This window comes from Liolophura sinensis, chromosome 13 (genome assembly GCF_032854445.1).
Source record: "Liolophura sinensis isolate JHLJ2023 chromosome 13, CUHK_Ljap_v2, whole genome shotgun sequence".
Taxonomy (NCBI): Eukaryota; Metazoa; Mollusca; class Polyplacophora; order Chitonida; family Chitonidae; genus Liolophura; species Liolophura sinensis.
The window spans coordinates 20129149-20273327 of record NC_088307.1 but is presented as its reverse complement, the minus strand read 5'-3'; the positions used below and the strand labels follow the sequence as shown (position 1 = coordinate 20273327).

General features: G+C 38.2%; 1 protein-coding gene across 1 annotated transcript; it reads right to left on the bottom strand.

Annotated features, from left to right (window-relative positions):
• Nucleotides 1–48120: 48120 nt before the first annotated feature.
• LOC135480963 (uncharacterized) lies at nt 48121–138745 on the bottom strand. The gene is made up of 49 exons (XM_064760894.1): nt 138669–138745; nt 137415–137508; nt 131990–132037; nt 129978–130031; nt 128908–128991; nt 127205–127254; nt 126429–126621; nt 125471–125524; nt 123555–123605; nt 122166–122219; nt 121553–121603; nt 118735–118788; nt 117744–117794; nt 115902–115961; nt 115046–115096; nt 114667–114726; nt 113113–113166; nt 112184–112234; nt 109580–109639; nt 108220–108267; nt 106788–106841; nt 105961–106020; nt 105184–105240; nt 103694–103744; nt 101613–101672; nt 100831–100887; nt 99341–99391; nt 97705–97764; nt 97039–97092; nt 92918–92968; nt 91992–92042; nt 90700–90753; nt 86873–86929; nt 83913–83966; nt 81578–81628; nt 79981–80028; nt 77389–77439; nt 74819–74872; nt 70436–70498; nt 69955–70017; nt 67616–67675; nt 63698–63760; nt 63373–63435; nt 61159–61221; nt 59518–59574; nt 58234–58237; nt 49848–49988; nt 49065–49215; nt 48121–48301 (listed from the first exon to the last, which is right to left on the bottom strand). The coding sequence occupies exons 1-49, from the start codon at nt 138743–138745 to the stop codon at nt 48121–48123; spliced, it is 3183 nt and encodes a 1060-aa protein (XP_064616964.1).
• Between the last annotated feature and the right edge of the window lie 5434 nt (nt 138746–144179).

Here is a 144179-nt window from a genome sequence, read left to right as displayed (position 1 = left end):
CAAAAGCTTAGCTGGAGGGAGTTAACAAAATGATAATGAATTAAAAAAAAATACATTCTCAGCTGGGTGCTGATATCGGATATGATGAAGAACATTGAAGATAAAATAAGTAGTCATGTGACTGTTGTCTTTTGGGGAAAATGATTTATCTTTATGCATTTATAATTTGATGCGTACCTTAAGAAATTAAATTACCTAAACATTTTCACATATTTGTGTATTGTATTTGAGAGAAAATTCAAAATCTTAAGATCATAGAAGCCTTTTATTACGAAGAAAGAGAGCAAGAACGAATGTTCCTTCAGACTGAGTTAACAATAAGATAACGATTTACGAAAAATACCCTCTTAGTTGGGTGTTAATATCCGATATGACTAAGGACATTGAAGGAAATAAAAAAGTGATGTGACTATTGTCTTTTATCCATTATAATTTGTCTTTCAGCATTTATAATTTGCGGTGTGTCTTAATTAAGAAAAAAAATTAACTTCATATTATGGCGTATTTCTAAATTTATTTAAAAGAAAATACAAAAATCGGAAGATGAACCTGTTTTCCTAGGCAATGTTTTCCTAAATATTAGTTCACTTTCTAAAGTTTCCATCCCAGTTAAAGTTGCTTTACAACTTTTTTCATCTGCCGCTATTAAGGATGTTTCGAATTTTTCCAAGGATTTGGCTGAAACGTATTTATTTCAGTTGCTTACACAGAAAGCCATAGGCTTCTATCGTGTGATATTCGTAATAATATATACATTGTAAAACTTTGTAAAAAGTCAAAATTGCATTTTGTTATTTTTATGAAAGTTGACAGGAATTGTTTACAAGATTGTGCACAAACATTGTATTTATGTATACATACAGAAGTATGTATACTGATTTGTGCATACATGCGCACAAATCATGAACTCATACATGAACATTTATAAATAAACCCGTATATACAAACAAGCACATATACATATAAAAGCACGTATGTACACGCGCGCGCAGCCACATGTATGCACGAACCTATATACACAACCTTAACTTGGTGGCTGTCTTGACGTACCACAAGGTCTAATCGAGAGCTTTTACATTGTAACTATATATAACAAACAGGGTTAAAAATTTAAACATTTTTGGTATTGCTAATGTAGAAGCAGACTTCTAAACAAATTATTATATTCAGTTCAGTGGATAGAAGGCTACAGCCGTAAAGGAGAGTGGTAGCAGAAATGTTGTCCAAATAACCAGATTGTCTGATATTTTTAAGCATGTTCTCCCTCTGGACAACATATCTGCTACACTCTAAAAAGAAATGAGCTGCAGTTTCTAGAGGCTTGTCACAGATACATTTGGGAGAGTGAACTTGTTATGCAAATTGGCATTTAGCGAGCTACATCATTTCTTAATCTACACAAGATAATACTTAAACATCGGTTTCCAGCATGATACCATGCTGGTGGAACTGGCGGATATAGCATTTTTTCTAGAGCTATTTTGAATTCTTGAAAATTCTTAATTCTTCCAATCGAATATGGCAAACTGTTCCAGCCACGCACAGTTTGTGGAATAAAAAGATTTACTAAAGGTGGCTGTTCTACATCGAAAACTTGTAAACTGGTCTGTTGATCAAATTTGGTACGGATTACGCTGGTGTGTTGGTAGTGGAAGCTTGTTTTCAAATGCATTGCTAGATGCGTCCTAGAGGTTACGTTTGAAGAATTGCAGGCGATGCATGTAACATCTTCTTTGTAGAGCCGGTTAGAGGCAACACTTTTAGTTAAACCAGTAATGACGCGGAGTGCGTCCTTTTCCATGCTTTCTATGGTACTTATTTGACCTTCACTAATATTGTCCCAAACTACATCTCCATATTCCAGTGATGGTCTCATAAAACTTTTGTACATAATTTCTAGGCACTTTCGATTCAGACGATATTTAAGTGCTCTGAACATGGATAGTTTTTATTGGCATCTTCTATGAGTTTGTCTATCTGATAGGTCCGGTTTCCATTATTACCAAAAACTAGTCCTAAATGTTTATGTGATGTAAAATGGGTTATACTTTCACCTGAAAAACTAAATATTAACTGTGACGGTTGTCTGTGTCTCGAAACGGTAAGCGCTACAGTCTTTTTCGCATTGAGCTCAACAAGTCAAGTTCTGGCTCAAACAACAATTTTTTCTAGGTCATCATTTATACAGCTATTGATGTATTCCGATGTCAGTTCGTCTGATATAACGTAAAGACAGGTGTCGTCAGCCAGTAACTTAATATTATTAATAATTTCATGCGGAAGGTCGTTATTAAAAACAAAAAAAACCAGTAAAGAGCCTAGTACAGAGCCCTGTGGGACTCCAGGTCTCAATGCTCTGAGATCTGACTGGAAACCTTTCAGTACAACTCTTTGTTGTCGATGTTGTAAATAGTCCGCAAACCAGTTGAGCATTCCACATTTTATTCCAGTGACTTTAGCTTAGCTCAGATGCCTTTGTGCCAAACTCGATCAAAAGCCTTGGAAATGTCAAAAAATATGAAAAATACTTCTTCCCCATCGTCCAGGGCTTTAACAATGTCAAAATAAAGGTCAACGTGTTGTGTTTTTTGATGGTAAGAAAGCCATACTGATTTGGAGATATTTCAGGACGAATATGGCTAAAACCTGCTCGAAACACACTGTGTTCAAATATCTTGCTAATGCAGCTAAGCAAAGAAATTGGTCTATAGTTTGCGACTTTCGATTGATCTTCCGTTTTAAATATAGGTGTAACGTTAGCAATTTTCCAAGAGGAAGGATATTTCCCTGTAGTTAATGAAAGGTTAAGAAGGATCGTCAAGATTGGAGAAATTTCAAGTTTGGCATAAAAAGCATTTTGGGGCTGATCCCGTCTGGTCGATTAGCCTTGTTCGCTATCAATACACTCCAGCACCTCAAGTACATCACGGAGTTCAACAGTAATACCTACTAATTCGGTACTGGTCTTAGGCACAATTTCGGGGGGTTCCACTTCTGAGTCGTGCAGAGAGTTTCCATTACAACTTACTCCCAACATTTCCAGATTATATTTTCACAGTTACTTTTTGTTCATGAGTTTTTTTTTTTTGCTTTCTTAATCAGAGAATTTACCTGGTTCCTTTGTGTTTTGAAAGTATTCCGATTTATTTCAAACGGAAATTTACATGATTTTTTGTAGAGTCTGTTTCTGAGTTTTATTTCTGAACAATGGAGGAGTTTCGAGTTAGATGAAGGTACAAAAAGTCCAACTAAATCATGTCACCTGACAAAAATGTTAGACAACTATTTTTGATCATAATCATTATAACATTAGCGTCTGAAAAAAGTGCAAAAAAGCAATTTAGAGTGGAAAAATGATAGAGAAAACTGAGAAGCTGAACGCTTGTGCACTTCAGAAGTTCCTAAAGGAAAGAGATGTCATTTGTGCCTCTGGAAAAGGGTGAGATACCTGACCAGTAAATCATTTTCAACTAAACGTTGCCTAACATTTTTCACCATTCACATAACACAGTAGGACCGTTTTTTATCTTTGCCAACAAAAGAGTTTTGTTGGCAAAACTCAGAACTCCCCTATTGGTTCAGTTCCACCAAATGTAACCCACCACCACAGCAGTTGTTCTAATAGTGTACCGTATATTGTACGACACACATACCACCTAAAGGATGTTCCTTGTTTATAACATTGTGACAATATACATGTACTTTTATATACAGAGTACAGAAAACAATCAATCAAAAAATGTGATATTCATATACATTACTGGTGGGGGGGGGGGGGGGGGCTTCCGTGTCTCAGTTAATTGGCACACCCTCTCGCAGCTTAATGACCCAGGAGCCTCTCACCAATGTGGTCGCTATGAGTTCAAGTCCAGCCCATGCTGGCTTCCTCTCCGGCCATACGTAGGAAGATCTGTCAGCTACCGGCGGATGCTCGCGGGTTTCCCCCAGGCTGTGCCTGGTTTCCTCCTACCATAATGCTGGCCGCCGTCGTATAAGGTAAATATTCTTGACTATGGTGTAAAACACCAATCATACAAATAAATAAATCATCTACATAATTCTTCATTTTGTTTTCTTCCCAGAGATCAATCGTTAAAGAGAGCATTATTTTAAGAGGAAAGAAGCGGATGACTAAGGTAAGACAATTTATAAGAAGTTAAAAAAAACAAGGCTCAGTGAGCCAGACATGCAACAGAAGTGCTAGAGAATTTACGTCCGCAGCGATGCTTCCCTATCCAAACATTTGTGGAAGGGATGTAGAGAACAGAAATCCGCCCCACACTAGTCACAAAGGCTAAAAGGTAACCGGCAACAAAACAACAGGCAACAACATTACGAGTTAGCCAGGCATTGACTGCTTTTCAAGACGCGACCGCGTTTAGTCAGAAACAGACTAGAATTATAACTAAAGCATTTTGATACTGGACGTGCCCACATATGCCAATTTTTCGTGCAATGCCCAAAATACTACAGAAAGTAAAATGGTACAATTATCAGCGAGATTTGGCTCTGCGATATAATCAGATATGACTTTACGTCATATTCATCTGCGAACAGAACAAACATCCTGTATTTTACCAGATGTAATGTTTTATCCTGCATTTTGTGGGATCTGATGGTTTGCCCTGTATTTTAATACAGGTATTGGTTAAGTGGGTATTTTGCCCCACTTTAAAGAGGATATTGATTACGTATTGTCTATTATTGATATCAGCCTGATTAGGAGAGAAGGTTCGTGGCTGTATGTGCATACTACAAAGTAGGTTACATAGTATTACCACTTACAATATAGGCCCACCTCGCTCCACTTTGTTGTGGAGCAAAAACGAGGCAAAAACGAAATGAGGTGAATTCAACTCGACTATGTCATATTGGAAACCCATCATCTCACTTTTTTATCTCACAAGATTTGGTGGTTCGTCCTGTATTTTTATAGATTTCATGGTTTCTCCAGTTGTTTGTCAGATTTCATGGTTTCTCCAGTAGTTTGTCAGATTTCATGGTTTATCCTGGACTTTGCAAGATTTGGTGGTTCGTCCTGTATTTTTATAGATTTCATGGTTTCTCCAGTAGTTTGTCAGATTTCATGGATTCTCCAGTAGTCTGTCAGATTTCATGGTTTATCCTGGGATTTGCAAGATTTGGTGGTTTGTCCTGTAATTTGCTAGATTTCATGGTTTCTCCAGTAGTTTGACAGATTTCTTGGTTTCTCCAGTAGTTTGTCAGATTTCATGGTTTCTCCAGTAGTTTGTCAGATTTCGTGGATTCTCCAGTAGTTTGTCAGATTTCATGGTTTATCCTGGACTTTGCAAGATTTGGTGGTTCGCCCTGTATTTTTATAGATTTCATGGTTTCTCCAGTAGTTTGTCAGATTTCACGGTTTCTCCAGTAGTCTGTCAGATTTCATGGATTCTCCAGTAGTTTGTCAGATTTCGCGGATTCTCCAGTAGTTTGTCAGATTTCGTGGATTCTCCAGTAGTTTGTCAGATTTCGTGGATTCTCCAGTAGTTTGTCAGATTTCATGGTTTCTCCAGTAGTTTGTCAGATTTAGTGGATTCTCTAGTAGTTTGTCTGATTTCATGGTTTCTCCAGTAGTTTGTCAGATTTCATGGTTTCTCCAGTTGTTTGCCAGATTTCATGGTTTCTCTAGTAGTTTGTCAGATTTCATGGTTTCTCCAGTAGTTTGTCAGATTCCATTGTTCTCCAGTAGTTTCTCAGATTTCATGGTTTCTCCAGTAGTTTGTCAGATTTCATTGTTCTCCAGTAGTTTGTCAGATTTCATGGTTTCTCTAGTAGTTTGTCAGATTTCATGGTTTCTCCAGTAGTTTGTCAGATTTCGTGGATTCTCCAGGAGTCTGTCAGATTTCATGGATTCTCCAGTAGTTTGTCAGATTTCGTGGATTCTCCAGGAGTTTGTCAGATTTCATGGTTTCTCCAGTAGTTTGTCAGATTTCGTGGATTCTCCAGGAGTTTGTCAGATTTCATGGTTTCTCCAGTAGTTTGTCAGATTTCATGGTTTCTCCAGTATTTTGCTAGAATTCATGGTTTCTCCAGTAGTTTGTCAGATTTTATGGTTTCTCCAGCTTCTACATGTATTTAAAGAGGATATTGATTGCGTATTGTGTATTATTGATATTGATATTGACAGGAATGTAAGGGTGTCATATAAGACATTGTAATCGGGAGGCAAAAACGAAAAGAGGTGAATTCAACTCGACTATGTCATATTGGGAACCCATCATCTCACTTTTTTATTTGATAGGTTATTCGCTTAAGAAAATTTCACTGTTGAGACTGATGCCAGCACTGTTGTGGGGAGAAATGTGAGCTCTGAAAAGGGTCCCAGATAACATTTTATGCAGGAAACTGGAATTATCTACCAAACAAATGACAAGTTTGATCTATGATTAAAAATGAAGTGATACCTAAATATATAAATTATATACCTAAAATAAAATAGATATAAAACACCGATTGGTTCTCACACGAAGAAGGGTTTTCGTGTAAGAGTAATGATTTGATAAACCTATCTGTTGCGCCCAATGTCTTGAAGCATGACCATTTGCCATCTATCACACTTTTGTCGGCGATGTGGTTTTACTCTCTGATGTGTTGTCTTTCAGAGACAGTTTGCTGTGTATCCAGTATTTCGCCATGCGTTATATATGGTTAATCCGGATTTTGTGCCAAATGCCAGTGGTTGATCTCGTGCTTATGAGATTCGTCCCATAATTTGGTAGATATTTTGCCACGTGTGATGGTTTATCAGCTATTTTGCCAGGCGTAGGCTTATTCTATTCTTAGTAGCATTATAGACGGTACTGAACGCCACCAGCATTTAAAGTGGACCCTTTACTATTTAAAATTGTGTATCAATCATATCAGTGGCCTCCATGGCTCACTTGGTTAGCACCCTAGCGAAACGTATTGACCCAGGAGTCTCTCACCAATGTGGTCGCTGTGAGTTCAAGTCCAGCAGCTTCTGGCTTTCTCTCGGGCTGTACGTGGGAAGGTCTTGCTGCAACTTGCGGATGGTCGTCCGGTTTCCTCCCACCATAATGCTGGCAGCCCTCGGGGTGGGGAGTGGGGGTAGTTGAAATAATATAGCTTTAAGGATCGTTCTAAAGATACATTTACATAAAAGATTAATTCGAAGATGCAAAAAAATATTTAATACAAAACGGGTCCTGATCACAATAGTCAATCCAACAAGTTTCCTATGGACAGATGGAAAAATTAATACAGGGATAAAGCGAATAAAGTGAGACTGCACTAGTAGTCTTGTATCACATCTGTGAGGCTATACTAGCTATAGTAGTTCTTCAGTAGCGTAGCTGTGGGACTGCACTAGTAGGCTAGTATCGAAGCTGTGGGACTACACTAGTAGTCCTGTATCGCCGCTGTGGGACTACACCACTAGTCTAGTATTGTAGCTGTGGGAAGTCCAGCATCGTAGCCGTTGGATTACACTAGTAGTATGGTATGGTATCAGCTATTAATGTACTTCCAGTATCGTAGCTGTGGGACAACATTTAGTAATCCGGTAAGATGGCTGCCTAATGTTATCGGCGTTGTGATTGGATGAGACATTTGTACTGCGTGCCAACAGTCTGTGGTTTGTGTCTCAGTTAGTTGTAGTAATTTAACCGAAAATAACACTCTTTCCGTTTTTTGACACATGCCAAAATTCCCACATTTTTGTCATCACCATCATCACCATCATCGTCATCGTCGTCGTCGTCATCGTCATCATCATCTATCATGGGGTTAACTTTAAGAGAAAGATACACCCCATTATTTCTTCACCCTCATCATCATACATTCACACCATTTGGGTAAAAAGAGCGCGTCAATATTCTCACATCATTATCTTTATTAATGTCTACTATATGGTTCCTTGTACAAAGCCAGTATCCCCATTCAATCATCATCGTCATCATCATTGCTACACATTTCCCTTTAGCGAACACATACGCCTTCATTTCCACGTCGTCATCATCTTCAACATCTGGCATATGGGTCTCTTTAGGAGATACGCACACACCGATATATTTCACATTATCATCCTCATCACTATCATCTCCTATGCCATCATTTACACATCATCACCATCACGACCACAATAAAAATATCGCGGCGAATCGTAAAGATTTCTTTACCTGAAAAAAATCCCCTTATCATTCCATTTGTGCAGAAAAGGGTTTATAACAAACCAAAATCCTTTTCAGAACGGAAAACGAAGGACCGAATTTACTATTAGCTTAATTCATAGACTGACACAGAACCAGATAAGATGGAGAAGGATCCTTCTGTTTAGCGGTGTTCTTCACGACAAGGTGCATTTATTTCCAAAACAATATGGTGGTGCACCAGGTCCCACTAATATAGAAAGCTCCGATTTTCATTCTACAGGGATCTCGGCATAAGACATTTCAGCCTAAAAAAAAAAACATGGGAATCCGCCACTTTTAACAAACATAGCCAGCACACAACTTTCACTCCACCGGCACGTGGGAATAAAACATGTCGGCCCGCAAAAACAAAGGAATCCGCCAGTTGTCATTAACATAGTCAGCACTTTCACCCCACCGGCACCTTGGTCCAGCGCATTTCGACCCAAAAGAACAAGGGAATTCGTACATCTTTGTTAGAGATAATATAATGATACGATTTAATTATTTATTTGATTGGTGTTTACGCCATAGTCAAGACTATTTCATTTGTACGGCGGAGGCAAGCATTATGGTAGGGGGAAAACGGGCAGAGCCTGGTGGAAAATGACACAAGTGAACCCAATGTGAGACAGTCATCCAAGATTGTCATTCCTTCAGTACAGTTTATAGATAATAAGAAAATAATTTAATTTCAGGAAGACTACCAGGGTATAGTTGGAGGCAACATGGCCGAAATGAGGAGGAAATGAACAGCTCAGGTGAGTCTAAAGAACACGAGACATCATTCAGGTAAAGCCTTGAGAGCACGTGGCGTCATTCAGGTAAAACCTTGAGAACATGTGATGTCAACCAGGTAAAGCCTTGAGAACATGTGACATCAACCACGTAAAGCCTTGAGAACACGTGGCGTAGAAGCCGCCAACGTTATTGTGGCTTTTCGCGCAGATCATTGAAGACCACATGTCGTCCTCAAATACAATGTGCTTACCTGTAGGTTACTTTATACTTGGGGAAGTTCGTCAGTTACATGCACTTATCAACGGTCGGTGGTTTACCTTGGGTGTTCCGGTTTCCCTCAAATCTAGAAGTGACTGACAAGCAAAAATTCGTGAATATATGGGGATAGAAATCTACAATCAAAGAAAAAGATAAATACTGAACTGCAATGTTTCAGCCGAAATGACGGCTTCAGGAATCTACAAGCAGCTGAGAAGATCGTTATTCAGGACATAGACAACATTAGAAAGAAACGAGCAGCCAAGGACAGGTGCCTCCATGTATTACGACACTAAAACTTCCATGTAATAGTACAATACTTGCAGACATGCTTCATGTACTTGTTCAAGAATTAGCTACCACTGACCTTCGTGTATGTTCACAAGTTCCATATGTTCAATTCGCTGTTAATATCTAGAAGACTTTGCCGTTGTCACACGTTGAAAGAAAAAAACATACTCCTTTCTCGAATAGCATAACAATTAGCCATTACTGTATATATGTTTGTAAAATATCTTTAAAAAAATATCATTTAATAGCACATTGGCCGTTTTTTCGGCCGTACCGCGACAATTTAACTCTTTGAACATCAACATCTGATGCGGATATAAGACCATGTTGAGGCATGTCAGACGTTGCCAATATCGAGCCTATTAGTCCAATGAAAACAGGACAAACGCTGTTGCTCTGCAACTTGCAGTATTCTTCAGATTTCATCTTTTCAGTTTATAATACTGACCTGCCTGCTTTCATTCCACTTGTGGGGGCCTCTCTGGCCATGGAAGTAAACTAGTTTATACTTTTTAAATTACTGATTTTTTTATTAAATCAAAATATTTTTAAGAAGTTGTGTGCAGTTGGAATGTATTTAAAATATTTATATTTTAAATTTTGTTATAAATCTGAATGGCCAATTACTTAACTGTAACATTTGAACCAATCCGATGCATTACAGTATTTATGTTCAGGGTAACGTGAACATCGTCACTGCGGACGAGATTAATCTAAAAAGGACACGAGCCGCCAAGATGAGAGGCCTTTTTATTACAACAATAAAACCTTCCTATAAAGTTACTACGGTCGCTGTGAGTTCAAGTCCAGCTCATGCTGGCTTCCTCTCCGGCCGTACGTGGGAAGGTTTGTCATCAACCTGCGGATGGTCGTGGGTTTCCCCCGGACGTTGCCCGGTTTCCTCCCACCATAATGCTGGCCGCCGTCGTATAAATGAATAATGTACGGCGTAAAACACAGATCAAATAAACAAATAAAATTACTACATTTATCATCTTCAATTAATATGCTAATTATTCTCTGCTGATATTTGCCTGATGCCTTTGCCAATAAATTAGTTTCTAATGGCCATCAATGTATATAAAAATATATGAATAAGGTACTTTGGTTTCATGCCACACTGGCAGTATTATGGTGATTAAACTATATTTAAAATGACCTTATTTAAAACACGTGACCAGCCTGCCAAACCGGTGGATATTTTCTATTTTCAAATTGATAAACTGGACAATGGGGAGGCTGAAGCTATGTAACCTTTTTCTATCATCCACATGGAAACCAGAGAAAGCAAACAAGCCAATATTTCTGATTTTTTCCTTTTTTTTCAGGAAATCGAGAAATGATTTGATCCAAGGAATCAAAGAATCGTCGATTGATGGAACAAAGCCTTATTTCTACGATTTCATAAAGCTTAAATTTTCACTGATCGCGTTTATGTTATCTCAGACCATAATAGCAATTCGCAAAGCACATTCTACAAAAAATAAATTCTCAGGTAAATATTATAAGTATCATGAAAGAATTGCTTTATCCTTGTCTTCAACAAAGCGCGCCAATGGGAGTAGAGAACTTTGATTAGTAAATTTACCTTCAGCGGTAGAAGAGATCCTGCTCAAAACTGTCCTATTTTACCCCAAAAGTCAAACATACATGTACCGTATGACCATTATCTACAGGGGCACATTGCACATGTTTCGAGACCCTTGTATCCAACTATCCCAGAACCGAAATGAACAGTTATTCACCGTATGTAAGTTAACTCAGCTATTCCCACCTGGCTTGGTAGCTCAGTCGGTAGAGCGTTAGGGATGGACCCTGTAAATCAACAGTTCGAGTGTCACTCGAACCAATCACTATTTTCACTGGTCTCGAGATAGCTATTTCAGTGTCGAAAATTCATGATATGTTACACAGATAATGCATGTACTTTATCCTTGGATATTAGCACGAGATCGTTGGATATATCCTTGTGAGCGTGGCTTTGCATTCCTGTGGCGCGTGGTCGCTGTACATCGTGTTTTGCGGAATATCATGTGAGCGTCTCTCGGCCAATGAAGACGGAAAAAAACCCATGATGTACCGGTATAATATCAATATAATATATTGATGATAATGTTATATGCATGTACTGTCCATCTGTCACGATTTTTAGACGATGTTTGCACCCCAAAATTTTAGTATTTGACACCTTCAAAAGTATGTGCACAGGCCTAAGGCTATATATTGTTAAACGACCTGTAGGACAAGTACATTGTCTCTGATTTTACACACATCTATAACCACACAGAATATTGTTAGACTGATTCCTATCTTTGTTTATATTTCTATGCTTTCCCCGAACGCAGAAAATATAAACATCTAGCAAAATAACGTGTGTTTCTTGTCTGATTAGTGATCTCTTGACTTGGGATGGAAGATTTTATTTATATATAGGCGTTTTACGCTGGACTCAAGAATATTTCACTTATACGACGGTGGCCAACTTCTATCAAAAGAGCAAAAGCAGAGAAGGGATTAGTGGGTAAAAACTTGTCGCTGATTTGTTTTGCGATTTGTGTGGAATCTCCCACGATTTCTTGATTTATTTGAATGGTATTTAACGCCGAATTTGGGAGTAAATCACTTATATGACGGCGGCTCAAATGATGAACGTAGACGTCAAAGTAACACACGCCTAGCGATAAATCCACACGCTTTTCGTGACTTCACTTCAAGCAGACGAAAATATAAAATTGCTTGCAAAATCAGATGAAAGGGATTGAACTCTTATCTGCCAAAGTAGTCTTTTTTCCTGATATTTTCTTTTAGTAGAAAAGGGTATTTAAAAATATTTTTTGCGTAGTAGGTATTTGGGATCACCTCCAGGTGTATATTGTCTTAATAATGCTCTAAAATGATGCGATAAATGTCTAATGAATTTATTTGAATGTGAATTTGTTGTTTAAATCCAAAGACATGTATTTATAACCTGAATTATGATAGTATTTATTAACATACTAAAAATATAAATATGATCAAAAATCTAGGTTGAACACCATGTTTCAAACCAGGATAAATAGAGCCTTCATAATTACTGGATGTTCAGGAATTTCATGTACAGGTTCAGAGATGGGGTGCATTTTAACCTTTTAGTATGTGCATTGTTGAAAATATTAGAATTGAGTTTTGCATTCGTACTGGGGACACACTGGGTACACACTGTTGACACACTGGGAACACACTGTGGACACACTAGGGACATCCTGGGGACATACATTGGAAACACTGGGGATACACTGAGAACACACTTTCGTCCGCGAATGTTTGTGTGTGTCAGTTTAAAAAGACAGTACTATCACTTCGGCGATTTCTTTTTTGGTTGTATAACTCTGTATTTGTTAAATTCGTTAAAAGAGAGCAGCATTAAATTAGTCGTCTAAAGTATTGACTTTATTCTTTTCCGTTTCATACATTCTAACCATTTCAAAAAGCTTTTCTCAAACTAATTTAAGCGGAAATTAAACATTCCATGCCTGTAAGGCATCTTGGTATAAAGATTTGGTCTTCAAATCCATATCTTCACAGCCTGTAGTATTGTACACCTGCAGTTATGAAAAGGTAAATATCAGCTACCTGTTCAGCTGAAGGTTCCGTTCAATTCACTGTCACGCCACCACACATCGGCCATTAAAATTATTGAGGCCGATTATGGTTGGCACGTGGTCTTTGTGTACCAATAAACTCCTGTAGTTGCAAGTCCATATCGGTTTACAATGTAAAGTGAGTCACCTGACGTCAGACGCCAAAACTTTTATCGCCGTACTGGAGGTGCTTGTGTACCAGGTGTGAAATGTTCACTTTTTTTTTTTTGTTAACACCTAAAACCGGTGAGAGGTGACCAGACGTTACACGGCTTTGTAAGACTTGCCAAGCGTTGTTTGTATACCAAGCATGGAATCTTGGTATTTTGGTTAAGACATAAGCGCCAGTTCGAATAACAATCTAGTGTGACGTCAGCTGAGATCAAACGCCAAAACTTTTTTTTAGGACTTGTCCAAATGACTCTTGTGTATGAAATGAATTCCTGTTGTGCTTATACTGTAAACGCCAGTTGATGGTTTAGTTAACAGCTTGTGCAACAGTGTAACGTGGCGTCACCATGACGTCAGAGGCAAAAACTTTTGACGCCGGTTTGACGGGTTTGCCAAATGGCGTTCTTTGACAATGAATGGAATCTCTACGTCGTTTTTGTAGTGCTTGCCAAATGGTTCAGTCCACTTAACAATTCAGTTTGGGGTCACCTGACGTCGGTTCCCAAAACTTCAGACGCCGTCTTACAGGGCTTGGCACAACCTATATATGCTATTTTTTCTAAATATAAATATTCTTATCGGAAATAATAACGGTCTCTTTTTGAACTGTGAAATGTTAACTGTGAACAGGGAGTCAAGTTCACGCGCGTGCATTTTGGTTGTGATTCGGATCAGACTCCAGGGGCTGATTCTACAAAGCCATTTCTGACTTAGTTAAAATTTTTAAATATGATCTTAAAGCTTATTTTTCGGTCGTAGAAATCTAAATTTTGTCCACTTCATCAATATTGTCTTAATACAAATGATCCTAAATTTCAACTTGCAGTACCAAAACCTAAGCATTGTGAAGCGGTTTTAAATTTTTGACTTAAGTCAGATATGGCTTGGTGGAATCGGCCCCAGTAAGTTTTGAATCGATTCTTCGCCGCTGAAAGAGGGGTAAGAAATGCAGATTATTCAAATTGTTGATGGGTTTCTCCCAAAACTTTGATGGCCGGCGTCGTATAAGTGAAATATTCTTCAGTTTGGCGTAAAACATCAGTCAGTCAAATAAAACGAAATTGTTGATGATGATGAAAAGCTAAAATAGAGGTTTCTCGTGGTTTGTCTTTTTCATTCATTCATTCATTCATTCATTCATTCATTCATTCATTCATTCATTTACTGTGTAGAAATATGTTGATATCACCAACTCGTACGTGTGACACAGATTTTTATATTTCCTTCATATATGCATGTATTCCTTAATATTTATACCGCTTTAGCTGTTTACGGTTGACAATCACACATGTATAAAGCTAAACGCCTTTCATTCTTCGTTTTGCTCTTCGTGGCAAGAAGCTATCGTTACGGCTGGAGCTCCCGGTTTACTCTCTGAGCTATAGTTTTATTTGCTAGCTGGATATACATTTGCACATGCATGTTTCTTTGCTTCTCGGCTTGAACCGGTTTCCTTCCACCAGTGAAATATTTTCGAGTACGGCGTAAAACATCAATCAAATAAATAAAAAAATTCCCTGCTTAAGTCCCTCTTTGCAAATTGCTGTCTCCACTATTTGAGTCAGGTTGTGAATGTGACCTCGTATAGTGCAGTCTGTCATTGCATGGTCTCCGCTGATTCCGGTTGTGTAGTTTGCATCCGAACTCTCTTTGATCATTTGATCCACACGGTGCTCGCAAATCGAAGAAGTGCTTTCACAGGTACTATGATGTTATCTACAGTTATTGAGTCTTTATCTTCTCAGTCTATCCCGACCAAAAACCTCAATTTTTGATTTACATTCCTTTTCACTATTCGTCGGTCGTTAAAATCGATTGTTAAAATTAATTAAAATGGTCAACACATCAATAAACTACGTCAGTAAGCCAATATCAAAACTAGGACCGAATAGTTTAAAACGCAGCTGTCGAGAGTTTGAATAATGTCTGACTGCCAAGGCGTGTAATACCGTTTAACCAGTAAGTTGTGAACCATGACAAAACAGGTAAAAGCTAGTAGAAAGTACGTCAGATGAAAAACCATTAACAACTGTCTAGGAAAATAGATCGATCTATTTTTTTTATAATTTTTTCAACAGAGTAATATTATTTGAAATCATTAAATTCTTGGGTGGTCTGGAGTACCCCTGAGGGTCTTGTCACATCTATGTTTTAGCTTGAAATAGTTGCATTCATAGATCTATGCGCATGTGCATTTTGAATGATGAAATTTTTAGCAGTTTCTGTGTGCCATGTGTTAAAAGACGGATGTGACGTCACTGGTCCCTATATGGTCCATATATGGTCACAAAAACCACCGTATAATCCAAAGTTTCAAATGCATTTTTCGTTTGACCTATTTTTGTGAACAGTATTTAATGGTCTTCTATCTCACTTGTATTTCACGGCAATATTCTCTTTGCCTTTAAATCAAATCACTCGAGCCAGTCAGACCATGACCAGTTCAGTATATCATGAAAAAAATCTATTTTTTAAAGTTAAATACTTGTTCGTGTATGGGTGTAACGCTTGGATACTTTCCTTCAGCTTATATTAATTTCCGGTATTACTCTGGTGTGAAATAAAATGCACTCAATGTCGTTTTAAAATTCATATGTATAAATCTAGGATCAAGATTCTTTTGAAATTATATTAATGTAGGTGATGACTAACGTTTTGTCTCCAAATACACGTTAGTCTATCACGGCATTTTTGAGGTGTGTTTCATCATAAAAACGTGTTTCCTGCAAATGCCGTTGATCAAACCTTACATTAAAGCCTACGCATTTGATGTGCGTTTCCATTCACACCTCTGGCGAAAATACGATTTATTGTTCAAGGTATACCTGCCCGTCAGCTTAGCTGGTTTAGACCGAGGACATCGTTAGACATTTGACTGAATTAAATCCTGTTTTACTAAACTATTATTCCATATAAGACTCTAATTCTTCATACATACACTGTATAAAATTTAATTTAAAAAAAAACCTATAAATATTAAACTTGACTCGTATAACTACAATTGAATAAATACCGTACACTATAACTAAGGTCTGATAAACACCGTCTTATATGACAAACATTGGGAGAAATACCATGTCAATTTAAAATTTCGGAACAAGATGGTCCTTAACATGTATCTTAATTTGTTTTGTTATATGATACTTTTTCGCACGGACATGAAACCGTCATAACCTGAAAATGGTGATTTTTAAAAATATTTTCCTTCTTAAAACACAGAATTCATGACAAAAATGTTGCCGCTTAATGCTTATTTCCTTTGACATTTATCTCACAATACAAAGAAATGGCAGACATTATTGTTTAGAATAGGGAAAAGTTGTCGTTCTTTTACATATTCAGCTTCTTTATATCGTCCTCGAGAGCACAGAGAGATTATATAGAGCATTTCATCCATTTTTCTTTATTAATCTTGCTGCTTCAGGCATTAATTTAATCCAAGTGCGTGGACGTTAGGGGTAAGATATACACATCACGCTATGCTGGTTTTATGGAGCTGAGCTTTAGCCATGTAATACAGATCGTGTTGCCTCAAGGCGATGGTGTTCTGCAAGGTTGTACACTTGTACGCGTCTTCTTTTTTATCACTTAATTTCTCTGACATCCATCCATTAAATTGGAAAATAAAATAATGAAATTGTCGGCACACTTGGATAATTGCGTTTTTAATTTGTGTTTTGACATTGAGAGTTTAATTTTTTTTTCTTTCCATGCACTGCTCGCTCAGGTTTTATATCTTATAATTAGAATCGCGAATCTTTTTCGTTAGATCCCAGGGGCTAACCAGTAGAAGTGGACCTCCGACAACAATTTGAGGTACATTTTACTTTTCATGTAAACCATTACTATCTGCTGATTGATAGTAAGCAAAACGTTTTTCTTTCTTTGTTTTAACGTTTTCAATGCATTTCAGGATTACGGCGTTTTGGGCACCGTACTTAAAAGCCCATATCGGGGGAAAAAGACCCATTTTATCGCATATGTAATACTTTAGAATTTTGGAGATATGTCCATTCCAATGTAAATCCATGTAGGGTTTTAAAATACTCCTTTTCTTTTTCTTTACCAGAATCATTATTAAAGTTGTTTTGTACTTTGGAGAAATTTTAGGTAAAAGCTTTCAATCGATTTTTTTTTAGATATTTAATAAGATCTAACTGAACATTTGTTTTGTTCATTTACTGGACATGGACATTTTAGGCTTACAAATTTACAATCACTTTGCTATACTGTTGCTAACTTTGACATCACAGTGATCATGGTACATGTATTTAGATAATGATTTTATTTTCTTGATTGAAGAAAACAATCACCTTTTATCTACAGTACGCATGGCCTAATCCAGTTCTCGCTGGTTCAAACGTATCTTATAAAGCAGACGGTTTATCCGTCTCATGTTGCATGAGAAATTCAAATAAAGGTCGGGGCCCCAACTTTTAAGCTCGAAGCTCCGGTGTTAACCTTTGAATTAAGATTCTTAAACTCGGTCCACTCACTTTTAAACTTTAAAAATTTTTGTCAGTTTTCGGGTCCACCGCTATGAAACCAAACACCTTCAAATACTGTTTACTTATATTTTTATTTGCTTGGTGTCTTACGCCATACTCAAGAATATTTCGCTTCAAAAGCTGTTTAACGAATGCATTATACTGCTTTGAGGCGTGAAACATCAGTTTAAATAAAAATACACATACTTCTAAAAGTCATTCGGTGTCACAAAACTGTCTCAATGGTCTTCGGCTTAAAATCACTTCAGCGTCGCTGATCCGTGATTTGGGGATGAGCGGGACCGTAAATTTTTAGACTAAAATCCTATGTATTTAAGTAACTACGAAATCCTAAAGCTGAACTTAAATAAATAGTCATTTCACACTATCGCTTTCTGTATCCATAATGAATCCGAGAATAAGGTGACACATTTATTTGTTTATCTGTGAATGCTTGATTTATCTGCCAAACTTCCCTTTATACGGTGCTGTACAATTTACCTGGAAGTGACAACAACTAAACAGGAAGTAAACATTTCTCCAAAAATGACATAAAGAATACATAAGTCACTCCATTGGGCTAGTTTCTCTCTTCTACACATCAAAAGTACATTTTCCAAACTGCTCAGAAAGCAGTGATTTATAATCCTAAACTCAAAGTAGTTCCACTCTCTTGTCATGTCCTTTTCTATGAAAGTTTCAAAAACTATGTTATGAAATCTATAAAAAAAAGGATAACTTGTCACGCCAGTTTCAGTGGCGTCTGCAACTTTGTAGATTGCCGCGTAGACAAGTTTTCAACCATTCAAATGTATTTGGTGTCCCACGATTTTAATTGGTGTCCCACGAATTTAATCGGTGTCCCTCGACGTGGGCTCTAACAGTCAGGAGCCGAAAATGACAAAAAGATTAAAAGTCAGCGCGCCGAGTTTAAGAGTCTTGATTCAAACGTTATCACTGGAGCTCAGAGTTAAAACGTTGGGGACTCGACCTTTATTTGAAAAAAATTATATGATCAGCGTTTCATTATGTAAAAGGCTTCGTAAAAAGAGAGAAAATAAAGAACTTTAGGAATAAAATTATTAATATAACTGACTAATTTCTTACTTTATGTTAATTTTGAAAACTGAAGAGAATCTAGCTCTAAATTGTATAGTACCGGTAGCCAAATTTGTGTATTTACTCTGATGCAGCTATAGATAAATAAGAATCAATCCTGTAGACATTTGATTTGTTTGAAGAAATATTGATTTTTATCTAGTTTTTTATATTCGTTTTAGTATAGTATTTGTGGAGAAAATTGAAAGTTTAGAACGAGACACTGTAGCATATCCTGACCCCCACCTCCTGAAAAGTCATCCAGCCACTGAGTTTGTTATTTCTTGCTACATACATCTGCAAACATGAGAAATATTTTTCCTTCAAGCTATGGGGAAAAACACCAAACGCTGGATTCGAACCGAAGATTTTGTAGCCTAATTTTAGTACCAATCATTGCAAAACCAGGAATGTAATTTATTTCCCTGAACAAATTTAAATTCAGTGCAGTCACTTTAGTTATTAAGTTTATCGTTGGTATTTGATGTTTCAGTGAAGATGAAAGGCGGTGCGGTCGTGTTGAGCGTTGGCGTCCTCTGGATGCTGGCGGCCGTGGCTCAGTGTAAGGCGCTGGAGAACAATAAAGAGCAGGTAACTCTGTTTACTTTATTTCACCATATCGCCATTGTTAGCCAGGCCCGGACACTCGTATAATTACGTCATTTTCTTCACAAATGTTGTAGCGTTTTATATATGTGTCTAATGTCAACAGGAAGTATAGTTTTAGCTTTTTCCCCTCAGGAATCCATAACTATCGAGGATGTGATTTTCAAGAAGAAACGAGAAGCCGCTGTGAGTAAAACTATAAACTACATCTTACATCAAATTGTGGTAAATGAACAGATCATCATTTGAACTAAAGACGCCGGATAATTCTTGTCCTCCATAATGCCCTGCTTTCCTTATCCTACCCCGAGTGACCGTCTCAAGTGTACCAGAAAAACGAAAAACGAATTAACCGGTTGCGGAAACAAATGCTACATAAAAGAAAACAATTTAAACATGTAACACATTCAGCAGTGCCATAATGTTATTTGGTGACAATTTTGAAAAAGAATATATTTCATCGCTCAAAGCGAATACAACCTCTGGACGTACATGTACAACTTTGAAGCCATGATGAGCGATGGTGCTGCTATTTATTTGATCTGTTTATTTCTGTGATAGGGCTTAACGCTGTGCTCTACAATACTCTTGTTAATCATACATAAATTTATTTATTTATTTGATTGGTGTTTTATGACGTACTCAAGAACATTTCACTTATACGACGGTGGCCAGCATTATGGTGGGAGGAAACCAACAACCATCCACAGGTTGCTGGAAGACGTCATCAATAAATAGAGCCACTTTTATTCAGTCCCGTGATCAACATCTTATACCAAATTCTGATAGTGAAAATCGTTTGAACAGAAGACGACGGATAGTCCTTGTCTACCACATCGGCAAAATGCTCACTGCCGAGAAGCCACAACAGGCTTTCTAGTGATACTAACATTCAATTTCTCCGTTATATTTCTTTGTTGCCATATCAAAGCTATGCCCGCGTGAAAAAATACCAATCTCGACCGGCAGGGTTTTTCCTGTTTACAAAATAGTAGACCACAAATGATACCACAAAATCACGAGCATTGCCTTAGCAACAAATTGTTGAGTCGCTTATACGCCGTGTGTAATTGAAATTCGTCTGTAATGGATACTTAGAAGAAACCCTCTTTTTACTTCCACAATTATGTGTTCCTGAGAAAGACGCAACATATATACGATAAAACATACTCCAATACCCGCTACGGTAACTTTTAATTATATATGTACCACCATTATTGTTAATTGTTGTTAATTATGGATTTCAAAAATGCTAGATGATATGGAGTGCTTCTTTTGGGCAAGGGAAGTGTTCATTGCAGATAATATCGAGTCAGAAAGAAACAAGAGCAGGCTGTCCAATATTGCTCAGTACAATGTAATGCTTTACTGAACCCACTACGCATCGATTGGTTAGTGTTGCTTTCACAGCTCTCAGCGGTAGTACCCCTTCCCTCACACTCGAAAAAGAACACGACACATTTGCTATAAAGCACTATATTTCATATGTTCACCATTAATTTGTTGAATTCCACTGACGGGTCTTTGTATGTACATTAGGTTATCAGGGATTTGTCGTTGTTAGTGTATTAAAAGTCAAGACTTGCAAAATAGTGCTCAGATAGCGCTTCGTAAATTTTGCGAAAGTTTGCAATTACGAGTATTGATGCCTGAACTTAAAGTAAGACTTTATGTGACTACGAGCAAATTTTTGTGATTTTCTTGTAACAGTTTTTTCACAAGTGCCAGTGTTTAAGTTATGGTTCTACAAGACGACGTTCTTTGCAAGAAAAGTTAATAAAATAATTGACGAAGTTTTGAGCAGAAGGTCCCAGAGCTATATAAAAGTTTTAGTGCCCAAATGTAAAACATGAGTACACGCAGTCCATAACAGAAAAGATGATACCGTATTGTTGTAACAGGGTTGTTTAAATGTTGCGGTGGGTAACATATGAAATATGAATTCCTTACAAATATACACCTGTGTTAGAAGTTTTACATGACCGATAAACAAATGTGCCCATCAAATGATTTCAAACAATACTTATAAGGTTGACTTTTCATCTGTTTGCGATAAGCTGGCTTGTAGCTCATGGTTACACATGATGTACATATTGTTTCTTCACCTTCAGAAACCTAGTATTATCGAAGATGACATCATGTACAAGAAGAAGAGAGAAGCTGAAGTAAGATACACATTCTTTTAGAAAATAAACACTTTGTGCATGGAACTACATTTGATGGTATATTCAGTTCACTTTGACCACATAAATATCTCACGTTAATCGACGAATTACTATTTTTGAGAACTAATTTTATACTTATTAAGAGCTCATAGAATAAGTCCGTTATTAAGACGTAAAGTCGTATTTCAGTTTGGTTTTGTGCTTAAACTTTCAGAGATCCTGCGGCAACCTGCGGATGGTCGTGGGTTTCCCCGGTCTATGCCCGTAAACACCAATCAAATAAATAAATAAATAACATTTAACATTTTTATATTAATCCATTAATATGTTAGATATTTTGTTGGGAAAAGAAATTATAACAAGTTCAGATATGGAAAAGAGAACTTTATCTTCTCTATCTTTTCTTTTTTCATGGAAACAAATTGGTCAAAATAACGTAATATTTTTTCAGAGAGACGTTGTGGTGAGAAAGGTACAATATGAAGAAAATCTTATTTCCTTGAACCAGATAGAGCCGTGATTAAACCCTGTGTGTTATGAAAAAATGGCGATACACGTACACACGCATGTCGAACAGGATGTTATAGTATGAAAATATATTGAAAATTTTGATTTTTGTTCAAGACAAGATTAAAGGTTTTCTACCCTTGTTAGTTATTTAATACTGCTTAATTTTCAAATCACCAAAAATACATCCACTAGGGTAAATAACCACTGTTTGTAAAATATTTTCCAGCATTCTTATCTACAACAAGAAGCTGGAGTGAGAGAAAGTGCTACTGCAAGCTGCTGCATTTCTTCTTTATAAGCGTATTTGTGCGAACTTCCATACACTGCTATATGTACAATGCTACTGTAACAACAATCGTCAGTAAAAACGACACACCATCATCTTCATTGAAACATTGCAAATACTTGTGTTGGCAACTGAAACAGCAAGAACTAGCTTATAACATGACAGAGATTCCTTCATATTGATTTATTTGTTTGACTGGTATTCCACACTGTACTTAAGAACAGTTTACATATACCACGGTAGTCAGCATAATGGTGCGAGGAAACCGGGCGAGATTCCCTTAGCAAAAGTTCTTACATCAAATTTCTTGAACATGTAATTTGATTTCCCTAGGTAGGCTATTTGGTTTTATAGCGCTATAAGGCGAAATTTTGTAACTTATTACAAAATATTATTTTCCGATTTTATCAAAAATCGTCCTCACACTTTTTCCCATTTTATTTCTTCCCAGGAACCAATCGCTGTTGAGGATATTATAGTTTTCAAAAAGAAGCGAGAAGCCGAGGTGAGAGAAAGAGTTGATCAAGTCACTACTGATATTCATTTTATCATCATAGACTTTATCGAATATTTCGGCGACGTTCCATACAATGTTTTTCGTACAAGCCTTTTAAACTGTTGTTTTAAAAGTTAAGCCTGTCAATAATGGGGACATGCCACTGACAACTTCAATGAAAGGCTTACAGTTACGTGTACTGGTTTCAAAATTTACAGTTGGACTTGTTGTTACGAGATATTTTCTTGAACCAAATCTGTTGTAACTCTTTTTGAACGTGTCATTGTTTAGGGTAAAGCGACATAAGGAGACGTAATTTGTGGCATACCTGTTTGTGTAGGTGGGCTTAGACCTATACAAACATTCTCATGTTTACATATATAAAGCATGACTATACAGGGTTCATAACAGGTAGATAACAACAGCTGAAACTGTGAAATGTTTGACAGTTGGACATGGACCCAGTAGTACGCCACATGTAGGTGTAGAGACAGCATTGTGATTGGGAAAGAAGTTACCGCAAGACCAGATATGGAAAGGACAACACCATCTGCTATACCTTTTCTTTCTCCGCGGAAATAAATTTTTCGTAATAAGATAACATATTATTTTTTAAGAAGAAGAGGGCTGTGGTGAGAAAAATACAATATGAAGAAAATCTTATTTCCTTGAACTGAATATAGCCAAAAGTAAACTTGGTCTACTGTGAGATACATGGTCTACGTAATGTTGGCTCTTAATGGAGAAGTGATGACATACGCGCAATTCAGACAGGATGTTTTAATTGTTGTTCAAGACCATCTGCACGATTTGCTACACTTATTAGTTGTTTAGTAATGCTTAATTTTAAAATCACAAAAAAACATTAAATAACCATTTTCAGCCTTGTTGTCTATTGTCTAAGCCAAAAGTGTCAGCTGAATATATTTTACGTGTTTGTCAACAAGTATATGTGGATGTCCTTAACTAATGGAATAGAGTGCTGAGTTGATATTTAAGTGCAAGTCCTGGTCGGTCTCTCCTTGTTCAACAGGAAGACATCGTTGTTGAGGAAGATATTATGAAACGCAAGAAGCGAACTCCCAAGGTATTACTTACATCACTATCTGTTTCTTTTTACAAAAGAACAGCCTTATAACTTACTTTTCGTTTCTGTGTTCGAGTATTAGTAGATTTACGACTAATAAAGGAGTCTAATACCTTCAGTGTGGTTCAAGCCGATCATAATACAACAAGTTAAAAACTTGTTTCTGTTCGACTGGTGTTTATTCTTGATTACAGATATCGAAAGAAACCCGATAAAACATCTGTTAAAGAATCAGGACACATCACTTTGAAACTCGAGGCCCATATTCTTCTCCATAAACACAACAGCTGTTCGCAAAACAAATAATATTCCAGTTGAAATCTTTTGGTACGTTAGTTATAAGGAGGCCTTACGGGAGATTTTTTTACCAAAACTCAGTCCACATCCAATCAAATTTTTGTTATTATAAAAAAGTTGCCGTTCGAAATCTGAAAAAAAGTTCCTAAAATGGGTCGCGCTTAAACTTCTTCAAACTTCAGAATCCTTCCTATACTGTCAAAACATGTACATGTAGTTCAAGTATAATCTGAGCTGTTTTTTTTTTTTTTTTTTTTTTTGGTAAACACTCACATTTTCCTACAGTTAACGAGTTTTTTCCCGTTGAGTGTGAGGACGGGAATTGCAGGTGACTTTTGCTAATACCTGATAAGCAACTCGTCGTTTTGGAAGAAGCTGGGCATTCAACATTATTTACACAAAATGTTCTGGTTTATAAAGAGGACAAATTTATAGTATACATGTCAGGTGTCCGTGTACATATAAAGTGTTGTCAAGCGTGATTGCGCTTGACAACCGTGTGCGTGTTAGCGTGTTAGTATCTACACCGCAACGTTTTAATATCCACACCGCAACGTGTTAATATCCATTATTAATACGGCGTAGATACTAACACGCTTATTAATATAAGCGTGTTAGTATCTACGCCGCAGCGTGTCAGTATCTACACCCCAACGTATTGGTATCTACACCTCAACGTGGTAATATCCACACCAAACCTTGTCAGTATCTACACCGCAACGTGTTACTATCTACACCGCAGCGTGTTAATATCCACACCGCAGTGTTCGTATCCACACCGCAGAGTGTTAGCATCTACTACCAACATGTAAGTATGTACACCACATCGTCTAAGTATTTCCACCCCAACACGTCAGCATCTAGAACCCAGCGTGTCAGTATGTACACCCCAACGTGTTAGTATCTGCACCCCAGCATGTCAGTATCTACACCGAAACGTGTTAGTATCTACACCGAAACGTGTTAGTATCTAAACTACAAAGTGTTAGTATCTACACCTCACCTTAAACCTTAAACGCTTGCTATAAGCTTGCACGCATGGTCACGTGATATGATATGTTTTTTCTTAACCCTCAGAAACCTGTTGTTATCGAAGATCATGTTTTGTTCAGGAAGAAGAGAGATGCTGAGGTGAGATACAGGTCATTCTTAGAAAGTAAACACTTTGTGTGTGGAACTTCATTTGATGGTGAACTCACTTTAGGCCCATTACCATAATGATTAATACTTCTTTGTTAGAGTTTGAACGTTAAAAAGTGGTGAACTATTCCAGTCTAGATTTATCCTTACAATGATTCTAGCACCCGCCTAGCGTAGGAAGTAGAACTGTACCTGACGCATGCGCCGCACTGATAATAAACCACGTTCCAGAAGAATCTCCATACAGAAACCTTGTGCTCCTTGAGTTTTGAAAGTTATTGTCATTTATATATCGGTCGATTCCCAAGGGGGATTAGAGTTTTAACTCTAAAACTCTTAAAGCTGTAAGAAACAAAATGAAGAAAGATTGAATTGTGGTACAATGTAGGCAAAATGTATCATTATGCTTAAATATATATATATATCTATCAAAGGTTATATTGTATTTGCAGCGTCATTTTCCCCGAACAATTTTTCGTTTACTTTGCACCTTGTCTCAATGCCAAACTTTCCAATCATCGCCATGAATTCTCGTTCAACAGAAACCAATAGTCATTGAGGATGACCTGATGTTCAAGAAGAAGCGCGAGGCTGAGGTGAGATACTTCACTCTGTCAAAGAAAATGTCATACGTCAAACAACGCAGTGAGAAATTTAAGAACTACTTATGCGCTTATTAAGGGAACAAAGCTTTAAAATATCTAAGATGGCGCCGAGTATTTGCGGCTGGACAATGTTACAGATCAACGCAATAATTCAGTGAAGTCGGTTGTCAAATAATGAAACCACATTTCAGTTTGATTTTCCGGTGAGAGATGAGACATGGACAAATCAATGCCATCTTTTGTCTCTCTTATTTTTTCACCAGAAACAAATCCTTTAACACAGCGTTATATTTTTTAAGACATTTTACGTATTTCTCCTTGTGTCAATGTCAACATGTGTAATTATGAAACTGCACGATTTTATAAAAAAAATCGCCTTTACGCTTTTCCCCATTTCTTTCTTCCCAGAGTCCGATCGTTATTGTGGATGATGTAATTTTTAGAAAGAAGCGAGGAGAAAGAATTGATGATGTCTAAAATGTCATACATCTTTATCCTCACAGACGTAAAAGTAAATTTCAGTGATGTTCAGCACAAATTTACCAACACAAGATTGCGTTGTCTACACCGCAACGTGTTAGTATCTACACCGCAACGTGTAGGTATCTACACCGCAACGTGTTAGTATCTACACCGCAACGTGTTTGTATCTACGCCGCAGCGTGTTAGTATCTACACCGCAACGTGTTAGTATCTACACCGCAACGTGTTAGTATCTACACCGCAACGTGTTAGTATCTACACCGAAACGTGTTAGTATCTACACCGCAACGTGTTAGTATCTACACCGCAACGTGTTAGTATCTACACTGCAGCGTGTTCGTATCTACACCGCAACGTGTTAGTATCTACACCGCAACGTGTTTGTATCTACACCCAAACGTGTTAGTATCTACACCGCAACTTGTTAGTATCTACACCACACAATGTTAGTATCTATACCCCAACATGTTAGTATCTACACCACAACGTGTTAGTATCTACACGTGTCACATGTCAGTATCTACACCGCAACGTGTTAGTATCTACACCACACCGTGTTCGTGTCTACATAACAACATGTTAGTATCTACCCTACAACATGTTAGCATCTACACAGCAACGTGGTAGTATCCACACCACACCGAGTTAGTATCTACACGTGTCCCATGTGAGAATCTACACCGCAACCTGTTAGTATCTACACCACACCGTGTTAGTCTCTACACGTGTCACATGTCAGTATCTACACCGCAACGTGTTAGTATCTACACCACACCGTGTTAGTGTCTACATAACAACATGTTAGTATCTACCCCACAACATGTTAGCATCTACACCACAACGTGTTAGTATCCACACCGCAATAAGCGCGAAGTGACGAGGACGATGCAAAAGATGCTATCCTAGTTATGACTAAAAGAAAAGACAACAAACAATATAGTTTTAGGTCTTTCGGTGGAAACTGGAAAAGTTCTTTAACGTGCACGGTTATTTTATTCTGAAGTTCTTGGTAACTATATTAATCAGTTTTTAATATGAAATATTACTAGACCATGAGATGATCCATGTTGGAAAATTCGGTAATACGATGTCACTCGTAAATCCACATATACACTGCACATGTATGTAAAAGGCTGCATGGCATCCATCGTGAAAGCATATACGCCACATGTGACTATGAAACAGCCAATCCACAACAGCTAACAATGCTGCAAATCTCCTCACTGAACAACACGATTTTTGTTAATTTCTACCGTCTTCTTCTACCAAAACATAACAAAAAACAAATTATACTCCTGTTGAATTCTTTTGATACGTTCGTTATTTAAAGTGTTATCCGCAGATTTTCCACCGTATATCAATGCGCAACCAATCGAATTTTTACTATTATTTTAGAATGCCCCAAGTAATTTTCTTTTTATATAAAGTCAACATCATCAGTTCAAGCCTTACCGTTCAAATATGATTTGTCCAGACATCCTACTTCCGGTTTCTCTAACATGGCGCATTCCATGACATCGTAAGAATTCTTTATTAAAAATGGACTTAAAGCAATAACAAGCATGTACACTATTGTTTGCAAGTTCTCTAACATGGGGCATTCCATGACATTGTAAGAATTCTTTATTAAAAATGGACTTAAAGCAATAACAAGCATGTACACTATTTGCAAGTAACTGGAGTATTAAAAGTCAATACTTGCTGTAATACTTTTATGTTACCGTCTTTTGACGTAAGAAAGTATAAATAAATAAAGGACTCGAAACAGCGTCTCCTTTCATACAGTCACTCTATTCCACTCTGTTCATCACCTTGAGCAGTCCCTCAGTCCGTTATTTACGTATTATTAGCCAATCGCTGTGCTGCAACGTCATGAATATTAATATAGGGGAGCTGATCATGTGATGTAAACATACACATGTGCTATGATGTAAGCAAATACACGTGGCAAACTATGACAATATCACACCTGCGAAATAGCGACGCGCTATGTAAGAAGTTTCCAATTACGAGTAATGATGTCTAAATTTAAAGTAAGTCTTTATGTGATTACAAGACAAGGACCCCTTGAACAATTTTTTGTGAATCAATTTTCTTGTAACAGTTTTTTCACAGGTGCCAGTGTTTAGGTTATAGTGCTACAAGACAACGTACTTTGCAAGAAAATTTAATAAAATATTTGGCGAAGATTTGAGCAGATAGTCCCAGAGCTATATAAACGTAATATAAACGAGCTATATAAAACTATCCAAATGTAAAACAAGAGTATACGCAGTATACGAAAAGGTGATACCGTATAGTTGTAACAGGGTTGTTTAAATGTTGCGGTGGGTAACATATGAAAAATGAATTCCTTACAAATATACATCTGTGTTAGAAGTTTTACATGACCGATAAACAAATGTGCTCATCAAATGATTTCAAACAATACTTATAAGGCTGGCTTTTCATCTGTTTGCGATAAGCTGGCTTGTAGCCCATGGTTACACATGATGTACATATTGTTTCTTCACCTTCAGAAACCTAGTATTATCGAAGATGACATCATGTACAAGAAGAAGAGAGAAGCTGAGGTAAGATACACATTATTTTAGAAAATAAACGCTTTGTGCATGGAACCACATTTGATGGTATATTGAGTTTCCGATTTTATGAGAATCATCTTCACACTTTTTTCCCATTTTTTTTCTTCTCAGAAACCAATCGTTGTTGAGGATGTTATAGCTTTCAAATTACGACAAGAACAACACCATCTGCTATATCTTTGTTAGTGTTATATCTTGAGAAAATCATTTTTTGTACACGCAGTTTGCTTTCGTAAGGCAGGCTGTTTTGGTTTTATAGCGTTTTTACGCGACATTTTGTATCTTATTTTAATTATTTTCCGATTTCATAATAATCGTGTTCACAATTTTCCCCATTTTTTTCTTCCCAGAAACCAGTCGTTGTTGAGGATGTTGTCATGTTCAAAAAGAAGCGAGAAGCCGAGGTGAGAGAAAGAGTTATATTTATACAAGATTGTTGGGGCCTCTCTAACTGTTGTTTTAAAAGTTGAAAAAAATATTTTACTTATACGACGGTGGCCTACATTAAAGTTGGAGCAAACCTAGCGCGATTCCTTTAGCGAAAATTCTGCCGCATGTAATTTGCTGTCGAAAGGCACGCTGTTTGGTTTTAGAGGGTTATAAGCCGACATTTTGTACCTTATTACAAAAAGCTATTTTACAATCTTATGACAATCGTTTTTGCGCTATTCATCATTTTTTTCCTCTCGGGGATCAATCGTTATTGACGAAAATGTAATTTTCAAAAAGAAGCGAGAAGCCAAGGTGAGAGAAAGAGTTGATGACGTCAAGGCTGTTATACAATTTCCTTATTATGGACGTAATCGTATATTTCGGCGACTTTCCAAGGAATATTATTTATACAGGATTGTTGGTGCCTCCCTGACTGTTGTTTTAAAAGTTAAGCCTGTCAATAATGGAGACATATTACTGACAACTTCCCTGAAAGGCTTGCAGTTACGTGTATTGGTTTGTAAATTTACAGTAAGACTTCTTTTGTTGTTACGAGAAATTTTCTTGAACCAAATCTGTTGTAACTGTTTTTGAACGTGTCATTGTATAGCCCGGATAAATAACCATGTCTAACCTTGTTGTCTATGACGTTTAGTTAAAATGCTGATAGGTTGTTAGCCAAAAGCGTCAGCGGAATATTTTTTTTTTACGTATTTGTCAACAAGTATATGTGGATGTCCTTAACCGATGGAATAGTGTGCAGAGTTGACATTTAAGTGCAAGTACTCACTGATCTCTCTTTGTTCAACAGAAAGACATCATTGTTGAGGATGATGTTATGAAACGTAAGAAGCGAACCCCCAAGGTATTATTTATTTCCTGTTTCTTTATGCAAAAGACCAGCCTTATTACTTACTTTTTCGTTCCGTTCTTGAGTAGTAGTAGACTTACAACTAATACCGGCGTATAATACCTTCAGTGTGGATTAAGAGCGCTGTTCATACACAAAAAGTAAAAAAAAACTTCCTGTGGACTGGTGTTTATTCTTGATTACAGATATCGAAAGAATCCCGATAAAACATCTGTTGCAGAATTGGGACACATTTAAATAACTAGACTTTGAAGCTCGGGGCCCAGTTTCTTCTACCATAACATAACAGCTGTTCGAAAAAAGCAAGTAATATTTCTGTGGAAATCGTTTGGTATGTAAGTGATACAAAGTCTTTAGGAGGATTTACCGGAGATTTTTCGCGAAAATCAGTCCACATTCAATCCAAGTTTTGCTCCAAAAAAAATGTGTCAGTATCTACACAGGGTTCATTACCATTAAAACTTTATAAAGTTTTATTGCATGAATGGGCCAGCGTCATAGTTTCATAATGATCGTAGCACCCACCTAGCGTAGGTAGTGGAATTCTACCTCACGCATGCGCCGCACTGATAATAAACCCCATTTCAAATTAATCTGCATATACAAAACCTGTGTTCCTTGAGCTTAGAACATTTTTAAATATTGTCATTTATAAATCGGTCAACTCCCGAATTAACACGAAAACCTTAAATCTGTAAGAAACATAATGAAGAAAGATTAGACGGTGGTACAAGGTAGGCAAAATATATCATTATGCTTAAAAATATGTACATATATCAAAATGTTACATTGTATTTGCAGCGTCATTTTCTCCTAATTGTTTATCGTTTGCTTTGTACCGTATCTCAATGTCAAACTTTCCAATCATCGTCATGAACTCACCTTCAACAGAAACCAGCAATCATTGAGGATCAAATAATTTTCAAGAAGAAACGTGAGGCTGAGGTGAGATGATTTACGCTGTCAACGAAAATGTCATAAGTTAAACACTGCACTGAGAAACTTTAGAACTACTGATGAGCTCATTAAGAGAACAAAGCTCTAAAAAAAATCTAAGATGGCGCCGAGCATTTGTGGGGCGATAATGTTACATATCAACGCAATAATTGAGTGAAATCGGTTGTCAAGTCGTGCAACCAAATTTCAGTTTTGTTTTGCGGTAAATCTTTAATTTTGAACATGTGGATGTGAAGGCAGTAACGAGTACATGTTGTGTTGGAAAGAAAGTTTATCACGGGATCAAGCATGAAAAAGACAACTGCGTCTTGTGTCTTTTTCTTTTTTCGCTGCAACAAATCGTTCAAGAAAACGTTACATTTTTCAAGAACATTAGAGAGGATTTTGTGAGAAAACTACAACCTACAGAAAATCTATTTTGTTGAACTAAATAGAACAAAAAATAAACTCGGTCTACTGTGAGATATGTGTTCGACGTAATGTTGGTTGTTAATGGAGAACTGGTGATACACGCACATGTCAGACAGGATGTTGTGGTCTGAAAATATACTGACAGTTTTAAATTTTCTTCAACACAATTATCAAAGTTACTAAGTTTACTAGTTGTCTAATATCGATTAGTTTTTCAAATTGTACTATTGTATAAGAATCGTTTCATGACTTTCCACATGTGTTTCTTTCCAGAGACCGATCGTTATTGAGGATGGTGTGATGTTAAAAAAGAAGAGAGGAGCCGAGGTGAGAGACAGAGTTGATGACGTCAAAACTGTTATACATGTTCATCATCATAGATGAAATCAGTAATTTTACGGCGTTTCATACAATATCAATTACAAAAGATTGTTGGCGCCTTCCTAACTGTTGCTTTAAAAGCTAAAATTGTCAAAAAAAGCTAAAAACTGAAAGGCACTCATGTTTACAGGATATATCTAAATTTTTCCTTCAACTTCAAAAACCTATTATTATCGGGGATCATATCGTATACAATACAAAGAGAGAAGCGCAGGTGAGATACACGTCATTCTTAGAAATCGAACATTTTGTGCATGGACGTACAGTTGATCGGAAACCCAATGGAGACCTATAACTATGATTATTTATACTTTCATGGTAAGAGATTTAACGTTCAAGAAATCGCGAATATGGTGCTCGTGTCTTTTATATTTTGACAGTAAAGTTTGCGGTTGGCGAAACCTGGGAAAGTTTGCCAAAATTCTAAATCATTTATAAATGGGCCACATTTTAAACCAACCCTAAAACGCTCAGAGCAGTAAGAGACAAAACGATGAAAGACAGTTTCGTGGTACAAAGTAGACAAAATATGGTAAAATAAAATGGAAAAGAGGCAAATAACCTTGTCCTGAAAAACATATGTAAATCCATCAAATTTTACATTGTATTTGCGGCGTCATTTTCTCCGAATTATTTATCGTTTGCTTTGCACATTGTATCAACGTCAAACTTTCCAATCATCGTCATGAACTTTTTTGCAACAGAAACCAATAGTCATTGAGGATCACGTAATTTTTAAGAAGAAGCGCGAGGCTGAGGTGAGATGGTTTGCTCTGTCAACTAAAATGTCTTACGTTAAACAATGCACTGAGCAATTTGAGAAATACTGATGAGCTCATTAAGAGAACAAAGTTTGAAAATAGTCTAAGATGGCGCCGAAACCTTATAGCTTGAAAACATTACAGATCAACGCAACAGCTGAGTGAAATCGGTTGTCAAGTCGTGCAGCCACATTTCACCTTGGTTTGGGATAAATCTTCAAGATTCTAATTTTGTGGATATGAAGCCAGTAATAAGTTATTGTGGTTTTATGGAGAGAATTGATCACAATACCAGGCATGAACAAGTCAACTCCATCTTGTGTCTTTCTCTTTTTTCACAACAACAAATCGTTCAAAATAACTTTATATTTTTCAAGAAGAAAAGAAAGGCTTTTGCGAGAAAACTACAGTCTGCAGAAAATCTTATTTCCTTGAGCTCGTCATGCAAATTTTTGAAAAATAAATGTCTTGTAAATGTTACGTGTTATTGTTGAGGTTAAAGCTCCATAAGACGACGTAATTTGTGGCAAAACTTTTACGAAGTTTCATGTAAGTTGGTCTAGAGGTATAAAAAAGTTTTAGTGTCTACATATATAAAGTTTGACTACATACGTTTTTACGAAATACTACATTGCCTTAATAGAGTCTAATAAATGTCACAGTGGTCAGAATAGGACATTCGAAAAGTTAATAATTGTATTGAAAGTTTTGCATGGATTATATGCCGAGATGCGGAGTTGCGGTACACGTCATTAATAGAAAATAAACGTGTTGGGCATGGAGCTACTTGTGATGGTAATGCCGCTTGAACCCTGACACTATGACCATTCATATTTCCTTTGTAAGAGTTTCAACGTTAAAATATGGTGAACGTAGTGTTCCAGTCCAAATTTATATTTACAATAAGGTTTATAAAGTTTTGTTGCACGAATGGGCCAGCGTCATAGTTTCACAATGATCCTAGCACCCACCTAGCGTAGGATGAAGAACTCTATCTCACACACGCGCCGCACTGATAATCCACCCCATTGCAAATTAATCTGGATATAGAAAACATGTGTTCCTTGAGGTTCGAACATTTTTAAATATTGTTATTCGGTTCCCAAATTAACACGAAAACTCTTAAAGCTGTAAGAAACAAAATGAAGACCGGCCCCGATAGTGCTTGGTAGAGCACCCGCTTCCGGAGCGGTAGCTCTAAAGTCAGTCCTGTGTAGAGTCACACCTAAGACTTTAAAAGAGGAAGTTCCTCTTTGTTGTAACTTCCTCGCTTGGCATTCAGCATGAAGGGCATAGTGCAACGACTGGTTGACCCGTATCAATATAATGGGCGGGTTACTTGCCCTCGGTAAATCGTCTCAGTGAAGCAGCACTAGATAAAAGAGCGGTGGAAGTCCGTCCTGCAACAAGGAGGCACATTACATGTACTCTGATTCCTTCGTCGTCATATGACTGAAAAATTGTTAAATACGACGTTAAACCCCAAGCACTCACGCACTCTCTCAAAATGAAGAAAGATTGATGGTGGTACAAGGTAAGCAAAATATATCATTATGCTTAAACATATATAGATCTATCAAATGTTGATGTCTGCTTATTTCATTATGAAATTGTACGATTTCGTGAGAATGGCCTTCACGCTTTTCCCGATTTCTTTCTTCCCAGAGTCCAATCGTTATTGAAGATCATCTAATTTTAAAAAAGAAGCGAGATGCCGAGGTAAGACAAAGAACTGATGACGTCAAAAATGTCATAAATCTTTATCGTCATAGACGTAATGGTAAATTTCAGTGACGTTCAATACAAAAGTACTGTTGCAAGATTGCGATGTTATGTACACCACAACATCTTATTATCCACACCGCAGCGTGTCAGTATTCACACCGCAACGTCTTAGTATGTACACCACAAGGTGTGAGTATCTGTACCGCAGCGTGTAAGTATTTACACCGGAACGTCTTAGTATGTGCACCACAACATGTTATTATCCACACCGCAGCGTGTCAGTATTCACACCGCAACGTCTTAATATGTACACCACAAGGTGTGAGTATCTGTACCGCAGCGTGTAAGTATTCACAGCGCAAAGTGGTCGCACTCTCTCAGAATGAAGAAAGATTGATGACGGTACAAAATAGGCAAAATATATCATTATGCTTAAAAATATACAGATCTATCAAATGTTACATTTTATTTGCAGCGTCATTTTCCCCGAACTATTTATCGTTTACTTTGCACCTTGTCTCAATTCCAAACTTTCCAATCATCGTGATGCACTCTCCTTCAACAGAAACCAATAATCATTCAGGATGACGTGATGTTCAAGAAGAAGCGCGAGGCTGAGGTGAGATAGTTCACTCTGTCAACGAAAGTGTTTTATGTTAAACAATGTACTAAGAAATGTGAGAACTACTGAAGAGCTCATTAAGAGAATAAAGCTTTAAAAATATCTAAGATGGCGCCAAAATCTTGTGGCTCGATAATGTTACAGATCAACGCAATAATTGAAATAAATCGGTTGTCAAATGATGAAACCACATTTCAGGTTGTTGTTACGGTGAATCTTTCACATTCTAAACATGTGGATATTAACCCAGTAATAGGTTACATGTTGCGTTGGGAAGAAAAAATTATCACAAGACCAGGCATGGCTAAGTCAGCTTCATTCTATATCTCTTTCCGCTTTTTCGGAGGAACAAGTCCTTCAAGATAGCGTTATATTTTTCAAGAATTTTCACGTATTTCTCCTCGAGTCGTTGTCTACATATTTAATTATGAAATTGTACGATTTCATAAGAATTACCTTAACGCTTTTCCCAATTTCTTTCTTCCCAGAGTCCAATCGTTATTGAGGACAATATAATTTTAAAAAAGATGCGAGATGCCGAAGTAAGAGAAAGAACTGATGACGTCAAAAATGTCATAAATATTTATCGTCATAGACGTAATGGTAAATTTCAGTGACGTTCAATACAAAAGTACTGTTGTAAGATTGCGATGTTATGTACACCACAACATGTTATTATCCACACCGCAGAGTGTCAGTATTCACACAGGAACGTCTTAGTATGTACACCACAAGGTGTGAGTATCTGTACCGCAGCGTGTAAGTATTTACAGCCCAAAGTGTTCGTATCTACACTGGGCGTCTTAGTGTCAACATCTGAACGTGTTAGTATCCACACCGCAGAGTGTTCGCATCTACGGTTTCTGTATGGAACTACATTTGATGGCACACCCGCTTGAATCCTGGCACTATAATGATGTATGCTTGCTTGGTAACAGTTTCAACGTTCAAAAATAGTGAACCTAGTGTTCCAGTCCAAAATTATGTTTACAATAAGGTTTATAAAAGATTTATTGGCACAAATGTGCTAGGATCATCTTTTGACAATGATCGTAGTAGCCACCTAGCCTGGGTACTAGAACTCTACCTCACGCATGCGCCGCACTGAAAATAAACCCCATAGCAAGTTAATCTGCATATAGAAAGCCTGTGTTCCTTGAGCTTCAAATTTTTTTAAATAGGTTTTATTATAAATTGGTCGATTCCAAAATGAACATTAAAACTCTTAAAGCTGTAAGAAACAAAATTAAGAAAGATTGAATGGTGGTATATCAAAAGCTAAGACAGATGTAGGGATAACATGCCTAAAAATATACAGATCTATTAAATGTTACCTTGTATTTGCAGCATCATTTTCTCCGAATTATTTATCGTTTCATTAGCACCTTTTCTAAATGTCAAACTTTCCAATCATCGTCATGTACACTCCTTCAACAGAAACCGATAGTCATTGAGGATGAAGTGATTTACAAGCAGAAACGCGAGGCTGAGGTAAGATAGTTCACTCTGTCAACGACAATGTTTACGTTAAACAATGCAGTGAGAAATTTGAGAACTACTGATGAGCTCATTCAGAGAAAGGGCCTTTAAAAATGTCTAAGATGGTGTGGAAATCTTGCGGCTGGATAATGTTATAGATCAAGGCAACCAGTTAGGTTTTAAGGTGAATCTTCAAGCAGGTGGATATGAAGCCAGAAATAAGTGACATGTTGAGTTACGAAGAAAATTTATCACAAGATCAAGTGTGAACAAGATAACTGCATCTTGTGTTTTTATCCTTATATCGTTCCAACATATAGGAGCTGTACTCCACGATTGTGCTGCGTTGATGCTCAGAAAACCTATCTAAATTATTTATAAATAGGCCAGTTCCCAAATAAACACTGAAACTCTCAGCGCAGTAAGATACAAAATGATGGAAGATAATCTCGTGGTACAAAGTAGGCAAAATATGGTAAAATAAAATGGAAAGGATGCCAGTAACCTTATCCTGAAAAACATATAAACATCCATCAAATGTTTTATTGCATTTTAATAAAAATTAATTCTTTCGAAAATTTGTTGTTTATTGTTTTGGGTTGATTATTAGCATGTGGATATTTAGCCAATAATAAGATAGATGTTGTGTTGAGGAGAGAAGTTTTTTTTATCAGAAGACCAGACATGGCCAAGTCAATTCCATCTTTTGTCTCTTCTCCCTTTCAGCACAAACAAATCGGTCAGAATAACGTTATATTTTTCAAGAAGAAGAGAGAGGCTGTGGTGAGAAAACTGCTGTCTTTAGAAAATCTTATTTCGTTGAACTAAATAGAACAATGAATAAACAAGGTCTCATGTGAGGCATGTGCTCGGCGTAACGTTTGTTCGTAATGGATGACTGGTGATACATGAGCATGTCAGGCTGAAAGTCTCCTTGAAAGTTTTAATTTTTGTTTAAGGCACTCTTCAAAGTCTACTAATTTTATTACTTGTTTAGTACTGCTTAATTTTCATATCACAAAACCATTTCTCGCCTTGTTGTCTATAACGTTTATTTAAAATGCTAATAGTTTGTACGCAAAAGCGTCAGACGATTATTTTTCACGCATTTGTCCTCGAGAAGGTGTCAGTATCTTTAATTACTAAATCTGACGATTTTATGAGAATCATCCTCACGATTTCCTCCTTTCCTTCTTCCCAGGCACCAATCATTGTTGAGGATGATGTAATATTAAAAAAGAAGCGAGAAGCCGAGGTGAGAGAAAGAGTTAATCGGGTCACAAGGGTTATGCATCCTCATCTTCATAAACGTAATCGCATATTTCTGCCATGTTCCGTACAATATTATTGATACAAAATGGTTGCCAAGTTCAACTTGTCCATGAAACATTTAGATGGTTAATATTTAAAGTGCGTTTTGCATAAATACAATAGAAATATCTCCATCAGCCGGTTTTCCATAGTACCAATGTCTCTGGCTTTTCATTGGAGAACTTCTGCGTCTTCAGCATTTATATATTTGCAATAGGCTTGTAACGCGCATGCCCACAGGATCATGTCATATCCAGGTTCACCGGAGAAGTTGAGATAAAATACACATCATTCTTAGAAAATAAAACATTTTTCCATATAGTATTTTAATGTAAAACAAATGCTACAACGGGGCTTCCGAGTTCTTATCTTGTGCAACAAATATGATCATCTTAAGCTACTAAATTTTCCGGGCTGATGACTGGGACCTCAAGAAAACTGTATTTTAAAGCAATTTCCCCCCACTCCCAACCCCGTCCCCCCCCCTCCTCCCGAATGTTTTTTGTTCTGTTATATGTTATTAAATAAGCTAACCTGTACACCAAGAAATAAAACCAAAGCATTTAATTTACACTTAATATTTCTTTAGTCGAATCTTCCGCCGTTGGCATTTTATATTGGCCGAACAGTATGTATTAATTATATTAAATATATTATTAATTGGATATCAGAACAATAAATGATACAAATATTTATTTATTTATTTGATTGGTATTATACGCTGGACTAAACCCTCTGTTAGTCATTAGACTTATTTATTTATTTATATGATTATACTTTATTTCACTTATACGACGGCGGTCAGCATTATGGTGGGAGGAAACCGGACAAATCCCGGAGGAAACACAAGACCATCCGCAGGTTGCTGTCAGACCCTCGTTAGTCATTAGAGAGTAAATTTGTTATTTAAATTTTTTCTATCTCTCTATCTAATACACAGTGTGTAGTAGACTTCATCCCTATTGCCATGTTCATCTGATGTATCTGATTTCAGAATCACCAAGAGACTATTGTTATCGATGACTTTGCCGGCTTCAGAAAGAAACGAGTACGTACATGTATATGAGTAAACATTTTATTGCTTCACGTTCACGTTAACGGGAGTTTATCAAATCCTTTAAAGAAACTCAACTGAATTATCCTGGAAATGAAAGTACATTTCCTATTATAGTGTCTACAGGAATAAGTGTTTCTAACGGTGATTTTTTGGTTTAGGCAAGCCTCCAAAGTTCTTGTTAAATATGTGGTGTGTTATATGCAAGCAAAAGAGAGGATGTTTGGGTGTGCGCAAAAATACTTTTAGATAGACATGTAAGACAAAGTTGTTTAAAGGTTATATAGTAGTACAGGGTTTAACTGCATTTGTTCCAAACAAACAACCCATGTATTTGTATGTATACTTTGTTCGTTCGCTTAATCGCTTATAAACAAAATCCTTCTTTAGAATTACTATGATCTAAGAATTCCCTTTTTTGAACTTTGCAGTGCTTTAATTCATCTTCAGATTTTCCTTCTTACCATTCTACTTTAGATGAATGGGTCAATGGGTCATCTAATGAAGGTTGATTTATTTATTTCATTTGATTGGTATTTTACGCCGTACTCAAGAATATTTCACTTATACGACGGAGGCCGGCATTATGGTGGAAGGAAACCCGGGGGTAACCCACGACCATCAGCAGGTTGCTGCAATACCTTTCTACTTACGACCGGAGAGGAAGCCAGCATGAGCTGGACTTGAACTCACAGCGACCGCGTGGGTGAGAGGCTCCTGGGTCATTACGCTTTGCTAGCTCGCTAACCAACTGAGCCACATAGCCCCCTATTGAAGGCTGATGTTGGGTTATTAATTTCATATGGGGCATGACAGTGAATGTGATCGTTTTCTTATCAGGAAATCATCATTGAGGATGCAGTACTACTCGCAAAGCCCAAGCATGCTAATCCAGGGAAGGTAATACAAATTAGCTTAATTACCTTAAATTAATAATACAAAGGGTCGGAACTTTTACGCAAGTGTTTAAATATACCTTTTTTTCTAAAAAGGACGCAGTTACTTCCGTGTTGACAGCTTTGATGGATACAAATGAGAAGATACAACATACAATTATAGATTCATCCCCAGCAGTGCTTTTGCATCCGGATTTCACTTGAGGGTTTAGATTATCTTAAATATCGGCGATTTTATACAGAAACGAAATGACCATCACACGCAATGGGTCACTTACATTATATCGGCTTTTGTAAAGGCCGTATTTCACCAGTTACACCTGACTATCTCATTGTCGTCGCTGCTCTGGTATTACTCTCTGTGCTGTAGGTCTATCACACTGTCGTTGCTGCTCTGGTATTACTCTCTATGCTGTACGTCTATCACACTGTCGTCGCTGCTCCGGTAATACTGTTCATGCTCTACGTCTATCACACTGTCGTCACTGTTCTGGTATTGATCTGTATGCTGTACGTGTATCAAACTGTCGTCGCTGCTCTGGTATTATTCTCTATGCTGTACGTCTATCACACTGTCGTCGCTGCTCTGGTATTACTCTGTATGCTGTACATCTATCACACTGTCGTCGCTGTTCTGGTATTACTCTCTGTGCTGTACGTCTATCACACTCTCGTCGCTACTCTGGTCTTACTCTCTATGCTGTACGTCATAAATTATACTGAACAGTTGTTTTCCGTACACGCCATATTATTTAGTACATCATCAGCTGAGGATAATTATGAAGTAACTTAACAGTGACATCGGATGGCATTTATTCCAGCAGTATTAAATATGTACGTCGTGTATGTATATGTATGCTTGAGGTTTAACGTCGCGTTTATCAATGTTTCACTCATTAGATGTGGGTTTATAGACTTTGTGTTCTTAACTGTGGCAAGGCGAGCCCATTCCGCCAAATCGCTACAGTCATTGAAGTATCATGCCGTAGACACCAGACATGACACCCCACCCAGTGACATTATACTCACACTGGGCCAACCAGTCATGTTTCCTTGCTCTAACCTCTCAGTGCTGAGCATCAATCGAGGCAGAAGCAAGTACAATTATTAAAGTATTTGGTGTGACCCGACCCGGAATTAATATACCTGTCTTTACCACATACCGATGTCTATGAAAGGGTAACAATTTTTATAGTGTAACACATCACAGGGTGCGTGGCAGATAAACAAGCAAGAAACCCAAACTCCTCAAAATAGGATCACTGATAAGTTTCTATTTTTTTAAATTTTGCCCCAGAATAATATTCTTGTTTAGGACATGGTAGCCAGAAAAAATCGAGAAGCTTGGGGTACATGTAAGAGCTAATAAACTCTTCGTGCAACAGCCATAACTAAAGGTTTTTTATAGTCAAAACATTGTGTCCTTTTGGGGCGTCAAAACAATGGGCCAGGGAACCATATAAAACAATAGGATTCTTCGGGGAGTGAGTTCGCTTTAGTTTGTCTTTAAGTTTCACACAAGTTAAGTGTTAACCTCCATCACCCGACTCTCTCCATCATTCGTCTACTCTAAACTCCTGTTTATTAAACTTTTTCTGTTATCTTTCCATTCTGCACATTGTTTTCTCCACAGCGTTCAATTATTATTCAGGATGATGTCTTGCTGAAGAAGAAGCGAGAGACTGAGGTAAGACAAACGATACGTCTATAGGAAGAACTAACGTTACGTGAACTAAACAGTTATCCATAAAAAGGTCTTGGTTGTGCCAGTACACTTGTGAAACGGACACACAGAGAATTATGGAGTTCCGTTGCCTCGATTGCCCCGTCGCACCGCAAAAGGCTTGCATCCCATTAGCATAGATCTGTGGAATACGCATGTATAAAACAATAACCGGAAGGCGACATTTGGTTTCAGCTGCCAATTAAAAGCCGAAGAACCTCGGTGGACTATACCGAAAGCGCTCTATTTTAGGCCATCAAAATGTAAGGATCAGAAAATTACGCTCTACATGGAGTCGGCTTGGTTTTGGTCACTTTTTTTCCTTTGTATAAAACATCCGGATCCATTCAGGCTATGAGTCCATTAACCCTTATAACTTCCTTCAGATATTTATTTCCACGTATATATTTTGGGGAGATGGTCTTGAAATATTTGTGGGAAAATTGTACCTTTCTTTCATTTCGTCCCAAAGAAATTTCTTTTGGGGGAAATAATTGAAATATCAAATTGGTAAGAAACCAAAGTGCATCGTTTTATGCAGAAGAAATTAAGAGCGTTTACCAAGCGCTTTGAAGATTAATTAACGGTATATTAAAAATGAATCCTGACTTCGTATATTCCCATGAGATTTACTCTCAACGAATAATTTAAATTTATATTTTACTTTGGCTGGATACATGCGACTATTGTGACAAATGTCTGGGATACATGCCACTGTTGTGACAAATGTCTGGGATACATGCGACTGTTGAGACAAATGTATTTGATACATGCGACTGTTGTGACAAATGTCTTTTTGTCTTTTTTGCTTTTTGGCTTGATATGTACCAGGTATTTTGCCAGTTTAGATGGTTTATCTGGCATGTTGCCAGTTATGATGTAACAAACATTTGGCAGATGTGAAGTTTTATCAGTATATTTTTAGATGTTATGATTTATACGACATTTCGCCAGATTTAATAGTTTAATAACGATCTTGCTGGAATTAGAAAGAAACGAGCAGCCAAGGTGGGTCATCAACGTTGTAAAAGCACAGCCCTCACACACACACAAAACCCAGACATACAATTTATACCACGATCGTTCTACACTTTGTCTGTTTCTCTCTTTTGATCTGAAGAACATGTGACAAACGGAATGTGATATTTGTTGCGAACTGCTGACATCCGAGCTCTGTTCTCAGGAATTGTTCACTAACGTAATACCCTTTTCTTTTCTAAATAAACTCTGTTACAGTAGATTTACAGAATGTTGTTTTTTGTTGCAAAATTGCAGATTTCATACTTTTGCTCTTATATATTAATGACATACGTAATGCAATCTTCGTTGCAAAGTGCTTACTTTTAAGCACCATTCTCAAGAATTGATGATACAGGTAAAGTGATTTTCGCTGCATTCTCATAACGTTGATGTATGTTTCAGGAGGATAACACAGGTGTCATAATCGAAGACATCGCCGGCTATAGAAAGAAACGAGAAGCAATGGTGAGAAATCTTTAAAATTTGGCATCACGAATATCGCGTTCACGTATACTTTTCAAATTAAAAATAATAATTGGAACATTTCCAAACCGCTTCAGTATATCTCTGAATCCGATTTTGAATGATAAATTTCTGTTGTCCGTCTTATGGTTGATAAATGGTACACAAATGTCGTATTTAGGTCCTTCATTCCCGGTCTCCTAGAAAATAGAATGAGGGTCTAATACAAGGATTACGTTTAACTCTCCTGTAAAAATTTCCTGATAAAAAGTGTTTCAGATACAAACCAGTTATATAGTACTTTGCTTATTAATATCTAACTTCATAATCTCAAGTATTTGTCACGATTTCAAAAATGATTTTGTTGTCGATCATGTTGGTGATTTAATTTCTTGTTATATGTAACATACATATACGCTACCGCAATAATTTAATAAGCCTGTTCTTAGCGTACAAATTCGACTCCTGAAGTCTGTGTCTCACTTCTGTTTTAGTGTTTTGATATTGAAAAACTTTGAGATTGGAGCAACGAAACTTATTTAGGGCAGAATTCGCTTCCGAAAAAGTACTTTGAATACAAAGATACACGTATAACATATTCAAAATAAAATAGTTTTAAATGTAACTCGGTACTATTGTTATTTTTTATGGTTTTCTGAATGTACTTTTCCGTTTCATTTTGTGACATGTTCTATATCAATATAGACTATGTCCTGTGTGCAGGATTTTAGTTCTCACTAAATTGCTTTTAAAAAATCCGACAGTACGGCTTGTAACTGTGGAATACCTGTCCCGATTTCCTTTGATATCTCAGCTTGATGAGAACGCTCAGTATCATTGGTCAGGGGGCTGGTCACGTGGGAACAAGCAACTAATCACCTCATTATTTGGAGGTGTAAGTGATTCTGTGAACTTCTATATCTAACTAAACTTGAGTGATTTTCAGGGTTACGAGAAGAGTATAATTAATTCGGACACAGACATAATGAGAAAGAAACGAGCAGCGCGGGTGAGTTTCCTCAAAGTAACAGTTCGGTTCCGCTTGATTGCCCCCGACAGCTATTATTATGGATGAAAAACAGCGTTCTGTATTACGGATATTTAGCTCATAGCATACATGATGACACAGATATATGCCGACATTGTTTATATACATGATAATGGACTAACATATGTTCCGAGGTCCTCACTACCTACTGTTGTTATCTTTATCTGACTTGCGGATGACTTATTAACTCCATGGCATTTCTGCATAACAGAACCCTGCTAGTGGACTAAGCATCTCCGGGATTTGGCTCCCTTGCATTGTTTCAATGCTGTTGTGTCTTAAATGTGATGACAACACTGCGTTTTGAGTAATTCTAGATCACTGACGTCTAGTGCATTCCACTTAACATCACTCTTTTTTGTTTACTTATTTCTCCTCAAGCCATGAGGCTAGGGGCGTGTAAATTTGCAAGTATGTGTGTATTTATGTATTTACATAAACAGTTAGAATAAAACCATAACTGAGGTAAATTCAAAAGAGGCCGTATTTCACCGGTGACGTGTGACCATTTGTTAGCTGGCACACGTTTGTCGCTGCTCTGATTTTTTCTCCATACTGTACATCTATCACATTCCCCTCGCTGCTCTGATTTTTTCCTCTATGCTGTATGTTGCCGGTTTTCCTCTCTATGCTGTACGTCTATCACACTGTCGTCGCTGCTCTGGTTTTCTCTCTATGCTGTATGGTCTATCACACTGTTGTCCTAATCTGTTTTTCTATGTATGTCGTACGTCCATGATGTACGTCTATCACACTGTCGTCGCTGCTTTGTTTTCCTCTCCATACTGTACGGCTATCACACTGTCGTCCCTGCTGTGGTTTTTCTCTGTATGCTGTACGTTTATCACCGGCCGTCGCTGCTCTGGTTTTTCTCTCTATGCTGTATGTCTTAATTCCATTACAATCATTGTATAGTGTCATACGATAGGGCTATCTTTGAATACGCCTTTAAACAGTCGACTTCGGCAACCTATGAGAATGTTACGCTTAAATCGCGCAGGGAACCGCCAGGTGAACATCTTCACACTCTAACTGAATAGATTTTATTCTCTGTACATGTTTAAGTGTTTTCTACTAACTTAAAATGCTAGATATAGCTTATCTCCCCCTCCCCCACCCACTTAACTGCAAAAGAGGGACCCAAACTTATATTTTTCATTCCATGAAATGCAAATTATTTTGAAGTTTTCTGTCGCTCAATTTCAAAAATGAATATAAATGAACCTTTTCATGTTTTCCCACCCATATTCGAACTAATGATTCGAGATAATTAATTTACAATTTTCCTCCTTTATTAACAGGATTCGGAAGATTAATTTGACCCGAGGAATCAAGGAATCGTCGATTAATGGAATACTATCATTAATAACCTAACATTTTTTTTTTATTGTTGTAACGTATCGTAACAGTCCAGTACACTGCACAACCCAGAGTTTATGTTTCATTTCTGTGTTGAACGTGTATTGAGAGAATTGTTTAATCGTTGTCTAGATAAAAAAAACTTAACGCACATAGAACTATTACATTATGTAGGTGATCCCCTCGGTGTAAAGCATGCAGGCCTATTGCACTATTTGCGGGTAGCTGATGACTTCGGTATTAGACATGGTATGAATTCGATGTAACGCACATCGACCAGTAACCATACGTGAGTAATCTAACGTTTAAGAACATAAGCATATAACGTTTAAGAGCTTTATAGTTGAAGTCTTCAGCGAAATGTTAAGGCGCTCAGACCTAAGCGATACTTGTAGAATGAGCCCAGTGTATCTGACTTAGAACACGTCTGGTGAAATGGTGTTAAAATGATATCTGTCTTTTCATGTATATCCATAATAATCCTGAACGTAAAAAAATATATATGTTTTGTCAAAGAACAATTTGTGTTTGTTGTGTTTTCTCTGGTTGTACGTGGGAAGCTCTGCTGGCAACCAGCGGATGAACGTTTCCACTGTGATGAACGCGGATGAACGCCTGTGTTGGGTTTCCTCCAACCATAACAATGGTCACCGTCGTATAAGTGAAATTCACTCTTGAATAAATAAGGGTCTTCCAGCAGCCTGCGGATGGTCGTGGGTTTCCACCCACCATAATGCTGGCCGCCGTCGTATAAGTGAAATATTCTTGAGGACGGCGTTAAACACCAATCAAATAAAATAAATAAATAAATGAATGAATAATCAAAATTAAAGCAGTTTATAACAGAATACTGTATCGTCAGTAAATTTACGTATGCGTAGTCTTTATAGTTCACTATCGCAAATAAATCTCATCAAAACGGCAAAACTTTGGCCAAATTAGCATGAAAAATCACGTACATCACGCAAACATCTAAACACATGAAGATAAACACGTGTATGCAGACGTAAAAACTACCAATAGCTGCGTGTATTTGTAAAGATGTATATTATATCAGCAGCTGGATTTGGCTCATCTTCGATCTCAAATATATAATTTCATATATTATCCTGTTTGATTACAAATGCGATTTATTCTTAGCGGCTGTTGACACATTAGCTTTGTTGTCTCTGAGCAGTACAAAGGCCCGAGGCTGTGGTACTGACAGTGAAGGTTTTAGGGATTGAATCCAAAAAGTTCAGTCTAATATTGTGTAAATAGGTTACCTTTTAACTATTTGCAATTGAAAACAAACAAAAGAGTAATTAAAATTACAGAATTTCTTTTCTTTACTATCTGGAGAGTCTGCTGTTTTCTTGAAATCCAGCGAATGTATCTTTCACAAGCTTTGTCATATATGGATTGTATAAGGCCAACAGACCACCAATATGCCGTTTAGTGAATGAGAAAAATATGGCCTGGTGAGGGTTGCGATTGAAAAGGTTCTCCAAAAGCCATGGGATTTTATTAACTACTGCATTCATATGTTTTTTCAAACTGTTAGAGTACAATTAAACTTCTTATAACACTCGCTATATAGACGATGCAAATATTTCATCGGTGACATATATAGACTACAATGATTATACAAGGCAAGAACTAAAGAAGCATTCAGTACTTTATAATTGCTCCATTTAATTAAAAAACAACGATTAGCCAGATACAATAATAGTCGACAACTTTAAGGGCAAGGAAGGAACACTATATTGGAGAACATTATCAGATGAAGCATCATTAAACACTGTTCAAAAAGGTAATTCGATTTACTTCGGTACAATTAATCTAACCGAGAAATATTCTTCCAAAATACCGGATTCTACCATGGTCTGTCGGGACCCAGCGGATATCAGTGACGTCAAATCTTTATTTTTGCTTAATGTAGTTCGCTTCAAGATCGATTTGGTGAATGTCTACATATTTTTATGTGTATATGCATTTCGAATGATGAAATCTATCGGTCTGTTTGTATCAAGTTGTGAAAACCGGATATGACGTCACTGTTTTCAGTATGGCGGGACAGGGCTAATGCAGAATCCAAAGTTTGAAATTCGATTTAATAGGTCGAAAAAAAAATAATAAAAAAACATAAATGAATCGAACTACTTTTACCAGCAGTGTTTAATGGGCTTTCATATGACATATGCTTCATGTTCGTGTTTTTCTTTGACTTCGACGTATATTTTAAGGAATATTTTGAACAGTAATATGCTATACAACAACAAGAATACAACATTAAGCAGATGGTGCCACTGCATTAAAAGCGGTAGAATTTAAGAGTACAGAGCACTGTCTGTATAAAGCGTGGTCAGAAGTTTCAATCGATTAATAGAAACTTTTAGTTAGAAGTTACAAATTCAACTTGTAACTTGCAACTTCAAACTAGAATAGGTAAACTAATTGTAGTTTAAAGATAGAAGTTACAACTTGTAACTAAAGGTCGTATAGGTCAAGCCTTGGTTCTTGTTGATTGTATCAGTAACGGCGATGGCCCGGGGAGTTGTAATAATTACTGTAGCCCCGGTAGTAGTAGTTGTTGTACGGGTAGACTGGTTGACTGGGTTGTTTTGTGGGCTCTTCCTTTGGGGAATCTCTGTTATAGATCGACAGCTTTACCTTCGCTACTCCGTTTTCTATGGTCATGATACGCACACCACTGGAAAAGACAGGACAATGTGTTATGTAAGTATGATCCCTAAATGTACACACCAATATTTACATGGATTGCAAAGGCCTGGAGTTGGACCATGCCAAAAACCTTAAAAAGTTGTTTCTGCTTCACATGGTGCTTAGAACTGAAAGGTTAGAGAAGGGAAACTTGCCCGGTTTTAGTATAACGTGAATGGGCAAGGTATCATATATGGTGTCTTCAACATAATGTTTCATTGGCGGCCGTACCTTGGCGGTATGGGCCCGCCCTGCTAAAAAAAAAAAAAAGCAAAGTATAATTGCTCCCCCGACGAAAAATGATTGAAAAATTGTAAAGTACGATGTAAAATATCAAGCATACATACACACATATATTCGTATATAAAAAGAGATATCAAAGTGAATTAATATATATATGCTCTTCCAAAAAGGAAGCCGTGCATTGAAATTTCCATAAATTAAAAATGTGCTAATCAAATAAGATTATAGGACAATATACTGCATTAAGCTAAGGGTCAGTGGAAAATAAAAGGCAACGCAGTAACGGAAAAATCATATTACACGAAAAGCTTGAACCACGTGACCACCGTGACACCTGATATACTCTGCTTGGCTCTCTAGTGTTCTGCTGACATAAGTGGCTTAGCTCTCTAATGTTCTCTTGGCCTGGCTTACTGACGTTCCACTGTCTTACTCGGCCTGACTCTCTAATGTTTTGTTGCTTTGTTTGGATACCAGAGACAGGAACTATGCCTTAACTTGCAACTCACCTTGTCGTGAGGACTCTTCCGTCGGCTGCCGTTTGCCTGCCGGTATGTTGGACTACAAAGCTATCGCCACATTCCAGGGCTATTCCCTCGAATGTTAAGACACTCGGATTCGAACTTGTGCGAAAGGCTTTGGAAGTGCGCCTCCGAACAGCTGGAAATATAAAATACATCCGTTCACAAATGATTTATTTATTTATTTATTTGATTGGTGTTTTACGCCCTACTCAACAATATTTCACTTATACGACGGCGGCACTACCATCAGCAGGTTGTTGGCAGACCTTCCCAAATACGGCCAGAGAATTCACAATTGAAAAACAAAATACCTTAATGTATGTACAGTTATTCACGGTTTGAATACTAATTTCACTCATTCGCCTAGAACATAACTTCTGCCTTTCGAACATTATTGAAAACTGTTGACTGCTACTTAGCTGTTACTCCGGTTTCTTATTTTTTTGGTCTTGTGATTATTGACCTGGAACGTCCATTTTGGTGGATCGCTCGAATACGAATGTTGTTTCGACGCGTAGATTTATAAGTCTGTTTGTACGGGAGAAAATATTTCCATACGTAGGAAGAGAATAGTAGCAAAGGCTGAGCTCTGCCGTAATTTCGAATAATCTGGTGCATTTACGGAAAAAAGTATTCAACAATGATGAACAAGCTAGTCCACCATGTAGGAGAGAAGCAAATTGGTCTTTAAGATGGTCTAGCGTCTGACCTTAAAGGCTGTAAAGCGCTGCTGGGCAGAAACAAAAAAGTCAATGAAATAATTCTCGCCTTTTTTCCCAGATAAAGGCTTCGCGTCTGGGGGAAGGTAGACAATGTCGTCTGTGTTCAGGGCGGTGAAAGCTTCCACATCTTTAGTTCGAACGGCCTCATTCCAGGCGGCGTACGCCCGTTTAATTTTGTCCACAGCAGCTACAAACAAAAGAGACATATATAACATAGTTTATTATTGCATGGGGCCCATGGCTCATGAGCATACAAACATATAACTTATCACTTTGTGACGATGGACAGGAGACATCAACATTTATAACCTGTATAGACAACTGCCAATAAGCATGTGATGCTGCATGTAAGCTAATACACGACTGAAAGACTCCATTAATCTAAAAGATGTTTCAAAAAACAGTGCGAAGCTTCATAATAACTGTACATTAGTCAACAGTTCCAAAAATTTTCTTCTATCTGGATTAACAGTATAACACTGGGAAATGTATTTCTCTCTATAATTTAATACAATGAGCAAACAAGTACGAAATGATATTCATCTTCAACAATATTACAAGTACTACGTTTTCCTTCTTCAACAGAAAGTTTGTTAGATATGTGCTACCTCCCAGTTTCGATTAATAGTCTATGGGAAGAAGTTCTTAACATGGCCATTGCCGCCCTAAACTTTTGTATCGCGATAATGTTTAAGTAGACAGAAGGTACATAATTCCATACAGAAGTATCCTTTACTTATATATGAGAGTCATCCCTGCCAATCTTGTATAAATATATCAATTACACACTGCATTACAAGTGACATGAAGACTTTAACGTTACCTACCGACTCGGCGTAACATGCATGACTAAGTCCAAGAGAATGTAACAAATCATGTAACTTTGATATCCAGTTAACCTTGTTTCGTGATACATAATCATTAAGTAATACAATATCAGCACGTCTTGCCATACGTCTGTCTTCCGATTGAGTAATTTTAAGCCGGTACTTAAAAATAGCTGAAACTCTCATGGTCAGCATTGTAACACAGAGCTAGGGGCACTATCACTTCGTTTAAAGCTGGAAAAAGAAATGAGTGGGGATAAACCACCGACCTTTGCAGGTACCTGGATACATATCTGACTTGAAGCCCTAGGCGAAATAGAGATCTCAACTCAAACACTTGACGTCACTGATCAAGGGTCAGATTGATGTATCGAGTAAACGTTTTAGTATCTAGCCAGGGAAGCTGCGTTAACGTGATATACACAAATAGGCCTACAGGTATCACACTGTAGTAGTCTGATGCTCAGCTTGACACTGATGCGAACCACTACGGTTTATATGCATTCCAAAACGCCTTTAACGTTCTTAGGCCACTGAGCACTGAATTACAATCCATTGGTAATATATCTTACGATTTCCTTTAAAAGAACAAATCAGAAATAATATTATCTGAGTTACTTAGGAAGAGAGATGGAGGCACCTAAATAAACTCAAAAATATAACCTTAGTTACGTCAGAATATTGAAGAAATTCAATATTTCAACTTTCAAGGGAAACTGAAATGTTGCAGTTTGTTAGCAGTAGAAAGAAACTCCAGCCTCAAAACTCCAAAGGTCACAGCCGGCGACGGAGTGCTAATTTCAACACGGCTGAAGAGCGTTGTACGCAGACTGTACGCAGTGTTCTTAAAAAGTTCGTGTCGTCGGTTTCTACTGGACTGTGCCCGATTTCATATAAGTGAAATATTCTTGCGTATGGTGTAAAACACGAATCAAATAAACAAATAAAAGTTCTAGTGATATCGGAAAATCTTATTGTTCACATTGTAATATATTTCAGTCATTATTTCTGGGTAAATTTGCCATGATTCTGTTCAAAACCTTAACATTGATTCACTTTACCCCATAAGCCTTTTGATAACTTTTTTATAGATACTGGTGTGGGAGGTAAAAATTATTAAGTGATATGTGACATATTTTTACATATCCATTGAGGCATAATGGGATTTGTGGTAGTCTCACGGTACATCTTAAATCAACCGTGTCCACGAGAGGTATACGATTTAATCTATTTAATCAAGTGTATGATTAATTACGTACGTGTTTGGGAAAATAATATTCCTGTACACAAGATATAATCTATTATAATTAATTGCTTTATTTCTTATTTTAATTGGTGTTTTACGTCGTAGGCCTATTCAAGAATAGTTCCCTCATACGCATTGTAGTGGGAAGAAACCGGGCATACCGTACGCAGGTTGCTGAAAGACCTTCCGACATATGAGAGGAAGCAATCATGAGTTGGACATGAACTCAAAGCGACCGCCTTAGTGAGAGGCCTCTGGGTCATATAAGGCTCTGTCACATCCACACTTTGGATTAGTTTAAGGACACATGAAATGCTTGGCTCTTGTTTCTGAATTTGAAATTTAGGACCTAACATTTGAAGGTAGCCTAACATATGAAGGTTCATAAAAGCTTCTCAACTTTCTTCTTCGGTTGTCAAAACAACTTTGTTGGGGAGAAACACTAAGCTTGTATCGCTTCCTGGCATGCTCTTCGATGACGTCATTTCTAAATATTCCCATCAACTGACACGTAATATGCATAGCATAGAGCTGATATTCGAAAATATAAGATATATATCATGTATGAAAAAAATTCTGATTCTAATTTTTTCGGGCATATTTTTCTTCATTTTCCTTAAAATCACACTCCTCGTTTAATAGTACCTTTTACATACCCTATAAGATCATCTGAGACCCGGTTATCCCGAGGGTTTGAACCGTGACAGAGTGGGGAACATCCTTTTCACAATCACTAAGTTTATGTCTGCGGTAATTCAGCCTCCATGGACCCTGCACGACCAAACTATTGTGGCAAACTGCAGAGCTCGTATAAGTAGTGGTAGCTGTATTGTGGCTGGGTGTTTGTATATGTTGCATTTGACTATACGTGCTAACCTTCTTTTCTGCTATACACATGTCCCTTTGTACATATCAGGAAAAACGCCGCCAGCACCATCGGAATCTTCATATTTCCTGTGAAATCAGAGGAACAATAACTTACTTACACCGTACATGGGAATGTCTGCCACCAACCTGCGGATCATCGTGGGTTTCCTCCGAGCTCTGCCCGCTTTCCTCCCACCATAATGCTGGCCGCCGTGGAATAAGTCAAATAGTCTGAGTACGGCGTAAAACACCAATCAAATTAATAAATAAATAATCTACTTACAAACTACATTTAATGATATGTTACCTTTGTAAATGCCGTACTCACGGAATAATATTTATCTTTATGAAGGCAGTCAGCTTTGTATGGAGGCCGTCGAACACAGCGCGCTGAGAAAATCTTACATGTAAAAAATACTATTCAATACTTTGTCAAAAGCTTATCGAAATAAAAATAATAATATAGCAATACAAAACATCTTCGTTGGGTATAAAAACACTGAGATAACAACCCTTGTAGACTCAAATACTAGTATATCGTATATGCGTTAGAGAAGTGAAGCTTCTTACCCGCCAGATTGGATCAAAGCAGAGCAGTGTATAATTTATACCAACCCCACAAAGCAGTGAGCTTCTTCTGACACCTGCAAACTCACCGTGGGATTTTTCATAGTTTTTTTATCAGGATTAACATCTTTTAAATCCCTGCCCTCTCTAGATGTCAAAACTACATGTAAATTACATGGTTTTCTAATAAAAAATAATTCTGGATCAATGCTCGTTGTATTCACATATTCACAATAAACCCTGAGAGGAAATGACGTTATCTAACAAAGTAACAAATAAAAAACAACCTTCGGTTACGTGACTGTACTGTTAATTAGGGATTTGATACACATTAACATTGCGAATAGTCATCAAAATAATGTCAGCCAACAACCAAACGAATTTACAAAATTATTCAGTTTTTTTTTTCATTGATTTTAACACATATTTAAAATTATAATGTTACTGCATTAAAAGTAAATATTCGACATGTAAATTGGAAAAGAGCTTAATGTGTGAAGGTCTGGCAAGAACTTGAGCGTGGCCGTGGGTCTCCCCTGGAGTCTGCACGTGTTCCTCCCACAATAATGCTGACTGCAGTCTTACAAGTGAAATATTCTTGAGTATGGCGTAAAACTCCATTCAACAGATAAATAAAAACTAAATAAATAAACCATCCTTAATGATGACAGCGGTATGACGCGAAAAGTGAGATTCACGGAAGTGTTGTTTGAACCATATAATCATGGACTGAATATGAAAAGTGTAATGTATTTCGGATTCTGTTGTATTTTAGCAAACACCGTGCAAGGTCTGATTACACCTTGACATAAAGTATTCAGTAATTTTTTTTTTACATCCTAGATACACAAAAATATTTCCAGACATTAGTGATGCTGTAGGTAATATTTGAGCATTGTTTAACCCTAAGATATACAGACAAAGACAATTGTTGTACTTCACTGCCTATTTAAACGCATGAAACAGGGTCCTTAGCGCCCCTTGTTCCACACAACACAATACGATTCGACCTTGACATTAAAGAATTCCTTGCCTTTTTTATATACCTTAAACACACAAAACATTTCCAGATATCAATTATGATGCAGGTAGTATATAAGAAGTCTTTATCCACAAGCGGTGTATACAATTTTAAAACATTTGTGGTACAGATATTTTTATTCAGTGTCTTTTATAACTTTTTAAAACACATCCACACAATGAAGACGTCAAGGTTGTCCGAACATCTCTTACCCTGCGGCTGTAGCATGTATAAGATGCCCATGGAAAGTCATGTGTTTTTTTTTTTGTTGTTTTTTATTTGTTCTCTTTCATCTGTCGGTGTCGGAGTCGTTGATGCTTATCTCCTATCATGTTTAAAGTTAATTAATCAAAATTTTCACATTAAAATACATACATCTACGGAGGCTTGGCTGTCTCGAATAGATCAAGTGCTGCAACTAGAAGGCCCTTGACTGATAAGTTCACGTATGAAATTAAGGTTGCGCTGTCTCGGCTCTGGCTTTAAATCAGAAGGTGTGTCCGGCAACTGGTGAAGGTCGATGGTCTACTTTTGATGGTATTTTGGTACACTGCGCCTACATGCCCCACACCACGGTGATATACGTGCAACATTCTTGATTACGGCACTAAATACCAATCAGCGTGTGTATGTATGCCCCGAGTTTCATGTCGTACTTAACAGTTTATCAGTTATATGACGACGAAGAATCATTAGGTGTAAATACATATATCGTATCTTCTTTTTGGGAGGGAGAGTCCACGCCGTCAAATTGATACATTCAACAAAGTATCATTTTTGAGGATAAAAACAAAAAAAGCTCACAGAGCGTTAAAATTACCATTTTAATCTCCAAGGGCAGTATTCCAGCACGATCCAAAATGGTTCACAGCCTGCACCAAAGCTCAGTGTTCTCTACACCTCTCGTGTTCATTCCTTATTAAAAATATGTGTAATTATCGAGAGAGATCGAATATTGAATTTGAATTATTATGTCTGCCGCCGTCATATAATTGAACTATTCATAATTCATTCTGGGGTAAAATCATCAATAAATAAGTAGATATTTATTTGTTTTATTTGGTTGGTGTTTTACGCCGTACTCCAGACTATTTCACTTATTCGACGTCGGCCAGCATTATAGTGGGAGGAAACCGGCCGGAGCCTAGAGGGGGAAACTCACGACCATTCGCAGGCTGCCAGCAGATCTTCCAACGTATGATCGGAGAGGAATACCTCATGAGCTGGACTTGAAATAAGTAAATAAACTGTGCTCCAAGAGCCGACAGATTGCTGATCAGACAACAAACACACATTGTTGTTTTGCAAGACGGTTATAATTTCTACGATGAGGGAATAACATGGAGATAGAGTAAAAGACAAATGATAATTTTGCGTAGGCCTTTATGTGTACATATAAGGACATATAATACCTGTCCTATAGGTTGTCATAGGTAAGGCTAAACTCCTTTACAACGTGTTTTACAAGCCTATGCGTGCGTTGCTGAGATACGTTTAAAATGTTGATATAATTTTTGAATTGTGCAGTGTACTTCTCTGCTACTGTGTGTTAGAACAGAAATCGGATTAGTGAAATGTACATGTATGAAATCGTTGGATTTGGATTTTGCTTCATCTGTCGACGATTTCTCGAGTCCTAGGTTCAAAACATTTCTCGAATTCCTGTAAGTAAAGGAAAATGTCGAAAATAAGGGCTGGGTGTCAAGTTTGGTTCAAGATGGTGGGATAAAAAATCAGATCGTTTCGGTCTAATTTTGCATAAGCCGTGGTGCTCGAGGGCGTGTAAATTGCTACTATTTACGCATTTACGTGAACAGTTAGAAGTGAATGTTGTAATACACCAAAGAGGTTAAAATATTCCCGTCAAAAAAGTAGTTACGAGGAATGTTTAACCTCCATTTGTGATTTAGATCAAACTGGATGCTACCCTGCCAATAAAAAAGACATTTTTGTTCATTTTTTGGATGTTTTATATAAGGTGATGAAAATTAACAACACAGTGCAACACAAATTGATTTAAACATTTTTGCATTTTTATACATATGAATATATCTCTCTAATAGATTTGCAAAGGCGTGTGGGGCACCTGTATACAGGGCCATGGAGGCACAAGCACACATAAACATAGGCACCAGAGTACCGTCAGTTCCCAACCATACGCCACTTACTCAGAAGTTATTTATGGTCAAGTAGCTGAAATGTGGCAGTAAATGGGGTAAATTCGGAAAACATTACCTCCAGACACTGAAGAGCGTCAAGGTCTAAGTAACCGTTAATGGTGACCCCTACGTAAATGTATTTATATATTTATTGTGTTAAGTGTATCGTTGTTAAAAGGCGTTAAAAACATTCAATACAATAAACCTTTAAAAAACCTGAATATCATCATGGTTTCAAAGTTTTATTCTTTAAAAATGTTTTCCCTTTAATTGCTAGATCTCTCGGTCAGGTGACCTTTCCCTGATTTCCCTACATACATTGTCCCCGAGGTCTCCATGGAATCATTAAGCAATCATCAATGCTCTATTGTTTAGTTTCACGCAATGTTTGCTGCAGACCACTTGTTTCCAGTTTACAGGGCTGTTAAATAGATTGCAAACATTTTCCGATTGTCGAACTTTCTAACTTGGTGTTAGAAACTATATGTTACATCTATATGCCAACCAACAGATGGCGCTGTACAATGTACATGTATGTGTACAACACAATGTGTGATAATATTATCGGAATTATGTCATCTCAGTGGTTAACAAACACGACACCAATTTATAGGTTCACAATACACATGTTTGACTACCCCGATAAAACAAACAGTTCTTATTGGTATCTTAACAAAAACTGTCAAAAATAAGTCTAGTCCCTACAGGGCTCATGGCAAGGGACTTGCTCATGCAATATAACGGATTTGTAAGTCTTCTTTACTATGAATGTTTCTTTACAAGAATTCCAGGGCCATGCCAGATCACGTTTGTTATGTGGGATCAGTCACCAGTCTTTTTGTTGAGAAATTTCTGTTTAGTAAATAAGGATTTATTTATTTACTTGAGTGGTGTTTTACGCCGTACTCAAGAATACTTCACTTATACGACTGCGGCCAGCATTATGGTGGGAGGAAATCCCGCAGATCCCGGGGAAAGCCCACGACCATCCCCAGGTTGCTGCCAGATCTAGTAACTAAAGAGGTGTGTTTATTATAGTTAACATTTTCATCTGTTCACAGGGTTTTTTTTTTACCAACGCTTACGAGATTTATGAGTATTTGTGTTTATTGAAAACATCAGTATTACTTTGTAAACATATGACAATGTTTAGACCAAGTAACATATCTGTTTAGTTTCTGAACATGCTTTTTGCGGCGAATAAACACCAGGACGCGTTTATAAACTGTAACAAAAATGAAACACGCACTTTTAGTACGTACTTTGCCAATGCATAATTTAGTGTGCATGCACCATAGACTCTTCGCCCAAAGAACCTATTAGGCATTTCAACTTGTTAGATTGCACTCTTAAGCAGAAGTCTTTTCCTTTGGAAACTGAAGATTAACCTTTAATGTTTCGGGAGAATCAATCTGTATACTACTGTTCACTCCGAAAGATTTTTATTTTCTCACCTAATTCTTTTAAAACAAAATCACATCCTCCATAACGATGGATCCCTGTAATGGAAGAGAGAGGAACAAAAGATGTAAATATAGAAAACATAAATTGGACACCCATCAAAACGGTATAATATTACATCTCTGTAATGGAAGAGAGAGGTACAAAGGACGTAAATGTCGAACACTTAAATTGAATACCCATCAAAGCGGCAAAACATTACATCCCTGTAATGGAAGAGAGAGGAAAAAGGACGTAAATGTCGAATACTTAAAAGGACACCCATCAAAGCGGTATAACATTACATCCCTGTAATGGAAGAGAGAGGAACAAAAGATGTAGATATAGAAAACATATATCGTAAATATCGATCGCTTAAACTGGATTCCCATCAAAGCGGTATAACATTATATCCCTGTCTTAGATTTATTTATTTATCTAATTGGTGTTTTACGCCGTACTCAAGAATATTTCACTTATACGACGGCGGTTAGCATTATGGTGGGTGGAAACCGACCAGAGCCCGGGGGAAACCCACGACCATCTGCAGGTTGCTGCAGACCTTCCCACTTACGGCCGGAGAGGAAGCCAGCAGGAGCTGGACTCACAGCGGCCGCGTTGATGAGAGGCGCCCGGATCATAGCGCGCTAACCTACTGAGCCACGGAGGCCAACTCCCTTCCCCCCCTCTCCCAACCTCTGTATTAGAAGACAGAGGAACAAAGGACGTAAATATCGATCACTTAAATTGGATATCCATCAAACCGGTATAACATTACATCCCTGTAATGGAAGAGAGAGGAAAAAGGACGTAAATGTCGAATACTTAAATGGACACCCATCAAAGCGGCAAAACATTACATCCCTGTAATGGAAGAGAGAGGAACAAAGGACGTAAACGTCGAATACTTAAACTGGATACCCATCAAAGCGGTATAAACATTACATCCCTGTAATGGAAGGGAATGAAACAAAGGACGTAAACGTCGAATACTGAAATTGAAACCCAACAAAGCCGTATTAGATTACATCGCTATAATGGAAGTGAGGGGAACAAATGATGTAAATGTCGAATACTTAAATGGATACCCATCAAAGCGGTATAAACATTACATCCCTGTAATGGAAGGGAATGAAACAAAGGACGTAAACGTCGAATACTGAAATTGAACACCCAACAAAGCGGTATTAGATTACATCGCTATAATGGAAGTGAGGGGAACAAAGGATGTAAATATCGAACACTTAAATTGGATACCCATCAAAGCGGTGTAATATTACATAAAGGATCTTGTATGGTGAAACGAAGAACTGGCTTTTTCGTTTTCTTTGGAAGCAGTCACTGTGTTAATTTTCATTGTGAAGTTGACTAAAGCTTGCACGGTATATGGGCTCAGTGTTGTAGATGCACACCTACATGTAAATACAGACACCACTGTACCACTAATTCCCAGCATGAATTGGTCTACGTCCTTGTTTCTTCCTTCCGAAATGTCGTATGTGTGGGAGGTGCGACTGCCTCTCTACACAGGTCATCGTCAAGAGCATCATGTCAATAAACAAGTACACAGAAATTGTTCTCTATCTTACCTTGTCGGGTCCTTGTTCCTGATGAAGTACATCATCCTCAATAACGATGGGTTCAACCTAAAAAGCGATCAGATTAGTGTCTTGTAAATTCAGAATCTTTCTCGTAGTCATTTTCATGTAATCAAGCTAGCGATGTCCAAAATCATTTACCTTGTGATTTACTAAGCCATATTAACTCTTCGAAGCCCTGAGCGTGGATGCATTTGTTTGGAAACAAGGGAAACAAAGGAATACAGACTGGGACGGTCAGTGATTGGCTGAAAATCCCCTGGCGGAAGCACGCTAGTAGCAAAGCCATTGGCTATCGAAAGAGAAGGCTTCTGAAGACTTTTATATGTACAGTAAAGCAAGGGAGATTACGAAGCCTATAGCACAGTATCAACATTGCTGCCAGGAAGATACATAAAGTCTGCTAAAGGGATTTTGGACTAGTACAAGTCATAATCAACAAGATTATGAAAAAGGTGTGTAGCTAAAGTTCCTTTCTTGCTTTTAATGTTTAATACAGTCTGATAATTGCCATAATAAGGGAAGCATAACACAAGGCCAAGTTGTTCAAAAGTGTATTAAGACATAAGCCCGGTATTACCTTTAGTCCAGACTAATGTGTCACTTAATTTGTATTAGGATGAGACTGGTATTAAGATTTAAGCCTGGCTTAACTATAGTACAGTTTTGAACGACTGGTCCCTGAACTCTAGAAGTGCTCTTATCAGTCATTTTTTCAACCCCAAATCGATGTGTAAATATGGATTTAATCGATTGAACACATATCAAGATATCTTGTTAACATGTGTGGGGAGGAGAGGGGGGGGACAAAAAACACGGAAAGTATCCTTGAAAAAGTTCGTTTGCAAAATCAAATGTCAACAACCTAAAACGATATTATTACGCATGCGTTCTACGGGATTTTAAACTTTCACCATAAAATTAACTGTTTCGTTTTAAACACATTTCTGCGTCCTGGCGTGTATTCATGAAAGCTATGTTGAGTAACTAAAGAGATGTGTTCATTATACATGACTATTATTACGTAGTAAACATATGAAATGAATAAATACCCATGACCACGAATGACCCAGTGAACATAATTTTGTTGTTTATCAAGTGGTAAACACCGATAAACATGTAAATGTTTACTGCAATCAACTTTACTGAATCATTTTAGCGTGTTTTCTCCTATAGCCCACCGCCACCTCCCTCACCACCTCTGCTAATTTAGAATTCCTCTCTTTATAACAGGTGTGTTTTTCTAAGCGCTGGTGAAAGCATTCAGGTCTAAAATATGATGATTGCCCTCTGAATTTGTCTTTGTGGGCGTCCAATACTTGTGTTTATATGTCCACAAAGACGCCATTAGAGTGTAGGATACATATATCCTGTATTACTGGTCTCTGTTTCCAAACGCAGTCGTGGTACTGATCTTGGTATAGTGCTCCGTTCACATTCGTGTGATGCCTGGTACGCGTATATGATAAAAACTAATGAGCCTTTTAGCAAAATACATATTCGGCAAACTTGAAATTTGTTCCGATATGCTATGAACTAAATCCCCATAATATGGAACAGCTACTTTTCATTGATAACAATAATTATCGGATAAATCTAGCAGGATCGCCTTGTTACAGTCAGGAAACTCACCTCTGCCGCCCGTTTCTTCTTCATTGCGTCCATGTCAGCTATAATTATACTCTCTTTGTTATTCTGAAAATCAATCCATTTCATTTACATCTAGAACTTCACAAAATCATTTAAACCCGCACATAATAAGGTGATTGGTTGCTTGTTCCCACGTGACCAACCCCTTGGCCAATGATATCGAGCGTTCGCATCAAGCTGGGATATCAAAGGAAATGGTGACAGGTATTCAACAGTTACAAACGGTATTGTCGGATTTTTTCTAACAATTAAGTGGGAATTAAAATCCTACACACAAGACACGGTCTTTATTTACATAGGGCTTGTTTCCCCCGGAGCTCTGCCCGGTTGCCTCCCACAATAATGCTGATCGCCGTCGTAAAATTGAAACATTCTTGAGTAAGGTGTTAAACATAACTCAAATAAATAAATAAAAAGAAAAAACAATAGGTTTAGTTGTTCTGATTTCATAAGTTTTCAACATAAAAACACGAAGAGTTTATACACCAACAACAACCAATACAACCAGTATTTCTTTATCTAATTCACTACGGTAACGTGCATGAAGTTGTTTACAGGAATCGAGTTTATCGCCCTGTATCCAGTGATAATTTGGAATAGGTTTTCTGTAACGGATCTTACCGCAGTTTCACGTTTCTTTCTCCAGTCGAGCATGTCGTCAACAATGACAATTTCCTTCTCAAGCTGAGTGTAGAAACCCCTTACGAATACTTGCGTGTACTTGTGCATGTATGTTCATTAACTCATCAATGTCAAACGCCTTCACTCCAAGTTTCTTAAGTAAAGAGTATAATTTCTTGCACAGGGTATAATTCTCTTGTAAGTTAATATGGACAGAGCGTCCACAATAAGTGCCTTTTTGGTTTTCAAATTTTAATACAGTCTAATAATGGCCATAAAAATGAATGTATAACTCAGAACCCAGTTATTCCAAAGTGTATTAAGACTTAGTAAGCACAGTATTACCTTTAATCCAGACTAAGGCGTCACTTACTTTACAGTAGGATGAGACTGGAATTAAGACCTAAGGCTAGCTTAACTGTAGTACACTTTTGAACAACTGGTCCCTCAACTATAGAAGCACAAAGGTGATCGCATTAGTCCTTTTTCCAGTCCCTAATCGATGTGTAAATATGGATTTAATTGACTGGGCACTGATCAAGACATCTTGTCAACAAGGAGAGGCTTTGAAGAAAAATGGGTGTACATAGGTCTATGCACGGAAAATATCCTTGAAAAACGTCAAGCCACACTTATTGTTTCCTATGATACATGTCTATCCGTTGCATGGTTTGCAAAATCATATTGCAACAGCGTAAAATGTTATCATTAAGCATATGTTGTATGGGACTTCAAACTTTCACTCTAAAAATAACTGTTTCGTGTTTAAACACATTTCTGTCAGAGTTTAAAAACACGTCCTGGCGTTTATTCATGAAAGTTGTGTTGAGTGACTAAAGAGATGTGTTTATTACACATGACTATTGTTATTAGTAGTAGCATTATGTAGTCAACATATGAAATGAATAAATATTAATGTGGTGCACATGTTCAATGATCACAAATGACCCAGTGAACATAAATTGTGTTTATATCAATAGTTAAATGCTGATAAACGCTTAAATGTTTACGGTAAATAATTTTGGATGTTCACTGAATCATTTTTAGCGTGTTTCCTCCCGAGGAGGTGTAGGTCTTCATCAACTATAGCCTACCGCCATCTCCATCAGCCTGGCCAATGGTTCCTTTCTTTATAACAGGTGTGTTTTTCTATGCATTGGAGAAAATATTGAGATCTTAAATATGATGATTGCCCTCCGAATTTGCCTTTGTGGGCGTCTAATACATGTGTGTATGTGTCCGCACAGACGCCATTAGAGTGTGGGATACATATATTCCTGTATTATTCGTCTCTGTTTCCAAATCAGTCGTGGTACTGAACTTGGTATAGTGCTCCGTTCATATTCGTGTTCATGTGTCAAGAAACAGGTGGTACGCGTAAATGATAAAACCTAATGAGCCATTCAGCAAAATATATATTTGGCAAAATCGGAATTTCGTTATCTTGTTGATGTTGTATGGTGATGGTGTGCTGGAATCTTAATCCCCGTAATCCGGAACACATACTTTTACCTTATACTAATGGATGTCGGGAGCAATCTAGCGGAACCGCCTTGTTACCTTGAGGAAACTCACCTCTGCTCCTCGTTTCTTCCTCATTGCGTCTACGTCCGTTATAATTATACTACCTTCGTTATCCTGAAAGTTAATTCATCTTAATTACAATTAAAAGATCCCAACGTCACTTAAACCTGAATATAATCAAACCATTGGATGCTGATCCCGCGTGGCTAAGCCATTGACCAATGATATCGAGCGTTCGTTATCAAGCTGACATATCAAAGGAATATTTGCTAACAATTAGGTGAGAATTAACATCCTACACACATGACACAGAATTTATATACATAGGGTATGTTAGAAAATGAAAACGGAATAGGTTTTCGATAACGGATCTTACCTCGTTTTCACGTTTCTTTCTCCACTCGATGATGTCATCAACAATGACATCTTCTTTATCATCCTGAAAGTAGAAACCACTTGCGTGCATATGTGCATGTGTGCTCTCTAACTCGTCGATGTCAAACGTACTCACTCAAAGTTTCTTAAGTTTTGTAAAGAGTATAATTCTCTTGTACGTAAATATGAATAGGGCGTCCAGAATCTGGCACATAATTGTGCCTGCACCGGACTTATAAGGGCGCCTCTTTTATCGTGTTGAATTAGGTCGGCACGTTGGATATATAAACTGACGGCAACAAGAAACTTTACGACTCTGTGAGTTAAATTTAACCAGCCTTTTCAGCAAATTAATACCACATTATTGTAGAAAAACACTGTACGAAACATATTCCCATGACAAGCGTCATATACGCCCATACGAATTTGTTTTGAGACAACGAAGAAAGTTGAAAAATCACGTGACCCATGGATGGCCGCAACTGCACGTAATAAGTGTATAAAAACGTTACACACAGTGTGCTGGACTTGCACACTGACTAAAAACCACCAAAGTAATGCCCCTATTGACTCCAACGCGAGAGGGCCCTGGGTATGGTGTCCATGGGAGACACCCATGCGCACACTGCAAGGACCTTCGGCTGCTTTCGTGTTACTGTGTCAAACTTGATGCAACGTTACAGACAGACAGGGCAGACATCGGACAGGCCAAGAACAGGCAGGCCTAGGGTAACTACGCCCAGACGGGTATCATCGTCAATTAATGTCATCGTCAATCAATGCCTTAGGTCACCGGGTCAGTCGACAGACCGTCTCCAGGAGCCTCATGGCTCAGGGAATTAGGGCCTATCGACCATTCAGAGGGCAGTTGTTGACAACCGAACATCGTCGCCAGAGGTTGCGATGGGCTCGAATTGTACGCCATTGGCAGCGACGTGATTGGCAACGTGCTGTTTTCACGGATGAAAGCCGCTTCTGGCTGTTCCAAGCCGATGGCAAACGGCGAGTTTACTCTCGAAAAGGCGAACGAACTTCTACATCATGCGTCCAGGAGGTGGTACCGTTTGGTTGCGGCAGCGTGACGGTGTAGGGTGGGATTTGTGGAGATGAATGGGCACCACTGGTCATGATCTACGGGAACCTAACAGCTCAATGTTATGTGGATGAAATTATACGTCCTGTTTTCCTGCTATTCCTTCAACAGCAGCGACGTGGCGTCCTGTACCAGCATGACAAACGCCACACAGCTCGAGTTGTGCAGAACCTCCTGGACGCCAAGGCCGTCAGCGTCTTGCACGTTCCCCAGATATGTCCCCCATAGAACACCTTTGGGATATCATGGGTCGTCAAGTAAGACAACGGTCACACTTTGCGGCCAACCGACAAGAACTGGCGTTCGCTCTCCAATCCCACGTCATCTCATGAGACGACTGACTCTTTCTATGCGTCGGAGAGTTTTTGCATTCATTGAAACAAGGGGTGGCCACACGCGATATTGATTGGTTTTGATGTTGAATGGTTTTAAAAATAATCAACTTTTTGTATACTCTGTCCATTGTTAACCAGGGTGGAATGGCTATTTTTCTACCCATGCTCTGTTTGTTCACTTGTAAAATGATTTGAGGGCTGCTTTGTCCGTTCTTACTCAAGGCTTTCAATATCTAAAGTCATTGGGCTTTTCAATATATTAAACTTCATCATCCTGTTTTTTGCTTTGGTAAAATAAATTGATTTGAACTCTTTGTAAACTTTCTTTTGGCGTCAGTTTATAAAGTTGCAATCAAAGCGTATGTGAGATATGTATTTTATTGTAGATAACTTATATGCTAGCATGATAAACGATTTGAATACTGTTTTCAGCGTAGAACATTCCTTTTGACTTTCCAACATCGGTGAAAATTGATGACTGCTTTTATTTGCGTGATTCCCTTCAAATTTAGTGCTTTAAATACTTTATTAGTTACTTAGCGGTTTGAGGAATTTAAATTGCTATCATTGACGTTTTGTGTTGTACGTCGTTTTGGAAATCGGAATTGTTATTGTTGACCTGGGACGTCCATTTTGATTAACGGTTGGCATACGAATGCCTGTTTAGACTTACACCATTCAAAACCTGAGATTTCGACCTGAGCGTCGTTAATCATTATTATTATTGGTTAACAGAAAATCATGTGATCTACGTTAGTGGCTGGATTGGTTCTTGTTTCGATGAAGTCTTCGACGATTATATTTTCCTTGACATGCTGAAAATTAGTTGAGACTATAAGGATAAATGTTAATCACCAAAGCACTAAATGATTAGGCTGAAATGGTTATGTCATAACTTTCTTACACGAAGATGTGGCTGACTCCGGTCCTTTGTTTCTTTTAGTGTGAAGCTGAGAATCTAAGACCCAAAGATCATATTCTGTCAGTCACCAAGCTTTCAGAAGAATTTATCAGTTCGGAAAAAAATTACACTGTGTAAGTCACCAATTCTTCTCTTCAATAGCCGCATTTCGCATCCAAAACCGTACTCCGGAAGTCAGCGAACGTAAGAAACAAGTGGTAGAATGGTACCATAAAAATATATGTATTTGGTAAGTTAGAAAGTCTTGAAAACAGAATTAAGAAGAAGTCAACAGTAACAAAATGTTCTTCATTTTAAGGGTCAGCGGTCATCTTATTCTCTAAGTCTTGAGAATTAAACTTATAAAGAATTTCTCTCTCCAAAAGCAATACAAGACGAAACGCGTGGGTCACGGAGCTAATATGGTCAAAACATAGGTGTCTGACCATAGCCACTTTTCGTTTTGTTTTTTGTTTTTTTCTTGTTTTTTTTAACGTGATTTATGCAAATAACACCAGCCTTCCTTGCTTTTAGCAAAGGTAAGATGGAGTAGATCCCTGGGCTTTGTTACGCCAGTGTACTTCAATCATCTAACTAGCTTACTGTGCGATTCTAACTGCTTAATTTAACTCTTCGGTTACATTTGATCAGTTCTAACTGTACAATTCTGTTGATAGGACATCTGCACTGCGCATTTCTAAGCACAGTTCTGACAGCTTAGTTTAGCCGTTCAGTTTTAAATGACCAATGTAAACTGTTCGGCTCCAGAAGATCGGTTCTACATCTTTCAACTCTAGCTATTCAGTTCCGGTTGCTAGGTTTCTGTTGTTTTATCTTCAATTCTTTAGTTCTAGTTGTTGAGCTATAGTTACCAACTTTTAATTTATCGGTTAAGACGTGGGACACTAGTTATTCCGTTCTATTTGTTCAGTTTTAGTTGATCAACTCTGGTTATTCCGTTCTAACTGCTCTGCACTAGCTGTTCAACTCCCCGTACACATCAAAAACTGATAGGCATATACATGTTAAAATACAAACGGCCATTTAACACTCCAGTAGACATATCACATGTTTTCTGTAAAACACCAATATTTTAGAGATAACGCGGAAATAATTCACTGAAAATGCCAATGGTATAAAAAAGATGTTAGCTTGTAGCTTAACAAAAATGTTTGCGTGTACAGCCTCATCATATACATGTAACACGTTTATTGATAAAACGTCTGCGTTCAAAATAAGAACGTTTGCACATTTTTGCGTGTGTTTCTATAAGTACATGTCATGCGTTGTTAATACTTGTAGTGTCTTTAGGTATAGTTCAGATCTGGTAGCTGTTCCGCTCTAGCAATTCCGTTCTATGTTATGCACTATGGCTGATCAAAGCCACAAATAAAAAATACTTTGCTCTAGAAACCTAAGAATTTGCGCACTGATGCTTTACTGCAGAACAATATAATAAGCACAATTTGGGCTCTTTCCTGTTTGAGTTTGGCTTTATAATGGCTTACAATTAATGACTTAAGTCTTAAGCTGCTCAATTCACGCTGTTTAACTCATGGACAAGCTATTACCTTGACTTACGTGACTTACCTTGACTGATCGTCTCTTCCTGATGCCGTCAAGGTCTTCGCCAAATATAGCCCTGGTGTTCTGAAATTTAAAGTTGATTGGATTGAGTGAACCGTTATAAATATAAGCGTCATGTTCGACATTCGTATACCATTCGTAGTCCGTAAAGGGCGTTCCAAGTCGATGATCGCAAGATCCATTTCCAAAACAACGTCCAACACTAGCCCCCAAAGACAGAGGCATGCAAGAAACCAGTCGTTCGCTGGCCAGAAACACACTGCCTTGCACGTAAGCAATCTAAGCTTGTCAGCTTCAGATTGGGGCTCCTGTATACACATTAACACATGTAAATTAACACAATTTACAGATAAAACCTAGTTCCTCGGATGTTATCCTGATGAACAAGGTATGTTACCCGGTTTTAATACTGATTCTACTACTCATTCGCGTAGTGCATACCTTGTCTCTCTAACATCACTGAAAACTCTAGACTGCTTCTCGTTGAAATTATTTTTCTTTTCATTCATGCTTCTCTTTGTAATTTTGTAATTTAGATACTTTTTCAGTTCTTTGGGTGTTTGTGTTTTTCTGAGAACGTCATTCTGGGAATTGGCCGGGCGATTATTGACCTGCAACGTCCATTTTGTTTGAAGGGTGGCTTACGGTTGTTCCATTTACCACTGTTCAGCATTAGCAATCCATCTTTAATTGTTGTGTATGTGTCTTTTCTAATCATTTAAAACTATTTAAACTTTGATTATTAACGCCTACAAGTAGTAAAAAAAAACATATATAACTATTTGCAGCCTGTCTGATTTCCTACCACCATAATGCTGGCTGTCGTCGTAAAAAATAATATTCTTGAGTATACGGTGTAAAACACTAATCAAATCAATAAATCATGTTTTACACTTGTATTTCACAGCATTTACTGAAAGGCTCCTATATGTACATATTTTATTGACCAATAGGATTCTTGATGTAAAGTTGGGAATAACCGGAACTTAAGGTACAACTCAACTTATTCCATAAATTCAAAGATTCAGGATTCACCCGACGTTTGTAACTCTGTAAATAAACTGATCTTTTGTTCGCTTTTAACTGTCAATTTTAGTTCTTCCGTTTGGTTCTGGCTTTCAAGCTGATTTTTTTTTAAATTCTCACTGTTCAGGTGTGGCTGATCAGTTCTTGCTGTACAGGTTTGACTGATCTGTTCTTGCTGTACATATCTGGCTATTCAGTTCTTGCTGTACAGATCTGGCTATTCAGTTCTTGCTGTACAGATCTGGCTGATCAGTTCTTGCTGTACAGATCTGGCTGATCAGTTCTTGCTGTACAGATCTGGCTGATCAGTTCTTGCTGTACAGATCTGGCTGATCAGTTCTTGCTGTACAGATCTGGCTGATCAGCTCTTGCTGTACAGATCTGGCTGATCAGTTCTTGCTGTATAGATCTGGCTATTCAGTTCTTGCTTTACAGATCTGGCTGTTCAGTTCTTGCTTTACAGGTTTGGCTGATCAGTCCTTGTTGTTCAGGCCTGGCTGACCAGTTCTTGCTGTACAGATCTGGCTGTTCAGTTCTAGCTGTACAGATCTGGCTGTTCAATTCTTGCTGTACAGGTTTGGCCGATCAGTCCTTGTTGTTCAGGCTTGTTTGACCAGTTCTTGCTGTACAGGTTTGACTGATCAGTTCTTGCTGTACAGATCTGGCTGATCTGTTCTTGCTGTACAGATCTGGCTGTTCAGTTCTAGCTGTACAGATCTGGCTGTTCAGTTCTTGCTGTACAGGTTTGGCTGATCAGTCCTTGTTGTTCAGGCCTGGCTGTTCAGTTCTTGCTGTACAGGTTTGGCTGATCAGTCATTGTTGTTCAGGCCTGTTCCGTTCTAGCGTAAGCCGTGTTTTATTCACGTAACACCTATTCCGTTGGTCTGCAAGCAACCTGCGGATGGTCGTGGGTTTCCCCCGGGCTCTGCCCGGTTTCCATCCACCATAATGCTGGCCGCCGTCGTATAAGTGAAATATTCTTGAGTACGGCGTAAAACACCAATCAAATAAATAAATAAACCTATTCCGTTCGTCTCTTTCTAAAGCCATCATTATCATCGATAGAGCAACTCTGGCATGATGGAAGTCAAAGATTGTGTGATCATCGGAGGTAAAATTCGACAAGCACGCAATGTATTGTGGCATACAACCTTTACAGGTAAAAGGTTAAAACTTTGCGACGTCATAATCGTCATGACAACGTGAAAATATATGTCAAAATCTGGTCATAAAAATCTACCCCTTGTTTTTATTACACGAACTCTGAAATATTAAAGAATATTGATGACCAATAACACAAAAATTAGTACATTTACCTTATCTTCTCTTCTTTTTCTCAATCCGCCAAGTTCTTCGATAATGATTTCATTCTCTGCCTTCTGAAAACAAAATCCAGCACGCGACATTTGAGAAGGCAAAAACAGTTTAGGATGTTGATACCTTTCAGAAAAATTAGTCAAACAAGGTGCCGGTAGTAATGTTGAAGAATACCTGAAAGGAATCGTTTTTATTTCTTGAGACTTAGTATATGATATGGCCTAATATCTAAACTACTAAACTACATATAAAGTTGCTCAGCTTCTCTTATTGGGGCGTAAAAATGGATCTGAACTACAATTTTATCAGCTACCCTCCCCCCCCCCCCGCTTCCCCGTGGTGAGTCCTTAATTTAAGTAACCTGCTGTGCTGACGATAGCCGTGAAAACAAATTTTTAGACCTAAAAAGTTGACTTTTAGCATATTCTGAAATTGAAGTTACGACCGTGAAATGTGTTAAAACTTATTCTCAGGACTAACTTTGTCTGCTCTTTTTCTTCTGAAGCCGATAATGTCATCAGAAATAATACCCTCCTCCTTTTCCTGAAAGAAAAGCTGATGGTTCATTAAACATAAAAATGATTATTAATTTTATCCAACGGACAGCCCATTTTCTTTATTACGCCTCAGCATTCTTTGTCTCTTGGAATGGAAACACGTGAAACATATTTCATATCTCATTGATACTATTAAATTCCTTTTAAGAAGGTAAGTTATCCAATTTAACAGACGAGTGGTGATTTTCCTCGAAGACAAAGTACCTTAGAATTTCTTATTTTGCGTTGCAAGGTCAAAGTTTCCTATTATTGATGGATGAAAACCTGGACCATGTATGTATAGATTCTATAGCATTTTATTTAGGAAAATACATTTCTGGAACAGAGAGCCAGTAATTAACAGACCTAGTATAGGGGATAGTGATGAACAGGAGACCTGACTAGAAATGGATAGATGGACAACCTACATGTATATTGATTTTTTGATTGGTATTTTGCGTATTATGGTGGGAGAAAAACTGGGCAGAAAAGACTAGACAAACAGAAATGCAAAAGAAATACTACGACCCCAACAATGCATTACAGACTGCGTTCTTATTCTCCAAAATATCAATCCAATTATATTGATAATCCAATTATATTTTATATGACAAGGTTAGTCACGTGCAAGTAGACCTATATCAACATAACGACATAGAAAACATCTGAATAATGTTAACGAATTTCCCCCCCACCGAAGAAGTAAGACGATATATCAAGTACCAAATTAAGATAGCCATATGGAAAGAGATTCAGTTAACAGATTTCAGTGATATTGCAAAGAAATGTTCTGGGTAAATAAATGAAATCCGTATCGAAATCGTGTATCATGCCAGATTATAAGTTGTCTATGATCAAATATGTCTCAGTTGCGCTTTCATTGCTGTTCATAACTGTTCCTATATTCAACTTGACGATCTAATTTCAACATGGCGAATATACTTCCAACAGCCCCAGATTGAGTGAAATCAGACACAGTTGTGAAGTAGAAAACTACCCGAGAAGGATGTTTCCAAAACAATTGTATCATTGACGAGTGACTCACCCTAGCCTGAAAGTAGAAATCTTAATGACGTCCATTTTTTTTCTTCTTTGCTTTTTTTGTCTTTTTTTTCAGCTACTACTTTTCTAACTCTTTTTCTTGCATTATGTTTAACCACATCGGCCGTTCAGAAAAAAGTAGATCTCAATTTTTCATCAATATATGTTTAATTTTGTATTTTTTCAGAGGTGTTAATTTATATCACACAAAATTTGCTTTAATGACTTGTATTTAATAATTTGGGGGATTTTGACTTTGGATATTAATTTATTCACTGGCGGCCTGAACTTTAACACTTTTTGCTCCATGGGGTAGTTTACATCAACCATGAGCTTTTTGTTAGCTTTCACCTACATTGGTTGATTTGTTACTTTAGTGTTTACAGCCGCTCAGCTCTTGTAATTCACCTTTACACTTTTGGTTGTTCCACTACAAACACTCAGCTCGAGCAATTCACCTCTACACCTCTAGTTGTTCCAATACAGTCGCTCAGCTCTTGCAGTTCACCTCTACACCTCTAGTTGTTCCATTACAGCCACTCAGCTCCAGCAATTCACCTCTACACCTCTAGTTGTTCCATTACAGCCACTCGGCTCCAGCAATTCATCTCTACACCTTTGGTTGTTCCATTACAGTCCCTCATCTCTTGCAGTTCATCTTTACACCATAGTTGTTCCATTACAGTCGCTCAGCTCTTGCAGTTCATCTCTACACCTCTAGTTGTTCCATTACAGCCACTCAGCTCCAGCTATTCACCTCTACACCTTTGGTTGTTCCATTACAGCCGCCCAGCTCTTTTAATTCAGTTCTACAACTCTTGTTGTTCCATTACAGTCGCTCGGCTCTTGCAGTTCACAAACTACAGCCCTAGTTCTTCAATTATAGCCGCTCAGCTCTTTCAGTTCACCAGTATACTTCTAGTTGTTCCATTACAGCCACTCAGCTCCAGCATTTCACCTCTACACCTCTAATTGTTCCATTACAACTATTCAACTCGATCAATTCATGTCTACACCTCTAGTTGTTCCACTACAGCCGGTCAACTCTTGCAGTTCACCTCTACACCTTTAGTTGTTCTATTACAGTTGCTCAGCTCCAGCAATTCACCTCTACACCTCTACTTGTTCCATTACAGCCACTCAGCTCTTGCAGCTCATCTCTACACATCTAATTTTTCAATTACAGCCACTCAGCTCCAACAATTCACCTCTACAACTCCAGTTGTTCCATTACAGTCGTTCAGCTCATGGAGTTCACCTCTATACCTTTAACTGTTCCAGTACAGATGCCCAGCTCTTGCAGTTCACCTCTACACCTCTGGTTGTTCCATTACAGTCGCTTAGCGCTTGCATTTGACCTCTACAACTCTAGTTGTTCCATTACAGTCGCCCAGCTCTTGTAATTCACCTATACACCTCTAGTTGTTCCATTACAGTAGCTTATCTCATGCAGTTCATCTCTATACCTATAGTTGTTCCATTACAGCCGCTCAACTCTTGCAGTTCACCTCTATACCTCTAATTGTTCCATTACAGTCGCCCAGCTTTTGTAGTTCACCTCTACACCTATAGTTGTTCAATTACAGCCGCTCAACTCTTGCATTTCACCTCTACAACTCTAGTTGTTCCATTACAGTCGCCCAGCTCTTGTAATTCACCTCTACACCTCTAGTTGTTCCATTACAGTAGCTTAGCTCATGCAGTTCATCTCTATACCTATAGTTGTTCCATTACAGCCGCTCAACTCTTGCAGTTCACCTCTATACCTCTAATTGTTCCATTACAGTCGCCCAGCTTTTGTAGTTCACCTCTACACCTATAGTTGTTCCATTACAGCCGCTCAACTCTTGCAGTTCACCTCTACACCTCTGGCTGTCCATTACAGTCGCTCAGCTCGAGCAATTCACCTCTACACCTCTAGTTGTTCAATTACAGCCACTCAGTTCTTGCAGCACATCTCTACACATCTAATTTTTCCAGTACGGCCACTCAGCTCTTGCAGGTCATCTCTACACCTCTGATTGTTCAGGCCCAGCTGTTCAGCTCTTGTAGTTCAGCGCTACACCTCTAGATGTTCCATTACAGCCACTCAGCTCCAGCTCTTGCAGTTCACCTATACACCTATGGTTGCTCCATTACAGTCGCTCAGCTCTTGCAATTCATCTCTACACATCTAGTTGTTTCATTACAACCGCCCAGCTCTTGTAATTCACCTCTACACCTCTAGTTGTTCCATTACAGCCGCTCAACTCCAGCAATTCACCTCTACACCTTTGGTTGTTCCATTACAGCCACTCAGCTCCAACAATTCACCTCTACAACTCTAGTTGTTCCATTACAGTCGTTCAGCTCATGGAGTTCACCTCTATACCTTTAACTGTTCCAGTACAGCCACCTCGCTCTTGCGGTTCACCTCTACCACCTCTAGTTGTTCCATTACAGTCACTCAGCTCTTGCAGTTCACCTCTACACCTCTAGCTGTTCCAGTACATCCGGTCACCTCTTGCGGTTCACCTCTACACCTCTAATTGTTTCATTACAGCCGCTCAGCTCTTGCATTTTATTACAGCTGTTCATCAATGGCAAGTCACCTCTAGTTATTTCATTACGGCTGTTTATCAGTCAGTCAGGTCTGGTTGTTATTCACGTATTGTAGCTTAGATTGCAGCTATTTTTAGTTGTTCACAATCAGTTCAATTTTGATAAACATTTTAAAATAAATATCACAATAAAGTAGAGAAATAATTTGGCAGTAAAATAAAGATTCTACTTTCTTACAAAGTGAATCATTTTTTACAATGGAAGGTTTCTGTGCATAAAATAATCGTGCAATGGTGACGATGATGGTAATCTTTGAAATACTGGTCCAAAAAGATGATGTACAGAACTACACTAAAATGCACAGTAGATAACTGGGCTCTAACGAGCGTTGATTTATCTGGATAGTACATGTGTATGAAGACACCATGCCAAGTTTTGGGATACATGTACTGAGATATATAAACACCTGACAGGGCACTCTGCCTAGTTTTTAGTATACTGACATCAGACAGGACACATTCTTCTGACACATGACAGTAGACTCCCACGTCACAGTAAACCAACACCAGACATGACACTCCATCCAGCCACAGTATATGACAACCAGTCTGTATACCCCAAGTCACAGTAAACTGACACCAGACAGGACACTTCCCCCAGTCACAGTATAATGAGACTGGACTCTTTAGGTAACATTTAGGTAAATATAAAGTACCATTTGTAATGGGAATACAATTGATCTCACCTCATTTTCTCTTTTCTTTCTGAAAGCCACAACATCCTCGACAATGATATGATTCTGGGAAGAAATCATAGAGAAAGTGATGCAGACATTTTCAAACCATTAAAATCTGAACTTTCCAGACCCTCAAAGTGTTTGGGTAATTCATTATCTTCACTTCAAGATACATATCAAAAAAACAGTTCAATTATTTCAAATGCGGAAAGGTAAAGCCTATCTGACAAAAGACAACTTTTCCCACACAATAATTTAATTCATCATAAAATGTTCAAGCCACACCCTAGAGCAACGGCTATTAGAAAAGGTTTTTTTTTACAATTCATTGTTTTTTCTCTATGTTAAGTCAAGCCATTTCACCATTTCTTCGTAAAACGATCTGTTCGTCAGTAATAAAAAGGCTATGTAAGGCAAAATTGGTATCCATCGTTAAAATCGGCCATTTCTGATGGCGTCTTCTAGAAGCAGAGATTATATCCATTTAGTCCTGTGTAACCGGAACTACATGTTCAACACACTTTACCAAACGCCCGTACACATTGCTGACCAGCACTTGTCACGTACATATATGGATGGATCCACCACATCCAATGTCTCACTACCTCTTCTCGTGACAGCGTTACTGTTCATTCTTATACCGGTGAAGGCTATTTCACAGAACACTTTAACTGAAAGTCTGCTGTCTAGGTGAGGCTAGGATGTATTCTGTACTCTCCATGGGCTCAGTTGGTTAGCGCGCTAGCGCAGCGTAATGATACAGCAGCCTCTCACCAATGCGGTCGGTGTAAGTTCTAAGTTCAGCTCATGTTGGCTTCCTCTCCTTCCAGCAACTTGTGGATAGTCGTTCCAACCTGTGGATGGTCCTGGGTTTCTCCCGGGCTCTGCCCGGTTTCCTCCCACCATTTAAATATTCTTGAGGACGGCATAAAACACCAATCAATAAAGTAAATAAATATTAAATAAACGACATGTATGCTGTTATGAAAACATAAAGACTGTATTATACTAACATAATGCTAAATGTATGTTGAATATGGCACAGGATTATATTATAATTATATAATACTAATTCTAGCATCAGAGAGGAGGCTTTCTGATAAAGTTAGAACATTATTTTTTTTTTGAATGTACTAAATTCCAGCAAACATTGTTCAATAGTGTTTCACCAAAAATGTGTTGCAGAATAAAATGAGTGTTACGGGATGTGTCATTTAACATGTATCTGTGTCCCCTTGATTTCCAGCCTCTCCTCTATTGCTCCATCATTTAAGGCTCGGTGATGTTCTAAAAAAATGTCAGATACATGTATCAGGTTTACACTTTAACAGTGTGCTGGGTAGGCCCACTGATGTTTTTCTCAGAACATGGTGGCAAAATATGGCTCTCTGGCTATAAAAAAAAAACAGTTTCTTTTTTCAACATATAGTCCATACATCATTTTGAAACCAGCTTAGTAGGAAATAAAATTTCATTTTATGGTACCTGTTATCCTAAGAGTTTACGTTGGCTTACATGTTCATCAGCTTGTCGCTTCTTTCTGAATAAGGCACATTCTGAACAACAACATAACTCTGAGGTTAACTAAGCCTTATTTTGATTAGTTTTGTTGAGGTTCCAATACTTCAGTAAGAAAATTCTCGCAATAATATCCAGTAATTGTCCGCGGCATTTAACAATGATAGAACAAATACTGTATGTATATGCTTACATCGTACTTAACAATATTTTCGTCACATTAGGTGCGTGTACATTTATTGTGTCTTCCTGTGGCAGGGCGAGTCCATTCGCCAAAGTGCTGCGGCCATTGAAATATAATACCGAAGACACCAGTCATGACAGCCTTTTAATACGACCCGACCCGGGTTTGATCCTGAGGTCTCCCAGCTTCGAGGCCAACGCTCTAACCACTAGTCCACCAAAGCGATCTAGAATAGTTACTGTGTACAATGCACAGGTGGTTCATACTTGATGTAACTGTGATGCTGGCTTACATCATTATCAGCTTTTGAAGCTTTACACAGAAGCAACAGTTCAAGTTGCTTGGTAAGTCGTTCACAGTCTGTCATGGTAGCTCTTTTTTTCTAAATCGACTATATCATACGTGTGTCAAGTGAGCCTACGAGTGACTTAGCTGCCCCTTTCTTTAAAGAAAAGTCGGCGAAATCATTAATGATCCAAACTCTCAAGTGAACCAGAAAGCAAAAGCACTTTTGGAGATTAAAGCAACGCCGAGAAAACTTTTATCATGAAAGAAACTATTTTCTTTTTGAGAAGAAAAAAAATAGGATGTATGCGTCAAAATAGATATTCGTATACCAGCGGTCAACCACTATGGAGAATCCAGGTCAATAACTGCAAAGTCAATTCCAAAACGGCGTTTAACAGAAACCGGCAAAGATCTAAGAAAGCATTAAAGGTACGAAATTAGAATGGATTCATGCAAAGATAAACAATCAACAGTTTTCAATGATGCTGGAAAAGCGCGAGATATGTTCTAGGCGAATGAGTGAAAACAGTATTCAAAAACCATAAAGAAAACTTAACACAGTTGGTAGACCTTGGAAATTATTTCTCACCGGTTGAGGTTTTATCGGTTTTGCCATGACTTCATCTTCAATCACGATTCCCTGATAAAAAAAAACAAACATTGAGACATCATGGTAAATATGGAAATTAAAGTTCAGCTTTGATAATATGTGAGTATGGCGTTTGATCGTGATGTTTGTATATTAATTTAAAAATGGTTACTGCACCACATTTTGAGTGCTACCCATGCGTGTACACGAGTTGTAAGCTGGAAATGTACAATGCTCATCAAAAGAAAAGCAACTCTGACGTCACAAAGAAATAACGTTGTTTAATCCACGGAGATTCCACACGTTAACTCGAAGTCGTGACAGCAAAGCCCTAGGTTCTACCGATCTTCAAAATAATATTCCTTATACACAAATATTGGATAGATTTTGAAGGCACACCCATGCAAGAGCTAAAGAGTAAAAGAGTTAAAGCTGTTCGGCACTGGTTATTCAAATGTAAATGTTTGGCTCTAGTTGTTCAATCAACAACTGTTCAGCTCTGATTATTAAAATACAGGTGTTCATTTTTATTTACTGCATAACAGATGTTAGGCCCTAACTAAAAATAATGTTTTAGCGACTGACTGCCTGAAACGTGTTCAGCTGTTTGGCTTTACGGCTGTTCAGCCGTAGTAGTTCAATTACAGCTATTCAGACTAGCAACCAAGATTTGCTTGTTGATGGAATTTTAACTTTTCAGCTGTATATGTCTTTAACAGTTCTTAAAAATCAGTTCAACTTTGATAAACGCCCCGCTTTTTTCGTTCATTGCTATCGACAACTTCAACATTAGCCTGAAAGTAGACATTTTTCTGACAATGAGAGCTTGTAACAACTCCCCCCCCCCCCCCCCCCCCCCCTTCACGCTGCCCTCCACTCGGGCCGTACATGGAAAGATCTGTCAGTTACCGCCGCATTGTTGTGGGTTTCCCTCATGCTTTGCCCAGTTTCCTCCCACCATAATGCTGGCCGCCATCGTATAAGTGAAATATTCTTGAGTACGACATAAAACACCAATCAAATAAACAAATAACAGATGTACTACAGATTTCAAATTGACCTCTTCATCATCAACATTTTATCGTAGTTGTATTTTAGTGCTCCTATATCTACATACTTTATGTAAGTTAGGTTCCCCATCGGGATTGTAGATATGACTCACTGACGGATAGAAGAATTCAGTTTTAACATGTGAACAAACTCTTCTTTTGTCCTTTTTAGCTGATCAGTTTTAGGTCTCCAGTTTAGTTCCGGCTGTTCGAGTCTAGCTGTTCATTTCTTGATGTTCACTTGTGACTGTTCATGCTTAAGTACTAGCTGTTCAGTATCAGCTCTTCGGTTCAGGTCAAGATCTCAGTTCTAGCCCTTCAGTGATCAGTTCTAGCTCTTTTCTTCTAGTCAGTCAGGTCTTGTTCATCAGTCCGAGCTACTCCATTCTTCTAGTTAATCAGTTTTAGTTGATCACTTCTAGCTAGTCAGTTCTATTTGATTAGTCCTAGCTCTTCTCTTCTAGTTAGTCAGTTCTAGTTGATCAGTTCCACCTCTTCTGATTTAACTAGTCAGTTCTAGCTCTTCTGTTCTACAATGTATCTAGTCAGTTCTGGTTGATCAGTTCTAGCTCTTCCGTCTAATCTATTTACTTTTAGTTAATCAGTTCTTTGGCTCAGGTTTAGCTCTCCTTTGTAACCCTCTAGTTCTAACCGATGCGTTCCTGATGTTTAACTGTAGCTGTTCAGTTCTAGCTGTTCAGTCCTAGCTGTTCAGTTCTAGCTGTTCAGTTCTAGCTGTTCAACTCTTGATCATCAGTTCTAGCTGTTCAGTTCGACCAGCTCAGTTCTAACTCTTTGGCTCCAGCCTCTCGGTTCCAGCTCTTTACCTCTTGCTGTTCACCTCTGGTTGCTCATTTCCAAGTGTTCTGGTTTCGGTACGAGTTTTTGTTTTAACTGATGAACGGTGTTTTAATCACGTGGCTTACCCAGTCTGACCGTCTCTTTCTAAATCCGTAAATATAACTTTGAAATCACACTAAGCTGCCACTTTCTTACGGAGTAAATCCCAAGAGGCCCCCTGGCCTAGTCGTTAGCGTGCTGGTGCAACATAACGACCCAAATGCATCGCTGTGAGTTCAAGTCCAGCTCATCCCGACTTCCTCTCAGGTCGTACGTTGGAAGATGCCAGCAAAGAGGGAATGGATGTGGGTTTCCCCCAGATCTCCCCGGTTTCCTCCCACCAGAAGGCTGGTCGCCGTTGGATAATTGAAATATTCTTAAGTACACCAGTCAAACAAATTAATTTATTCCACTGGACAACTTTCACTGGACAACAACGGTCACATGGCGAACAGATATATTCGGATTTAAGAGTTCTCTCTCTTTGTTTATGAATACAGTGCTCACAATGCTAAAGCGATTCACCCATACATCCGCCTTCTGCGTTAATAACCTGAGGATTAATGATACCATATATTTGCGTATCCTATCACTGACTAACCATATAACTACTAAAATAAACGAATAAAGTAAACCCGATATTCTTCTGTACATGTGCACTGAAATATTACTATCGATATACGTTTACGTCCCAACAACTCACCTTGTTCGCCCTCTTCCTTCGGTCAGTACCATCGATAGCTTCCACATCCTGAAAGTAGACATTTTTGTGACAAAGATAGCTAATCTCTCCCTTTTATACCAACGGTGGGCTTTACAAGTGATATAAAATCAGACGAGATCGATTTCAAATTTTTCGATCTGAATTCTTTTTAAGCGCCTAGAACTTGGGTTAAAGTGTCTTTTGTCCGAAAAACATGCAGTTTACAGCGTCTTTCTATATACTACTATATGTACGTATATCTTACATGTTTTATGTAAATCAGGTAGGCCATTAAGCCTTTTGATGTGTAACTCACTCAATAGTTGAAGCATTGAATTGGCAAGTTACTCATTCCATGTTCAATTCTATCTTTTCACTTCTACCTTTCCGGCTTGGTTCTAGCTGTTCAGTTTTGATAACGTTCTGTTCTCGATGTTTACCTGTTTGGTAATTCTAGTTGCTCGGGTTTTATAATAGCTCTTCAGTTAGATATTAAATTCCAGTCTTTCTGATATAGGTATTTAGTTTTAGCTTGTCGATTTTAGTTGTTTGCGTTCACCTTGTTTTTACGAGGTCAGCTGAAGCTCTCCAGTTGTGACACACATTGTCTTACACTTAATCACGTGTCTTACCCAATCTGATCGGCTCTTTTTAAAACAATTGATATCTTCGATAATCACAGCACTGGCGCCATTACAGTTTTAGGAAGTTGTGTGACGATTTTAATCAACGTTACAAATTATTACTGCAAACATTAGTCTGTCAAGTCTGTCCAACAAATGCCTTCGCTTTTAGTTTCTTAAGTTTTACAATGGGTGTGAATCTCTTGTAAGTTAATGTGGACAGAGCACTCAAAATATCTGGCACTCTGCGTGCGTCACCATTGTGTCTAATTACGCCTAACTGGGACTGGTAACAATAGATGGTTTAGATGGCTTGGGTACATATAACTTTCACAGATAAAATCTGTTCTCTTGGAGGCCAAAATTGCTGAATATTTTCAACTCGGTAATCGGCGTGACAGCGACAAGTTGATAGGCGCGACACATCCATTCCACGGTTCTAATTTTTTTTTATAACATTACTATTGCTGTGGCTGTTCTTGTTGACAAATTATCTTCAATAATGCATAGTTTCTATGAATAACATTATCTTGCCATGAAGACTTAAATTTTGAAACACTGGTCCAGAAAGGTGAAGTACAGAACTGCAATAAAATGCACCGTAATTAATCTAAGCACATTTTCCACAAGGTTCCTTTCTAAAACACGGCGTTCTAATACGATGTTTTTGTGACACCTAGTCACAGTGTACTCCCGCTATACAAGACACACCTGTCAATTCACGAAATTCTGACACCATTCAGGACACCGCGCTCGCCTACTGTGCTTCCACGCAATATATATATCTTCTATGCAAATATATCGTAAAAGTAACCTGATGATTACTGACACGATATATTTGCGTATCCTATCACTGAATAACCATTCAACTAATAAAATAAATAAATAAATAAAGGAAACCAGATATTCTTCTCCACAAGTACATGTGCACTGAAATATTGCTATCAATATACGTTTACGTCCCAACAACTCACCTTGGTCGCCCTCTTCTTTCTCTCACTACCAGTATCGATCACTCCCACATCCTAAAAGTAGAATTTTTTGTGACAAAGGTATCTACTCTCTTGCAGTTATAATCAATGGTGAATTTTAGAAGTGATATAAAATCAGACGAGTCCGATTTTAAATTTATCCATCTGAATTCTATTTAGACATCTAAGAATTAGGTTATAGAGTCATTTTGTCAAAAAAACCTAGCATTTTACAGTGCCTTTCTATCTGCTACTATATGTACGTATATCTTACATGTTTCATGTAAATTAGGTTGGCCATTTGGCCTTTTGATGTATAACTCAGTCATCAGTTGAAGGGCTGAATTGTCACGTCACCGTAATGGAGTAAACTCATTCTATGTTCAATTATATATTTTCACTTGTAGCTTTTCTGTTTGGTTAAAACTGTTCAGTTTTAATTACGTTCTGTTCCCGATGTTCTGGTTTACCTGTTTAGCTGTATCTGATCATTTCTTGTTTTGCTTTCTCACTTCTAGTTTTTAACATGCAGCTTTTCAGCTGTACTTGTTTGTTAATTCTAGTTGCTCGGTTTTTTTATAATAGCCCTTAGTTTCTTAAATTTTACAATGGGTGTGAATCTGTTGTGAGCTGATGTGGTCAGAGCGCTCAAAATATCTGGCACCCTGTGTGCTTCACCATTGTGTCTAACTCCCGCCTAACCTCTGGCTGGACACTGTCTATTCATAGAGCCGAATTAAATCGCCATGTTGGATATATGATCAGCTGGAAACAAAGCGCAACTGAGACTGCCAACTGACACCTTCTGCTTTTCTTACATCATTGAAAACGACTGACCGCCTCTCATTGGATGATTAAGTCCTAATTTCTTAATTTATAAACTCTTAGTTCATCCGTAGTTTTTGTTTATTGTCGTTTTGGAATTATCCTTGCAATTATTGACCTTTAACGTTCATCTTGGTTGACGGCTGATATACAAATGTCTGTTTTGACACATAAATCATCACCAAGTTTGACACAGAGGTAAAGTTCGACAATCATACGGTATCTAGTGGTTGTCAGAGTAACAATAGATGTTTGTGATGAACTGGGTACATCAAACTTTTACAGATAAAATATGTTCTCTTGGAGACCAAAATTGCTGAATATTTCCAACGCCGTAATCGGTGTGACAGCAACATCTCAAAATGGTGTCACACATCCATTCCATGGTTGTTTAATTTTTTGATACTACTATTGCCTTGGCTGTCGTTGTTGACAAATTATCCTCAACAACGCATGATTTCTGTGAATAAAATTATCTTGCAATGATGAAGCCGATGGTCAACTTTGGAACACTGGTCCAGAAAGGTGAAGTACAGAACTGCAATAAAATGCATCATAATAAATCTAAGCACACTTTCCAAAAAGGTCCTTCTAAAACCCGGCCTTCTAATACGATGTTTTTTTGCTCTGGATAGCTCAGTTATCCAAGCCTAGTTATTTCAAGAGATTGACGGGATACCCCGCCAAGTTTTGGTGTCCTGAAAGCAGATAGAACACCTGTTCAGTCATGGTTTACTAACACACGACAGGACAAACCACCAATTAATTGTGTAGTAACACAAGACACGACACACGGGCCGGTCATGGTATACTAACACAAGACACGACACCCCTGTCAAGTCACGATATACTGACTGTGCTTAAACTTAAAATTTTCCTCCCGGTTTCCTCCCACCATAATGCTGGCCACCGTCGTATAAGTGGAAAATTCTTGAGTACGACGTAAAACACCAATGAAATAAATAAATCAAATAAATCCTTTTGCTTTACGCCAAATGGAAAAGAGCTATTTTCCCTCAAGGGTATAAAGAATGCTCGACCTCCATTCCACGTTTATCTGACAACAAATGAAATCTACAAATATGGTGAACATTTGTTGTTTTGATTTGTGAAACCTCTCAATGAATTATTTCATTATCTGCAGCCTGATCAAAAGTCATAGTTTAAGCACCATCTCGTATTTTTCTACAGCATGAAATCTCAAAATGAGAACGCGTATGTAATACTTTTTCGATGAGAGGGGGGGGAAAAGGAAGTACAGAAAACCATAACATGCAGATGAAAAAGGATTCCACGTTGTCTTGCCATCATCACTTCTGTATAACTGAGCATTTCTTTCAGCACCTCTGTCTTCTTCACCTAACGTCTCGCCATATAGAGTTTTCATAGTATAGTATATCTTCACGTTCAGCTTTGAATCTAATAAAATGATGAAAATCCCACATGTCATTTCCCCACTGGATCACCCAAGATGGCGTGAACTTACATCACAGTACCGGGTAAATAATCTCACCTCAGCTTCCCGTTTCTTCTTGAACATCACTTGATCCTCAACAACGATGGGTTTCTGGGGAAAAAGGGATCAAGGAGTGATATGACATGGCTTTGAATCTCTCAAAAGTAAACTGACTTTGACTTCACTTCCTGCAACCACAGCTCAACTAAATGGTGGTCATGACACGTTGAATGTTTTTGTATGTTGTAGAAAAAGTGCAAGCTGCATGTTGTGGTATGACATTGTACCACGCGAAAGTTAGTCCATATATATTTATGAGGTTAAAGTTGACAAATTTACTACATAAATAGTAGGGAAAATCAAATCTTTCGAGTAACCCGCATATCTAAATAAATTAAATACAAAGTAAATTAAATAAATTAGATTTATTACTCAACGGAAAGGCGTTTAAACAAACGACCCCAGAATGTCTGCCTGTCGCTTCACAAGACACCCCGAGCAGTCATGGCAGACTGAAACCAGACAGCACATTGCCTCCTTTTCCTAGTATACTGACACCAGATAGGACACTGCAGTCAATCACGTTCTGTTGGTACCATTCAGAAGACCCTGTCCTATCGCAGTATACTGACACCAGACACAACGTCCAACTTAGTCACAGTATACTGACACAATGCCGGATAACCCTGCCAAGTCACGATATACTGACACCAAATAGGACACCGCAGTCAATCACGTTCTGTTGGTACCATTCAGAAGACCCTGTCCTATCGCAGTATACTGACACCAGACACAACGTTCAACCTAGTCACAGTATACTGACGCTATGCAGGACACCCCCGCCAAGTCGCAATATACTGACACCAGATAGAACACCGCACTCGCCTACTGTGCTTAAACTTTTTAATTTTATCTCACCTCAAGATCTCAATTCTTTTTCAAGATCACCATCAATATCATCTGATAATGATCAAAAATGGCTTGGTCAGTGTATCTTTGTCAGTGTACACGGGGAAAAAAATGGCACACCAGGACCCGGATAACGGTACAGAGTACGCCAGAACCCGGGGATCGGTACTTAGTTCACCACAACCCAGGGAACGGTACAGAGTACACCACAACCCGGGGATCGGTACTGAGTTCACCACTACCCGGGGATTGGTACTGAGCTCACAACAACCCGGGGATCGGCACTGGGCACACCATAACCCAGGAAACGATACTGAGTTCATCACAACCCGGGGAACGGCATTGACTTCCCCACAACTTGGGGAGCGATACTGAGCTCACCACAACCCGGGGATTGGCACTAGGCACACCTCAACCCAATGTTTTCATCAAAAACCGGGGAATGGTATTGACTTGACCACAGCCTGTGGAACAGTATTGAGTTCACCATAACCAAGGAAACGGTATTGAGTTCATCACAACCCGGGGAACGGCATTGACTTCCCCACAACTTGGGAAGCGATACTGAGCTCACCACAACCCGGGGAACGGCATTGACTTCCCCACAACTTGGGGAGCGATACTGAGCTCACCACAAGCCGGGGATCGGCACTAGGCACACCTCAACCCAATGACTTCATCAAAAACCGGGCAATGGTATTGACTTGACCACAGCCTGTGGAACAGTATTGAGTTCACCATAACCCGGGAAACGCTATTGAGTTCACCCAAAAACCGGGAACGGCACTAAGTTCTCCACTAAAAGGGGAGCGGTATTAAGTATACTACAGCCCTTCCTCACCACAACCTGGGGAACGGCATTGATTCCACCACAACCGAAGAGGCGGGGGGGGGGGGGGGGGGGGTTGAGTTCACCACAAAACCGGGAACAGCACTAAGTTTTCCAGGGTAACGGTATTCACTTAAACCACAACCTATGGAACACACCACAACCCGGGGAGCAGTATTGAGTACACCACAGCTCGATAACGGTCAACCGGTGAACCGGTGAACGGCACTGGGCATACCACAACCCGGGAAAAAGCAGTGGGTTCATCACAACCAGGGAAACGGTGTTGAGTTTACCACAGCCCTGAGAACGGTACTGAGTAAACCATAAACCGGGGAACGGTATTGACTTCACAACAACCCTGAGAACGGTGTTTAGTTTCCCACAACCCGGGGAACGGTATTGACTTCACCACAACCCACGGATCGGTGATGAGTTTACCACAGCCCTGAGAACGGTACTGAGTGAACGGCACTGGGCATACCACAACCGGGGGAAAAGCAGTGACTTCACAACAATCCGGGAACGGTAATGACTTTACCACAACCCTGAGAACGGTGTTCAGTTTACAACAACCCTGAGAACGGTACTGGGTACACCATAAACCGGGGAACGGTATTGACTTCACCACAACCCGGGGAACGGTATTGACTTCACCACAACCTGGGGAACGGTGATGAGTTCACCACAACCCTGAGAACGGTATGAGTTCACCACACCCCTGAGAACGGCATTGAGTTTACCACAACTCGGGGGAACGGTGTTGAGTTTACCACAACCCTGAGAACGGTATTGAGTATACCACAACCCGAGGAACGGTACATAAGTAGATCACAAAAAGGGGAACGGTATTAAGTATATCACATCCCTTCCTCATGGAAAACCGACACGACCAGATCACACAAGACAGCGTTGAATCATATGACCGTAGTGGGCACGTAATCTCACCTCAGCTTCCCGTTTGTTCTTGAATATTATGGCCTCCTCGATGATGACTCGTTTCTTTTTGGGAGGGGGGAAGGAATCAAGGATTCATTTCTGTTGACACCTTTCAGAACACCCTGTCCTATCACAGTATACTGACACCATACATATCGCCCAACCTATTAACTGACACTATGCAAGACACCCCTGCCAAGGAACGATATACACCAGATTGGACATAGCGCTCGCCTACTGTGCTTAATAGGAAACCGCGCTCGCCTACTGTGCTTAAATTTAAATTTTGAAATTCCTTTGGAAAAATTCAGGTTAAGAAGAAAATGCTGTTTTATCTTACCTCAGCGTCTCGCTTTCTCTTAAAGATCACAAGGTCATCCTCAGTAATGGTAGGTTTCTGGGAAACAAACAAGGGAAAATGATGAAGAAATTTGTAAAGCCATAACTCAGCATGTGACTCTGAGAAGTGACCTTAATATGTCAAATATCAAATAAGAACCTTTTTCTCGTAAATCATTATAATATTTTTCTTCACTCCACCCAGTTGACAATCTGTTCTCGGGGAATTCTTTTACATTTTAACACTACCAAAATATTTTTTACAGCTGCATGTATATTTGGCAATTAATAAACACAAAAGTAAGGCTTTCACCAAGTTGCAAGTCGCCAAGCAGTGCAATGTAGAAATGTTCTCCAACAGTGTAATTTGTCTCATCTAACTTTCACATTCGGTCTTTACGCCATACTCAAGAAATTTCACTTATACGACAAGGACCACCAAGACATTTAAACGTTCGCTCGGACGGGAATTCAGCATGAACCGGACCTGAACTCACAACAACCGCATTGGTGAGAGGCTACTGGACCATTGGGCTACACTGGCACGCTAATCACTCTGCCACGAAGGTCCGTTTTCAGTTTTTAATTTGACGATGGAGACAAGCTTTGCTCAAAGGATTTTTAAAACTTGAAGTCTACTGGTGCTAATGTGCCCATGTACAATATATACTTCGACCCTGCGAAATCGACATCATTTATTTCTGAGCACTTATTTTCTAGAAATTACGTTCATTTAATTCCACCATCATGTTTTCTCTAAACCTAAGCTCTCTACAAACTTTCATCAAAATCCATCATTGCTTTCTATGACATCTTACGATAGTGAAAGCATCGTTTTAAAAATGTGAGCAGAAGACACGCTGTGCACAAACTTTCATCAAAATCGGTGCATAATTTATAGACAAGATTTCACTGGCAACCGTGAAAAGGGGTTTTAAAGCATTCTGGATCGGGAGAAGATTCGGGAAACAGATCCGGTGCAACTTGTAAATGAAATGGATTCAGGCTTATGTAAGATCCCCTAAGTGCTCGAACTTTTATAAAATATATTTGGATGTTTCTATCTTTAAAACGCGTGATAGACATTGATAATGATGAAATATGGCTTCATCAATGTACCCGCTGTTCACACAACCCTGGGAACGGTACATCACTACTCTTGGTAAAAATACCCTGGGGACGGTATTAAGTACACGACGACGCTTGGTCAAAGTATACGGGGATGGCATTGAGTAGACCAAGGCGTTTGGTCAAAGTGTTGGGGAAACGGCATTGAATAGATCACGGCGCTGGGTCAAAGTGTCAGGGGAACGGTATTGAGTAAATCACGGCTCTAAGTACAAGTATCTGGGGAACGGTATTGATTAGATAACGGCGCTTGGTCAAAGTATCCGGGGATGGTATTGCCTAGATCAAGGCGATTGGCCAAACTATCCGGGGAACAGTACTGTGTAGATCTCGGCGCTTGGTCAAAGTATCCGGGGAAGGGTATTGACAGGAAAAGTTAGAATAAAACCCTGACAGGTAAATTGAGGCTGCATTTACTGACCATTTGCCAGTTATCGCATTGTCGTCGCTGCACTGGTTTTTTTTTTCTATATGCTGTATGTCTTAATTATACCGTGTACCACACGACGCTTCGTTAAGGTACGCAGAAGGCGGTCTTGAGTACATCAGGGGGTTTGGAAAAAAAAACCCGGGGAGCGGTGTTAAGTACATCACGAGGGGTCAAAGCACCCTCGGAGCGGTAGCTACAGAGATCCCGATTCTAATACTGCTCTTATATGTCTTTGACAGTCGATATTTGTATCTGAAAAATAGATTAGCATGACTCAGCCTCTCGTTTCTTCCTTAGAATCACTTCATTCTCAATAAAAGTTTGTTTCTAGCCCAAGAAAAAAAATGGGCTAAATTGATGACAGATGATGGTAAAGTATGAAAGAGTACACTGCAAATTCTATCACATCCCACTTGTGTGATAAGCATTTTCACTTCTGGAAGTCACTTTTTTTAACTCACGCTTTCCCCGAATCTTGTCATTTGTGACGCTACGTTCTTTATTTTCACGAATAATCCCAAGAGACCTGACAAAACTGAAGCATTAGTACAAATGCAGAGGGAAGTCTAGTAATGCCAATATCCAATGTGCATACTTTTGGTTTCGGAAAATCGAGAAGTTTGAGATAAGGTCGTGCAGGTTTGAGATACTGGCGTACGTCCCGTATGTAACAGCAACACACGTTCTGTATTTATTGCCCTATAAACTGTGTGCACCTTTTTTTTTATCCCACACCTTCCGCGAATTTGGTCAGTTGTGACGCTACGTTCTGTATTTTCACAAATAATTCCAGGAGACATGACAAAACTGAAGCATTAGTACAAATGCAGAGGCAAGTCTAGTGATGCCAATATCCAATGTGCAATGTGCAAGTTTGCGATACTGGTGTGCGTTCCGTATGTTACAACACGCGTTCTGTAGTCGGAAAGTTTGAGATACTGGCGTACGTTCCGTATGTTAAAGCAACACGCGTTCTGTAGTCGGCATAACGAAGTCACAGGTGTGCCCATGTGTGCAACGTCAGTTGTTAGGGTATCAGTTATCTTAGAATTTGGACTGATACTTCAGCTTCCACAAAACAAACGCACATATATTTGGAGAATTTTACGCATTCGTTTTCTGTTGTTCTTTTGTCCTTTTGTCTTTCTGTAGTTTCCATTAGTTCTGGCCGATTTCTTCCCAGCACCATTCTGACCGCTGTCGTATAATTGAAATATTCTTGAGGAAGGGGTAAAACACATATAAATACATAAATAAGCCCTATTTGTGGTATCTCCTTAAATTAATTTTCGGTATGACTAAAGGGTTGAGCCTTTCCATTGTACGGTACGGAAGCATACATGTAAACTTTTATAGGCAGTGTTACCTCAGATTTATGTATTATATGGTCCTCAATGACGATGTCCTGGGAACAGAAATTAATACATTTAGTTCTAGCTGTTCAGTTGTATCTCATCAAGTTTATCTGTTCAGCTAAAACTGTCCAGTAGCTGTTTGGTTATGTCTGTTCAAATCTAGCTGTTCTGTTCTGTCTCATCAGGTTTAACTGTCCAGTTAAAACTGTTCAGTAGATGTTTAGTTGTAGGTGTTCAGATCTAGCTGTTCATTTGTGTCTGGTCAGGTTTATCTGTCCAGTTAAGACTTCAATAGCTGTTTAGTTGTAGCTGTTAAGATCTAACTCAGATTTAGTTGTTCAGATCTAGCTGCTCAGGTCTAGCTGTTCAGTTCTAATTGTCATTCTGGCTTCCTCTCCGGTCGTAAGTGGGAAGGTCTCTCAGCAACCTGCTGATGGTCGTCGGTTTCCCCCGGGCTCTACCCGATTTCAACCCACGGTAATGCTGACCGCCGTCGTATAGGTAAAATATTCTTGAGTACGGCCTTAAACACCAATAAAATAAATAAATAAATCATTTCTAATTGTTCAGTTTTAGCTCTTCACTTATAGCTATTCAAGTCAAGCATTTCAGTTCTAGCTGTTTAGATCTAACCGTTCAGTTCTAACTACTCAGTTTTAGATGTTCAGTTTTAGGTTTCCATTTACAACTCTTCACGTCGAACATCACAGCTCTAGCGCATTGTTGCCAGATTCTTTTTAATTATTGTTATTCTACAACATTCTTTATTTCGAGAGCCTGGAATTCTTTTCTTTATAGTGAAGCCCACGTGTACCAGCTCTTTCCTTCATCTTCCTTTTCTTGCGTGTAGCATAGCGATAAATTGTTGAACTGTTCTCTTTTGACCTTGCTTCTTCAAAAAATAGTTCGTCTTACCTCATCTTCTCTTTTCTTCCGCAAGATCAGTTCATCCTCAACAACAAAAGGTTTCTGTAAATAAAAATAAGTGGGTAATGTTAAACATGATTATGGAAGCCGGGTAAGACCATCATCGTACGAAGGTACGAAGATGCGGAGCGACGGCTCGATGACACGAAGCGATGGCACCATGACACAAAGCGATGGCAGGATGGCACAACGCGATGACATGACACGATGGCACAAAGTGATGACACGATAGCACGAAGCGATGGTACGAGGGCACGAAGCAATGCCACGTTGCTAGCATCGTACCATCGAAGCTAGCAAGTCTACAAGCCAAGAGCAGATTCCGCCCGGTAAGTCCTGCTTGCGATAAGGTCACTCCGCACAACACTGGTATAAGAAGTTGTAGCATTTCGAGCTCCATCACTTTGCGGTAGTTGTTTATGTGCGGTCGCGCAAAATACAACCACGATCTCGAGAGTGGAAAATTTAATGAAAATGTTTACACTCGGGAATCTGTGACACCAATAGTTATAAAAGAGACTGCGCTATGTTAAAACTACCACACACGTTGTCTGTTACTCTATAAATAGTGGGCACCTCGCTGACTTTAACCTGTACATTCCACAAATTTTGACAGTTGTGATGCTCTGGTCTTTTCTCTGAGTTCACGACCAAAAGGCCCACTTCAATTGGTCTCATTTTTGCGTTTAATCTCTAGTAAACAGGAAAAAAATAATCCACACAGAACTGAAATAAACTGAAGCAACTCCTTGTAAAATGACGTCTGCTTTTAAGGTCATGCAACTATCGTCATACTCACAAACCGAAGCATCAGTGCCTATGCTGAAAGAAAGTTAGTAGTGCCACTGTCCATAATGTGCATACTGTTCTGATAATTAGAAGGTTTGAGACACTGGAGCGTGTTTTTTACGTGTATTCCAACAATACGCGCTCCGCAGTTGGCATAAGGAAGTCAAATCTGCGTGTAACGTCAGTAGTGAAGATAGTGGTTATTTTCCATTTGTGAATATGAAGGTAATATAAAAAAATATCCCTGTCATTTAATGCATGGAGTGCTTTTAAAGTTCTTTCCGTAGTGCTCCGGTGTTCTGGCTGGTTTCTTCCTGCAAATAATGTTGACCACCGTCGTATAAGTGAAATATTTTGGGCACGAGGTGAAACATCAGTCATAGATAAATTCTGTTCTTGGCATTTTTGTACTTAATTTAGGTAGGAACAATCGGATTGTGCGCTTCGGTTGTACGACAGGCAAACTCATATAGACTTCTTTGCACTCTTACAGGCAGTGTTACCTCAGATTTTGACAATATCTGGTCCTCAATGACGGTGTCCTGAAAAGAGAAATATCTTAGGTAATTAAAGACATAGAGTTTTATTAGATTTAGTTCGAACTATTCAGTTGTGACTGCTCAGGTGTAGTTGTTCAGTGGTGGATCTTAATGTTACGTCTTCGTTTATAGCTGTTCAGTTTTAGCTGGTGAGTTGTAGATCTTCAGTTGTGGTTGTTCAGATCTAGCTGTTCAGTTCTAGCTGTTCATGCTTAGAAGTTCAAGATCTAGCTGTTGCTGCTTAGAAGTTCAACTCTTCCTGTTCATCCTTAGAAATTCAGTTCTAGCCGTTCATATTTGGAAGTTCAGTTGTAGTCGTTCATGCTTAAAAATTCATTTCTAGCTGTGCATGCTTAGACGTTCAGTTCTATTTGTTCAGTTTCTTGCTTTAAATATTGGCAAATAAAACTGAGATACTGACATAACATCTCTTCCTTTGAATGTTTTTTTTTCTGCTTTGACAGTCCACTTGACATATCAAAACAAGGTGCACGTGACTCATCATCGTATAAAACGAAGTAGGCCGTAACCAGTCGGCAGACTATTTGGTAAATCTTTAAAGGATTTTTGTTCCCGGATTCTTTTTAAAAAAAAGGAAAAACAAGAATCCAGAAAAAAAATGAACAATAAAAGTAATCATCTAATAATTACCAAATAGTCTGTAGACTAGTTAAGGTCTACTTAGCTTATATGAATACGAGTACGTGCATCTTGCCTGTCGGAATCTTTTTTAATTTTTGTCATTCTGCATTCATTATTTAGAGAGCAGGGAATTCTTTTCCATAAATGTACCAGCTCTTCTCTTTATCTTTATTTTCTTGGGTCTTGTGTAGCTGCAATATCTTGACCTTATTTCTCCAAAATATCGTTGGATTTACCTCAGTTTTTCTTTTCTTCCGGAACATCAAGTCATCCTGAACTACTGAGTTCTGTGAATGTAATAATCGTATAAAAGTAAAAAAAATAATACACTATAAAATATTTGACCCAAAAAGGGGAAGTACAGAAATTTATTATAGCCAATTTCTTAAATATTGTCGCTTTTATTCAGTTATCTGTAAAAACATTTAAGCATACCACCAGAATTGCTTTTCTTCAGTAACACCATAAGTTTCAATATATCAAATTGTATATTGTCTTGAGGTAAATGAGTTTATAGCTGACAAATGTTATATTCGGCTACTCTATCTCGAAAACAGTAACTCGTGTTGAAATCATTAATCTTTACTTTCACTTCAGAAACATATTTAATCCTTCCTTTTCAACCACAATACGCTGTATATTCTATGGATAAAAACTTCATTCATTGTGCGATGTTACGAACTAATTCCGCAGACATGCATCATTAGCCCGTTAAGAGGAGCTATCTAGTCGTTTCCTAACGAAAATTAAATATTTTACGGTATAAAGCACCCATGACATTTTAGGTAATGACCACAGGTAGCATACAGGGATCGGCAGACATAATTAGCATGTTTAATTAAATCAGGGCCGACAAAAATAATTGTTGCCACCTACACTGTTTAACATAAATGATAGCAAGAATTTACAGTTGATATCAGGCAAAAAGCCCGTAGCATTTTGATTGGGTTTTCCTATTTGTTTAACTATGTTTTTAAGCAACTCAGACATGGAAATCTTGGTGAACAACTGGGACCATGTTACCTTGTTCCAGCGTCGGCGAGGTCCCATTACTTTTGAGTATCTACATATTCTTGTTGTCCGTATACATCTACATACATAGAAGTCTGGCATACTATTTACATAATACGTGGTAATTTAGGCTCTATAGACCCTGATCGTGAATGGGAGTGTCTTTTTGCGGAAACAGAAGTCTCTAACGTTTAATACATTGTTTGCATCGTGTATAGATCCTCAAGTAAAAATGTTACAAATTTTAATCATTGATTACTTACACTATTAATTCAAGTGCAAGCAGTTAAAAAAAGAGATGTGTCACTATGGGCGATTTTAATACTGACCTCTTGAAAGCTGAACAACAAGTCCCATCGAACAATATCCTTTATATTAGGACATCTAATTATTTTGTTTCCACAAACAGCGAAACCAACTCGTGTGCAAACTCGCTTAGCGATATTTATAGACTGCAGCTTTCTCAACTTCCATGAGGATACACTCTTATCTGGCATTTTGTTGGCAAACATTACTGATCCGTTCCCATTTGTGCCCATAAACCCATAAAGTATCGCCAAAGCACGTCTGAAAATACAGATTTATTTATGCGTTGCATTTGTGAAACTGAAGCTTTTTTGTCCTATGAGGAAGATGTCAAAGAATCACATTTTTATTTCCTGGATCTATTTAATCATATCTATGACAACTGTTCCCTGAAGTTACACTAAAATATCCCAAGCAAAAGATCATCAAACCATGGGCAACATTTGCTCTGTTAACTTCTACATATACAAAACCCGTAATATATCAAAATATATACAGGGTTTATAGAAACATCCTCAATAGCTCAATTCGACATTATAGGAAAAAAAATATTTATGAAGAGAAGTAAATAAGCGTAATCATGACATCAAGGAAACGTAGAGAGTCCTAAATCAATTCATAAATCGTCGGTCTACGAAAGCTGTGCCTCTTCATTCAATATTAATGGCACGGATACTTCGGAGAGTCAGAAAACTTCTGACAACTGCAATAAATATTTTAGCAATATTGCACTGGGGATCAATGAAACAATGTCTACTAAAGCAAAAGATACTCTGACTTCCTGGTGATGCTACACCATTGGATGTTTATTTCGATAATGAAAGTCCACTTGATGTACATAGCAATTATAACGGATCTTAAATCGGCAGCCCTAGGTTTAGATGACATGCGGATTTCCCTTTGCTAATTAATTTCGGAACAACCATCATATCCTCTTGTCCATACTATGCATCTGTCTTTTACTTCTGGACAAGTGCCAGACATTTTAAAATCCGCTAAGGTCACACCTGTGTAAAGTCACATGATTCAGGCAACTGCGAAAATTATCGTCCCATTTCAGTTCTGCCTTGAGTCAGCAAAGTTGTAGGGAAACTCTGCCACCATTGCGCTCAAATTTCTGGACTCGAACAATATACTCTCTGAGAATCAGTATGGTTTCAGAGCCAACCATTCAACCAGTTTATCAACCACGACATTGTATGATAAATTGATCCAAGGAAAACAAGGTAAAAAGTTCACCGTAACCGTTTTCCTAGACAGATTTTGGTACAGTTATACATAATAATTTGCTGGTTTAAGTTATCACACCATTGATTTAGATGTATATCTAATAAATGGTGTAACAGTTACCGTCTTTTCATACAGTTCAATATGATATTCTGCTGTTTAAGTTATCACACTATGGCTTTAGAGGTATATCTAATAATCGGTGTAATAGTTACCTCCATGGCCGTTCCCAGAAAGTGATATCTAATGGAACATTTTCTGAGAAAGAACCTATACTGCGTGGAGTGTCACAAGGTTCGATGTTAGGACTGACTCTATTTTTGTTATACTAGTATATTAATGATATAGCCAGTGCCTCTAATTGGTACATCTTATCTTATTTGCTGATAATACTAGCGTGACCTATTCTGACAGCGAAGTCAATGCTGTTGTTGATACTATATCTTTTGAGATGGATACGATATACGAGTGGTTACGTGGTAACCGTCTTTCACTCAGTCCGGGTAAGATTAAGTGTACGCTCATTAAGACTCAATCCAGACAGAATATATATTCCTTACCCGCATTAATAATTGGTATAGAACAGGTGTCTCACTTTACATTTCTCATGATAATCTTTAGCGACAAGTTATGAAAATTTCTAGAAACATAGCTATTATTAACTACATTAAATTCTCAACTAATATAAAGAATCTGTTTATCTTGTACTATTCCCCGGTATTCCATACATTTCTTATGACAATAACCTCTGGGAAAATAGTTTTCTATCTTACCTTAATCTCTTGGTAATTCTTCAAAAAAGAGCGCCATCTACAAAAACACTTTCCCACAGATTGGAGCATACTGCGCCTCTCTTTGCGGAGCTCAAGTTGTTAACTTTACACCAAATCATAACCGTCTCCTTCCTACGGTTTGTCCACGCCTATTTGTACCATTTTTAAATGGTATTTTGAAATTCCTCAAAGTTTCCTCCGTTACTTTCAGAGGCAATCAGAAGTCTACCAATACAATACACGTGGTCAGCAATTAAACCTATACGAGCTTATATTTAAATCTACTTTTTATTACTCACTTAAAATAGTTGACCAAATTGATAAATTGCCTGCAGTAACGCAACACAGTCTTCTTCCTTGTTCAAATCTCGTCAAAAGTCGGTCTTAATATAGTTATTATACCAAAGGTAAACCTTGCCTTAGATCGTCACGGGCAAAACATGCATGTTGATCTACATGTTAGATTATCATTATTTACTTCTCTGTGTATTTAATCGCCTATTTCTGATATTATCATGGCTTTAGTCTTTATATTTTCTTAGGAATATAACATGGTCAGTTGCGACTTATTCCCGGTGACAATTTTATATTTATATTGTCTGTGAATATGTATTCGTCATGTGTCGGTGAATAAATATTGTATATTGTACTGCATGTTGAATGCAGTTCAAAACCCATTTCCAAACTAATTTAAACTTGAAACGTTTCAACGTCATTTGAGTTCAAATATAACAATATGGCATCTTTTCTCTTTTCTACTTATATTTATTATTGATCGACGTACTCTAAAATATTTCAACTGGCCTCCCGAAACTGAGGACCATCCGTAGGCTACTTTCAAAAATTCTCACGTACAACACATGAAGAAGCCAGCAGGAGCTGGACTTGAACTTAGAGCGATCGCATTGGTGAGATGCTACTAGGTAAATTGCGTTGCACTAGCCCGGTAAACGACTATGCTACAGAGGCCCCAGTTCTATTACTGCTTTTATATTTTAATGAAAATCGATATCTGTGTCTGAAAATGTAGTTAATCATACTTCAGCGTCTCGTTTCTTCTTTAGAATCATTTCATCCTCAATAACGATTGGTTTCTGGCAAAACAAGAAACACATGGGGAGACACGAATTTAAAATGACGGAAAAGTATCAAAGAGTACTGTGGTAAATTCTGCTGCAATCGGCTAAATGTATATGTAAAAGGTTTAGCTAACTTTCGATCCCATTGCAGAGATCTTTGTGTAGGGACTAACCACTACTGTAACTACCACACAGTAGCTGATTAATTTCTGTATATCTAAACATTCCACAGTTCTCTGTTACTTAAGATTTCGGCAAATGAGTCACTGTCGTGTGTATCGTTTGCTCTCCGTCTTTATGAAAACATTTGCGAGGTTGAAATGTTGACAAATTCCGCAAATACTGTTGCGTAGAACAAAAGCGACTTAGGGACATTTAATCACCGGGTGCAGATTGCATTATCCAAGATCGAAAAACTCCCCCCACTCCAGGCCAGCCAAATCTGTAAGTGTATCTTTGGTCACTTTTTGTACAGGAGTTGAAAGTTAGCAGCCTTCGGCGTCTCGTCCAGTACGGATGTTCCACAAAACATGGAATCGTACAGTACAACTCCATCATGTACAAAACACTTCACAACAGCCTAATAATATTGCGACCTAGGAATAGGCATATTTAAAGTAGTATTACCATTTCTGACGGAGGTAACTGATTTTTTCTCATCACAATATCGTCATTCACGATAGATCCCTGATAACAGAAAGTGCAAAGAATTAGGCGTTGGTGGAGGCCATTTTTAAACAATGTGTCTAGTTTTTGCTGAAAAACAATGTCAAGGTTATCCACCAAACACCATCCCTCTTAGTGTCTTAATTTTCACAATAAGTATAATTCCCTTGTAGGTAAATATTGACAGAGTATCCAGAATCTCTGGCACACTAGTTTTAAACTGTATGGAATTCCGCTGAACACGAGAATAGAGTTTGTAAATTCATCATGCTGAAGTAGGTCGCCACGTGGGGTATACAAACACTTGCAATCATATCGATTATTGACAGCCTGCATTTACATGACAAGAGCCCTGTGACCATTTGCCAGCCATCACACTGTCGTCAGTGCTTTGGTTTTACTCTCTTTCCTGCAATCTTTAATTATTTTCATTTTCTGGTTTTGCCAACAGTATCTAACTCTGAACACCAACCGCTTTGACCTTTTTCAGTGTGAATGTACGTCAAGCACCTACCATTCAATATACAATGTGATATTGACGAACATACCGCACACACGGTTGTAGAGAAAGTCAGCATGTTGTTCACACATCCACGCTGTCAGTTTGATAGAACACGCTTTGTTATTCAGTATTTAAAGACCTCGGTAGAAGTCAAAGTAAATTGTCACAGAAGACCGGTTCTTACAGTTCAATGGTTACGTTATTATATGTGTTAATTCACATATCGTCTCCTTCAAACACACTGTCATTGACTGTACTTTTACCATAAGACCAAGTTCTAGTGAAAATATATTTATTAAACATGTGTTACATCCTTATTTATAACATTATTACGAAAAGATTAAATATACCAAAAGGTGGTCCCAAATACCCACCATACACAAATTATTTTCAAGTGTCGTTTACTCTTTAAAGAAATAAAAACTGAAGATCACATCTACGACTAGCTTTTCCCACTCTTTCATATGGACTTTGTTATATTTATGTTTTCTTTACCTGTAAAGCACATGTATCCCCATACATATAATGTGTACATGTTTTGGACCATATGTGTAAACGACACGTGGACAAATACCATCATTTCAAATTTCAACATTGTCAAAATCCTCCGGAAAACACAATGTCAGGAATGCTTGGAACATCGTGCAAGAGCTAACAAAACATCGCTCAAGATTTTTTGTCTAAAACACACTCCCACTGCCCACCTTTTTGTATTTTTTTAAAATAACAGGAAACAGGAAAATTATATTGCTTCCAAACATTCATTATATATTCGTGTAATTTTACCATGTATCCTTGTGCTAAATTCTCATTTCCTTTTCAGCAATGTTGGCATCCAATACATCCATGTGCAGATCTTTTGGTGCTACGTATCACCGACGAAATGCAATTCGAGTATTGAGTACTTTTACAAATAATCGAAAACCGGTTACTTTGGAAAAATTCAAAGAAATAGACTGTACATGTAATACATTATATGTACAACGTCCACATCCTGTCTCGAATACCGGCCACCGGCCTGTTTCCCAGCCTTGTTTTGTACATAAATTTATTATGGGTTTGATATAACAGTACTGTTAGATCATATTACTATACCTTGGCTTCTCGCTTCCTCTCCATGATGTGGTCCTGTATTACGACAGGGGGCTGTTTACAAAAAAATATACATTTTAATTTGACAATGACATTAATCCGATGATATACAGACGTCACAAATAAAAAGTTTAATTTATCCTTGTGGACATCTATCATCATAGTTTTTGTTACCTAACCACAGTTGTTTGCTAAATGATAACCTAATGAAATAATAATTTTCTTTCTATTACTGTGATTCGTAACAAGATTTGGGTAGGGATGGGACTGTTTGTTTCTTTGGTGGTTTGGTCAGTTTGTTGTGGTGTAACGTTGATATCACCATTTCATGGCAGGCTATTGTCTTACCACGGCTGACTCAAAATCGTCACCTTACCATGCTGAAGACACAACACAAGTAACATGAGCCTGGTCAGTCATTTGCACATTATCTATTGCAAACCGTCAAGAGAGAAAGTGTGATAATCACGATTTTCAGTTAATCAAGTCCTTGTGAGAACTAGGAGTTAATATGGTCTCAAATATAGCATAGGTAAATTGTACATGAGTTAAAAGAGATTTATGGCAAAGTCAACTATCCAAAACTCGAAGAAGCCTTCTTAACAGCCTTTGTGAGCCTCATGAGTCAGAACTACAGTTCTATGTGTCGATTTGAAATAAAGTTATGCCCAGCCTGCAGAACGTGAATGACAAATTATTATTTTTGCGATATTAAAAATTCACAAATTCTAATTTGAATTTGTTATTCAAATTATGTCTTTGTTATTGTATACTGATTTGAACCGTATCGAAATGTTGAACAGACAGAAATTCAGGCTAAACTTCAGCTTTAAGTTAAGGGTTTGTAAATAATCAGTGGATTTCACCAGAACTTTGCCATGTAAAAATGTTTCTCCAAAAATGTAGTTTTTTTCACCTCAGCTTCATTTTTTTGGTCTTGTAACCTGCCAAATCTTCATTACCATCGGGCTTTTGTGTGTAAAGAAAACAAATGAGACCAATAGAACTTAAGCACTCATCAGTCTGGCATATATTCCATGCAGTTTTAGATGACCATCTCAGCTAAACTGTAGATTTTTCAAGAACCCAAAATACAATTGTATGAGTCACAACAGCCATCACAGTAAAACTCCATGAACTCTTCTAGGTTCAGATCTAGCCTTTAAAGCCATATTAATAGCTATTCAAATCCCTCTAATAGATATGCAAACTAATGCAAGTATATGCCTGAAAATACCAGAGAGTACGAACATAATGGTGGTCTTATCAACTGTTTATAAATTTCTTGTCAATCATCAAGAGATATGATATCCAGGTTGCAAGAAAGAGACAAGAAGACAGACAATACCCCTTGGTCCTAACAGATGGCGTTGAAAAAAGGAACCATTATTGCTTGTCTTATTTTTGTACTTGTGGTACTCACGATAGAAGTACGTTAACCTTTTGGTGTAATATTTTCATGTAGCATATTTTGCATACAACTATTGTCTTACCGCAGCTGCTCTTTTCTTCTTCTTCTTTAAAATATCATCCTCAACAGTAATGAATTTCTGGTGGTTTGAACAAATGGCAACACATTTAATACATGTGTAACAAATTAAAGCAATGCTCTGCATCTTTTAAATACATAACGGGTTATTTAGGGGGCAGAAAAAGGGGAACGCATACAGTTGAAATTCCCAATGATAAACCTGCTTTAGTTCAAAGTAGGACAGTTAGAATGCTTGTAACCGTAAATACAGGCAACGAGGCGCCGCAAGCGTGTCTGTATGGCAAATCCCCTTCAGGCTGCTTAATTACGTTGTCCCTCGGTTAACATACAACGCAAGATGTAAATATCCCAGATAATCCCAGATTTAGCTTGACCAAAGACTCAGCGGTCAATCAAAGCTGTCATAAATGACCTTTTGTCTTCCGCTTAGTGCCTCCTAAGAATCTGTTAAGGGCACTGCGGTGTGTATCGCTTGCTTGCCGCCTTTATGAAAACATTTACAAGGTTGAAATGTTGACAAATTCCGCAAAATACGGTTGCGTAGGTCAAAAGCGAGTTAGGGACATTTAATCACCGGGTGCAGATTGCCTTACCCGAGATCAAAGTGTATCTTCGGTCGCTTTTTGTACAGGAGTTGAAAGTCTGCGGCCTTCAGCGTCTCGTCCAGTACGGTTGTTCAGCACAACATGGAGTAGTTCAGTGCCACTCCATCATGTACAAAACACTTCACAACAGCCTAATAATATTGCGACCTTGGAATAGGCATATTTAAATTGGTATTACCTTTTCGGACGGAGGCAGCTGATTTTTTCCCATCACAATATCGTCATTCACGATAGATCCCTGATAACAGAAAGTGCAAAGAATTAGGCGTTGGTGGCGGTCATTTTTAAAGAATGTGTCTAGTTCTTGCTGAAGAACAATGTCAAGGTTATCCATCTAACACCATCCCTCTTAGTTTCTTAAGTTTCACAATGAGTATAATTCTCTTGTAGGTAAATATGGACAGAATATTCAGAATCTCTGGCAGACTGGCTTTAACTTTTTCGAATCCCGCTGAACACGAGAATAGGGTATGGAAATTCATCATGTTGAATTAGATCGCCACGTATATAAACACTTGCAATCAAAGTGCAACTATGATACATGTATCGATTATTGACAACCTGCATTTACATGACCAGAACATTCACTGTGTTTTTCCAGCATCAATGAAAACTGATGACTGCTTCTCTTTGTATGAATTCGTCTTCAGACCACTGACGTCTGCTAAACTGTAATTAGCATCGTTGCATTTTTGTACCCAGTTCTGCTTAATCCATGGGGCAAAAGGGTGTCCCAGTTTCAGTTATGTATTCATTTACATGAACAATCAGAATAAAACCTGGATTGTACAGCCCTGTGACCATTTGTCAGCTATCACACTGTCGTCAGTGCTTTTTTACTACTCTCTTTGTTGTAATCTTTAATAATATTAATTTTGTACTTTTGCCCACAGTATCTAATTCTGAAGACTGATTCACATGGCTATCTTCATTTGTGAGGAATCGTTGGTGTACAGTTCATCTGGAAATGCCATTATTTCACTGTACCCCCAGCGTCTCGTTTATTTTTGATCAGAATGGCATCCTTCACGATGATAGATGACTGTGGATAGAAAACACTGTGGCAGTTTTACAACAACATAGAATTGTTGAGAGAAATCTAATAAGGACACCGTAACATGTCTGTGAACACCAACAGCTTTGACCTTTCTCAGTGTAAGTGTACCTCAAGCGCCTACCATCCGATATACCATCCAATGTGATATTGACGAACATACCGCACACACGGTCGGAGAGAAAGTCAGCATGTTGTTCACACAACCAGGCTGCCAGTTTATTAGAATACGCTTTGTTATTCAGTATTAAAGACCTCGGTAGAAGTCAAAGTAACATGTCACACAAGACCGGTTCTTTGAGTTCAATGGTTACGTTCTTATATGCGTAAATTCTTATACTGTCTCCTTCAAACACACTGTCATTGACTGTACTTTTACCATAAGACCAAGTTCTAGTGAAAATATATTTATTAAACATGTGTTACATCCTTATTTATAACATTATTACGAAAAGATTAAATATACCAAAAGGTGGTACCCACCATACACAAATTATTTTCAAGAGTCGTTTACTCTTTAAAGAAATAAAAACTGAAGATCACATCTACGACTAGCTTTTCCCACTCTTTCATATGGACTTTGTTATATTTATGTTTTCTTTACCTGTAAAGCACATGTATCCCCATACATATAACGTGTACATGTTTTGGACCATATGTGTAAACGACACGTGGACAAATACCATCATTTCAAATTTCAACATTGTCAAAATCCTCCGGAAAACACAATGTCAGGAATGCTTGGAACATCATGCAAGAGCTAACAAAACATCGCTCAAGATTTTTTGTCTAAAACACACTCCCACTGCCCACCTTTTCGTATTTTTTTTAAAATAACAGGAAACAGGAAAATTATATTGCTTCCAAACATTCATTATATATTCGTGTAATTTTACCATATATCCTTGTGCTAAATTCTCATTTCCTTTTCAGCAATGTTGGCATCCAATACATCCATGTGCAGATCTTTTGGTGCTACGTATCACCGACGAAATGCAATTCGAGTATTGAGTACTTTTACAAATAATCGAAAACCGGTTACTTTGGAAAAATTCAAAGAAATAGACTGTACATGTAATACATTATATGTACAACGTCCACATCCTGTCTCGAATACCGGCCACCGGCCTGTTTCCCAGCCTTGTTTTGTACATAAATTTATTATGGGTTTGATATAACAGTACTGTTAGATCATATTACTATACCTTGGCTTCTCGCTTCCTCTCCATGATGTGGTCCTGTATTACGACAGGGGGCTGTTTACAAAAAAATATACATTTTAATTTGACAATGACATTAATCCGATGATATACAGACGTCACAAATAAAAAGTTTAATTTATCCTTGTGGACATCTATCATCATAGTTTTTGTTACCTAACCACAGTTGTTTGCTAAATGATAACCTAATGAAATAATAATTTTCTTTCTATTACTGTGATTCGTAACAAGATTTGGGTAGGGATGGGACTGTTTGTTTCTTTGGTGGTTTGTTCAGTTTGTTGTGGTGTAACGTTGATATCACCATTTCATGGCAGGCTATTGTCTTACCACGGCTGACTCAAAATCGTCACCTTACCATGCTGAAGACACAACACAAGTAACATGAGCCTGGTCAGTCATTTGCACATTCTCTATTGCAAACCGTCAAGAGAGAAAGTGTGATAATCACGATTTTCAGTTAATCAAGTCCTTGTGAGAACTAGGAGTTAATATGGTCTCAAATATAGCATAGGTAAATTGTACATGAGTGAAAAGAGATTTATGGCAAAGTCAACTATCCAAAACTCGAAGAAGCCTACTTAACAGCCTTTGTGAGCCTCATGAGTCAGAACTACAGTTCTATGTGTCGATTTGAAATAAAGTTATGCCCAGCCTGCAGAACGTGAATGACAAATTATTATTTTTGCGATATTAAAAATTCACAAATTCTAATTTGAATTTGTTATTCAAATTATGTCTTTGTTATTGTATACTGATTTGAACCGTATCGAAATGTTTAACAGACAGAAATTCAGGCTAAACTTCAGCTTTAAGTTAAGGGTTTGTAAATGATCAGTGGATTTCACCAGAACTTTGCCATGTAAAAATGTTTCTCCAAAAATGTAGTTTTTTTCACCTCAGCTTCATTTTTTTGGTCTTGTAACCTGCCAAATCTTCATTACCATCGGGCTTTTGTGTGTAAAGAAAACAAATGAGATCAATAGAACTTAAGCACTCATCAGTCTGGCATATATTCCATGCAGTTTTAGATGACCATCTCAGCTAAACTGTAGATTTTTCAAGAACCCAAAATACAATTGTATGAGTCACAACAGCCATCACAGTAAAACTCCATGAACTCTTCTAGGTTCAGATCTAGCCTTTAAAGCCATATTAATAGCTATTCAAATCCCTCTAATAGATATGCAAACTAATGCAAGTATATGCCTGAAAATACCAGAGAGTACGAACATAATGGTGGTCTTATCAACTGTTTATAAATTTCTTGTCAATCATCAAGAGATATGATATCCAGGTTGCAAGAAAGAGACAAGAAGACAGACAATACCCCTTGGTCCTAACAGATGGCGTTGAAAAAAGGAACCATTATTGCTTGTCTTATTTTTGTACTTGTGGTACTCACGATAGAAGTACGTTAACCTTTTGGTGTAATATTTTCATGTAGCATATTTTGCATACAACTATTGTCTTACCGCAGCTACTCTTTTCTTCTTCTTCTTTAAAATATCATCCTCAATAGTAATGAATTTCTGGTGGTTTGAACAAATGGCAACACATTTAATACATGTGTAACAAATTAAAGCAATGCTCTGCATCTTTTAAATACATAATGGGTCATTTAAGGGGCAGAAAAAGGGGAACGCATACAGTTGAAATTCCCCATGATAAACCTGCTTTAGTTCAAAGTAGGACAGTTAGAATGCTTGTAACCGTAAATATAGGCAACGCCGCAAGCGTGTCTTTATGGCAAATCCCCTTCAGGCTGCTTAATTATGTTGTCCCTCGGTTAACATACAACGCAAGATGTGAATATCCCAGATGATCCCAGATTTAGCTTGACCTAGGGCTCAGAGGTCAGTCAAAGCTGTCATAAATGACCTTATGTCTTCCGCTTAGTGCCTACTAAGTATCTGTTAAGGGCACTGCGGTGTGTATCGTTTGCTTGCAGCCCTTATGAAAACATTTACGAGGTTGAAATGTTGACAAATTCCCCAAAATACTGTTGCGTAGGTCAAAAGCGAGTTAGAGACATTTAATCACCGGGTGCAGATTGCATTATCCAAGATCGAAGTGTATCTTCGGTCGTTTTTTGTACAGGAGTTGAAAGTCCGCGGCCTTCGGCGTCTCGTCCAGTACGGATGTTCCACAAAACATGGAATCGTACAGTACAACTCCATCATGTACAAAACACTTCACAATAGCCTAATAATACTGCGACCTAGGAATGGGCATATTTAAATTGGTATTACCTTTTCTGACGGAGGCAACTGCTTTTTTCGCAACACAATATCGTCAATCACGATTGATCCCTGATAACACAAAGTGCAAAGAATTAGGCGTTGGAGGCGGTCATTTTTAAAGAATGTGTCTAGTTTTTGCTGAGGAACAAAGTCTCGGTTATCCATCTAACACCATCCCTCTTAGTTTCTGAAGTTTCACAATAAGTATAATTGCCTTGTAGGTAAATATGGAGAGATTATCCAGAATCTCTGGCACACTGGCTTTTAACTGTATCGAATTCCACTGAACACGAGAATAGGGTATGGAAATTTATCTTGTTGAATTAGATCGCCACGTTGGATATATAAACACTTGCATTCGAAGTGCAACTGTGATAAATATATCGATTATTGACAACCTGCATTTACATGACCAGAACATTCACTGTGTTTTTCCAGCATCGTTGAAAACTGATGACTGCTTCTCTTTGTTTGTATGAATTCGTCTTCAGACCACTGACGTCTGCTAAGTTGTTGTTAGCATCATTGCATTTTTGTACCCAGTTCTGTTTAATCCATGGTGTAAAAGGGTGTGTCAGTTTCTGTTATTTACTCATTTACATGAACAATCAGAATAAACCCTGGATTAAAACTGACAAGAGCCCTGTGACCATTTGTCAGCTATCACACTGGCGTCAGTGCTTTGGTTTTAGTTTCTCTGCTGTAATCTTTAATTATATTAATTTTGTACTTTTGCCAACAGTATCTAATTCTGAAGACTGATTCACATGGCTGTCTTCAGTTTTGAGGCATCGTTGGTGTACAATTCATCTGGATACGTTATTATTTTACTGTACCTCAGCGTCTCTCTTCTTTTTGATCAGAATGGCATCCTCAATGACGATAGATGACTGTGGATAGAAAACATGGTAGTAATTTTACAACAAAATAGAATTGTTGAGAGAAATCTATTAAAGACACCGTAATATGTCTGTGAACACCAACAGCTTTGACCTTTCTCAGTGTGAGCGTACGTCAAGTGTCAACAATCCAGTATACCATCCAATATGATACTGACGAACTTTGTGCACGGTTGAAGAGGAATGTAGTATGTTGTTCACACAGCCAAGCTGCCAGTTTGTTTGAACACGCTTTGTTAATCAGTATTAAAGACCTCGGTAGAAGTCAAAGTAAAGAGTCAAAAGAGACTGGTTCTGTGAGTTTCATAGTGGCGTTATCATATGTGTTAATTCACATATCGTCTCCTCCTAGCAGCTAGTCTTATGGTTATTCTGCTGTTTCAATGATTTCAAGCATACCGCCATAGACTGTACTTGGCATGCACCATAAAGATACCGTCACCTCAGAACAGCTTAGCCGAGATATTTACATTGTCGAATTACAATATAAACTCCATAAAAGGAAAGGAAAACATAAAACCAAATTTGCATGCCAAATTTGCATGAAAAAGCTTCATAACTTATCTTATATTATATATTAAATATATCAAACATGTATTACATCCTCATTTATAACATTATTACGCAAAGATTAAATATACCAAAAGGCGGTCCACAAAATATGTTCAAGTATCGGTTTCTCTCTAAATATGAAAAAATTAAAGATTACATGTACGACAAGCTTTCCACACTCTTTCATCTGAACTTTGTTATATTTAATGTTTTCTTTATGTTTAAAGCACACGTATCCCCTCGATGCACAAATACCATCAGTTCAAATTTCAACATTGTCAAAATCCTCCGGAAAACACAATGTCAAAATACGGTGGGAACATCGTGCAAGAGTTAACAAAACATCGCTCAAGATTTGTTTGTGTAAAATCTGATACACAATTCCACTGCCCACCTTTTTGTAATTTTTTAAGATAGCAGAAAACGGGAAAATTATATTGTTTCCAAACATTCATTATATACTCGTGTAATTTTACCATGCATTCTTGTGCTAAATTCTCATTTCCTTTTCAGCAATGTTGACATACAAAACATCTATGTGCAGATCTTTTGATATTACGTGACACTAACGAATTGCAATTCTATTAGAGAGTATTTATTACAAATAGCTGAATACACGTTACTTTTAAGAAATTCAAAGAAATAGACTATACATGTAGTACAATGTATGCACGATGTACGTCAAAAACAAAAAAGTTATCCAAGTGAACAAGTATTGTCATAGCTTTCGTTACCTCACCGGCCATCGGCCTGTTTTTTTGTATATAAGTTTTTATGCATTTCCTCTTACATTGCTAATTACATCGTATTATCCCACCTTATCTTGTTTCTTCTTCATGATGTGGTCCTCTATAACTATAGGGGGCTGTTTATAAACAAAAATGTACATTTTAATTTGAGAATGACATTGGTCCGTTAATATACAAACGCCAAAAAAACAAAAAGTTTAATTACTAAGTATTAACTTAGTTTTTGTTACCTCACTACAGTTGTTTGCTTAATGATAACAGTCATTTTATTCGCGGTATACTGTGATTCCGTAACAAGATTTAGATAGAGGTGGAACCGTTTGTTTCTTTGGTGCTATCTTCAGTTTGCTAAGGTGTAACGTTGATACCACCATTATTTCATTCATTTCACGGCTGCATATTGTCCTAGCACGGCCGCCTTAATATCGTCATGTTACCAGAGCTGCTTCACTGGATTACCATCCTGAAGACACCAGACACTAGGCCCCAATCCGCCACATTACGTTGTACAAGCATACAAGGAGTAACATTAGCCTGATCAGTCCATGGCACATTCTCAATTGCAAACCATCAAGAGAGAAAGTGTGAAAATGATGATTTTCAGTCATTCGAGTCCTCTGGGAGAACTAGCAGTTAACTGCACACTGACAATTTGATCTCAAACATAGCATAGATAAATTCCACATGAATGAAGGGACATTCCTGGCAAATTCAACCATCCAAAACTCGGAGAAACCTACTTAACAGCCTCTGTGAGCCTCATATGCGATTACCACAGTTGTATGTGTCGATTTGAAATAAAGTTATGCCCAGCCATGACAAATATTATTTTTGAGGTATTAAATATTTTAAAATTCTAATGTGACCGCGCCTTTTTACTGCACACTGATTTAAGCCGTCTCGTAAGAGACAGAAATTCAGGTTAAACTTTAGCTTTAAGTTAAGCGTTTGTAAATGATCAGTGGGTTTCTTCACCAGTACAGTACCATGAAAAATGTTTCTACAACAGCCTAATAATTGTAGAACCAATGCAGTTAATTTCACCTCAGCTTCATTTTTGGGGTCTTGCAGACTATTAAATTTTCTATGCCAACGGACTTTTGTATGTAATCGATCCAGAGATCTGGCGGTTGCAAGGTAGAGACAAGAAGACCGACAATACTCCTTGGTCCTAAGAGACGGAGTACTTAACGATTGAAGTACGTTAATTTTGTTTTATAGAATTTTCATGTAACGTACATAGACTTCTTTATTTATTTGATTGGTGTTTTGCGATACACTCAAGAATATTTCACGGATATGGCTGCCATCATTATGGTGGGAGGAAACTGGGTAGAGCCCGGGAGAAACCCACGACCATCCGCAGGTTGATGACAGTCATTCCGACGTACGGCCGGTAGCACACTTAGAATACAACCATTGTCTTACCGCAGCTTCTCTTTTCTTCTTCTTAAAAATATCATCCTCAATAGTAATAGGATTCTGGTGCTGTGAAAAAGTGGAAACATCTTCAATAAATGTGCAACAAATTAAAGCCAGGCTCGGCAATATTAAATACATAACGCATTATACAGGGACAGAAAAAAGAAACGCATACAGCTTAAATTCCACACGATTTAGCTCAAAGCATGACAGTTATTTGAATATGTTAACATTTTTAGACAAGTAACAAAATGAGAAAGAATGTCAGTAACCGTAAATGTAGGCAACATTAAACTCATTGATGTCACCAGGTCGCAAATGGACTTTCATCTAAGCATCTGGTCTCACCATCATGTCCCAAAATATGTGTTTCCTTTCTTAGAGAGCATATGATGAAAATTTGGAGATATACAGACAAAAATGAGGTAAACATTTTAATTTCTTCGTATTTTATAGTATGTCTATGTTTTGTAGTATTTGGTTGGAGATTGTTGCGTATACACTCAAATTTAATTACTATCGTTTAGGGTGCGCCAAGGGTTATTATGTAGGCCATCTGGATCACAACCGTAAATGCTAACTGTCAGGCGAAAATTGTAAGAAAAAAAGAAGAAGAAGTGAGAATATTAAAATAGGCGCATTGAACTGGCATTGCCTTTTCTGGCTGAGACGACTGTTCCTTTCCAACTACATGGTCCTCAACCACGATAAACCCCTGGTAACAGAATGTTCAAACAAAGAGCCGACAGTGGAGGACAGTTTCAATCAATCACAAGTTATTACTGTCATATATCCGTTTTGGTTATGCTCTGTCTTGTGTTTCTATTTGGCGTGTCCTTCGTTTGGTTCGGTTGTGTTATGTCATATCTCGGGTCGGGTTATGTTCTGTCTTGTGTTTACGTGTGCTAAGTCCGTCCTTTTCTTTGGTTGTGTTATGTCCTATCTCGGGTTTGTTTGTGCTATGTCCTCTCTTGTGTTTCCATGTGCTTTGTCCTTCGATGTCTTTGGTTGAGTTATTTCATATCTCGGGTCTGATCGTGTTATGTTCTGTCCTGTGTTTCCATGTGCTATGTCCTTCATCTTGTTTGGCTATGTTATGTCATATTTCGGGTCTGGTTTTGTTATGTTCGGCCTTGTGTTTCCATGTGCTTTGTCCTTCCTTTCGATTGATTGTGTTATTTCATATCTCGGGTCTGGTTTTGTCATGTTCTGTCTTGCGTTTCTATGTGCTTTGTCCTTTCTTTTGTTTGGTTATGTTATGTGCTATCTCGGGTTTGGTTGTGCTATGTCCTCTCTTGTGTTTCCATGTGCTGTGTCCTTCGTTTTGTTTGGTTGCGTTATGTCATTTCTCGGGTCTGGTTATGTTCTTTCTTGTGTTTCCATGTGTTATGTCCTTCATCTTGTTTGGTTGTGTTGTGTCATATTTCGGGTCTGATTGTGTTATGTTCTGTCTCGTGTTTCTATGTGCTGTGCCCTTTGTTTGGTTTGGTTGCGTTATGTCATACCTCGGGTGTGGTTATGTTCTTTCTTGTGTTTCCATGTGTTATGTCCTTCATCTTGTTTGGTTGTGTTATGTCCTATCTCGGGTCTTATTGTGTTATACTCTGTCTTGTGTTTCCATGTGCTGTGTCCTTTGTTTGGTTTGGTTGCGTTATGTCATATCTCGGGTCTGGTTATGTTCTTTCTTGTGTTTCCATATGCTGTGTCCTTTTTGTTTGGTTGTGTTATGTCATATCTCGGGTCTGATTGTGTTATGTTCTGTCTTGTGTTTCTATGTGCTTTTCATCTTGTTTGATTGTGTTTTGTCATATTTCGGGTCTGGTTTTGTTATGTTTTGTCTTGCACTTCTATGTGCTTTGTCCTTCGTTTTGTTTGGCTATGATATGTCATTTCTCGGGTCTGATTATGCTATGATCTATCTTGTGTTTCCATGTGCTATGTCCTTCATCTTGTTTGGTTGTGTTATATCATTTCTCGGGTCTGATTGTGTTATGTCCTGTCTTGTGTTTCCATGTGCTTTGTCCTTCATTTTGCTTGGTTGTTTTATGTCATATCTCGGGTCTGGTTGTGCTATGTTGTGTCTTGTGTTTCCATGTGCTATGTCCTTCCTTTTGCTTGGTTTTATCACATTTCAGGTCTGGTTGTGTTATGTTCTGTCCTGTGTCAGGTTTTGTTTCGTTCTGTTTATCTGTCCTACCTTGTATTTGCTTGTGACAAGTCCTGTCATCATGTGATATGAATGAACTATACTTGTAATTATATTGCTTCTAAACATTCATTATGTACTCGTGTATTTTTACCATATATTCTTGTGCTAAATTCTTATTTCCTTTTCAGCAATATTGACATCCAACACATCCATGTGCAGATCTTTTGATGCTACATGTCACCGACGACATGCAATTCTAGGATTTATTTTTTTTACAAATAACTAAATACAGGTTACTTTTGAAAAATTCAATGAAATAGACTATACATGTAGTACAGTGTAAATACAACGTCCACGTCGTGTCTGGAATACCGGCCACCGGCCTGTTTCCCGGCCTTATTTTGGACATAAGCTTATAATGCGGTATATCTTACAGTGCTGTTAACATCATATTATTCTACCTTAGCTTCTGGCTTCCCCTTCATGACGTGGTCCTCTATAATGACAGGAGGCTGTTTATAAAAAAAAATATACATCTTAATGTGGCAATGACATTAGTCCGTTAACATTAAACAAAAAGTTTAATTTCTCCTAGTGGACAAGTATTATCATAGTTTTTGTTACCTCATCACAGTTGTTTGCTTAATGATAACAGTAATTTTATCCTCGGTAATATTATGCTTCCGTAACAAGATTTGGCGAAGGACGGATTGTTTGATTCTTAGGCGGTTTCTTCACTTTGCTGAGGTGTAACGTTGGTACCACCATTATATTGGTGGTCTTACCGTCATCCATTGTCGTACCACGGCTGACCCAATAACGTCATGTTACCGGTGCTGCCTCACTGGATTACCATGCTGAAGACACCTGCCACTTGGCCCCACTTGTGATCGGTCAATTGCACATTCTCAATTGCAAATCGTCGCGAGAGAAAGTGTGATAATCTCGAATAACAGTCTTTCAAATCGATTGAAAGAATTACAGATTAACAGGTGGCTGACAATATAGCCTCAAACACAGTAGGTAAATTGCACATTAATGATTTAAATTTATTGCAACTTCAACATCCTACACACGAGTCTCACAAGCGATTACTACAGTTCTATGTGTCTGTTTGTCGATTTGAAATAAAATAATGCCCAGCGTGCACACGGTAATGCTCCGCCATGACAAAAATTTCATTTTGGTGATATTAAAAATCCAGGAATCCTAATTTGACTGTGTATTTTTATTGTTGACTGATATTTACTCTTCTCGTACCTGTGACAGATAGAAATGCCGGAAGAACATTAGATTTACGTTAAGCGTTTGTAAATGATCAATGGATTTACCAATACACTGTACAGTGTCATGTATAGAAGTGTTTCTACAACAATGTAGCTTATCTCACCTTGGCTTCATTTTTGGTCCTGTACATTATATCATCTTCAACAACAATCGGTTTCTGTAAGTAAAGAAAAAAGCATTAGAACTTTAGAACTAATCAGTGCCGCATACACGTATTCCATGCAGTTTGAGAAGAACGCCTCAAGCAGAAAAAACTTTGTGGAGGTCCAATAGACACATGTATCAGCAAAAAACAGCTTTACTTTAATGGCTTCGCGATATTTCTGCCGCTAAAAGATGTTAACAGAAGTCTCTTGTACGATCTAAATTCTCAAATTACATGCAGGAGAGTAAAATGTCGAAAAACTTCCACCTTCAGAGGATTATTTATTCTGCACTGTTTAAATTTCTTAATTTTGGCCTTCATTTTACACCTCGCCTAGATGTTTTTTACTTTTATCGCTGGAATGTACACACATGTATAAAGTCCTTTCTTCATTGAGGGTTTATGTATCCATCTGTCACCAATCACGATCTTGACTGGCACAAAGGCCTCGGGCACAACAGAGGTAGCGGAAAGCGCTGTATTGTAGCATGAATAGAATAAAACTACAGTCTTACCGGAACTTCTCTTTTCTTCTTTTTTAAAATATCATCCTGAATTGTAATGGGTTTCTGCTGGTATGTAAATATGGGAACATATTCAATAAATATAGCATATGGCAACAAATTAAACCAAGGCTATGCAATAATAAATACATAATGGACTATATAGAGGGAAATAAACCAGGTCGCAATTGGATTTTCATCTCAGTAATTGGTGTCAACACCATGTACCACCAATACGCGTTTCTTTTCTGTGATAGTCTATGGCAAAAATCTCGAGATATAGAGACAACATAGGGTAAAATAAAAACACCTGTAAGAGGTATATTTGTCTTCTTATTTCTTTGTATTTTATAGTATTTTTGTATTTGTTTTTCATTCGCTCGGAAATTGGACCGCATACAGTCATATGTAATTCCTATCTTATCGTGTGTACTAAGAACTATCATGAAACCTATCTGAATAACGGACATATACTAAATGCTAGCTGTCAGCCGAAAATTGTAAAAAAAAAATGTTTTCCATTCTAAGTTATTTAGGAGATCTGATGGATAACTTGGGGTTGACAACGTGATCTCATCTTTTTCAATATACTGATACACTTTGAAAACGTCAAATAGACTTTAAATACGATAATATTTGGTGAATGCGAGGTGTTTTGTACATTATGGTTTGATTCTGTACGAGTCCATGTTGTGCTGAAAATCCGTATTGGACGAGATGTCGCTAGAGTGTCTGCGTTGTGAACCCCCTACAGACTGATTCATTATGCCGACTTAACATGCAATGGATATACTTATTTATTTCATAAGCTGCGAATAGTTCGGATGACCACAGCTTTCACGTGCCCCAGGACTCAGAAGGTCAACCCAAATTGTACTGAATGACCTAATGTTTTCTCTTTGGCCCCTCCTTGAGCTAAGTATCTGCATTCTCTCGTTTTATTATAGGTGCCCTTTCTTCCAAGGAAATAAATGATAGCCTTGGAATAAGCGCATTAAACTGGCAGTACGTTTTCTGGTTGAGACGACTGTTCTTTTCCTAGGACAATGTCCTCAATGACGACAAATTTCTGATAACAGAATGTGCAAACAGCTGTCAGAAGAGTTCAACAAGATGTTTTTGTACCATTTGTTGTTTTTTAGTCCTGGGTCAGCTTGTCATGGTTGCATCATTAAAACATTTGCAACATGTGACAATGGAATTACGGTAAATTTAAAGTGTTTTTTTAACTTAAATTTCATTAATACTTAGTATCCACATGGGCAATATAGGCTCGGTCTGTAAAATCAATAATGTCTCTACACGTCTTTCTGCGCACCGAATTACCAGCTTTAATTCATATATTTTTTGCATGTTTAGCGCTTATCTGGAAATGCTGATAAAACTACCTCAGCATTTCGTTTCTTCCTCATAACGATATCATCATTGATGATCAAGGCCTGTGAAAAAAAGAAACAATATTGTATCTATGGTTAGGGAGATTTTGGGATGACGGGATTTTCTAAAGTAGACAAACTTACACGTCATCATACACATTACGTACAATGGGTAAGAACTCACCGTCCGATGTGTCAAGAAATCACTATTGGTTGTGTCAGAAAGTCACTATTTGTTTTATCAAGAATTCAACATTCGTTGTTTCAAGAACTCATCATGCGTTGTGTCAAGAACTCACCATCCGTTGTGTTAAGAAATCACTATTGGTTGTGTCTAAAAGTCACTATTTGTTTTATCAAGAACTCACCACTGTTTGTGTGAAGAACTCACAATTGATCATGTCATAAACTCACAAATGATTGTGTCAAGAACTCACTATCCCTTGTGGCAAGAACTCACTATCCTTTGTTATTTCAGAAACCCGCTATCCGTTGTGTGAAGAAGTCCATATCTGTCGCCATTCTTCGCCACTGTGATCAGTCTACGAGCGTTAATCAGTGTTTAAATTTGGCTACATATACGAATAGGATTTTGTTGTTCACGACATGAAGTTGCTACAAAAATTACAATATCCTAGATGATTACAGAAATAGTTTCACCTCGGACGTACTGAAATGTTTAACAGCCCTAATACTAATTGGCCTAATATCTTCTCATGGATATATTTTTGGGCTAATAGAAGATTCTGCTAGAAATTCTCTTATTGTGCTAATTGTTTTTAAAGACCTATAAATGAGTGTTTATGGCTTAATGAGGAGACATAAGAGTTTTGCGACCTTGGCAACGGCATTTAAAAACTGGAATTACCTTTTTGGGTTGAGACGACTGCTGTTTTCCCACCACATTGTCCTCCACAACGACAAATCCCTGATAACAAAATTTACAAAGAAACAGTTGTCAGTGGAGGTCAATTTCAACAAACATCACTAGTTATTACTGCAAAACTGGCATGTTAAAGGTACCCATGTGTATGGTTGTGTTGTGTTCTGTCTTATAATGGCTTGGACAATATGTGTGTCCTGTCTTGTGCGTGGTTGTGTTTTGTCATGTCTTGTGCGTGGTTGTGTTGTGTCCTGTCTTGTGCGTGGTTGTGTTATTTCCTGTCTTGTGCGTGGTTGTGTTGTGTCCTGTCTTGTGCGTGGTTGTGTTGTGTCCTGTCTTGTGCGTGGTTGTGTCATGTCCTTTCTTGTACGTGGTTGTGCTGTGTCCTGTCTTATGCGTGGTTGTGTCATGTCCTGTCTTGTGCGTGGTTGTGTCATGTCCTGTCTTGTACGTGGTTGTGTTGTGTCCTGTCTAGTGCGTGGTTGTGTTGTTCTGTCTTGTGCGTGGTTGTGTTGTGTCCTGTCTAGTGCGTGGTTGTGTTGTGTCCTGTCTTGTGTGTGGTTGTTGTGTTACGTGCGCGGCATGTGATCATCTGTAACAATCTGTGAAAGAAAGAGGTACAAGTTAAGTATGTCTATGTTTTAGTGGAGTATGTTTTCACTGGAATGACTTCCATTATCAACCACAATTCTTAGTCTTACATTAACACAAAAGTAAGGAATCGGAACGTAAGGAATGAAAGATATTAACATTACAAAAAATGAAAAAGTGACTATATCAAGCATAATGAAAATTAGATCTTTCTTAGATTCCTCGTGATTAGAAATAATAAAATTTTAAATAAAAAATAGAATATACTTACTTCCCAAAATGTGTTCGAAAATGTATAAAATGTTCACATCTACATGGGTCACCTTTACTAACAACTTTGTCTTTCTTTTGGCACCTGTGACGTCACCAATGAATAATAACTAGCAAAGGGGGGGGGGGGGGGTGTTGTAGAGAAATACAAACACAGCGAACTCAAATTTTTAGCTGGTTTTTACTTACCCTTTCTTAAGGTTTCTTTCTGAAGATGATTTAATCCATAGTTATGGTGGAAGGCTACAGTGAACTCAAGTTCTTAGTTGGTTTTCACTCAAATGTTTTTCGAGAAACACTCCAGATTTAATGAAAAAAACCGACCGACAAGCAAATTTTTGAAATTTGGAAGAAAAAAGGCTTTCCTTCCTTAGAATATTCTCCTGATCTTCTCTTCTCTTAACCATTAATTCTGGAAATTCCTTGCCCATCGTTTAGCCCAGGACATTTTTGCTAACAGTGTAAACTTGACAACGTTTGTACTCGCCGTCACGTAAAAAAAGATTGCACCATCCCTATGCTTTCTCAAATTACATGTACTTCAATACAGGTGCCACCATTCGCACGAAATGATGTGCTAACGGCGAGTGCAGTGATATAAATAGCTTCCTATACAGATTTGATCTCCCTTGCTTCAGCTTGTAACAACAAAAGATGTGTACTTTGAAGATAAACCTATACCTCTCACAATTCATTTATTCAGTGGTGTGTCAACTTTTACGCATCTGATTTATATACTTGCTACAGATATGATAACGGACGTACGATTTCCTTATTTTCTAACGTAGAATCTTCTAGAAATTTTTACGTAAATGTGAAACGTAGAGATGGGGTGTGGAATATCAACTTTGTCTACCTGAGTACACTCATTTCTTGTTCTCTATTACTCTTTGCCAGGTTATCTTGTTTTTGTATTTTTTTATTTGTGTTTACTAAGCGTTAATCTCGGAAGCATGTGAACTCTACCTCAGCATCCCTTTTCTTCTTCATAACGACGTCTTCAATAACGATTGAGCTCTGTTAATGACAAAAACGTAGAGTTACTATAAAATGGACAACAATGTTCCAGCACCATCCCCAGATATATTTAATAGTGGTATACGGACGAGGATATACACAGTAACATGTCATCATGTACTGAATACGCATACATGAACAACTCACTATTGGTGTGTGAGTCGCTGTTCAGTCAACAACTCATTATGGGTTGTGTCATTGGCCTGGTGGAGGAGCCCCTGTTTCGTCAACAACTCGCTAGTGCTTGTGTCATCGGCCTGGTGGATTAACCACTGTTAGCTTTTGTGATGTCCTGTCTTGTGTCTGCTTGTGTGATGTCATGTCTTATGTTTGGTTGTGCGATTTCCTGTTTTATGTTTGCTTGTGTGTTGTCATGTCTTGTGTTTGCTTGTGCGATGTCATGTCTTATGTTTGGTTGTGCGATTTCCTGTTTTATGTTTGCTTGTGTGATGTCATGTCTTGTGTTTGCTTGTGTGATGTCATGTCTTATGTTTGTTTGTGTGATGTCATGTCTTATGTTTGCTTGTGTGATGTCATGTCTCGTGTTTGCTTGTGTGATGGCATGTCTTATGTTTGCTTGTGTGATGTCATGTCTTGTGTTTGCTTGTGTGATGTCATGTCTTATGTTTGCTTGTCTGATATCCTGTCTTATGTTTGCTTGTGTGATGTCATATCTTGTGTTTGCTTGTGTGATGTCATGTCTTGTGTTTGCTTGTGTGATGTCATGTCTTGTGCTTGCTTGTGTGATGTCATGTCTTGTGTCTGCTTGTGTGATGTCATGTCTTGTGTCTGCTTGTGTGATGTCATGTCTTATCTTTGCTTGTGTCCTGTCATGTCTCATGCTATGTTTATGTTTACCTTTTTATTTAATTATATTTAAATTGCATTATAAAATGTGTTCGCAAATGTATAGAATGCTCATATCTGCATCTTTTCTCACCTTTTCTTCTGGCTTCTTCTTAAACAAGAGTTGATCCTCAATTATGACGGAGGGCTGCAAACCAACAAACAAGCACTAGAACTCAAGTTTTAGGTATTGCTTTTGAGAACGACTCCTGCTAAGAATTACAGGAAGAGTGTCCAGATTTAGATACTGCTCTTGATTATTAATGTTATAACCTTTTTAAACAGTACGTTACCGGCAGGGCTATTGAGAAACGTAATAATGACTTACAATCCACCAAAAGCAATAGATTGATTTACTGCCCTGGTCGACCTCCAACAGACCGCCCGAAAAGGCTCAGCTGATGACGTCAGCCGGTGATTCTAGTTACACAGAAGCAAATATATTGCCGTATCAGTTTGAACCCATAGTGGACGGTCAACCGAGTGACCACATGACCGCTATCTATCGCCCGCAACTAGGTCAACACTGAGTTTCCCTTTGTTCATCTGAAGGAAAATCCCCCACTGTGGTCATCGTAACATTCAACAATCATTACACATACTTGTTTTATTTTCACAAAGTTAACTATGATAAATAATGCAGTTGTACTCCTTTAGTTACTGTATGCAATGATGGCGTCATGTTGAAAGATCGCACCATCCCTAGGCTTTGTCAGACTACATGTACCTCAATAGAGGTGCCAGCATTCGAAAGAAATGGTGTGCTAACTGCAATGAAAGCAATACCTCCCTGTTTAGACTTTATATCTCATGGTATACTTTGTAACAGCGGAATAGGTGTACTTTAAAGATAAAACAATACCTCTCACATTTCACTGGTTTATTGGTCTGGCAGCTTTACCCTGATTTATATACTTGCTATGTACAGTACAGCTCAGGCTAAAAGTCAGATGTTTACCGCTTGTATTGCGCTACGAGATACTGATTAAACGCTCAACTGACGTGTGACAAACCCTCTACTGAACTGTGTCAGAGACCTGCAGAGACACGCAGGATTATCGTCGGAAGGTATGAATATAGCTCCGTGTAACAAAGGTGCAGTAATAGCATATTCAGTTATGTGAAAATATACCAGCTGGGAAGGCGAAAAATTTATCATGTAATGTAAAACCTACCTGAGCACAACAAAATCAGTGCATCAACCTAACTGAGGGCGTAAATATGTGATCGAAGTCCTCTATTGGTGTACCGCGCACCTCCAGGCTCGGGCATCGCCCCAACAAAGGCAGACAGCAGTCTCGTGTTACCATGCCTTTACGCTATCCTTCACGTCCATGTCTTATTATATGTCGCATTTGTATGAAGGTGACATCCTTTAACATCATGCATTTATATTTCTGCAAGGGTCGAGTAAGCCTCATATCGAAAGAACTAAAAGAAAACAACTCAAAACACGTAAGTTCAGGACAGAATCGGCCATCACCGAGCTGCAGACCTTTCAATGTAGACAGACAGGACACAGACCCCCATCACAATTACCGTTTTTCGAATGGAATTCTGTGTGAAGGCTGTAAAGTCCTTTTTTGCTGCCAGTCTGCCGTTTTTGGTGTAGAGATGCATGCTTGGTATCAAAATGATGGAAATTGTCTAAACTTTGGGCAGGTATGAGTGTTAATGAGTGTTAACCTATGACAAGATTTTTATGGCTTCTTTCTCACAGGCTTGGCCAGGTATGCACCAAAGCTTATTGGCAACGGAATGTTTGGGGCTGAGTTACAGTGCTAAATGTTAACATTGTCGCTTATGGAAAATTCATGAGGATCTGTGGCCTACTTGCGGTTAACGGACACGTAGGCATAGGCAAAGCTATCGATGCATTCAACATGTAACCCAAAGTGGCTGGTGGTTTTCTTTTTTTTCAAATTTGACTGGTGTGTGTACGAAATTTTCAAGATTAACCTACATCAATGATTGTCCACAGACCTGCTAACCGAATTGCCAGCCGGCGCGCCAAACAGAATAGGGATTTACATAGAAACAGCGAAACAAGCATCAGCAGTTTTGAAACATTAATTTCTTCTTCTTCTTTAAGATTTTCAAAACCATACAATGTGTATTAGTTAATCAAATGTGAGTGTTATTTACTTCAAATGCCACACCACGTTCCTATTGTTCTTCAATCTTGTCAGTCTTGGATTTCTAGCTTAATAAGTGGCAGATGATTTTTCAATGGCAGATTACTTCCACAATAAAGAAACCATCTATGGAAGAAATGGAGTATATTTGTTCACTTTTTCTATGGGAGATGAAGAATAAGCTAGCTTTAGCAGTCGCGGTGATCCATTACAAATCCCTCATTTTCTCACTCGTAAATCACTACTTAAAAGAAAATTACAACTTTGCGATCAAAATCAAAAACATCAGATATTTTACTTCACTTTCACGTAACGTGTTAACCGTTTAAAAATCTTTAAAATCAATCTTACAAAGAACTAGATTTTCCACCGTCAACTTTCCACAGTCAGCGCGTGGACACAACAGTGCTTAACCACGTGTGTGTGATCAGTCAGAGTGGTCGTATCACTGACTCTGCAGGTGACTGTCTGTGTACCGGAGCTCTCTACAGGCGCTCTACAAACTGTCTACAAGGCCTCTAGGAACGCGCTAATGTCCTTCCTGGTTTAGGCTTTTAACCTGTACAGGTACTGTATGTAATAATGGAAGTACAATTTCCTTAACTTTTAACCTGAAATCTACTACAACATTCTATGTACGCCTACTTGTGAAATGTACAGATGAGTCTTGAATCTCCCTTAGTACACTCATTTCTTATTCTCAATTTCTCGTCACCAGGTTATTTTTTTTCAGTATTTGTTTGATAATCGTTCATTTCAGAAGGATGTCAACTCTACCTCAGCTTCTCTTTTCTTCCTCAAAATGATGTCTTCCATGACGACCTGGGCCTGTAAATGACAAAAACGCCGAATTACCATAAAACTGACAACAACATTGTAGCACCATCACTAGGTATGTTTAGTACTGGCACGGTATGCGGAGGTGGATACACAGGGTTGTACAAATGTGGTCCCAGTGAACATAAGCCCAGCTCATATTGGCTTCCTCTCTGGCCGTACGTGATGGCGCAGGGCGTTAAGATGACACGGCATACGCTTACACGTAACGACTGGAGTACAACTTAAGTTGAGTCGTGTCGTTATTTTACATATACGAGAGCTTAAGACGCGACGCAAGTGGACTCTGCTGGTCGCAAGGGCTTTGCTCCCATGTATCTGGTGTTTACTTGTATGATTTCCTTTCTTTGGTGTGTTTGTGTCTTGTCCTACCTTGTGTTTGATTGTGTCTTGTGTTGCTTGTATGATGTTCTGTCGTATGAAGTCTGGAATATCTGCTTTGTCTCCCTGGGTACTCATTTCTTAGACTGTATCATTCTTTACCAGGTAATCTTGTTGTTTTTTTTTTTGCTTTGTTTACTAAACTTTCACTTGGGAAGGATGTCAGCTGTACCTCCGCGTTTCTTCTCTTCTTTATAGTGACGTCTTCAACAACTACAATCTGAGCCTGTAAATGACAAAGGCGCAGGATTACCCTAAACTTGACAATAACATTCCAACATCTTCACTGGATATATTTAGCACTGGTTTACGGACGTGGATACATAGTGTTACACGTCATCATGTGTTTAATTCGCATACGTCAACAAGTAATTATCGCTTGTGTCCTCGTTCTGGCGGATGAGTGGATGTTTCGTCAACCTTGCGTTTCCGTGTGTGATCTCCTAAATTGTTTTTGTTTTTGTCATGTCCTGTGCCTCCTTCTGTGACATTTTGTCTTGTGGTTGCTTCTGTGATGTCCTATGTTTGCTTGTATCATGTCCTGTCCAGTCTTTTTTTCTTGTGCTATACCCAGCCTGTGTGATGCTCAGTCCGGTTTTTGCTTGTGTTATATCCTGTCTTATGTTTCCTTGTTCGATGTCATGCCCTGTTTTTTTCTGTGTGTGATGTCCTCTCCTGTGTTTTTGTGTGACGTCCGCTCTTGCGTTTGCTTGTGTAATGTCCTGTCCTGTGTTTGCCTATGTGATATCCCGTCCTGTGTCTGTTTGTGTTATGTCTTGTGTTTGCTGAGTCGGTGTCCCATGAGGACTGGAATATGTACTTTGTCTCCCTGAGTGCACTCATTTCTTAGACTGCATTAGTCTTTACCAGGTTATCTTCTTTCTATACATTTTTTTACTAAACGTTCATCAGGGAAGGATGTCAACTCTACCTCTTCTCTTCTTCATAATGACATCTTCAACTTCAATCGGAGACAGAGACGCTGAATTACTCTAAAATTGACAGCAACATTGTAACACCGTCACTAGATATATTTAACTGTGGCACGGTTTGCGGATATATCTACAGTGTTACACGTCAATATCTGTTTATTGGTTGTGTAACGCTCCTGTAGGATGAGCCGGTGTTTCGTCAACAGCTCATTTTTGGTGGCGTCACCGTTCTGGTGGATGAGTCGCTGTTTTGGCTACAATTCAGTATTGCTTGTGTCATCGTCCTGGTGGATTAGCCGATGTTTCGTCAACAGCTCACTATTGCTTGTGTCACCGTCCTGGTGGATGAGTAGATCTTTCGCCTACAACTCACTATTGTTTGAGTCATAGTTCTGGCGGATGAGTCGCTGTTTCATCAACAAGTCACTATTATTTGTGTCATCGTCCTGGTGGATGAGCGGGTGTTTCGTTAACAGCTCACTATTGCTTGTGTCACCATCCCGGTGGATGAGTCGCTGTTTCGCCAACAGCTCACTATTGTTTGAGTCATCGTCCTGGCAGATGAGCCGCTGTTAAAATTTTTTTTAATTTCTTTCTTTAGCGTTCATCTGGAAAGGCTGTCAACTCACCTCAGCGTCTCTTTTCTTCTTCATCAAGACGTCTTCAACAACGATCGGGGCCTGTTGATAACAAAGACGTGGAATTAATTTAAAATTGACAACAACATTGCAATACCATCACTACATACATTTACCATGCCCCTTTTTACGCACGTGCATACACAGTATACGTCATACGTCAACACTTCAATATTATTTGTGTCATCGTCCTGGTGGATGAGCCGGTGTTTTGTCAACAACTCACTACTGGTTAGGCCATAGTTCTGGTGGATGAGCTGCTAGTTTCTTAAACAACTCACTATTGGTTAGGTCATAGTTCTGGTGGATGAGCTGCTAGTTTCGTAAACAACTTACTATTGGTTAGGCCATAGTTCTGGTGGATGAGCCGCTAGTTTCGTAAACAACTCACTATTGGTTAGGTCATAGTTCTGGTGGATGAGCTGCTAGTTTCGTAAACAACTCACTATTGGTTAGGCCATAGTTCTGGTGGATGAGCCGCAAGTTTCGTCAACAACTCACAATTGGTTAGGCCATAGTTCTGGTAGATGAGCCGCTAGTTTCGTAAACAACTCACTATTGGTTAGGCCATAGTTCTGGTGGATGAGCCGCAAGTTTCGTCAACAACTCACAATTGGTTAGGTCATAGCTCTGGTAGATGAGCCACAAGTTTCGTCAACAACTCACTATTGGTTAGGTCATAGCTCTGGTAGATGAGCCGCAAGTTTCGTCAACAACTCACTATTGGTTAGGTCATAGCTCTGGTAGATCAGCCGCAAGTTTCGTCAACAACTCACTATTGGTTAGGTCATAGTTCTGGTGGATGAGCTGCAAGTTTCGTCAACAACTCACTATTGGTTAGGTCATAGCTCTGGTGGATGAGCTGCTAGTTTCGTCAACAACTTACTATTGGTTAGGCCATAGTTCTGGTGGATGAGCTGCTAGTTTCGTAAACAACTCACTATTGGTTAGGTCATAGCTCTGGTAGATGAGCTGCTAGTTTCGTAAACAACTCACTATTGGTTAGGTCATAGCTCTGGTAGATGAGCTCCAAGTTTCGTCAACAACTCACTATTGGTTAAGTTATAGCTCTGGTAGATGAGCTGCAAGTTTCGTCAACAACTCACTATTGGTTAGGTCATAGCTCTGGTAGATGAGCCGGTGTTTCATCAACAACTCATTATTGGTTAGGTCATAGCTCTGGTAGATGAGCCGCTAGTTTCGTAAACAACTCACTATTGGTTAGGCCATAGTTCTGGTGGATGAGCCGCAAGTTTCGTCAACAACTCACTATTTTTAGGCCATAGTTCTGGTGGATGAGCTGCTAGTTTCGTAAACAGCTCACTATTAGTTAGGCCATAGCTCTGGTAGATGAGCCGCAAGTTTCGTAAACAACTCACTATTGGTTAGGTCATAGCTCTGGTAGATGAGCTGCAAGTTTCGTCAACGACTCACTATTGGTTAGGTCATAGTTCAGGTGTCTGTTTGTCGAATTTAAATAAATTATGCTCAATCTGCAGACGATAATGCTCTGCCAAAATTCATTTTGCTGATATTTGAAATCCAGAAACCCCTAATTTGACTGCGTATTTTCATTGTTTACTGATATTTAGTCTTCTGGTACCTGTGACAGACAGAAATACTGGTTGAACTTTATATTTACGTTAAGCGTTTGTAAATAATTCGTTGGATTTACCAATACAGTGCCATGTAAAGAAATGTTTCCCCAACAACGCAGTTTATCTCACTTATTCTAATCTGACCTTGTCTTTTTATTGTATATTGATATATCCCCATGTCGCACTTGTAACAGACAGAAATTCAGGCTAAACTTCATCTTTGAGTTAAGAGTTTGTAAATGATCAGTAAATTTCACCAGTACAGTGCCATGCATAGACATGTTTCTCCAACAATGTGGTTTATTTCACCTCAGCTTCATTTTTGGTCTCGTACATTATATCCTCTTCAACAACAATCGGTTTCTGTATGTAAAGAAAAAAACATTAGAACTTTAGAACTAATCAGTGCCGCATACACGTATTCCATGCAGTTTGAGAAGAACGCCTCAAGCAGGAAAAACTTTTTAGAGGTCCAATAGGCGCATGTAAAGGCCAAAAGGGTCGTCTCAGCAAAAAACAGCTTTACTTTATTGGCTTCGCGATACTTCTGCCGCTAAAAGATGTTAACACAAGTCTCTTGTACTGTCTAAATTCTCAAATTACATGCAGGAGAGTATAATGTCGAAAAACTTCCATCATTCACCGGATAACTAATATGTATTGTGCGCTGCTTAAATTTCTTACATTTAGCCTTCATTTTACACTAAGGGTAAGTGTTTTGTACTTTTAGCACTGGGGTGTACACACATGTGTAATACAGTTCTACTTGTTTCGTAACTGTATGCATTGATGGCGTCATGTCAAAAGATCGCACCCTCTCATTGCTTTGTCAGATTACATATACCTCAATAAAGGTGCCACCATTTTAACGAAATGGTGGGCTAACTGTAATAATATAAATAGCTTCCTATAAAGACTTTATCTCTCATGCTTTCGCTTCTACCAGGGGAATATGTGTACTTTAAATATAAAATTATACCCCTCACATTTCATTTATTCAATGGTGTGCCAGCTTTTACGGTGACGAGATTGATATAATTGTCACGTATTGTAACAATGGAATAACGAATTCCCGAATTCATGCCTTTTTCAACCCTAAAATGTACTAGAAGTTTTTATGTGCATGTGATATAAAGATATGGAGTCTGGAATATCTACTTTGTCTAACTAAGTCCACTCATTTCTTATTCACTGTTAGTCTTTCACAGGTTATCTTGTTAATATAATTTGTTTGCTAAACGTTCATCTGGAAAGGATGTCAACTCACACCAGCGTCTCTTTTCTTCTTCATAATGACGTCTTCAACAATGATCGGGAACTTAAATGACAAAGGCGTGGAATTACTCAGTTTCCTTTCTGTTTTTTTTTTCTGACCACATGTGCGACATGACCGCTTATCTACCGCCAGCACCAAGGTCACCATGGAGTGTCCCTTTGTGCACCCGAAGCAAAATTTTCCACTGTGGTCATACGTCATATTCAGTATTCATTACATATATTTGTGAAGTTTTTCATAACGTTTATCAAGATAAATAATGTGGTTCTACTCGTTTCCTAACTGTACACATTGGTAGCGTTTATGTCAAAAGGTCGCACCATCTCTATGCTTTGTAAAATTACATGTACCTCAATAGAGATGCCATATTTCTAAGGAAATGGTGGTGCTAACAGCAAAGAAATAAATAGCTTCGTATACAGATTTTATCCCTCATACTTTAGCTTTTACCAGGGGAATATGTGTACTTTAAACATAAAACTATACCCCTCACATTTCCTTTATTCAGTGGTGTGTCAGCTATTACGGTGACCAGATTGACATACTTGTATGTATGTGACAATGGAAGAACGATTTCCCTACTTCATGCATTTTTTTAAACCTGAAATATACGTAAACTTTTTATGTGCTTATGATGAAAGTGATGGAATCTGGAATATCTACTTTGTCTCCCTGAGTACAGTCATTTCTTATTCTCTGCTAGTCTGTAACATATATAAAATATAATTTGTTTCCTAAGTGTTCGTCTGGGAAGGATGTCGACTCACATCAGCGTCTCTTTCTTCTTCATAACGACGTCTTCAACAATGATCGGGATCTGAAATGACAAAGACGTGAAATTAATCGATTTTCTTTCTATTTTTTTTTCTGTTTGAACCTAAAATCCATTAGAACATGTGCTGCGGATGGTCGTTGTTTCGTTAACTCACTAGTGTGGTGTTCTCTACTGTGTTTCCGTGTGTTACTTTCTATCTTGTGTTTCCTTGTGCAATGTCCCGTCTTGTGTTTTGATTATGTCATGTCCTGTCTTGTGTGCCCTTGTGCCATGTCCTGTCTGGTGTTTGCTTGTGTCAGGTTCTGTTGTGGGTTTCCTTATGTCATGTTCTGTCCTGTGTTTCTTTATGTGATGTCTTGCCTTATGATTGCTTTTGTGACGTTCCGCCTTGTGTTTGGCTGTTTGATATCCTCTATTGTTTTTGTTTGTGTGATGTCCTGTCTTGTGTTTACTGGTGTGATGCCCTGTCTTCAGTTTGTTTTTCTGATGTCCTATCTTGTGTTTCCTTGTGGTCTGTTCTGGATTATGTTATGTTGCGTGATGTCCTGTCTTATGTTTGCTTGTGTGAATTACTGTCCTATGCTTAGTTGTTTGATGACCGGCCTTGTCATTGCATGTGTGATGTTCTGTCCTGTGATATGTTGTGTGATGTCCTGTCTTGTGGCTGTTTGTGTGATGACCTGTCCTGTGCCTGGTTGTGTGATGTCTTGTCCTGTGTTTTGCCTTGTGGTCTCATATCTTGTGTTATATTGTGTGATGTCCGGTCTTGTGTTATGTTGTGCCTTGTCCTGTCTTGTGGCTACTTGTGTGATGACCTGTCTTATGGTTGCTTGTGTTATGTCCTGTCCTGTGTTTTGCCTTGTTATCTCATATCTTGTGTTATATCGTGTGATGTCCGGTCTTGTGTTATGTTGTGTGATGTCCTGTCCTGTGTTTGGTTGTGTGATGTCCTGTCCTGTGTTTGGTTGTGTGATGTCCTGGCTTGTGTTTGCTTGTATGATGTCCTGTCTTGTGGTTGCGTGTTTGATGTTTTGCACGGTTTCCTCATGGTTTCCTTCCGCCATAATGCTGGCCGCCGTGGTACAAGTGAAGTATTTATGACAACGGCGTGAAACTCCAATCAAATAAATAAATCACACTTTGTTGTTATTCTTTCTCCGCTTTATTAGTCCTAGTGGGATGTGTGAATTGTCCTCCTCTCCGGCCCTACGTGGGATGGCCTTCCAGCATCCCTTCCCCGCGCTCTACCCGATTTCCTCCCAACAGAATGATGGTCGACGTCGTACAACTGAAGTGTTCATGAGTACGACTGGTAGACCCTAGGCTGTTAACCAGCTTTCAAAGTTCGACATTCACCAGAGCGTCTCTACTCAAAATGACTATCTAGTCGTAAGGAGTTAGGTCCAGTCGGAGGTGGCCACAGGACTAAAAGGCAACGTCTGCTCAGTCGTGTCGTCAGCTGGTCGTGCGGACTTGGTTCCATGCAGCTGGTGTTTATTTGTGTGATTTTCCATCTTTGGTTTGCTTGTGTCATGTCTTACCTTGCGTTTGCTTGTGTCATGTCCTGTTTTGTGTTTGCTTGTATGATGTCCCGTCGTGTAAATTCTGGAATATCTGGTTTGTCTCCCTGAGTACACTCATTTCCTTTTCTCTATTACTCTTTACCAGGTTGTCTTAGTTTTATAATTTATTTACTAAACGTTCATCTGGGAAGGATGTCAACACTACCTCAGCGCCTCTTCTCTTCTTCATAACCATGTCTTCAACAATGATCGGGGCCTGTAAATGACAAAGACGTGGAATTGCTATAAACTTGACAACGACATTGCAACACTGTCACCAGATATATTTAGTGGTGGCACGGTTTGCAGATAAAAATACAGTGTAACATATCAACATTTAACAATAGGTTGTGCAACGGTATTTCGTCAACAGCTCATTATTGTTTGTGTCATTGTACTGGTGGACGACCCCGCGTTTCGTCAACAGCACTACTGCTTTTTTCACCGTCCTGGTGGATGAGTCAGCAACTCACTGTTGCTTGTGCCATTGTTCTGGTGGACGAGCCCGCGTTTTGTCAACAGCTCACTATTGCTTGTGTTATCGTCCTGGTGGATGAGTCGTTTTTTTCAACGGGTCACTAGTGCTTATGCCACCTTGTTACCTTTCTTGTGTATGCTTGTTTGAAGTTCTATGAAGTTCTGTCGTCTCCCTAGTGGATGTGTCATTATTCTGGTTAATGAGTTGCTGTTTCGACTACAGCTCACCACTGGTTGTGTCATCGTGTTACTGGATGATCCGCTGTTTCCACAACTACTCACTATAGCTTGTTTCATCGTCCTGAGCCTTTATGTCTTGTGGTTGCTTGTGTTATGTCCTGTCCTGTGTTTGGTTGTGTTATGTCCTGTCCTATGTTTGGTTGTGCAATGTCCTGTCTTGTGTTTGGTTGTGTGATGTCCTGTCTTGTTTTTCTTTGCTTGTGTAATGTTCTCTCTTGTGTTTGGTCGTTTTATAACTCAACAACGCATATGTTCCTGCTAACGTCACCCAGACCCTCTTTTGCCTTTGCCTTTTAGCCAAATCTCCGGTTTTCCGAATGACGTAGTGTTTCCGGTTTCTCTAATATTGCGAATCATGTAGTTTTTTAAAATTCTAGAATAAATGATGATTTTAAGTGTTACCAAACACATGAAAACAAAATGGCAGTGCCCATTTAAATATTTTGAGCGTTGTTTAGATTGATTGATAAATCCTTACGTTCTTACCTTTTTTTCTCGCTTCTTCCTGAATATGATTTGATCCTCAATTATGATGGAGGGCTACAATGAAATAAAAAAACAACGAACTCAAGTTCTAGGTAGTTTTTTCGAGAAATACTTTTGGTTGGACTTAAAGGATTGATGTCCAGATTTAGCGACTGGTCCTAATTATAAAGATTATAACCTGTTTAAACAGTGTGTTCCCGGGAAGGCTTCTGAGAAATGTAATAATGACGTTCAATCCATCCAAAACAGTAGATTTAATACTGCTCTTGCCGACCTCCAACCCGCCCGATGCGCCTCAGTGAGTGACGCCAGCAGGTAATTCTACCTACACAAAAGCAAATATACTGTCGTATGAATTATAATACATAATTATATAATTATAATTATAATAGTGGAAGATCATCCAAAGTGCCACATGATCGCTATCTACCGCCAGAACCAAGGTCACCATGGAGTGTCCCTTTGTGCACCTGAAGCAAAATTCCCCACTGTGGTCACAGATCACATTCAGCATTCATTACATATATTTGTTGAATTTTCGCCTCGTTTATTAAGATAAATAATGGAGTTATTCTCATTTCGCACAAAGTCCAATGTTTCTGAATGCACTGATGGCGTCGTGTCAAAAGATCGCACCATCCCTATGTTTTACCAAATTACATGGATGTCAATAGAGGTGCCACCATTCTGACTAAATAGTGTGCTAACTGCAAATAGCTTCCCATATAGGTCTTATCTCCCATGCTTCAGCTTGTAACAGCGTAATAGGTGTCTTCTTTAAAGATAAAACCATAGCAATCACAATTCATTTCTTTAGTGTTGTTTAGCGGGCTAACGCAGCGTAATGACCCGAGGAGCCTCTAGCCGATGCAGTCGCTGTGAGTTCATGCTGGCTTCCTGTCCGGCCGTTACGTGGGAAGGTGTGTCAGCAGCCTGCGGCTCTGCCCGGTTTACTCCCATCATAATGCTGGCCGTCGTCGTATAAGTGAAATATTCTTGAGTACGGGGTAAAATACCAATCAAATAAACAAATACTTAAACTATTTGTTTCATGGTGTGCCAGCGTTTGCGGTACCTTAATTTATACACTTATGTATGTTAGACAATGGAAGTACAATTTCTTTAATTTTTTGAACCTAGAATCTACTAGCATCTTTCTCTGTACATGTGAAATGTCATCCTCTCCGGCCCTACGTCGGATGGTCTTCCAGCAACCTGCAGACGGATGTGGGTTTCCCCCGCGCTCTGTCCGATTTCCTCCCACCAGAATGATGGCCGCCGTCGTACAACTGAAGTGTTCATGAGTACGACAGGAAACACAAATCAAATAAATAAATCACAATTTTTTGTGTGATCCTGCCCTAGCTTCATTAGTGCTGGTAGACCCCGGGCTGTTAATCAGCTTTTAAAGTTCGACATTCACGAGAGCGTCTCTACTCAAATTGACTCTCTTGTTGTACGGAGTTTGCTCTAGGCGGTGATGGCTACAGGACTTTAAGATAGAACTGCATGCGCGTAAGGACTTGAGTACACCTTCAGTTGAGTAGCGTCGTTATTTCACATATAAAAGCGCTTACCACCCGACTCAACTCGGCTCAAACGGTCACACGAACTTGGTCCCATGGGGGTGCTGTTTGTTTCTGTGATACCCTGTCGTGTGTTTGCTTGTGTCATCAATTTAAAACGCGTCAGTTTCCGCTGACGTCACTTAGACCCTTCTCTGTCTTTTAGCAAAGTGTGCCTGGGGTTATGGCTTCTAGATTCTAGATTAAAAGTTGATTGATAGAGTTGCCAAACACGTGAGGGCAGAGTGACCGTGGCCGTTAAAGTATTTTTCAAGCATTCCTTCGAAAGAGCCGAGATTATATTTAATTGTATTAAAATTGCATTACAAAATTTGTTCATATCTGCGCTAGCCACTTTTACCTGTACTAAAGACGTTATTGTTCACATCTCACGTGTGATGTCACCAATCCATCACAAATTGATTTGATCAATTCTGATGTTCTTACCTTTTCTTCTGGTTTCTTCATGACGTCATCCTCAACTACGAATGAGGCCTGCAAAGAAATGAAAACGCAACGAACTCAGGCTCGAACTGTAGTTCTATGTCGAGAGACATTTCATGCAGAAAACAACCACTTATGTGATTTTCTGAAATTTAAAGGAATCTTCAAGCCGTTCCTTCCTTCATTAAATCATTTCATAGATCGGCAATGTCATCTTCAAGTCACTTGGTGTTGGTATCATAATCCTTTTTTCTGTTTAGCTCTAAACTGTAAAACCATAAAATATCGAATTTCTTAGTGCATGGGTTCACGAAGAATATTTTTATTGTCCGAATGAACTGTCACCTCAGTTCCCCCATTTGCGAAAATCAGGTTATTCTAAATGATCATTGTTTAAGTAGAATCAAAGGATATCAATGCATTGATTGGAAGGTTTGAGATCTAGGCAAGATTCTAAGCAAACTACAAATGAATACAATGAAACTTTCCTCTTCGTGTTGTGAGCGTGTTTTAGGAGTTCAAGCCATTTAGGCTATCTGTATCTGTTATCTGTTATGATGGTAATTATTCCCACCAAAATTCTGGAGCATTTTGTTATGGCGAAAACAGCTAATCAGATATTTATGAAACGTGAGTACGTTTTAGGTAATGACTTGAAGTTATACCTAAACTTTTGAAAACTTTTAATGTTATGACTTGGCGGGTTACGTTGAATTTTGTGCAAAAATTAAACTGCAGTTGCACATCTTCGATATGTTCATCAGGACTTTCTTGATCGACAATTGTAAAAGCTGGCTATTTGGTGAAAATGTCATTTGACCATAAATTTTTTTGCCAATAATTTGTACACTGTTGAGAATTTTAGCGTGAATAACAGTCCTTTCTTATGTAGTGTTTCAAAGTGACAATAAAACGAAAATAGATATATCTCTGTAAGAAATGACAGAGACTTAATCATGCCTTAATTTTTATGAATCTCGTGCAGTGCACTTGGATTCCAAATTTGTCGACCGTGTACCCGGGCCCTAAACTGACTGGAGAACACACTGTCTTGTTGATCCTACTGTATTGAATTCAACCAATTACTTAACCTCACAAAATCCTACACCATTTTGGGCGTTCTCCGACGCCTCTTCTCTGGTGTAGCCCCCCCCTCCTACCTCGGTTGTCTATGAACACAAGTCGAAAGCATTCCAGCATGTCTCTGTAAGTATACATGGTATATGATCTGCCAGTCTCTTCAGTCTTGATTTGACCTGGCAAATCCACCTTCCTCCTTCCTTTTACTTCTTGTCATTCAGCGAAATGCTAACCAAATCACCTTACCCACACAATGTAACTGTACATAAAAGTACTCTGTGTAAAAGTGTTCCCAATCGTGCATTTGTCTATTACAGTACAATTGATAACTTGTACATATCAGTGCGAAACAAAAACCCAGTAGTGCCTATGCATTTTTAATTGTTTATTCTTCCATGTGTGGCTTCTCTCTTGTAAAACACCTGCTTCTTGAAGTATGGAAAACTTATCGGTAGAGGATGTGCAGTCAGAATAATGAAGATATAAAAAAAAAAAAAGAATGTGCTTTCTTCCTTGATCGTATATTATTTATTATGTGTGACTTATATCAGTATCTTGTATAACTATATGTCGCATAAAGATAGCTTATTCCTTGCGAAACTGATATGCGATGCATGTATTCTCCCCCCAACCCCCTCACAGCAATAAGAGCTCGTGTTCTTGTCAGTTATTTAACTGCTATTTGTAATCAGCATATCCTTGTCATTTTGCTAATGATCCTTATGTTATGCTGTGGAGATATTCATCAACGTCTTGGGCCAAAATTTACACATGACATGAAATGCTGCCATGTAAACGAAAGAGGCTTAGATACGGTGAATAATGATGAATTTCGACAGTATCAAAACTTGACGAAATGAATACTGTATTAAGCATACAGTATAATCTGTGTGATTGAAACGTGGTTAAGTGACAATATATTAAACGATGAGATCAGTTTAGAAGGATATATGGTGGAACGGAAAGACATGGATCGGCATAGCGGTGGGGTGTCTTCAAAGTGTAACTCGTAGAAAGGACCTAGAATACGTCGCACATCATACAAAGCCCTACCGACCGAACGTAATTGGGAATGTCTGTCTTCCTTCCGAAAACAACACAGGTTGCTCCTTTTTGATAAAATATTCAATATTTCTTGAACAACTCTGTCCTAAAAGAGTAATAAACGACAATACGCACAACTTAAGAAATAAACACAATTTGCCCCTATTTGAGTGTAGACTATGTATGTTCAGCTCGTCTTTCTTTACGTCTTTTCCTTTCTTTCTTTTTCTTAGTACTACTAAGAACTGGAAATCCACTCCCATAGACATAAGAGAACCATCTTTACAGAAATTTGAAAACTATCTCACCCCATGACAGAAATCAGTGTGCTGAGTGCTCTTCGCGTTCGCTTATTTAACTATAACATAATTGCTCACAACTCATGCCCTGCGTGTGGTTCTGAAAATGACGATACTCGAAACTGTTTAATAAATTGTCCCGCATTTGCTGTTCAAAGGGAGCACATGCTTAAATCATTCACAAATATTGTCTTTCCTAGTGTGCCTCACTGTCTTTCATAAGCACTGTACAAAATATATCACATCTATATTACTGACTGGTTCAAATGACTTGACCCTAGACGACAATTGAAAAATTTTCGAAAGTATCACAATAACATATCAACTTCCCATAGATTCGACACTGATAAAGACAGCTATCCTTTATTATGACTGCAAAACCCATCTACCAAAGTGACTTATACCTATATTGCATATTTCCTGTATCATAATCGCATATCATACTATTATATCGCATTAATCAACTGGAGAATACCATGGAAAAGTTGTACATTCCCTTAAGTAAATAGTTTATACATTTTTGAGGAGACTCCCAAGTGGCCCCTGGGTATAGAGAATCCTCGATAAAGAAATAAATAATTAAATTAAAGAGACGCAGTCTTAAGACCTAACATCATCTCAGCTCTAAGGATTCCTTCATCGTCATATGACTGAAAAATTGTTAAGCACGACGTTAAACCCCAGGCACTCACTCACATATCTGAAGGGAAGGAGACAAATGTAGCGCGTAATAACCATTTCCTTGGGGCTATTTGGAAAGAAAAAAAAATACAGTGTGTGTTCAAATTAGGTTTTAGCTGATACTGCGGAAGTGATGTCAAGTTTCGAAAAGTTTTAAACATGTCACCTGACCTTATTTCATGTCTTTTTTTACCAGTCTGGTCATACATTTTTCCTGTGATGTATGCATTTGTCGTAAATTGCAATCAAATTGCAAAAAAGCGGAATTTGCCCACATTTTCTGGTCACGTGGCAGAAAACTGTTACAGCTTTAAAGCTGAATGGCAAAAGAGCTATGTATGCACTGTATGTATGCTGAGAATCGTACGGTTTTTCTTTAAATAAATTTCAGATAAACTGATGTTGTTGAATGCCCGAAGAAGATAATGTGGAAAAGTCAAACAAATTTCACCCATTAATGACTGTTGTACAGGTAAAACAGACTGCCATCTTATTTAGCCATTGTGCATTTGCATATCATTTTGACTGCACTGCTTGTCTAAAAAGAGTATTTTATAGTTGAAAGACAGTAAGGTGACATTATCGCCATGTATATTATACACAAAAAATTTTTACTTATGATGGTAAATTGCGTGAGATGCTATTTGTACATATACTGTACAGTAATCATACAAGCTAATGAATTCTATGCCGGATAACTCTTTAAATAAGTAAAATATTTACCAACAATAAAAAATTTTACTGTATTTTACGAGTGAGTTACATCTGATACTTCCGTCTAACAATAGTGACCAGAAACATGTTAACCGCTAATGGTGGTAACTGCTTTGGCACAAATATGGCATGATTTTACTGATTACAAAATTTATTACTTATATCTTGTTTTGACTATTCTTTAGCACGTTTTTAAGGTCATATTCCGTCATCCATTCAGGGTTGGCTCCGGCATCTTTCATTGGTAATTTGTGATTCAGTTGAAATGTACGTAACACGTTTCAACCAATGAAGTGCTAGAGCAAAGAATGTGCTGTGGCCAGTTAGATTATCCGTCTTAAGTGATCACGTCTTGGGATTTCTATAGGAACAACATGACATGTGACTTAAGATATGTGCTAAGCCTGAGAGAATCCAGTGACTGACCTCGTGAAGGCTCACTTGTAACTAAGTCGAACTACACATAACTGCAGGGTTATGCTGTGACGAAGCAAACGTGACGTAGGATTCATGAAGGTGGTAAATGGTGGCATACAGAAAGACAGTCCATTATCGTAATATCAGGACAGGGCTTACAGTTTCAGTAATTAATTACCTGCATATAATGTTTTCCTGGACCATGTCTATGAGTTTTATGTTTCTGAAATTTGTTTGGAACCTTTATAGTTGCAGGCTGACACACATTGAGGTTATTGTTCTCAAAATACATATGAATTATTATATTATGTTTACTGTATGTAGTTGTATTAATTTAAGTTTTCAGTTGAGGTGAACACAGTAGATATGTATCTCTCGTTATTATCGTTGTTTCCATAGTAACATGGTTCCATGGAAATATTAATTTATTACTTTTATGATTAAAAGTTCAATTTATTATATCTGTTGGTCAGTTTTTATTTTCTTATTGCATTAATTATTGCGTTATTATATGAAAACAGTAACTCACAGCCCCGGTGATTTGGCATTGGTTGATGTACAATAGTGGTGAACAATTCAAGTAGAATGGTTGTACGACTTGTGAGAGACTGGTTTTGTTTACCACGGTGTAATGCCATTTTCACCATTATTTCAGTGCTTTATATTAAATTTGCATACTTTTACAAACCTTCCTCAAATACTGGTGTGAATGAAGACAATTAATTCCACAGTGGAACAAGTTAAGCACCGCCTTTTTTATATATGTTTAGATGATGACATGTTAAAAAAGTGTAAGCGGGTAATGCGTGGAGGATTGCACTTGCTTTGTGCATAGGTATCAGACATGTTTAGCTTAATGTGTTTTGGGGTAAACATGTTTAGGATTCTCAGAAAAAAAATATTGAGTGCCCTCAACATATTCAATGTCCTCCATATTTCAACCTAAACACCTTTTCTCATTACATGTTTAGCCAACCATGCGCTTAAAAAGTAAAAGCAAGATTGTGTGGAGCTTTGCCCTTAGACCCTACACACATACCTTAGAGTGCATGTGTATAGTTTTATTCACCGCAGCATTTCGTTTCTTTTTTGTGTAAAACACTAAGACATTTGTGCACAAAATGACGTAATTGTACCAGTGTACAGACCTTTAATACAGTGCCGATATGGTGTAATAAAGTGGACAGAGTTACCTGCTCTTGATTGTCCACCAGCTGCTTAGACTGAGCCACGGCCGCCAGCATCCAGAGGACGCCCACGCTCAACATGGCGTCACCACGTTTCATCCTGATTGAAACATCAAACACAAATGATAAACATAGCAGCTGAAGTAACTGACATGAGCATCAATCAACTCATAAAGATAAAATAAATTCCTGTTTCTACAATGAATGGCACTAAAATATGATCAATGGGGTTCCCGGGTTCGAACCAAGCGTTTGGTGTTTTTGCTGCAGCTTGATGTAAAAACGTTTCCCTTATGTTGGTACATGTAAATAACAAGGTGTCGTAAATTAAAGTGAACCATAGCGGTTTTTTTAGGTTTTTTGGCGAACTGCTAAAGGTGTGTGTACATGTACTGTATCTTCTTGTGGCAGGGCCAATCCCTGCCACCAAAATGCTGCGGCCACTTGACACCAAACCTAGCCACATTATACAGACACCGGAACAACCAGTCCACTTTCCGTGCTCTGGCCTCAAAAACAATATGCCAATATAAAATTGCATGAGTTTGGGTTGTGTCACTGTTTTCTCCACATATTCTTATCATTTTTTGGTTGGAAGTGTGATCTAAGATTTCCCAAGACTCTTTCCGCATTTTAGGGCTATATTTTGAGTGTAACTAAGGACAGGAATGACATTGATGACAGACCTTCAAACTGATTTCAAATTTACGCTTAAAATTTTCAAAACATAATTTCAAAATTAAATATGTACAACAATCGACTGAAAATTTTACCCTAAAATCTCTCCAAATTAGAAAACAACAACAATGATAATTCTGGTAAAAATGGCCCGAAAATCATTTTTAAAATAAAATTTTAAGTTTGTGACTTAACGAAATGAAAAAAGTACCAAATTTCAACCTACTACATGTGTGATAAAGCGCTTAAAAATTACAGCTTAGTATTGTTTTAAATAATCGCTTTGAAGAAAAATATTGAAACACCTTTGTTTAGAATGTTAAAATACTTTGTCTGTTAATAACCAGAGACAGTCATGCCGTTTTAAGCTTTACCTCAAGAATAATATTTACCTTAAATTATTGTTGGAAGTCCTCTTCTACTAGGCTGCTTTTGTTGTGAAGCAAAAGAGACAGGTTTCTACAGATAATATTTAAAACCGAGGCGTATATGTATAGAAATAATTAAACCTTCGGTGTAAAAATGCACATAAAAACGCAATCATACAAGTGTGCAAAAACTGTAATTATTTTGTTTACCTACCATGACATGAACGTCAGTAAAATTAAGTGGAAACAGAGAGAACACTCGTACAAGTCTGGATTCTTGCGGTACCCCATCGCCTTGAGGCAACGCGATCCGCATGGATCCGCACAATAAACTCAGGACTATAGAGACTTATTGGCGTGATGGGTACATCTTATTCCGGATGACCGCGTTCAGGCACTTGAATTAAATTGCTGCCCAAAGCCACGAGATTAAAACCAAGGTTGTAATGCTCTATATAATCTCTCAGTGCCCCGTCGATGACATAAAACATTTGAAAATTTAACCACAAGAGGTGTCTGGACCCCAGCAGAACAACATCTCTATTTTACGGTTTTACCATTTCAAACTAAAATGTTACTTGTCATTTCCTTTCAAAATGAGATAAAATGTAAAATGTGCATTTCCACCAACGTACATACACTGAGATTTTAAACGACTGACATAAATCTCTGTTTTAAGAGGTAAAATCTTGAAAGAAAAAACATCTGTTTTTTGACATACTCTCATGCAAATGTTTTGTTACTTGATATGTTGAACAAATCAGGTTTATAGAAAACAATAATTAATTCGTCATTCGAATGGCTAAAGAGGCCTTCGGTCTAAACTTTCTAAGTTTATGGACAAGTTTTCTGATGAACAAGAAATCATATACTTAAACCTTTGCCTTATGTGTGTCAATGTAAATATATATCAGGTGTGCAAACCTGTCATGGTCGTAACGTTTGGCTAGTCATACTTCTATTCTGGTCGATTTAAAAGTGACAGGCCAAGTGTGTGGGAAGTGTTTCTAGGGGCAATACATTTGTCATCTAGTGCATTTACATAATTTGAAAAGAATTGTAATGCAAGACTAGCGTAAGTGTTATACAAATCGACAGGCGCGCCGCATTTCACAACTGAGTTATACAAGAAATTAATAACAGCTGAAAGAAAGTATTCAAGCCTTACATCGAGACATGAAAATTTTCGGTTTATCTTTGTACTGGTGTCGCCGGATTTTTAAGCAATTGTTCAGGCTAGACCGAGAAGACGTCCATTTACTTCTTCATGCTGACGGCACTTTACTATTTAACCAATATAATTATGACTTACAGCATAGAAAGAAAAAAACAGAGCCGCGACGACAGTGTGATAGCTGGGTTCAACAGAAAACGTGGAATGACAGACTGCACAGTGCAGTAATTAAGGCTATTTTTATTATTTGACGACTCTTTGTTTTATGCAGGGATAAACTTGGAAATAGAGCCAGGTGAAAACATAGCACATCCTCCAGTACTCGTAAAACTTCCTGAAATACAGCAGCATGGGAATCTGTGGTTTTTATTTTTAACTAAAGGTACAGAAAGTATATGTCAGATGAAAGACGATTAAACACACTCCACAAAAGTAGTTGGATTTATTATTTTTAAAATTTTTCTGAACCCAGTAAAATAGGTTTTGAACTTTGAATTCTATGGTGGGCATTTCTGACCTCTTTGGGAACAGTGACGTCACATTCGCCAAATTTTTCCCTCTTAACAAACATAGACTACTAGATTTGTAATTGAGGATATATATGTATATATATATAGATATATATATCTATGAATGCATTCGGCGAAGTTTCGAGCAAAAAATATGGATGTGACTTTACTGATACCATCTGGGACAGCTTAGACCACCACAGAATCTGATGTTTTGGGAAAATGTTAAAGCACAAAACCAACTATTTTCCTGGATAGTGTTTAATGTTCTTTCATCTGATACGTACTATATGTATTTCATGTACTTCATTTAGTGATTTTTTTTACTTTAAATAGGAAATGTAACGTTTGTTATGTTTATTGGGGTGGAAAAGCCAGAGTACTTTAAGATAGATATATCTAGTAAGCATAAACACATACATATAAATACCGAGGGAGACTGTGGCAGAAAACAGAGGCCAGATTTAAAAAAGAAACATCTCACGCAGGTATTTATGTGTACACAAAATCTGTTTTATGGCGCCCGTAAGTCGCGTCATAAGCGAAAACTAAATCCGTTCAGGGACGCGTTTCACAAAGCTACATGTGCCATGGCGACGTAATACCCACAAAACCGATTGCGGTGGAAATTTTGCTTGCTCGCAGTGCTGCATGCGCACCGTGAAACAGGCTCCAAGGGGCGACAAAATTACAGGCACTTGCAAGTTATGCTTATGTCTCCTAAGTGACCATAAATGTGAATTTAGAAACTGAGAATATATCACTTTTTTATACTTCGGACATTCTAATATGGGCGAGTTTATATGCTCTTCCCTGGACATACCAGGCATGGCTTCCTCCTCGGTTACGATGTAGTTCTCATTTAAGCGGGCCGATAACTGGTTGTTCCCATAGCTTGGCATGCGCAATTCAAGCAATTATGGTTCATTTCCACTACACTGTAATAACTGCTAACGTTTAACATGTTGAAGATGTATATATCTTTGAAATACAAGCGTTTGTTTCATGGATTTAGTATACAAATACTAAATTATATATATGGTGAATTGGAAGAGTTTATTGCTTATTTTAAACTGTTTTAATGTATATGATATGTCCTTTTTTCAGTTGTTGTATAAACATGTTCAAGTATGTTACAATTAATAATTAAGCACATTTATTATCTGTTGTAATGTGATGTTTATCATGCGTTTAGATGTTAAACATTTTTTTCAATGAATATATTTCAGAATTGCTGTTTTGCATCTATCTCGTAACATGTGGGGTAACGTTTTGTCACCTTGGTAACCCTTGTGTAAATACGTTACAAGATTGTCAGCTTTTGCGGTGTTGAATTTTGTCTAGGTTACATGACCATCTTCGGCTCCCTCAGAGGTTACCTTGGTAACAAAATGCCGCTACCACAATTTCGGTAGCAATGTTTAGTGATATATGTGTTTTGAGACGAGGCTGATTCATTTACTACAAAAATAATAAATAAAATCAATGGGTTCAATGTGGATGGTAAGTTAAGGAGCATAGGATGACGTGATAATTTCAATGCTCTAGAAACTTACATGGAGGACGACTTCTTCTGTCGTTTTCTAGTTCATACTCCTGCATTTAGACGCATGAGTTGTGCGACTCCTGCTTTTCCACACATAAGTTGTACGACACCTATTTTTCCACTGATAAGTTGTGTGATTCTTACTTTTCCATTGATGTGCTGTACGACTCCCGTTTTTCCATTAATAAGTTGTGGGACCCCTGCTTTTCCATTTGATGAGCTGCACGACTCCTGCTTTCACACTTATAATTTGTGCTACTCGTGCTTTTCCATTAATAAGTTGTACGAGTCCTACGACGGGCAATCATTTCTAAAAACATGGCCAAAACACTGTTTTGCAGTTTAGTCAATGTATTTGATTCTACCAGTACCATCTGTATGTTACGAAAAATAGATTAAATAATCGATTTAACTAGTTGCAGTCCGTCATAAATCTTTGCTCAGGCCGAAAGTTTATCGGCCCTTGGCCAATGACCAAGGTACCTTGGTACAATTCCAGATTCAAGAATCCAGTTCTGGCTGACTTAGCCGCTGCTTTAGTCATGAGGTTTGACAGAGAACAGTTTGTTGGTTGTTCTCCACTCTTCCCAATCCCTGGTATAATGATCCCTGTCCGTGACATGCGAGGTTAAACTCCAATCAAAAGAATAAATGACTAAATGTATTTGATGATGTAGTTTTCTGAAACACTAGCAAGTGCCAGAAAAATATACATCTTGTCAAATAAATGACAGAAGGCATGACGAACATATGTTTCTCCTTAAGTATCTGACGATATATACATGGTCCTTGTTAAACACAAGGTAAGTTTGGTCCACGTGGTATATTTGCATCGTGAGTAAACCAGCTTACAAAATAATAATTGTACTTCTCGTAAACATTCGTGCGTTTGAGTTTCAATTTTCTTTGGGGCTTGTTTGGACTGTGTCGTTCTGAGTGCAAGTTTAGCTCATCCTGACTTTCTTTTCTGGTCATACGTGGGAAGGTCTGCCATCTGGTCGTGGGTTTTCTCTCGGGCTCTTCCCGGTGTCCTCCCACCATAATGCTAGCTGCCGTCTTATAAGTGAAATACTCTTAAGTACGACGGAAAGAAGTCAAGGTAATAGACAGCGAGAACTGGAGAAAAAAAAACACCAATCTGCGCAATTTACCTGACAAATCTCCAGGCACACAGCTGGATTCGAACACGCGATCTTACCGGTCAATGGCCTGATAGTCGAGGCGATCCAGCCCTATAACAGTCTGAATCAGGGAGACCCCAATTTAACTGAGATCCAAGATCAACCTGAGACTTTAAAAGAGGGAGTTGTAACGTCCTCGCTTGGTGTTCAGCATGAAGGGGATAGTGCAACGACTAGTTGACCCATATCAGTATAATGGCTCAGGCAGGGCACCTTACTTGCCTTCGGTAAGTTGTCTCAGTGAAGCAGCACTAGATAAAGGGGCGGTGGAAATCCGTCCTACAACAAGGAAGCACATAACGTACACCCTAAGGATTCCTTCGTCGTCATATGACCGAAAAATTGTTGAGTACAACGTTAAACCCCAATCACTCACTCACTCACTCACTCAAACACTAATGTTCTAAGTGAGAATGTAACGCTTGTCTCATAAAATTATTTTTGTACAAATTTGGTGTTATCACCAAACAGTGGTGCTCAGGCAGAATGTTCATCACATTTATAGTTTAATATGTTCATATTTATTATCATAATTCAGATTAAACAACAAAATTTACATTCAAATACATGTACATCTTTTATGTTTTAATCACGACCCCATTTACAACATTATTACTTAAAGGCTATCTGTTCCAAGAGGTGTCCCAAATAATTACCATACAAAAATATTTTCAAACACCCTTTTCTCGTGACACAAAATTCGAAGACAGCTATGAAGATCATATTTATTTATTTGATTGGTGTTTTACGCCGTACTCAAGAATATTTCACTTATACGACAGCGGCCGGCAATTTATTGGGAAGAAAAAGGGCAGAGGCCTGTAGAAACCAACGACCATCCGCAGGTTGCTGTTAACTCATTTCATGAGAATTTTGGAGGATTTTCATGTTTTCTGCCCCATTAACATCGAGAGTGTTGGTACATTTACTTCATGGAGCTGAGCACAATGAGATAGACCAAAACCTGATCCAGCGTTATTGAATATGGCGTAATGCCAGGTGTTTTCAGTGTGACATTTAAGTGAATATAAATAAATATTTGGGTATGATATGGACATCAGCTCGCAACATACAGACAGCGTAATGTTGTTATCAAGATAGTGTTGACTGCGAATGTATGTTGAAATGCCCGAGCAAACAAAAAGAATACTGGTCACAAAGGTTGCAGATAGTCATGAAATTAATATCGGTAGTGGTATAAGAAAGAAAAAACACATCAAATTCCTGATCATAAATCAGTAGAAGTAATACTGAATTTAGATATTACTAACTAATTATAAGTCGTATCCCAGTAGGATCAAATAAAGCTTGGATA

Coding starts and splice junctions, on each gene's coding strand:
- LOC135480963 (XM_064760894.1), bottom strand. CDS start 138,745: ATGGGGTACCGCAAGAATCCAGACTTGTACGAGTGTTCTCTCTGTTTC. Junction 106,842..108,219: donor TGAAGAAGAAACAAGATAAG/GTGGGATAATAC, acceptor TTCTATCCACAG/TCATCTATCGTCATTGAGGA. Junction 81,629..83,912: donor AGAAGAAACGGGAAGCTGAG/GTGAGATTATTT, acceptor TTCTACTTTTAG/GATGTGGGAGTGATCGATAC.